The 144,179-nt window shown below is 44.6% G+C and overlaps 1 protein-coding gene and 1 non-coding gene across 2 annotated transcripts; both read right to left on the bottom strand.

Moving 5' to 3' along the window:
- Positions 1–37,810: 37,810 nt before the first annotated feature.
- Positions 37,811–143,139, bottom strand: TGFA (transforming growth factor alpha). Its single transcript, XM_031467225.2, has 6 exons — positions 142,929–143,139; positions 107,587–107,640; positions 57,150–57,267; positions 46,552–46,701; positions 43,639–43,748; positions 37,811–41,820 (listed from the first exon to the last, which is right to left on the bottom strand). The coding sequence occupies exons 1-6, from the start codon at positions 142,966–142,968 to the stop codon at positions 41,813–41,815; spliced, it is 480 nt and encodes a 159-aa protein (XP_031323085.1). The 5' UTR covers positions 142,969–143,139; the 3' UTR covers positions 37,811–41,812.
- On the bottom strand, positions 95,732–95,874 carry LOC116157590 (U8 small nucleolar RNA). Its single transcript, XR_004141716.1, has one exon. It is a non-coding gene; the product is annotated as a U8 small nucleolar RNA (small nucleolar RNA).
- Positions 143,140–144,179: the final 1,040 nt, after the last annotated feature.

Raw genomic sequence — 144,179 nt, 5'->3', positions numbered from 1 at the left:
TTAATTTATATCTTCAGCTTTGACCTCATGACTGAACCCCAGATTCAAAAATACAAACACATACAAGACATCTTCACCAAGATATGGAAAAGTCATCTTAAACGTTAACTTTCCCAAACAGAACTAAGGCCTCCTCCCCAAATGGATTCTGCTCCAGTGTTTTCTGCTTTGGTAGTTGGCATCACCATCCCACGCAGCTGCTCAAGCCGAACATCTAGGAGTCATTCTGGATTCCTCCCTTACCCCTCATACCTCTGTCTCCAGACTGTCAGGAAACTCTGTCAGTATCATCTTCACAGCACAGCTCAGACGTGGTATTGAGCTCCACCTCTGCTGCATTGTCCAGCTTTCATCTCTCACGTGGACATTGGCTATGGATTTCTATCAGGATTTGCCAATTTCCCTCTTATTTTCCTTCAATCTTTTTACAACCGTCAGAGTGTTTTTAACTGATGTTAGTGGAGTTGCTTCCTTAATTTTATCTGATGGCATATGTACATTTTATTTTTATTTATTTATTGTAATGGCGGTACTGGGGATTGAACCCAAGACCTTGTGCATGCTAGGCATGAGCTCTATCACTGAGCTATACCCACCGCTCAGAGTGTTTTTCAAAAAGGTAAATCATCATGTCATTCAACTGCCTGAGATCTTTTAATGGTTTCCGATGGACTTAGAATAATATCCAAAGTCCAGTAGGGTCTGTAAGACCTGATACAAACTGTCTCCTGCCAGTCAAGCCACTCCCACCTTGTACCGCCCCCAGCCTGCCATGCTGCTACATCGATCTTTTCTTCTCTTAGTTTCTTGACCATTTCATTCCATTGTTATCTTGCCAGGTTCTCATCACATTGCTGATGTCTTCCTGTTTACTTCTTTTCACCTTTCTCAATCTGTCATTGTCTTATTTATTGCTTTGTTTACTTGTTTTTGGTTTATTTCTCTCCTCTGAATATAGACGCTCCACGTGGGCAGGGATCTTTACTTTCTGCTCCCTTCTGTATTCCCAACATCCAGGACTATGACTGGAACATGGAAATCCCTCAATAAATATTCACCAAGATTCATTTGAATGAGTGAATAAGTGAATGTGCCTCATCTGGGGCCTCAGATGTAGATAATAATAATATCAACTCAAATGCATCAATTTCTTTCTGACCAGGGCTTTCTTCTGAAGCTGCCCTGAAAAGCTCCAATGGTCTTCTGGTCCTGGCGACCCACCATTCCTGAGTGGCTCCAGCTCCCTTCTCCAGCCTCCACTCCTGCCCGCCCTGGGCAGATCTCTCCCCTGCTCCAGTCACACTCATCTTACTCTCTTTTTCAGCCAGTGTATCTTTTTTTTTTTTTTTTTAATTTTATTTACTTTTTTGGCAGGGGAGTATAGGGAGAGGTAATTAAATCTATTTATTTATTTACTTTTGGAGGAGATACTGGGGATTGAACCCAGGACCCTGTGCATGCTAAGCATGCACTCTACCACTCGAGCTATACCCTCCCCCCTCAGCCACTGTATCTTTATAAATGCTCTATCCTCTGCCCAAATGCCTCCTTTCAGCTGAGAAGGAATTCTCCAAGACCAATCCAAGCATATTTTCCCCTTTGAGAGATGGTCTTTTCCCTATGCAGAGTCCTGGAGGCCCCCTGCCGACTTCGGAGTTTGGAGATCTAAGGCAGTGGCTTAATTTGGCCGTCTCATTGCTATTCAATGAGCTCCTTTGGGGTGCTGACTCATCATTGTATTCTTTTTTTTTTTTTTTAAACAAATTCGATGTAATTAGGTTTATTTATTTATTTTTTTAAGTGGAGGTACTGGGGATCGAACCCAGGACCTCATGCGTGTTAAGCATACACTCTACCACTGAGCTGTAACCTCTCTTCCCCCAGTCTTTGTGTTCTTAAAGTATGCAGTGCATGGTGAGTGTTGGCGCTTGGTGAATAGCTGTTGAGCGAGTGACTGAAGGAGAGAAGGCATAAGTCTCATCTTCTCCGGCTACACGCCAAGGAGAAGGGAGGTCTCCGATGCTCTGCAGGAAGATGCGCGTCTGCAGCATCCCTGAGCGAGGCAGACACCAGGCTCTTGTTCCCAACCTCTCCAGTAGAGGAAAATAAACCAGTGTGAGGCAGTTGGGCTGAGACACTGTGTTTTCTCTGTCAACAGCTGGCATGAGATACGGGCAGCGCTCTGGTGACGAGGGCTCCTCAGCCTGGGAAACCTCAGGAACGCACCTGTACACAGGTGAGGTCATTTGACCGTACACCTGTGTAAATGAACGGTCACGGTTAACTACTTCTGGCTTCTCCACTTCTTGCGCTGCTCCACCCTAGCTTGGTGCTCGTGTGCTGTCCCCAAAACACCTGCCTGAGGGTGGGTGGCGGTGTTTGCTTAGAAAAAGCACCAGAAACCAGGCCTGACTTGGTCAAACCAGCCTCTAGCAGTGGCTCTCAAACACGACGTCACTGGGAGCTTTTGAAAGACACGAATGCCTGGGCCCATCCCCAGATATTTTACTTTAATCGGTCTGGGTGGGGACCAAGATTGGTATTTTTCAAAAGCTGCCGGGTGATTTCTAATGTGCAACCAGTCTGAGAGCCCTGTTCTAAATGGATTAGAACGTTCCTTCCTGGCTCTGGCTGCTCTGGAGGCTCTAGGCCCAGCCCCACCCAGTGCCTGGAGGTCCCGTCACGACTTTTACTGCGAGACAGAGGTCAGCACACTTTTAGTGCAAAGGGTCAGATAGTAAATATGTTAGATTCCACGGGCCATTTGGTCTGTGTCATAGCTCCTTAACTCTGCCCTTGCAGTGGGAAAGCAGGAACAGACCACATGTAAATGAATGAGCACAGCTGTGTTCCAAAAAACTATGGACACTGAAATGTGAATTTCATACAGTTTCACATGTCATGAGATAGTCTTCTTTTGGCTTTTTTCTAGTCATTTAAAAATGTAACCTTTTGTAGCTTATGCACCAGGTACAAAAAGGTGGTGGGCTGGGATTTGGCCTGCCAGCCCCTTGCTCCAAGAGATGAGTGGCCCCCACCCTTCACAGCTCACTACATGGCAAATGCCTTCCCACCCCTACCCCTCCCTGGGCCTTCTGATCTCTCCATCGGCAATGGTCAACCACCAGCTGTCACCACAAGGAGTGTCAATTAAGAGAGGACTGATACTTTGTTATCGCTGCACTTCATCCAGAACAAAAGGTAAAGGCAGACCTTAGGTTTTTAGCTTTTAGAGTCATAAATTTTCTCCCAGGAGCTGAGGGTGCTCTGTAGCAAGAGCTGGGAACAAACACCATTCCTGATGGCATCCTCAGAATGAGGAAGGAGGAAGCAGCAAGAGGGAAACTGACGAGAGAGTAACTAGAGTTTCGTTGTCTCATTCAGTTCGTCTAACTTCCCTAACCAGATTCAGAGTTTGGAGCAGACACTGTTGGTTGATGCCTATGGCTCCTTCCTGCTGTCCACCTTCTGTGTCCTCAGAGGGGCCCCGTGTCCAGCTCCACAGGGTAAATCATGAATAGTCTAAGTCAAGAAATAGATACAGAAGAAATAGTCCCTTGTTCTTTCAGTCATTGTCCTGAATGCCTGTTGATGCCTTCATGTTGATGCCTGGAACTGTGGCAGCTCTGTTGGGATCATGAGGAGAGGTAGTCTGGCCAGGATACACTGAGGACAGTAGAGCAGAAAGGTGGCAGCAAGGATTCACCAAGCCTGGATCGTTGATGACATTGTTGAGCCACTGGATGAACCCACTCTGGAGCTGCCCTCTTCTGGGCTTCTTGTTGTGTAAGCTAAATTTCTTTCTTTTTAAAAGTCATTTTAAATTGGGGTTTTTCTATTTCTTACAGCTGAAAACATAAAACTCGTGCAGAGGTCTGGTAAGCTACATCCTTCACAGCATCCAATACTGGGCACATAATAGGTTCCTAGTTGATTGATTAAGGGAACAATTTAAAAAGCATATATCCAATTATTATCTAGCAAAGAGACTTTTTATAAAGAAGCCCCTTTAAAAAGGGTTGCCTTCTTCAATGTCTCTGGCAGGATAGCCTTCTCTAGTTTAAGACTCATGGACATGTAACAATAATCAGGAGGCCCAAGGCCCCTGGTAACCAGGCTGGTTGGTAACCAAGGCTTTGACAATGAACCCAGCATCTTCTGAGAATCCCATAAGTCTGCGAGAAGGACTAAGAGAATCAACACTTAATGAATCAATCAGGTATTTGCAAAATCGCCTTTGTAACAGCGGGCTCTACTTCACAGTTTGAGGTGCAAATAATATCCTCCTTTTCTGTTCCAATCACTTCGGCTGCTTAACAAATTACTCCAAAGCTCAGTGATGGAAAACAGCCCTTGATCACGCTCCCAAATTCTGTGAGTCCGGAATGCAGATAGAGCACAGTGGGAAAGACTCACCTCTGCAGGGCAGCCTAAAGCCTGGGTCGGGGGCTGGAACCGTGTGAAGCATCACTCACCCCCAGGTCTGGTGGTTGATGCCGGGAAGATGCAAAGATCTGAGGGCTCTGTGACTTCCCTCTATGTCTATATGGTCTCTGTCTGTTCTGTCTGGTAGGGCAGCTTCAGGGTAGCAGGACTTCCTACATGTCAGGTTACAATTCCCCAGGAGACATCAAGAGCCAGGTGGAGATTGTGTTGACTTTTATGACCCAGCCTCAAAAGATACGCAGCATCACATGCATCCCATTCTATTGCTTAAGGAGCACAGAGGTCGGCCCAAGTCCAAGGGCAGGGAATGTAGACCGCTTGTTGAAGGAGAGTCAACCTCACTTTACATTGTAGGAAGAATACATGGGATAGGATATGACCAGTTCATGCGCCAGCCTGAACATTCACCATCTCTCTAGCACCTGTGGGGATTCCAGGATGTGAAGGCAAAGGGATATGAAGTCGGGCTGCCCTGCAGCGGAAACCCCTTCCAGGCAGGGCCCATGATGTGTAAAATAATGTTAGTGCAGGCTCTTAGGATAGTTCATTTCCAGAGGAGTTTGGATGGTTTCTTTATAACTTACTGAGAAAGTTCCTTGGGGTTCCTGCCTCAGGGAAAGGGATGCAGACTCTGTGTGGTTCAAGGGAGCTCAGTCTGGAGTCCAAGCAAGAGGAAGCCCTGGTACTTTGTAATTGGAATCTTCTATGTTTGAGCTCTTGCCATAGATTTGAGTGGTTGTTAAGAGGCCAGAAAAAAATGACTCAACAGGTTGATGCTGTCTGTGCATGAATATTTAGAGGGTATGAAGCACTTCAATCTACATGTTTTACTGACAGATCATTTTAAACAAGCACTTGAAGTTCATTTCAGCTCAATAAGCAAACAGTCAGTTTCTAGAAGTATACAGAGATGAGAGGGAGGGAGAAGTGCCAAGCGGGGGAAGCTCTGTGTTGTGGTGGGGACGTGGGGGTGAGGGTGGGGCTGGAGCAGGGATGGTAAGGGTGGCGGAGAAGGTGGGGTGCTGTCCCAGCGTGCTCTTAGGAGGCAGGCGTGGAACCTGGCTGTGCTTCCCACAGGGAGCAGAGAGCAGAAAAGCAAACAGATTATACCCAAGTCAAGACTGTGATGCTGGAGTGAATGAAGAGAAAGAATGTTCCTTTCATCCACTTCCCTTAATTGCCGTGAACCCAAACCTTTTTCCTACATACAACTTGAGCATTGCTGCAGTGAAACCAGCATCATTGAAAATCAGGGACTGGTAACAAGAAAGTTTTCCCTGTCACTGGGAATTATAGTACAGGGAAAAAAGAAGCAAACCATATAGATGGAGAGTGAATTCCTAAAGGGAAAAATGGTAGATGAATCAATTTGATCTGGACGACTTAATTAGTCTCAAGAAGGATTGATGCTTGGGCTCAGCTAAATGGGAGAGGGAGCCACGTCCAGGAGGGTCTGGAAACCAGTTTCTGGCCCAGTGCCAAAAGGCTTTGTTTAGGATGTGTTGAATAGGAAGGGTCCCTAATGGGAACCTAAACTGAATACACTCTGGGAATCTGAAGCACAGTATCATCTCAAGACTGGCAGAACTAGTCTACTGTGAAGGCCTGATGAATATCACCTAATAGAAGAGTCAAAGGCTAGGCCTCTGGGAATACAGCCCTGAAACAGGATGACCCAGTGACCCTAAGAGCCCGAGCAGCCGCAAGCTAGGGCCCAAGGTCACCCAGCTTCTGACCCAGAGGACAGGATCTGGATTTTGATACTTCTGGTTGGGGGGCAGGCCCTCACACTCTTGGGTATCCTCAAAAATCCTCTTCATCCAGGATGGCTGATCCCAAGGAACTCAAAAGAACAAGAGTGAAACCCCTTCAGGGACAGTGAGGGTCCCTGGGAAGTTAAGTGACCACTGAGCGCTTCATAGGAGGCAAAGGGTTGTTTTGAACAGGAAAGGAAGCTGAGAAGGGCTACGTGATTGTCTAGTTAGGGTTGGTCATCTCTGTTTATTGTGATCTCAAGCGGGGATGGCTTGAAAACCATGAACCAAGTGATGCATATATAATATTCAATGACTTGAATAAATGCATCTATAGCTACTGATATGTGTAATTCTAGGTAGTTTCTTTCTGGGTGCAGGGAAAGTCTTGGGCAACAATGTGCTAGTAACTCAGCTGCAGGGATTGAGAAGGCTGCAAGGGGTCTCGTGGGTCCCCTGCCTTATCCTCCTGAACATCCTATTAGAAGGCTTCAGGTTTTTGATCTTTCTGGTCCTGCCTGATGAAACTCAGCATCACTGTGAGAAAACCAAACTTTCCAAGTGTCTTGCCTCATCCTCAACTTTTAAGACCTCCACCATAAAAATTAAACGCTGGTTAGCTTTGAACAAATCTTCTCTCTGAAATAGTCTAATTTGGTTCATTTCATTTGAGTGTTTCTAACTGTCCTTCTATTTAAATGATTCATATTTGCTTTCTCAAAGTGAAGGAGATTTTGATGACTGAGAAACTTCTAAGATCCTATTCCCATACAATATTCCAGAGAAGGCATCAGTGAGTGTAAAGAAACACCAGTGGGCGGGTTTTCATTGAGCTTGGATTCAGTGGGAAACGTTAACTGTCCCTAGAAAGCAGCCCTGAGCTCTGGGCCAGGCTCCAGGTGCAGGAGGAGAAGGTGCCCCATTCCTGGGCTCGGCCAGTGCCTGGCTCTGGGCCCTCAGAGATGATTCTATGAGGTTCTGTCCTGAAAGCTGGGAAAAATAAAGGTCACTTTGGAACTGGGGAGAGCTTAGAGAAAGGACAAAGGGTTCAGGATTAAACAAAGGAAGTTTTAGTTGGTTTCTCCATGGTCAAAGGTAGGGATGCTCTTAAAAAATTTTTTTTCATAAATTCCCATGAAAAGATAATACCCAGTTATACCTCTATTTTTAAAAAACACATTGTAAATCAACTATACCTCAAAAAACCCCCCCAAAAACCCCAAAGTCATGGCTACCATTTATTGAATTTATTGACCCTTATCACATACCAGTTATTATTGTAATTGTTTCACATGAATAAGCTTATTTAAAAAATTTGTGTATGTGTGTAAATAAATATTTGTTTTATGAAAGTAAAATTGTACAGTGTACATACTATTTCGTAGTCTGCTTGAATTACATGGACTAAAACGACTGCGGTGAATAAGACAACGGGGACACTCTGTCTGCGTCATTAAGCATTCTTACCTCTTACAATCTTAATGGCTTCACAGAATGCCATAATACTGATGTTACAATTTATTCAACCAGTTCCCTTTTGATGGACTGATACATAGTTTCCAGCTTTCATATTATAAACATTTCGATGAACAACCTCATGGTTCAAAGTTCTCCCATGTTCATAATGATTTCCTCAGAATAACTTGCTTGAAGTGGGAGGGACAGCTGAATACGCCTCTTAAAACAATGCCTATGCCTTTCAGGAAAGTTGTGTCCATTCATGTCTCTTAACAGCAGTTCCTGAGAGGTCCTGGTTCTCCCAATTTCGCACCATGGGTAGCCTTCTGCTTAAAATCATCAATTTGATGGTGGAAAATTAGCGTCTCTGTTGTGTTAATATACGGTTCTTCAGTTTCTGGAGAGGTTGATCTTCACCTGAATTAACCTTCAGTTTGCAGTTATATTTTCATGCGCATCCTGTGCTATTTCCCCAGGATAAATTCCTAGAAGTGAATTGCTGGGTCAAAGGAAATACCTATTTATATGACTTTTACTGTGGTGCCAAATTGCTCCCCCAAGAAGCCTGTGTCAAATTACACGTCTTCCGGAAGAGGAGGGGACTACTCATCTCCCACACCCGGTATTATTGCTGTTGTTATTACTATTATGGACTTACAAATTTAGTTATGCAGGATGTCATAACCAGCGGTGGGAATACCAGGCAACAGATGTCAGTCATAACAGGGTGCCGGGTCCTGGAGGTCCTCTGTGGGTCATACATCAACCCGTTAGTGGCTGCATCATGGGGATGTGAAGCACGTGCCAAGGCAGCCGGTGGAGTGGGGTACACCGGGGCTCTGGGTAGCCACTCTTTATTAGCCAGTCTGGAGGCATCACGCTACTTGAACAGGGTATGGCTTTCCCAGCAACACCTGCTGCCTGTCAGTCCTGGTCCTGGCTCTGCAGGGCATCTCTTTTTATTAATGAGGTTAACTGTTCGTCATTTATCGACCATTTGCATTTTTTTTCTTTTGTCAGTTGCATGTTAATTTTCTTTCCTCTCTTCTATTTTTTCTCTTATTGATCGGGGCAGACATTTTATATATGGACTGCCATCTATATTGAAAATAGTTTCCCCAGTTTGTTATATAACCTTCAACTTTAGTTAAGGTGCTTTTTCCCTGCTCTGAAGAGATTTTGAATATTTTAAATGTTAACATAGTTAAATTTATCAAAGAAACCCCTTATGGGTTCAGCCTTTGTTATCATGTTAATAAAGATTTTCTCTTCACCAAGATTACATAAATATGTATCTATTGTTAATTTCATAAACTCATTTTATACATCTAAATTTTTATCTGTGATTTAAGTTGTATATGGTGTAAGGTATGGGGACTGGTTCTTCCCCTTGCCCTCCACACATTTTATCCAGGTGCCTCATACCATTTCCTTTTGAGATGATTTACTCTTGCATGTCTAGTTTTTGTACGTACTTGGGTCTGTTTCTGGACTCTATTCTGCTTTGCTGATTTGTTTCTCGACCACACCACATTGTTTTCAATATTCTAGTTTTGTAGCCTAATTTAATATCTGATAGGGCGAGTACTAAATGAATCTCATTTTCAAATATTTCTTCTCTATTTATCTCTTATTTTCCAGCTGAACTTCCAAATCCCGATGCCAAGTGTCAAGAAAATTCCATTTGCATTTCAACTGATATAAAAATAAAGTTACAAATTATTTTGAAGGAATTGATAGCCTTCCAAAAATGCAGCGTCTCATTCCGAGCAGCACTGCCAGTGTGCTGTATTTCCTTGATTCTAAGACACCACCAAGTATGAGCCGTGTCATTAATATGATAACAGATTTTTGAAAACCAGAATAAAACCTTATGTTCCATTCAGAATTTAATGGCTCTTCTAAATCACTCTGATCCATGGACAATAGTCACAGTGACGGGCTCCCCTGCTCCTCCTACTTACCAGCTTAAGCAATCGGGAAATTTATCATCTTAAATATCTGGAAGTTCTGAGGTCAAACAAGCTTCAGGGCTGGTTGATTCAGCTATTCAACAATGTCACCAAGGTTGCAGCTTGTGCCCGTTTTTCTGCTCAGCTTTTCTGACTGTACTGGCTTCCCCTTCAGGCTGCCGGCAGTTGAATGAAGTGGTTCCAGCATTGCATCCAAAAATAGCAGTGTCCAAAAAGAAAGGAGCTGTCTCTCAGTTTTTTTTTTTTCTTCCTTAGGAAGGAGGACTCTTCTTAGAAGTCCCATGGCTTTTTTCCTTCCTCACTGCAAGAATGGGGTCACTAACCCCTCCTGAACCCAATCTCTGTCTGGGGTTGGGGCACCATCATTGTTTAAGGCCAAAGAGAATGTACTGTCAAGGTGGTGTGGTGGTGTTGGTGGTGGATAATTGGAGATCTTGGACCTTGAGGACTAAGAAGGTAAATGTGAGAGACATCAAAGAATATCTATTAATTAACTTTCCTAATTTAGTTAAACTCTATTCTGTTGAGTTCAAATTATGAAAAACTAAAAATGTCTTTTGAAAATCAGCTGGAAGCTTTTGACAGATAGATGATCAGCACCACATGGATAATTCTTCACAAGGCGTGAATTGACCCCTCTCCTCTCTCTTGACTTTGAACACTTTAGAATTTATTCTGAGGGGCTATTTAACTGAGCTGCTTTGTACATGACAGGAAAAGGTCTGTGTCACACAGCTTTCTGCTTCAGAGCTTCATCATAATGTAATCTTTTCAAAGATATTTAAGTCGGTAATTAGGGATACAGATTTAACTTAAAAGAGTGAATGGCACTAAAAATGTGAATATTCAACTGAAACAAGAGTCAGATGAACAAATGCTTCTATGCATGGATTATTTCCCACATACATGGCCAATAACAACAGCCTCTTAATTGATTTCTGTGCCTGATGGCTGCTTAGGTTTCTTTTAACATTGATAGTAAGATATAAATTGATTTCCACAGCATTAAAATGTGAAAAATCCTGCATCTTAGAATAGAGGCAGTAGAATAGAATGGCGGTTTGTATACTATGTTGAGTCACAGAATTAAGCTTGAAGTCCATCCTAATAGTAGTTGACTGAAAGTAATTGGATGCCATTTAAAAGGGTAAAATGATAAGTTATTCATTTCATTAAAAAAAAATCAGTATGATGTGGGGGATAACTCTTCACAACCGTGCGCTTGGAAAAGATATGAGGGATTTTGATGACATCAAGTTCAACGTGTTATACGATGTAGTGGATAGAAGCTGGGTAACATTTGCAGATCTTGGTTTTTTCTTCCCAGTGTATCCCCTCTGTCTTACCTACACTGAGGCAAGCAGTTTTCAGAAAGCCTTATCCTTTAGAAGAACAGTCTAAGAAGCTCAAAGGGAAATGGGGAATTCGGGGCACAATCACGGGAGATTGGTATCCTCTCCCACGCTAGAGATTTTTCCAAACTGACAGGGGGCAGAAGAGGGAGAGAGTGGCTGGAGATGAGACTCTCTTTTCATGGCCGTTAACCAGGAAATATCCAGACCCCAGAGAAAGGCTGTGGGGGACTCTGGGCATATGGACCTTTAGGTGTGTGCCAAAAAAGAGTTTCTTGCCCTGTGTGAGGTGCAGTTTCAGCTGGGAATCCGTGGATCCAAAGGCCTGTGGGGACAGATGGCTGATAACTGATGGGTCCCTCCGCTCCCACCCCAGAGATGCCACCAAACAGATTGCGTAAAATCCTGAAACTCTGACATAACCCTGGAGAAGAAGTCACCGAGGATAACCAAGTTAAATTTCCTGCCATCCTATTGGAAAGGGGGCATGGGATAAAAGCTGAGTTATAAAAAATACAGAAAGGGATATTTCTGGCACATGTGAGTTTGGCAGCAGAGATGCCTCTGGCGCATCATCTTGGACTGACCTGACAGCAGCCGCTATGGTGTCACCCACTGTCCTTTGCACCAGGACACTGTGTTTTGTTCCATGAGCCTAGGTATTAAATATGCAAGAAAATGGTAATGCTTTTGTCCTCTAGGCCATGCTCAACATTCCGTCTCCCACCTCAGGCATTCCCCCTGGGATGTGGATCACGGGCAAGGAACTTACAAGGCCTTCCTGGTAGGGCCCTGGCGTCTCCGTGGATGAGGCTTGTTCTTGAGGGGTCTGTCTGAAAAGATGCTCTGGCAGCTGCTGCCTGCCCCGGAAGCTGGGAGAACCTGAGGTGGGTCAGTTCTACTTTGACTTTAAGAAGAGAGCTCTCTCTTTCCCTCTCTTTCTTTCTAAGGTGTGGGTCTTGGGATAAAAGGTCCAGGAGGCAGCTCCATTTGGTTCTAAAACTGGACCTTGGGCTCAGAGCTGGAGCTTTATAGCTGCACACAGACCAGTCCAGTTCACAAGGACACCAACTGGAGCTTGGGGCAAAAGTGTTATTAAATACGATGATTTGGGGGAGGCGGACCGGATGGTGCGTTCCTGGTGAATGAGACGACCATCACTCCCCACTGCCTAACAAGCCTGCTTTGCTACTACAAATCCTGTGGGAGACCAGTCCCGAGACGGAAGCCCAGCTGCCCTCGAAGATACAAGGAACAGTCCCATCAGCCTGCCTTCCTGTTCGTGGCAGTCCCCACTGAAGTCCACGACTCCCAGGGGCTCACCACCCAGAAAGCCTGCGTCCCCAAGGCAGCTCTGTCTACTCCCAATCTGATCAGTCTCTTACCCTTCTCTGCTTCTGGTCCTCCTACTGCGCCTTCTAGAACTTGGTCTGTCACCCGAAAAATGCCTGGGTCTCCAACCTCTGCTTTGAGTGATCTTGCTTAATGAAACTGGCTGTGTTTTCACAGTGTTCTTCTTGTACCTTTCTCAGGTCGATACACAGGACCCACAGGCCAGGTAGTATGTATGCTCTTTGCTCCTCATGCCACTCCAGGCAGTTTCTGCCTCCTCCTTCCTCAAAAAACCCCAGTTTCTGTGGAGCCATCAGACTCTGCTCACAGGCTGTCCCTCCTTCTTAAAGTCACCTGCACATCTTCTTCACTAGGACTTTAGCAGCTCAGTCACTGTCTTCTCCTCCAGTACTGCTCTCATCAGCATCCTCGGCGACTGCAGCGTCTACATGGATGATTCACCTCTCCCCTGGCCTCTCAGTTTCTTGACTCTGTAATCTTCCTCACCACCCCCACCAGCCATCTTTTCTCATGGTCCTGTCTGAAACCTCATCATCACCAATGGCTGGACCATCTCCTAAAATCTAGACGCCAGCATCCAACTCTCTGGTTACCACGACCATCTATCTTTCCAGATCATTTGCCTGATTACCCCGATGTCAGTGATTCTTCAAATCCATGGAAACCTCCAATCTCTGCTGACTTCTACACTGCCGATCTTCCTTCTCATAGTCTAATTTACTTCCTTATCCAACATACATTCCAAGGTCTGTGCTCCTGCAAACACAATTCTTTTGTTCTTCACTCACTCCCGACTAGTCTCCAGGCTAAAACCCAACCCTGGAGAAACTCATCTCCCTACCTGCTCCACTCCCAAGCAGTAGATATGGCTGAAGGGAAGTCCCACAGCCATGCTGAATGTTCTTGCCTGCATGTGTGACCACAGATCTCAAGAGGTCTCTTAGTGCTTGCTCCCCAGAGGTCCTGCCGGTTTTCTTTTCAGTTCATTTGTTCGATCTCCAAGAGGACCTTTGTACACCTCTCTGTCTCCATAAAGTCGGACATTCCCTCTCCCTTCTTGTTCTCAGTTGGCAACCTCATCTCTATTTCACTGATGAAGAAGAACAGTATCTCATCTTCCTGTCGTCAGATCAACCAGTCTGCCTGCATCTGTCTCCATCAATTCTGCTTTTGCTTCTGGTGCAGTAGAGAAATGATCTCTTTCTTCTCTCTAGGGCCAGCGTCACTCATGCTCTGGAGCTCATCCCCTCTGACCCACTGTAATTGTCGCTTCTCTCTCCTCTGTCCTTAAAATGTTACCCTTGTTACTGAATTATTCTTATCAGCAAATAAATATACTGGGATATCTCCCAAATTAAACAAAACCCCTTTAAAAAAATCCCCGCTTGATATTGCCCCATGTCTACCCTCCTTTTTGATACAATGTCTCTAAGAGTTGTTTAATATTTTCTCTACTTTCTCACGTCCTGTGTCCTGTTTTCAGCCCAGCCCACTTTAATTGACTTTTATCCCCACAGCTCCACGGAAAGGAGTCTTCTCAACATCACCGGTGACTTCCATCTTGCCAAATCCTAAGTTTAATTTTTCAGTCCACATTTGACTAGCTGTTCGGCATCTTTGGACACAGTTAATCACTCTCTCTTTCTTGAAGCAGTTTCTGTGCATGACACTACTCTCTCCTGGCTTTCCTCCTTTCTTGCCGGAAGCTTCTTCTTGGTCTCCTTTGTTGGTTCCCCCTCTTTCAGACGCCCAGATGCTGGAGATCTTAGGATTCAGTTCTTGGCCTATTTTATTCCCAGGGTGATGTTACTAGTCTTATGGTGTTAAATGCCATCTTTGTGTTGATGACTCCTAAATTTATACTTCTAGTCTGACCTCTTTCCTGAGCAAGACTCATATATACAATTATCTATTCAACAACTAAAGATGTCTCAAACTTAACAAGCCTAAAATCGTTCCCCCAGCGCATTCCTTCCCTAGTCATCCCTGTCTCAGGAAATGACTCTGCCATTCATTACTCACTATTCCACTATTCACTGGCCTGGGTGAGTTAACCATCCTTGATTCCTCTCTTTTCCTCATACCACACAATCCAAACTATTGGCAAATTCTGCCGACTCTAAATTAGTCATCCCCAGCCCGACCACTTCCCATCACTTCCACTGATCCCATCTTGGTCTGAACCACCCTGATTCTTGCTGAGACAATTGCAGTAGCCTCTATACTTGTCTCTCTTCGTTCATTCTTGCTCCTTTGTGGTTAATTTTCCACATATTAGCTAAGAATTATCTTTTAAAATGTAAATTGTAGTTTAAAATATACAATGTTCCTCTGCTCAAAACTCTCCAGTGGCTTCCCGTACCACTTGAAATAAAATCCAAACCCCTTACCTCATTTCGCTGACCTTAACCCAACCCCTCCAGTCTTTCTGATCTTATCTCCTTCCCCTCCCTGCCCTCTGACCCACTAGCCTCATTGTTCTCTTCAAACCGAAGCATTCCTTCTGTGGGGTCTTTGCATGGCTGTGTTTTCTATCTGGAATATGTTTGCCCCATATTATCTCATATCTCATGCCTTCATTTCATTCAGATCTTAAGAATTAACTTATCAGTGGAACCTTCCCTGACCGTTTTATCTGAGATAGTCACCATGTCCATGGCTTGCTGCCCCCTGATCCTCCTTTATTTTTTCTCTGGCACTTACACTGTATAAACATCATATTGTATATTTGTTGCTTGTCACCTGCTTCCTCTACTGGAATGTGAGTTCATGAGAGTGGAGACTTCTTCTGTCTTCCCTGAGTCGTTGTATCTTCAATGACGGTACATAGTAGGTACTCAATAGACATATTTTGAATAAATAGTTAGAATGATTGTTCCTGGCATGTTCTGCTGTGTGGTTTCTTTAAGAACTTGTGATGGAGGTAAGTCGCCCTGGGTCTTAGCCACATACCATCTCATCTCATCTATCAAACACAGCCAGGGCTAGTGAAGGGTCTTGCAGCCAGGTCTGACTGAAATACCCAAGGAAGCTTCTCCTAAGCAAAGGTGACTTAGGAAAGCCAGCCTCACTGTCTCTGAATGCTAAGTCTCATGTGAAAGATGGGTTAGTTTCACTCATTATTGCTCTAAAGGTCTACTTCCCAAATTTTAATTTTTTTAAAAAATGGAGGTACTGGAGATTGAACCCAAGACCTCACGCAAGCCAAGCACAGGCTCTACCACTGAGCTATCCACCCCAACTCTCCAAATTTTAAAAGTTGTTCATTTGTATCAGTAAAATATTTTCAGCACCTTTCCAATCAGTGCCTACTTATTTGTAAATTATATGCATATTAATCATGGATGATAACAAATTAACCCACGTTTTCTGTCTTGGAAAGAGCAAATGTCTCCTTTTGAGGATAGACGACCCACTGGGTCCCGAGAACGCTTATGGGACCCGAATGACAATTGGCGCTTGTTTCAATTCGCCATGAGGGTCCCCGGCAATCTAGGCCCCGAGCTTTGTCTTGGAAGTCTTGTCTCCTCCCTTCTGCATGTGGCCTCATACTACCCTTTCGTCACCTGGGTTCATCTGCACACATGTCTTCACAGAACCTGAAAGCTCTTCCCTGCAATGGTCTTACAGAAGGAAGAACTTTCTAATGCTAAGAGCCATCCGGCAGTGAAATGTGCTGGCCTCTCAGGAAGTGTGTATTATCTTATCACTGAACTTGCTTCAGCGCAATTGGCATGGCTTCCTGGAAATTTGGCATTTGCTGGAAATTTGGACTTGACCAATGTTTGTCTGAGTGCCATCGACATCAGAATCAGCTCTGCGTGTGTGTGTGTGTGTGTAGGGGGGTGCAGTTGAGGAGGCGCTGTCAAAAATGAGGATCCCTGGGCCTTACCTAGACCTCCTGCATTGGCATATCTTGGGGAAGGAACCAGGAATCAGCAGTGTCCAGCTGAATAAAACATACTAAGAGGTCCCTCCTAGCTCTAAGAATCTATAATTCAACTTCTAACGCTATTTACTAGCTGGGACTAGCTGGAAGCCCTTGGGCATGTTAATAAGCCTTTTGGGCCTCTATTTTTCCCCCCAATCTATTTATTTATTAAAACAAATCTTTTGATAGGGGGAGGTAATTAGGCTTACTTGTTTCATTTATTTATTTTTAGAGGAGGTGCTGGGGATGGAACCCAGGACCTTGCGTATGCTAAACATGAACATACCCCCCTTATTTTGTCATCTTTAAAACAAAAGTTAAGCCACAGTCTTTTCTAGCTCTGGAGTTTGATGCTTTTTCTTAAAAAAAATTTAAAAAAATTTATTAAATTTTTCTTTGGGTGTGGGGAAAGGGTATTTATTTATTTATTTTTTAATGGAAGTACTGGGGTTTGAAGGCATGCATTCAACCACTGAGCTATACCCTCCCCCATATTACATTTTTTAATTGAAAATTGAGATGTAATTGACATATGACATTGTATTTAGTTTTAGGTGCACAACAGAATGATCTGAGATACGTGTCTATTGTGAGATGATCACCACAACACAGTAGTACCCCTTATCTGTGGTTTCGCCTTCCCTGGGCTGTTACCCTTGGTCAACCATGGGCTGAAAATATTAAATGGAAAATCCTAGAAATAAACAATTCATGAGTTTTAAGTTGCACACCATTCTGAGCAGCATGACGAAACCTCGCATTGTCCTGGGACATGAATCATCCCTTTGTCCAGCATAGCCTGCCCCATAGTCACTTACTAGCCATCTTGGGCAACAGATCAGATCGACTGTCAGGGTATTGCAATGCTTGTGTTAAAGCAACCTTTATTTTACTTAATAGTGGCCTCAAAGCGCAAGAGCAGCGCTGCTGGCAATTTGGACGTGCCGAAGAGGAAGTGTAAGGTGCTTCATTTAAGTGCAAAGGTGGAAGTTCTCCACTTAATCAGGGAGGAAAAAAAAAATCGTATGGCGAGCTTGCTAAGGTCTACGGTAAGAACGGATTTTTTTTTTTTTTTTTGGTAAGATCTGCTATTTATCCTAATTTTATTTTATTTTTTATTTTTAATTGAAGTATAATCCATTTACAATGTTGTGTTAACTTCTGGTGTACAGCATAGTGATTCATTTATCTATATCTATATCTATATCATCTATAGATACAGTTTTTCATTATAGGCCGTTACAAAGTATTGAATGTAGTTCTCAGTGCTATACAGTCATATCTTGTTGTTTATTTTATATACAGTAATCAATATCTGCAAATCCTGAATTCCCTGTTTACGCCTCCCCATCCCATTTTCCCCCTGATAACCATAAGTTTGTTTTCTATGCCTGTGATTCTGACTCTGTTTTATAAATAAGTTCATTTATGTCTTTTTTCCCAAGATTCCACATATAAGTGATATCATATGGTATTTTTCTTTCTCTTTCTGGCTTACTTCACTTAGTGTGACAATCTCCAGGTCCATCTATATTGCTGCAAATGGCATATTTCATTCTTTTTTATGGCTGAGTAGTATTCCATTGTGTGTATATACCACATCTTCTTTATCCAGTCATCTCTATATGGAGATTTAAGTTGCTTCCATGTCTTGGCTATTGTGAATAGTGCTGCTATGAACACTGGGGTGTATGTATCTTTTTGAATTAGAGCTTCCTCTGGATATACGCCCAGGAGTGGGACTGCTGAATCATATGGTAAGGCTATTTTCAGTCTTTTAAGTAATCTCCATACTGTTTTCCATAATGGCTGCACCAAACTACATTCCCATCAACAGTGTAGGAGGGTCCCCTGTTCTCTGCACCCTCTCCAGCATTTAAAGAATGGGTCTTCTTTCTGTGAAATTGTGAAGAAAAAAGAAATTCATGCTTATTTTATTGTTGTGCCTCAAACTACAAAAGTGATGGCCACAGTGCATGATAAGTGCTTAGTTAAGATAGAAAAGGCATTAAATTTGTACAAGATGTTTTGCAAGAGAGAGAGAGACATAGATCACATTCACATAATTTTTATTACAGTATGTTGTTATAATTGTTCTACTTTATTATTAGCTATTATTGTAACTCTCCTACTGTGCTTAATTTATAAATTAAACTTTATCACAGGCATGTATGAACAGGGAAAAGTCGTATATATTGGGTTTGGTATTATCTGTGGTTTCAGGCATCCCCTGGGGCCTTGGGATGTATCTCCCCGTGGATAAGGGGGGACTGCTGTAAGTTTAGTTGACATCCAAAGCACATATAATTACACATTTTTTTTTTTCTTGTGATGGGAACATTTTTTTTCGTGTTTTTCTGTATTTTTAATGTATTTACTTTATTGAAGTATAGTTGATTTATAATATTGTGTTTGTTTCTGATGTACAACATAGTGATTCAGATATACATATGTATATATTCTGATGAGAACTTTTAAGATCTATCTCTCAGCAACTTTCAAATACACGATATAGTATTGTTAGCCACAGTCACCATGCAGTCCATTACCTCCCCAGGACCATGTCCCCATTGTCTACCTTGTCTCTCTTTATTTGAAGCTTTGCTCGTAGCTGGGTAAGCGTGAGCATCTTAAAGAAAAAGTTTGTTGCAGTGAAACGAAAAGTGGTAAGTGCTCAGTAAATTTTTGTTGATTGATAGCTGGGTTTAGGGTTAGTCAAAGGAGACCATTCAAAACAGGAGGAAAGCCACATCTTAAAAGCCAGGAGCTTCCCAAACCTTGGCTCACTTCAGAGCTTAACATGAAAGCCGTTATTTAAGTTGTACCTTCTCAAGTGGGCTGGAGGGAGGAGGCAGCGACTTCCCATCACAGGACTGCTACAGGCCAGTCAACGCTCTGCTAGCCATGCTTGCCGCCTGAAAGACGCTTTCCCTGTGTGGTTTTATCAAAGGCCACAGGCTGGCGGCTGGATGCACAGAGCTGCTCCTGTGTGGGCACAGAGACTCCTTGTCAGGCTGCCCCTTGGAGGAGCCACAGGTCTGGTTTCCATCCCCTCTGTAGGGAGGAGGGTGAAGGAGGAGAAGGAGGCCAGTGGGGTTTGTCCAGATCCTAGAAGCAGCAGGCAAGACGGGCTGTACTCATGGTCATGTCTACAGACACAGAAGCCCCAGGCTGGTGGCTTTGGCTGCAGCATCTCTGTCTACTTTGTTTTGAAGAGAACAGTCAGAAAAAAGAAAAGCTGTGTTTTGGAGTTAGGGACATTGTCTGTTGCTGGGAAGCTGATGGGGGCTCCTGTCTGCAGGGACCCACATGCTCCTGTCAGCTAAAGGTAGCTGTTCAGTGAGCCAGATTGCCTGGGTGGGGACCTGCGCTCTCTCGTCAGTCTTCCATCCATTTCTGGAGAGCCTGCCTTCAAGAACATCTGGGTGAGCTGTTTCTGCTGAGGGCCATCCTCATGATTATGGCCTTGGTGAGGGTCCCAGTGTGGTGGCTCAGTGACTCTCATCCCTTAATCTCGGGCTCTGATCCCATGCAAGCCTTGCCCAGGTGCTAGAGTCCTCAAGTGCCCCTGTCGCTTGATCTCCTTCTTTGTTCTACCCTGAGTCCCTGCTTGTAATGATAAACCTCCAAGATACACCAGAGAGCTGAGGGCTGGATGACCTCCCAAGTGTCCTTTTCCAAGCATGTTCCCCCCAGGGAAGAGACTCTGCATTAACGAGGCACCCGCTATGTGTGAGACACTGTTACGTGTTTTACTCTAGTGCTCTCCAAAGTCGGGTGTGAGAGCCTCAAGGGTGACCTACTGGGGAGCAGGAAGGACATACTGAGACTTCTATTTATATTTATTTTCTGAAGCAAGAAGTAGGAAAGAAATTAAATATACTTGAATTTAATGGACGCCAGCACCTGCATGCCTGGCACGTGAGGTGTCTTGTGGGCAGAATGGGGTTTACAGCCACACAGAGGCTGATGTGGCATCCCCGGGCTTTTGTTTGTTCAACTTTAGCATATGGAGACCAACTGCAAGGGACGTGAATGGATTTATGACTTTAAAAACACTCCTGACAAAGTGGATAAGTGGCTTAAAGAGAGGCCGTAGGTTGAAAATAATACTGAAATTTCAATATAAGTAAACAACAAAAAAATAGTAGGGCAACATTTCTACTTCCAGAACGAGCTGTATCATGTTACAAAACAAAAACAACAGCTATCCAATCAGATCTGACAAGGAGTTGGTTAAAAAAAGGAGAAGATTGGCAAAGATGATTCTTTTTTTAAAAAATTGAAGTATAGTTGATTTACAATGTTGTTAGTTTCAGGTGTACAACATAGTGATTCAGTTATACATATGTACATATATATACACATATTTTTTTCTATATTCTTTTCCATTATAGGTTATTAGAAGTTATTGAATATAGTACCTTGTGCTATACAGTAGGTCCTTGTTGTTTATCTGTTTTATATATAGTAGTGTGTATTTGTTGATCCCAAACTCCTAATTTATCCGTCCCCCAACCCTTCCCCTTTGGTAACCAAAGGATTGTTTTCTATGTCTGAGTCGGTTTCTGACTTAGTATGACAATCTCTAGTTCCATCCATGTTGCTGCAAATGGCTTTATTTCATTCAAGAAGACTATCTGAATTCCAAGTTTACATCCACAATCTTTAAGGTGACCGTCTCTCTAAGTTTACAGCATGCTTTGAGATAATAGGTAAGGGTAATATAAAACCGTCACATTTAGTGATGTATTTAAAAACTAAGCACAAAAAATGTGAAGGCAGGTCTCTACAGTTTTTCTGAGATGTTAAAAGTCGTGAAAAATAAGTCCTGTTTGTAAGGAAATTTTATTAAACTTAGTAATATGAGTCTAAAGGCTCTTTTGAGGTTTCTTATGCAATAGCCAAAGATAAAAACCATACACTATTGGACTGTATAGCACAGGGAACTATAGTCAATATCTTGTAGTAACCTATAATGAAAAAAGAATATGAAGTTGAATATATGTATGTATATGTGTGACTGGGACATAGTGCTGTACACCAGAAACTGACACAACATTGTAAACTGACTATACGTCAGTAAAAAAGCATGTAAAAAAAACCCATACACTATTGGAAACGCTTTCTGATTTCCTGGCTGAAACACACAGAAAACAATACAGCAAAAAAAACTAAGATGCATTCATCTGTCAGAAAAAGAATACTGAAAATTATTGAATGATGTTTAAAAAATATTGCTTAAGATTTGAAGCAAGAGCTAAGTATCAGATTTCTCAGTGTGAGATAGAAGTAGAACATTTGGATAGAAGTAGAGTTGTGTCTAACATGTTTCACTTTATGATAATTCCTAAGTTCTATTTTAGTAAAGAAGTAACATAAAAATTTCGTTTCTTTTTAGAATGTAAAAGCCACAAGAACTTGTTGTGCACACACTAGTAATGAGAAAATGCTGGATAAAGGGTTTAAGAAGTCATTAAATATTTTTGCACCCATTAGAGAGCTGAGGTCTCAAATCAACCAAGTCAACTAAATTCCAAGGGGTGAGAAGCTCTTCTGAGGAGAGACAGGACCGATGTGCTAGGGTATGGGGGAAAGAAGAAGTTGTCAGATAACAGACAGGTGAGAAGAAAACAGCTGATATTTTAATGAATTCAGAAGCGCCAACTGTGTTCCTAGTGTGACAGTCAGAATCCCTAGAAACCCCGGACCCGAGGGGAGCCCACAATTCCTCGCCAGCTGTTTTGTCTGAGCTTCCACGCGGTGCTCCTGAAGAAGGCTGGGCGTGGGCAGCAGACCTGAGAGAGCCCTCGCCTCTGTGCTGCGTGGGCGTAGGACCACTTGCTCTTCTGCCATATGAAGCAAAAGCCACGTGCTTCTGGAGTGAGCAGAAGAAGGAAACTGCCATCCCCTGGTCATAGACAATAAGCTGCTGCCCTGCACTAGAGGTAGAAGTAAAAGCTACCTGCTGCCAGGGGAGGGAAAGGAAAGCTGCTTGGGGGTTTATAACACATGTAGAAGTGAAATATTAGGCAAAAGCATGAAGGCTGAGCAGGAGGAATGAAAGTATGCTGTTGTAAGTCTCTACTATCATACATGAAGTGGTATAGTAATATTTGAGGGTAAATTGTATATGGTAAACCGCAGAGTAATCATTAAAAAGCAAAACAAAGAGGTGTAACTATTAACCCAGTAGTAGAGCTAAAATTGAATTATATAAAAAAATTCTCATTAATTCAAAAGAAGGCAGGAAAAGAGAAAAAAAAAAAAAAAAGCCAAAGAGAAGATGGGAGAAATTATCATATGATAGGTGTAAATTCAACCATATTTATAGTTGTATTAAATGCAAAAATCTAAATACTACAAATAAAAGGCAGAGATTGTCAGATTGGGAAAAAAAAACTAGGCCTGATTATATCATCTACAAAAAACCTACTTTAAATGTAAAGACATAGATTAAAAATAAAAAGATAGAAAGAGATATACCATATAAACAGGACATTTTTTAAAAAGGTAGGTTGGCTATGTGAATATTAGAAAAAGTAGACTTTGGAACAAGGACTATTACTGGTTGTGAAGAGGGGTAATATACCGTGATATTGGGGCCAATTCATTAAGGAGACATAACAATTCTAAGTATATATACATTTAATAAAAGAGCTTCAAAATACATAAAGCACATGCTGATAGAATGGAAAGAAGGAACACACAAGTCCACAATTATAGTTGGAAATATTAATAAGCTTCATCTCCAGCTCATCCCAACACTGGGGGCTCTGATTCTGAAATTTCTTCAAGCTATTACCACCCCCCCATTATAAAAAATCACCTACAAGGAAGATACGGATGTCTTGGCATGGTCTCCCCATTTCTGCCCTGAGTAGGTAGGTATGGTCAAATCTTATTTAGATTTTAAAACCAAAGGCTGTTATAGACGTCTGTAATGGAGAAGAGAGAGATCAGAGGTTAGAGGAAATACAGACCAATGTCCACTTGGTCTTCTTCATTTTACAGGTGGGGACAGTGAGATCCAGAGCCCTGAAATAACAGACCTGAGGTCCCACCACTGGTTGACTGCAGAGCCAGGGCTAGAACAAGGACACCTGCCCTCAGTCCAGTGCTGTTTCTGGCAGAGGAGGGGAAAGGTGTGGGGACCAGAGTGGAGGGAAGAAGGATGGAAAGGAGAGGAGGGGAGGAGAGAAGAGCAAGGTCGGAGGAAGGACTTAGTCAGTGGTTTACAGACTTGAATGATGCGCTTTGTTATGTCCCTGAACCTCAGGCCCCATAGTGGTGCTGGGGAAGGAAGCTGGGAACGGTATACACATTGCTGAGGGGCCTCAGGGATCTGGGGAACATCCAGAGAGAACACCCCTCTCCCCTCCACACACACAGGAGAATGGTTAGACACGGACTAAGGATGCTGTTCATTGTGGAGTCTCTAAAAGGCCAGGAGCCAGTCTGAGGACCACCACCTGGGAAGAGGGTTCTGAACCAAGGCCTGTGAATAACAATGTTAGCTTTATGTGATGCTTTCCAAGTAAGTGCCCATTGCTTTTCCATACCTGGTTGCTTGCAACCCAGCTACTCTACGCAGTAACTGTGATTTTCATTTTACAGCTGAAAAAGACAGGTTCAAATGCTTAAGTCAGTTTCCCAGGGACATGGGCTGGTAAGTGGCAAAGCTCAGAGTTGGACTCGGTTGACCAGACTCCTACTCACCTTTGGGGCGTGAGAGAGGTGTGTCCGGGGAGTCATCGGTCCAACACTGGTGTGGGCTCCCTTAGAGGGCCTGAGTGAAGAACCAGGAGAAGGCCAAGGTGCGTGGGGAGACCAGTCCTGCCTGGGAGAGTCAGGGTTTCATAGATGGGGAATCATTTTAGATGGCTGTAAAGCAGGTTCTTAAACTTGGCTGCCCGTAAGAAACATCCAGAGATATTAAAAACAAACCCCAAAAAAGGCTGATTCCTGGACCCCTCCTCAAACCTATCAAGTCAGTATCTCAGTGGGGAAAACGGAGAATCCACCTGTACTTGACTCAACAGCGCCCCTGTGGCCAGGTGGAGACCCTTGAAGGGCTGGAGGGACAGGGCTGGGAGCCGGGGCCAGCCTGGGGGTCCTCCAATCCCATGCAGCTGCGGGCAGCTCCCTGCACCCCTCCTCCCTGGGGGGCAGAGAGGGGCTTCTGAACGGAAGGCCAGGGTCCCTCCTGCTACTCTGGCACCTGGCTAGGTCCAGAGACCGGGGTCCCCTCAACAGAAGCGGAGCCTCCCGATGACATGATGTGTGCCGCACAGACTAGCTTACTGCCATCTGCCCGGGGACTGTGCTTACAGAAATGATTTCTTTGTCAAAACACACGCCAGCGAGCCTGCTCTGGCCCCAGGCTTCTGTTTCATAACTCTTTTTATTGGAGCAGAAAGAAGCAGCACGTTATTGTTCTCCTGCGCCACATTTTCTCATGGCTCAAGAGAGCAACAGGCACTTTGTGCAAACAGAAAAGCCGGCTTTGTTGTCTGAAGACAGGGAGGTGAGAGAGACAAGAAGAAGGCCTTTCATAGACCATAAAAGAGACACACCACCCAAAGCAGGCTTGGGGCGGATGGGCGGGAGGGCTTGGGAATGGTGCAGAGAAATCATTTGCACGCGTTCCCCGGCTCATCAAAGTTTCACGCGTTTCAGTAGTAAAACTGAGGTGGGCAGGTCTGTTTCAAGGCTCTTTGGCAGAGCCCTTCCTACTGGGAGGATTGTTCTGGAACGATTTTATGTAATGATGGTGTTTCTGTCAAACTGAGTGAGTCGATCAAGTTGGTGAGGGCATTTCAATGTTTAAGAAACCTTGGTTTGAGATTCCCAAATGTTAGCCACTATATATACAAATAGATTTAAAAAAAACCCCAATTTCTTCTGTATAGCACAGGGAACTATATTCAATATTTTGTAATAACTTTTAATGACAAAGAATATGAAAACGAATATATGTATGTATATGCATGACTGGGACATTGCGCTGTACACCAGAAACGGACACATTGTAACTGACTGTACTTCAATTAAAAAAAAAGAAAGAAAGAAAGAAAGAAACCTTGGTACATTAGTACCATGACAATTAGTAGGGAGCTTCCTGTGTGCCAGGAGACAAGGTGGCTGTTGTCCTCCTCAGTCACAAGGCTCAGAGACTGAGTTCCCTTTCCTCAGCTCACACAGCAGAGCCAAGTTCAGTTCCTGATGTTTGTGTTTATTTCACTTTACTCTGGTGATGTCGGAAAGCATTCAGTAATGCAGGTATTTTCCTACATTACTGGCATCTGAATTTTTACACGTTGGATTTTCTTTAAGTAGAGCGTAGGAGTCGATTCAACTGATAAGTTAGCGCAGCCTGGTAAGATGTGTCCATGACTTTGAGAAGCATTCCTCATGAACATGATGAAAATTTCTCAGCGGTACAGAAATGAATAAGCAAGTAGGAATTTCCCTCCAAGCTACGTCTCTTCTTTCTCCACCTCTGGATACATGCTCTTCCTAGAACAGTGCTTCTCACATTTTAGTGACCATCAGAGTCAACCTGGAGGGGCTTGTAAACCAGATTGCTGGGCCGAATGCTGAGAGATTCTGATTCAGCTGGTCTGGGGTGGAGCCTGAGAATCTGCATTTTAAATAAATTCCCTAGTGATGCTGAGGCTGCTGGTATGTGGACCTCACTTTAAGAATCACTATTTTCAGGGGGAGGGAAATAGCTCAGTGGTAGAGCACATGCTAAGCATGTGAGAGGTCCTGGGTTCAATCCTCAGTACCGCTATTTAAAAAGAAAAAGGGCTGGTAAAACAAGACAAAACATGTAGCTAACCTAGAAATCTCTCTCCATTGAAAATATCCCTAATAAACGAAGGCAAAAATGTCAAAACAGCTGTTTTATGGTGTTCTTTTTTTCTGTGTATACACAGGTGTGTATTTCTATAGCTCTGTATGTATGTACATACAGATTATAAAAATGGACCTATGCTTTATTTAAAGCTTTAAAATTTGTTGGTTTTTAAAAAAAATTTATTTTTATTTTTTTTTAGAGGCGGTAACTAAGTCTATTTATTTAATTTTTTTTTTAATGGAGGTACTGGGGATTGAACCCAGGACCTTGTGCATGCTAAGCATGCCCTCTTCTGCTGAGCTCTACCCTCCCCGCTTGTCTGTTTTCACGTAACAAAATAAACCACCATTCCAACTCTGTAGATTAGGATTTGCGTCATTCTTTTTAATGGCTGCATAGAATTCTATGGTACATCTGTTCCATTATTTACTTAACCAGTCTATTATTGGATGTTTGTTTCCATTTTTTTCTACTACGAACAATACGACTGCTGTTTTCATTTATCTTTACACACTTGTGCTAACACTTCTGAAGGATACATTTACAAAAATGGAATCGTTGGGTGACAGTGATTATGTCTTGAAATTATGTACAACCGTCAAATTAAGCCCTAGCTTTGTAAAGTTTGTTCCAAGTTATATTCTTACCAATAGAATTTGAAAAATCCCTCATCAATACTGAATGTTAATAATCATTTTATCTTTGCTCCTCTGATAGGTAAAAAATGCTCTATTGTTATTTCGATTTGCATGTCTTATTAGTGAAGCAGCATATGTTATTGGTCAATTGCATTTCTTCTGCAAAATATGCCTGCTTATATCCTTTGCCTGTTTTTAGGGGAAAGAAATTCAGAATGCCATGCATTTTTCTGCCTGTGTTGAGCATGGCTTGGACTCCTGATACCCTGCTGAAGCCATTTGGAGATGCCACAGAAGAGGAACAGGAAACAAACCACAGAAATGAGCAAAAATGATTAAAAGAGTGAGTTTAGAAAAGTGACATGAATAAAGATTGTTCAGACCAGAGAATAGAAAAAAATGAAGGGGCAGTTGGAAGGAGAAAAGTCTTGGATTTCGGACTGGTGAGCTGATAGGTACTCCTTCTGCCAGGAACCAGCTTCAGTTCCCACAGGTGGGCTTTATTCAGCACAAGGAAGCGCTTTCTGATTATAAGTGCCAGTTCTAGTCTCCATTTCTATTCTTAGAGACTTTTCAACTCAATGGGAGATAATTTTGGTGCAGTTCCTCCTACACTTCAAATCATGGAATGTGGTCTTCCAAATAGCACTGTGTTCCTTCTTTTTTAGGTTAGAGAAAGTTAATGTACAGTGGTCTGGTCAATCTGACTTCATGTAATTAAAAGTTTGGGACTCTTTCCAACCCACCTTCTGCCATAGTGTTTGGAACTGTCCTTTCCTCCTCCCCAGCAGCGTGTGCCTTCAGTGCAAATGGTGGCTCATTTACAGAGTTATGTCCTCTGCCTGGATGTTGACTCTGGCACCAGAGTTAATATGACAGCAGCCCAGCTCTCAGCAAAGAGGTCCCCTCTTTCCACTGAACCTGAGCAAGTGTTTTGCATTCAGGGAGTTTCCAGTGATTGGGTTCAACCCAGATGTCAGACTTCGCCTGTGCTCTCTCTCTGCTTCTGCTCCGCTGTGACCAACAATTCTGACTCCAATCTTGTTACTGGGCTCTTTTTCCTGTTCCCCAGAAGGTATCCTCCTGTACCCAAAACATTAGTGAGCAATATAGTAAGAGGAAAGTACAGTTAAGTCTCTGGGAGCCCCTGACTTCCCTCCCCTATGAATAGAATTACAGAGTCCAAGCTAGAAACCAGAGGCATCGTCAACTCCTCCCAAAGCCTCCTGACCCCACGTTCCACCGGTGACAGGATCTTATCAAATGTCTTTAAGATATGATCTATTTTTACATCCTTATTATCCCTGGTGTAGTCTTAAGACTTTCCTGAATGAAGGCACTGATCTGCTGTCTTTCTCTAGTCACATTCCTCTCCAGTCTATTTAATTGTATAACCATTCATTCATTCATTTATTCATTTACACATTCATTCATCTGCCATTCTGTGAGAATTCACTTGTCTTTGTGCCAAACACATTCAAGAAAGGCCACAAGAGTATGAGTTACTCACTACAATGAAGTCCAGGCAATCAGCCCTCCTGGTTCAAAGGAGTCAGAGGGCTTTCTGCGGTGGGGTATCAGAGGCAGGTGGACTTGAGGAGGGTCATGACGTGTGCGCAGGGTAGAAGATGCCATGAGTCATCCATCCAGCCGTCCTTCCCCATTCTTTCTTGCTGCAGTGGTGCTACTTGTTCACATTCTCAAATGCTCAGGGAAGCTGCTTCTGACTGAAGCTGCAGATGCGGAATCCTGATTGGTTCAGACGAATCATGGTGGTTCCCCTTTCGTGACTAGTTTAGGCCAACGGGACCTAGGGGAAGGCTTCTGGTAAAGGTTTTCCTCTCATGAAAAGACACAGCTCCTCTTCTTCACAGATGTTGCGGTGCATGCATGAGATTCCTGAAACTGCTAACTGTGAGGAGAGAGGTTGCCAACATGCTGAGGGTGGCAGCTCAGAAAGATGGAGAGCATTTGGGTCCTTTTTCTTTCTACTTAAAAAAAATTAGTTTTATTGAGATGTAATTCACATATAGAATTTACTCATTTGAAATGTACAATTCAATGATTTTTAGTATGTTAACTATCACCACAATCAATTTTAGAACATTTTTATCACCCCCAAAAGAACCCCATACCCATCCCTCATTCCTCCCTCCAACCTCCCAGCCCAGCAGTCCCAGCAAACTCTCATTTCCTTTTTGCTACTATAAATCTGCCTATTCTGGACATTTCATACAAGTGGAATCATACATTATATGGTCTTTTGTGACTTATTTCTTTGTTTTATTGAGTTGATGTACAATATGATATAAGTTACAGGTGTACAATATAGCGATTCACAATTTTAAAGATTATACTCCATTTATAGTTATTATAAAATATTAGCTATTTTCCCTGTGTTGTACAATATACCCTTATTTTATACATAGTAGCTTATACCTCTTACTTCTGTATTGCCCCTCATCCGTCCCCTCTCCCTACTGGTAACCACGAGTTTATTCTCTATATTCGTGCTTCTTATTTGTTATATTCATTAATCTGTTGTATTTTTTAGATTCCACATATAAGTGATATCCTACAATATTCGTCTTTCTCTGTCTGAATTATTTCACTTTGCATACTGCCTTTATGGCGAAATTTCATTCTTTTTTATGGCTGAGTAGTTGTCCATTATGTATATATTATATATCTCACATCTTCTTTATCCATTCATCTGTTGATGGACACTTAGATTACTTCTGTATCTTGGCAATTGTATATAATGTTGTGCTATGAACACTGGAATGTATGTGCCTTTTCATATTAGTGTTTTTGGTTTCTTTGGATATATACCCAGGAGTTGAATTGCTGGGTCATATAGTAGTTCTACTTTTAGTTTTTTGAGAAACTCCATACTGTTTTCCACAGTGACTGCATCAGTTTACATGCCCACCAACAGTACACTAGGATTCCCTTTCCTCCACATCTTCACCAACATTTATTGTTTGGCATTTGGGTTTTTTAAGGTCACAAGCCTGTGAATTAGCCAACTCTGGAAACTACCCACCTCTAAACTCCCATAAGAAACTTATTTAAGTTGCTTTAAGTTGGGTCTTCAGTTACTTGCAGCTCAGAGTATTATGCAGGTGGAGTGCAGCCCAGTGGGGTAACTGTTCCCTGGCTTGCAGTTTTGGGGCCACAGTGGGCACTGTTCATTTTTCTGATTTCCCCAAGGTCAAGCTGGCAGACTGCAGGCTGTATTATTAATTACCAATTCGGCAGTCTGGCCTGATGGAGAAGTGTGATCAGGAGCTAGAACACGGATCACAGAGCCTCTCATCCACTCTCATCTTATGCCAGGCAGTACCCAGCATGCCCAGAAATCATGGGCATCCAAGGCTGGAAAAACATCTGGGCCACCATCTAGGTCAGAGGGCAGGCAAGTGATTACATGAATGAGCAGGCCTGTGTTAGGTTATTTAACGCGTAGGAATAGCCTTTATTTCATGAAGAAAGATGCTGTCTAATTTTTCTTGATGCAGCTGGAACTCTGGGTTTACCTTTCATTGTTCCTGTGGGGATGGAAAGAGAAAAACTGTTCTACTGAGAAATAAACCACCTAATAATCAGACTCCAGGCTGGAAAGACATAGGCTGTGTTGGGGAGTGAGATGTCCTGGGAAGAGGGCCTGTCTGAAGGTGCCTGTCTGAAGGTGATGGCTGTGAGCCACACTAAGTGACCCCTGCTACGTGGGAGTCCTGGAGCAGTATGAAAAGTCTTCTCATTTCCCAGGAGAAGCCTGAAATCTGATTTTAAAAATGTGTGTGTGTGGGATATACCCCTTTGTGCGCAGAGCATGTGCATTCTGGGGACACACATCTGGAGGCAGACCCTAGAGACAGAGGCATTTGGGATTAGAAGTGCGGAGTGGGTGGTGGAAGATGCAGGGAGATGAAGACAGGAGCTTGGGCTTTTAAGGGACAGATGCTGAATTCTTGTCTAGGTGACAAACATGCAAATGAGATTCAAAACACACTACAGAAAATACAGAAAGGCCTCAAGAAGAAAATGAAAACCACTCACAATCCTGCTATACAAAAACCCATTCTTGTTTTTTTACATTTTAAAAAAATTTTATTAGATGGAATTGTTACAATTTGACTGCACATATACAATATATTGCATGTAAATACATATATACACTATACTGCATATATTTTAAAAATTTATGTATATGTCCTTTATGTTTGGATTTCTGCATTCTGTTGATTCTTATTTTGTGGTTGGCTTTATGCCTTTGATAACTGTGTAAGTTTAAAAAAGCTAAAGCTCTAAACTGTTCTTAGAAACAATGAACTGTACATACATGTAAATTAAAAAAAACCTACTCATTTTTAATCTTTTCTCTTACAATCTTTTTTTTTCTCTTACAGTCTTCTCTCCTGACTTTAGATTGTAAGCTTTCCCCCCGTCATTAAAGGCTGTCTGCAAACTTACTTTAAAAAAAATTATTTTTTGGGGGGGGGAGAATGTAGTTAGGGTTACTTATCTATTTATTTTTGGGGAAGGTACTGTGATTGAACCCAGGACCTTGCGTATGCTAAGTTCTACCACTGGGGCTATACCCTCCCTTCCGGCAAGCTTACTTTTGAATGGCAATCACTAAGTCCACTGCCAGGGCCATCCATGTCTTACATACCCCCAAATGTTCTAATTCTGTCAGAATAAAACTCCTTCCTGAATCTTGGCTGGTTGCTGTGTTGGCTACACGTGTCATTTGACATGCTTCTGTGGTAGGATGCCTGCATCCTATGCTTAGGGATGAGGTGGGGGGTGTTAGGAAAAGATAAAATCTGGCAGACAGAGAAATCTGGTCCTCTCCCAGAAGTCTAGGGAGAGGGCCAAGGCTAAGCAGCCAGGCATTGGCGATCTTTCAGTGGGTCTTAAATGCCTTTTATGAAAGTTTAATCAAATGAACGTCGTGGGTGTAAGTCACGAGTGCTCCTGGGCTCCGTAGGGGCTCTGGGAGTGGGTAGGAAGTTATCTACATTCGCCTCCTGCCAATGTTACTCTCAGTACGCCAGGCTCGGAGTGGAAGAAAGGATATAGGCAAAGCCATGCCCAGACAACTCAAAGTACTTGCTGAACACCAGTTCTCAAGTTAGGTAAGTCAGCATGTGAGGCCCTTCAGTCATCCCCTCTGGGGCAGGTGGCCCTGGGGCCGGCTGGAGGGGGTATGAGTGAGGAGAGCCTGCAGGAGTCCCTAGGGATGAGGTTGTCACCTGGCCTCTGAGTCTCATCTTTGTGTCTGTCACCTCTCTCTGCCCTCTGGTTTAGGGGTGGGGGGCCCTGGCAGACACACTATACCTGCTTTGTGACTACGTGCGTCTCCCCGAGGGTGTGTTCCTGTGCCTCGAGCAATGACAGCTGAGTCTCTGGGCACAGGTCTGAATGCATTTCCCAGGCGGCTGGCATGATGAAACCTGGCTGGCCCAGCTCCCCTGCGAACACTTGGCTCCCCTCGTGTCTACTGTGTTCCCTTAACAGACACTTGACATGGTAGTGGGAACTGGCTCCAAAGATCATTCACAACACACCTGTGTTGAGTGAGATCTTGCTTTGTGTGTTTGTAACATGATTCCCAGGGATCAATGGGGTGAAACTAACAAAACAAACTGATGTGCAATGCAGCTTGTTTGTAGTGCTAATAATAATTAATACAATAGCCATTTATCGAGCATTTGCCATGTTCCAGTCTTTGGGTTGAGAGATTTTACGCATTAACTTATTTAAGCCTCCCCAGACCTCCCTGAGTTAGGGACAATGAATACCTTCATTTTAATAATGAGAAAACTGAGGTCCAGAGAAGTTAAGTAACCTGCCCAAAGCCCACAGTGCTGGTGCTAGGGCTTCACCACAGCTCATGTACTTGGTCATGAAAACATGTGCATAGGAATTAATGTAGAATTAAAAAAAATTACACCAATTTTTAATCACGGTCCTTCAAGTAACAGGTATAGCTTTAAGTATTTGTTTTTCCATTCTAGATGTTAATGAAATATAGAAAATGATAGCAAAAATTATAACGTCTAGAGTCTAGACATCATTATTACTTGGTTTTTTTTTTCTTTAAATTACAGAATTTACTTGTTTTTTCATAATTGGCATACTGTGCATGTAATTTTACATGTTAATTTTTCTTTTACATTAAACCCTAAATATCATGTCATTAAATAGTCCTTATAAATATTATTTTGAATGTTTGCATTGTAAGCCATTGAGTGATAAAGCACAATTTACTTAGACATACAGTTATTGGACATTGAGGCTAGTCTTGATTTTTAGTCAATTTAAAAATAACAATATGGTGAAAAACTTTCTGAAGGTTTTTTAAACCTTTGGGAACTAACTTTTGACTGTGTGGAGTTATGAGATCAAAAAATCATATTTAATGCTTTTGATATAGATAACCAATTGATTTCTAAAAGAATCTTACCCATTTATAGTCCAACTGTGGATGTATGAGAAAGGCTGTTTTTATCACATAATCACCAGCACTAGACTTTATTATTATCTTAAATCTCTGCTAATTTTGTAAGGAAAAGATAAAATCTTGTTTTCACATGTATTTCTTTGATTATCAGTAATGTTGACGTTTCCTCATATGTTTGTTTATTAAGGGTCATTGCTTTTATTAATTGGATGGTCTTGGTCGTTGCCCATTCTTCTCTCCCAGTCTTCACACATTTTAATTTATAGGAATTCCTTATATGAGAAAGACGTTATCCTTTTGTCAAATCTGCAACAATTATGTTTCTGTTCTTTGCCTTTTCATTTTTACATACAGAAGAGTAAGTTTTTGTCTATAGTAAAGTCATCTTTTCTTCTGTGATATTTTCAGCAATCACTTTCAAGTTGGAAAAGTCTGCCCCTCCACAGGGTTTGGTAAATGCTCACTTATATTTTCTTATTTTTTCCCTATGATTTGAATTTTTTGGATCTTATTTTTCAATTCATCTGATTTATTATGGCTTTTGGTACATAGCCATATAATTTAATTTAATCCAAAATAATTTTCTTTTCTAAATAGCAGCCAGTTTTTAACTACATTTATTGAAAAATCCTTTGTGTCTCGGCAGATTTTTTTATTTCTTTACCAATTTATCTTTATCATTTTATACTTCTTTACCATTTACTACCAATTATTAAATTGCTAAATTAATACATATACATCATACGTGCATTGCAACACTGTTGCATTATTCTATTCTTATACTGTTTTATTAGTTTTATAATACATTTTAAGCTCTATTATAGTTTTACTTCCATCATTATTCTCACCTAAGAATTTTTCTTTGCCATCTTCACTGTATAAAATGTAGTAAATTTCTTTTATTCAACATTCCCATCTGGATTTTGATTAGAATTCTATCACATCTATTATACATTGGGAAGAAATGAAAACTTTACAATATTATTTTTTTCAAATTAGGGACATATGTTTCTCTATTTAAAAATACATATACATTTGACTAGAGTTTAATAGTTTTTCATACACTTTCTGCATATTTCTCATTCAGGTCACTTCCAGATATTTTATTTATCTGTTTCTGTTGTTATGTAAGTTCCCCATAGGGTCTCATTCAGCAAATCTTTATTGAATACCTACATATGCTAGGTATGTGCAAGGCTCTGGGATTTTAATGGTGTGCAGATAGGCACATCCTGAACTCATGGTAAGAGCCAGGAGTTGTAAGATCAACATTAGGAGGGAGACCAGGATTCAGCAGATAGTCACAGTAGTGGAGTAGAGCCCCTGGAATACGGACACTGAAGGAATGGAGTGAGATATCGTTGATACAGGAAAATGAGTGTAGCCGTGTCCCAGGTCTTGGCTGAGTCCCTGGGATGTGCCCTGCCAAGTGTGGGTCCTTGGTTTCGCACAGGAAAGAATTCAAGAGTGAGCCACGGTTGAGTAAAGTAGATTTATTCAGAGATATACATACTCTATAGACAGAGTGCAGGCTGTTTCAGAAGGTGAGAGAAAGGCCAGGAGGTATGGGAGTTGGGGGCTCAGTTTAAAGTAAAAGTAGTTACACACTCCATCGACAGAGTGCTGTCCTTTTTACTCAGAAGGGAGAGCAGCCATGAGGTGCCGGGTTGTTAGTTTTCATGGGCTCGGTTATTTCCTGTGCTAACAAGTGGGAGGATTATTCCAAATACTTTGGGGAAGGGGCTGGGGTTCCCAGGAACTGGGCCACTGCCCACTTTTTGACCTTTTATGGTCAGCCTCAGAACTGTCATGGTGCCTGTGGGAGTGACGTTTAGCAGCTAATATATTACAACGAGTGTATAACGAAGCTCAAGGTCTACTGCAAGTCCAATCTCCTGCCATCGTGGGCCTCCAAACCTGCTGGGAATTGAATTTTCGGCAACCTTGGTGTTAACTGCTGTGTTATTTCTTGAATGGCTGTGCTCTGCCCCCTTCCTGCTTGTCTCATCATGAGAGCATATTACAAACAAACAAAACACCTCCAGGTTGGCCAGGGGGGGTGAAGAAGAGCTTCCCAAGAAACTGACACAATCAGAGCTGGAATGTCACCAATTTTTGTAAAGCCATATTTTATTTGGTCAATGAATTTGTTAGCAGATAGAGGAATCTCTAAATTAGGAAGCCCACCAAAGTGTGGGTCCTTGCCACTGGCTGTGAAAGCATTCATGCAGCAGAAGCAGAGGGACAAAGTGAACAGCTGCTTTATTGCTCAGAAGAGGAAAAGGAAGGAGGGCATTTTAGCACAAAGAAGGGAAGTAAAACATTTGAGCGGGGAGCTGTCCATCAGCAAAGATGGCTGGTCGAGAGAGCTCCAGCTGCGGCTTGGGTCACATGGGGCTTTTGTGGGACTTTTCTGCTGTCATGTCCTCATTCTGGATGTGCTGGAGCCAACTGCCTTTCTTTTCAGTCCTGGTACCTGGGTTTTTTCGATGATTGTCATCATCAACTGTCATGGCGCTGATGGGTGTGTCATTTAGCATGCTAATGAATTGTAGTGACTGTATAATGAAGCTCGAGGTCCACTGGAAGTCAAATCTGTCATCATCTTGGGCTTTGTAGGTCCTAACAGGTTCTTGTTTCTTCTCTTTGCCTCCTGAGACTTAGACAAGGGTAACTGGTTTCTTTGTAGGGAACTACATTCAACTTTTTGTAATGAGCTGTACTGGAAAAGAATATGAAAAAAAAAGTGTATGTATAACTGAATTGCTTTGCTGTACATCTGAAACTAACATTGTAAATCGACCACACTTCAAAAAAAAAAAAAAAAAAAAGAGTAATTGGTGTCTATTTGAGGGAGGGGCAGGGGTATGACCCTGGGGGCAATAGCCTTGGTAACCGGGACTCAGCCTCAAGGCTGCACTGTTGTTTCTTGATTGTTGCTCCCTTGTTTCTACATTTCCTCCCTTCCCTAATTAGCAACTGTTTGAATCTGTCTTTTGGAACTCAGGGAGGGTCAAGGAGGCTGAATGAAGCCAATGTGCTCTGGGTAGGCTCTGTCTGGGGGCTGCAAGAAGGCTCCAGAGACAAAGTGAGGGGTGAACCTGTTCTTGAAGAAACAGAAGTTTCTCAGGCCAAGAAGCAGAAAAAGCCATTCTCAGCAAAAAGAACTGTGAAGGCAGAGAGGCGTGGAAGGGAGACAAGCGAACAGCTTGAGAGTGGAGGCTGCAAACGGATGGTGACCTGCGGACAGATTTCGGTTGGGGCCACAGAGTGGTTTCAAATTTGAGCCACATTTAGAAACAGAGCTATTTCACGAAAAAGCCCAGATTTTCGGCTTCTCTTGAAAAAATGGAAAATCAGGCCACCTTGCTGGATATCCACCACGGGCTAGCAGTAAGTGATTGTCCCCTTTCAGAAGAAGTCTGTGCACCCCAGTTTATCACAGTGTCCATCTCCCTCTCCAGATTCGAACTACTCATGGGCATTTATGTTCCCATCCAGCAGTTGCACTAATTCAGATGAACAGCTTCACTCCCGGTGGCATTTGAATTTTTAGCCTCTGGTTAAGCATTCCTGGAAATTAAAAAGCAAGGGTGGGGGTGGATGGGAGGGAGGGGGAGGCAAGATTGGCAGCATTAAAACTAGCAACTGTTGGAAGCCATCACCACCCCAGGGCAGAAGGGACAGGGGGAGGACATGGTGTAAATGAAGTGTGGTGAGAGCTGGAGCTGGTGGGGAGGGGCCCCGGGAATCTAGCCCTGGGGGTGTCATTATTGGAGAGCCCTTCCTCCGGACCAAGATCACACCCTCCAGCATCTATTTCCCTCCCTGCTGCTCCTCCACGTCGTGGCACATGTGAAGTCCGCACGCGGGTTAGAAGGGCAGAGAATGGGAACTCAAGTGCAGCGGGGCTTGTAAGAACCGGGTGGACAATTTTAGAACAGTTCCTTACAGTGAGAAACTGGTTAGTGGGGAACGGGGGTGTGTGAGTCGGGGTGGGGTGGCCTGCTTTTTCCTTCCACGAGGCTCAGCAGAGAAGATCCAGAAAAACATAAGCCCTGTTCTGAGACTGTACTGTCCGATGGCCATTCACTTTGAATACTAAGGGGTAAATTGTGTTAAGTTTCAGTGACTCTGAAAAGCCTCTTGAAAGCTTTTCCTAAAAACTGTAGCCCCACACAAATTTGTCCTTTGCTGAGTCCTACAGCACAATGGTTCTCAAACTTGAGCATGTTTCATATAATCACCTGGAAGGTGGAGGGGGGCAGGGGCACCTCTATAGTTTAATAAGGTCTGGGGCGGGGCTTGAAAATTTGCATTCCTCAGACGTTCCCAGGTGATTATGATGTTCCTGGTCTGGGGACCAGCTTGGAGAATCACGGCTATTAACACACACCCCCCTGTTTATTTATTTATTTATTTTTTAAGAGGCGGTACTGGGGATGGAACCCAGGACCTCGTGCATGCTAAGCATGTGCTCTGCCATCGCACGATACCCTCCTCCCAGCACACACTCTCTTAATGTGCTCTGGTAATATCCCAATCTCATGAAAGAAAAGCTCCAGTCCTGATTTAGGGAAAAAAAAGTTCATTCCTTCATCCTTCCAAACAGGGTACAGTACAACTGAACAACAATACACATTACTGAAAAACACAACTGCATTTTCTATTGCTCACTACTCTTTAAATAAGTATAATTCAGATATTAAGGAAAAGAACTGCCAATCACATTAATGCATTACAGAAATCAAAATTAACTTACCACACAAAATAAATTAAAACATTAAATATTAACCTTTTCAGTGCAACATATACAGAAGTCAGAGTAACAAGTTCTAAAAAAAAAAAGCATCAGGTTTGTTATAATGAAGATAATGAAAAGCTGAACACTTCAGTGAATTATTACACTAGGAAGAGGGGTTGGTTTCAATCCTGTGTGTGTGTTTACCACTCGATCTTTTAGAAAGCCTGGTAAAATCAGTGGCTACAGAGAACAGGTCTTATGTTAGAACATCAAGAACAAATATGTGTCCAACTTGTTTCTGTGATGTCCCCCTTGGTCCTGGGCTTTTGAATCATCCCCCTGCTCCCTCCTCAGCTGAGCAGGCTGGGAGAAAGCAAAGCCAAGATCCTCCTAAGGGGTCGGGGTCTCCTGAGCAGTGCTGGAGCCTCGTTGATCCGTTCCTGCCAAAACTGCCTGGAAGAGCGGCCAGCAGCTTCCTGAGGTAGCCTCAGTGCACTGAGGTAGCCTGGCCCTGGGCAACCTGATGATGCCAGACACTCCTCCATCTGCACAGAACAGGCTCCCAGGAAGCTCTAGAACACACCTCCTCCCTGACCAGTGTGGGTGGGGGAATGTCAATTCCACCTTCTCCTTTCCTGGGAAAATGGACTCTGGGGACATTCTGCCCGCCTCCTCTGCTGGCTCATGGTGGCAGGCTCTTATTTGCTTGGTGACACGCGTCACGTTCAGATTTGGCTGGTGTATAGCGTTCTGTCTAGGAGAAAACGCTTCCTGCCAGGGTGCCTAAAGCAGTCACAGCCTGTAGACCAGTGGGAGAATCCAGGCTCCGGAAGAGATTTGGAAGCACCCTCTTCCCCCTATTAAAATTTTTAAAGATTTATTCATTTTTAAAACTGTGTAGCAGCTTTAACAAGAAGCCCACTTTTATTCTTATTTATTTCTTTATTTGGGGGAGTGGAGTTAATTAGGCTTATTTCTTTATTTTTTTAACGGAGGTACTGGGGATTCAACCCACAACCCGGTTCGTGTTAAGCAGGTGTTCTACCACTGAGCTATACTCCAGCCCCCTCTTTTTAAATTAGGGTTTTTTTCATTTGTCCTGAGAGAGACTTTAGAAACAGCTGTGTTCCCCACCGCACAGGTGTGTGGCTACCTACCAGGTCAGATCTTGAGAAGGAGTCCCTAATCACAGCAAACTTGGCTTTCTACAAAGCAAGGAAACATGGGGAACCTACAGAGATTGATTAGAAGATGGTTTTTAACCTGAAAAGTGGGCATTTTTACAACGAACCAAAGAAGTACCAATGCCATGAAATGGCACAGGAATCCAATGCTTGTTGGCCATCTGATTTCTTAAAAAGAAATCACTAAAGAAAAGGTTCTCATATCCTGGGGTGTGGACAAGGGTCCAACCAGGCCTGCCTTGACCCCAGCCTCTGCTTGCAACTCGTTTCAGACCTCCTGGTTTACAGAAGACTGTTTTGAGAGGCGCTTCTAGGGAGGCACACATTTGAGCCCATTAGCTGCAGGTCGTACAGGCACAAGGAAGGGGGCACCGGCACTGTGACTTGCTGGACTAGAACATTCACAGACACTCTGAAGTCCCTGCAGGGTTCCCTGTGCTTCCATCCTATCTTCTCACCCCTCTGCAAAGGCTCGTGTGCCTGAAGACTAGACACTGATCCTTCCATCCATCAGGGGAAGAAAGCCCCACAAGACACTCTCAACATCAGTTCCTACTCTTTAAAGGCAACCAGACCTCAAATAGTCTCTAAAAGATGGAAGAAAGATTGTCCTAAAGTAAAAATGTGATCTCAAGTTAAAAGCAAATGTTGCTACTCCCCTTTCATTAGTCTCTGAAGAGTGAGTGCAAACTGGGGTCCACGAACCAGTGTCAACTGGATTGGGTCTCTGAGCAACGTGCTATGGTGAAGCCTCAGCTCCCAGATTCACTGCGGTAGGACCGGGAATGCAAACTTAAGCCTGTGTTCTTTCATGACTGAACCCCAAGAGCTGTGTCAGTTCCACCGCTGGGGGCCTGCTGCTGGTGAGCAGATCCCACCTCTGCTCTTGGTGCTTCGGCTGCAGCATCATTTAGTAAAAGTGCCAAAGGTAGGACGTGGTCATGTAATTGTCCCAGTTGTGAAAAATACAGAGAAAATTCATTGAAACTGACAGCCTGGGAAGGAAGAATCAGGGGAGGACAAAATTACCTGATAGAAATTTCAAGCCAACTTGACATATTTTAAAGGTCCTTTTCATGATGTGAGGAGCTAGGTGCACTGAAGGGTTAACAGGTAGACCTCTTCCATTTTTCAAATATCAGTGAATAAAGAGTTCCCTCACGTAAGGTGTTTGCATATTATTTCATTGTTATCCTGTTTCCAAATTTTAATGATAGTTTCTAGGGATGAGCTCCCGCCATGTGGTGGGAGGGGATCGAAGCTTCCTACAGGCAAGCCCACTGGGTCTGAAGGTTCCCAGATGCCCAAGAGAACAATTTCTCCATCTCTCAGGGAAAAGTGAGACTCACACAGTGGCGGTGGCTCCTTAGTGTTTTTTGTTAATAAAACCAGCATCCTGAATGGAAAAGAAAAAAAAAATCATTGGACTATTTCTCCTATACTTGAAAATAAATAGGAAAGTTAAATTTCTCCTTTTAGAAATAAAGCAACAAATCAACTAAGCAACAACATGGAAAAATTAGTGACTGGTCCCTCTTCCATGGACGCAGCCCCAAATGCCCGTGGCTCTCTGCTGAGGCTCTATTTCTAAACAGGCTCTCGGAGGGCTCACGAGAAAGTTAATACATTGAAGACCAGAGCAGTGGAGTGAGTATTGTGTTTACCCCATGTGGATGCCCACAGAGGCCCTCTGTCTCTTCCTTGACAAGGTGACAGATCTCCACTGCTAGATCTGCTAACTTTTCAACGGGAATCTACCCTGGAGCATCCATCTGCTTTGTGCATTAAATGGCATGACCTCTGAACCCCGATCTTAGCAACTCTCATTAGCAACTCATCCTCTGCTCCCATCTCTACCCATCCTGGGTGGCTTTTCCCAAGCTTTAGCTGTCCCAAAGAGACCAGACATTTCTAATCAGTATAGCTTTCCAGCCAGCAATACATACATCAGTAATGTAGAAGTCTGAACGGGTTTTATGCTTTTTACATTGACTTAAGAGATTAAAAATAAAACTATCATCTGTCGCATAAATAAGAAATTATCTCCGAAGGTGGCGAAGGGTTGGGACGATCTTCAACATCACAAGTCCGTGGAAGACACCGGGCTGGTTGAGGGTTTCGTGGACAGAGGACAGACACGGCTCCTCCTTGCCGATGACTTCACGTAGCAAAAGGCGATTTTGTTTTCTCCACCTTCTTCCCCCATAAGCGGATAAGAAACAACTGCAACGATATGATAGGAATCTCCGGTGTGGGGCAGGATGGAGACTGCTGTGAAAAGAAACACAGCCTGGCAACTGTGACGGGCAGAACACACCCACACATGCCTCGATGCGGATGCCCACGCACACGCTAACTAGGTAAACGGCGGCTCCACCCCTCTGCTGTTCATTTTTGACCAGTCTTTAAACTGTGGTCCGCTGATTTCTTCTCCAGGTCACACCGAATAACCCCAAGCAGACAGAGTTCTGGACAGAGTTTTGAAGGAAGGCCCACGGAAGACGAAAAGCCCACAGAGTCGATCGCGGGCAGAGAGGACAGGCCTGCTGGCACGTCCCAGACAGCCCTGGCCGGGCCGTCCTCAGGAAGTCCTTTCTTCATCGGGCTGCCGCAGTCCACCTGGCAGGACTCCTCCTCTGCACTCTTCAGACCACTGGAAGGAAGGAAAAACAGGTTAAGCTCCGCGGGCCAGACCCCAGCCAGGCTGGGAGAACAGGCCCGGGACTGAAACTTGGGGAGGCATCAGCCAAAGTCCCCAAGTCACCAGGTTCCCCTGGGCAGTCAAGTCCACATCCTGCCGGTTCAGCTGCAGGGGCAGCAGCTCCTGAAACTGCGCTGTCAGTGACTCAGCCCAGTCTGCGGCCAGCTCCCTCATCAGGGGTAGCTTAGTGGGCAGAGCTCGTGAGCTGGTCCAGGGCTCTGGCAGCAGACTGGCTTCCTGAGGCCATACAAGAACAGATCCCCCTTCTTTCTCAATAGGTGAGCCCTGAGGGTGTCCTCTGTGCAGGTCACGGCGAGGCAGTGTGCACCCAGTCCCTTAGCAGCTCCTGAGTCCAGCCCAGCCTGGACATCTTGCTGCTCTGCTCCCTTCCGTGGTTCCTCTGGAGGTGGGAAGGTACCCATCATCTGAAGGAGAGGGGCTTCAGCCTTGGTGGCCATCTATCTGGAAGGTCAGACCCATCCCCAGGTTCAAAGCTAACATCCTCTCAAATGTAGGGAGAGAAGTAACATTAACAAGGAATTTACTCTGCGCTAAATGACTCTGCTGAGGTGCAGACCAATGGTACAAGATCTACTATAAATTTTCTCCAAAAGGCATATGCAATTTTTCTATTGGTGCTAAAATACAAAGTAAAAATATTTTCCTTCATTAGCTCAAGGGATGGTTCCTCGAGGTAGTGGAGGAGATGTGAGGGGGCCTTCAGAGGCCCTGGCGCTCATCGGCTCCCCCAGGGACTCATGGTGGAACCCAAGCAGGCCTTTGGCAGAGTCAGTTTACCCATACTACTATGAGGATTAATGAATTAGCATTTTCCTAAATTAAAAGAGCCGCTCACACATAATGGCAATGGTTCTTGAGATGGAAGACAAAGTAAACGGCGCTCCTAGGCCTTCGGTTCCCCCCAGGTCACATTCCCAGGAGCCCTAATGAACGCGGCAGTGGTCCAGCTTTCCAGCTGCTTTTCTTCCGGCCCTCTCCATGCAACTCTAAATTTCTGGAATGCAGACTGTTTACCAGAGTGGGACACCCCCAGGTGGACGAGCCTGGGGTGACCGTCTCCTGACCCACCACTTTCTAAGAAGGAACTCTAAGTTTATGACGGGCTCTGTTGGTCACACCAGCATTCCAGAAACACTTGATGATGCGCGACTTCACAGAGCTTGTAGGGGTAAATTTGCTAATTGATTCCAGGAGCCCCAGGCCAGTGATGCCCAGATGAGGGCTCCTGAGACGTGGGTTTGGCCTCATGTCCAGACATCCAATCTTTTTCAGGGATATTGGTAAACTAAATGAAGATCATAGGATTCTAAGAGTTCAGAGTCCTTTGAGACCTTCTATGTAGGCTAAATCCCTCATTTCACTGATGGGAAAGGGGAGATGATTTCTCAAGGAAGGAGAATGGACATCTGCTGCATGTCTACAGTCTGCGGTACACTCTACTAGGTACTTTATATCAGTACTTACTCAGTTTGCACATCTTTTTAAAGAGAAAACTGAGGCTCAGAGATGTTAAGTTACTTGCTAAAGGTCACACAGTCACCAGTAAGGATAAAACAGCTCTCTTCTGAGTAAAATACACACTAGAATAAGCTAAACGTGACTTGGTAGGATAAATGTCCTCTTCTTTTCCTCCCTTCATTCTGTTTCATCCTCCAAGAACTTCTGTCCTGACCTGGAGAAGGTGGTCCTTTTCTCTACCCAATAGTGTCTCCCAGGGGAAAAAGGCCCTGCCTCGATACGGCCCCTTACCTGTTTCTGAGTGGCAGCAAGCAGTCCTTCCCTTCAGGAGGGCACTGGGCTTCTCGTGCCGGCAGATGAGGGCCCGGCACCACTCACAGTGTTTTCGGACTTGGCAGCAGCTGCAAAGATGCAGAGAACACGGTCTGTGCGGGAGCCTGGCAGGGGAGCCCAGCTGGTGCAGCGGCCACCCGAGGGGCCTGCTGGGCAGCGCTGGGCTCTGACACTGCCTTCCCATGGGGCCTCCAGAGGGACAGACACAGCAGGGGGCTGGGGGCTTTGCAGGGCAGTGGCCTTTGGGACAGGAGCTGGTCACCCAAGAGAGGACCTGTTGTTGGCCACCGCAAAGGACCAGCTCCACTTGGCGGCTCTGCACTGGGTTCCCAGCTGTCAGAGAGGACCAGTCATCCACCGGCTGCTTGCACCATAAAGCAACAGTGGGGTAACTCCAGAAACGTAGCAATAGCCCCAGAACTGCTGTCAGGACTGGGCCAAAGCAGCCGCTTCAGGCTGGCAGGGCCGTGAAGGCTTGGGATGGAGTGGGGTCATCCATCAGGAATTGCCAGCAGCAAAGCAGGGACTGCGCGGGGCAGAGGGTGCTGGATGGACCCATGGATGGAATGAGAGAGTGAGTCACACATGTCCGTGGCTCCGAATCTTTTTTCTGAGGACTAACATTCTCTACCTGTGGCCAACTCATCCTCTCAGTGAACCTGCTACCCGGAGTCCTGAAGCATTAGGGCCATGAGGGCTCCAGCCTCTTTCTGTGGGCAGCAATGAACAGCCTGCAGAGTTAGCACGAAAAGAGAACCAGAGAACCCAAGAGAAGGGCAGAGAAGAAAGCCCTGAATAAGACATTAATTCGCTAGAGTGCTGTTGGCTATTTCCCTTGGGACACCATGGAGGACTCTGTTTCCACTCATTCTAACCCTAACGTATACAGAACCTATACACCCACTGACTGGGGCTGGGAGGGGTCTCCTGGCTGCCACGAGCCCAGAAACAGATGAGGAAACAATCTGGTGGCTGTGCTTCCCTCTTGGTGCCTGGTGTCATCTCACGATCCCTACCCCAGCCCCTCTCTCTCGGCACTGCCCTGGGAAGGTGACTGCAGCCACCGAATCTTTGGGCAGCAGAGCTGAGAAGGAACCCTGCGACATTTCTGCCCAAACTGCTTCTGCCATGGGTGGCCAGAGCAGTCTGCCCCAGCATGGGTCCCTCTTGAGTTGCAGAATCCAGGTTGGGACCAGCTCACCCCATGTGAGAGGCCTTGATTCTAGATCTATCAATGATGGCTGCCTTGCAGTCAACTAGCCAGGTGGGCTCGCCCCAGGAGCTTCCCAAGCAGGTGTGTCCCAGGGCAGTGGGATCCTGGCCTCTAGACCCCTCGGGCATGGGATGGGCTGGTCCCAAGCAACTCTGCCATTCAGGAGGGATCCAGTGCCTGGGCAACCAGCGCCAGGCAGGTTGAGGACTTAGTCTCTGCATCAGGGATTCTGAACTTGATTTCTGGCAAGGGTAGGCTTGGAAAGGACACAGGAGAGGTGGGATGGTTGCCTCCCTGGGAAGGAAGAGGCTGCCCAGGTATCCTGGGTTAGTCTTGTCTTCAGAGAATATGGCAAAATTAACTTTCCTGTCCCTTTGGGGAGGCCCACGTGGGCACTTAGGATTCTTCCTGAGGCGCTGGGACACAGAAACGGGACTATGGGAGTGACAGGTGGGGACACTAAGCCAGCCAGCCATAAGAGTCAAAGCCGGCGGTCCCTTGGCTGCTCCTGCTGCCCCAGTGGGGGTGGGGGAGGGTCTCCATGAGTGGCAGAACCTGAGCTATGCCCCAGCCTGAAAACAGGTCCACCACCTGCACACATCTTTTCTAAGACACACGGGAGTAAAACGGGGGAAGGCGAGGCCAGCCCTCACCCCTTAATGCTGCCTTGATTCAGGAGGAGGACATGAGCAGGTTGTAGCTAGTGTCACCAAGCTGGGGCTCCCAGGGGCACTCCGTTCATTATCAGAACCAGGAGCGTGGGCTTGAGATACTTCAATGGCAACAAACCAATAAAAAAACAGGACAGAGACTCTTATTTATCTAAAGCCCTGGGCACTCTCAGAGGGCTCAAGTCTGGCTTCACGCAGTAACACATGGTTGTTCCTTCCAGCCCTGGCCAGAAAGGGCCCGTCCACTTACTGTCTCCACCTTGAGTTACTCTGCACCGATCTAACTGCAGCCTTTGGCTGTTCTGCCAATCCCTTGTGTGTGTCCAATTAGGTAACATCTTCTGAGGGTTGCTCTGTGACTTAGATGTCTCCAGATATTTCCAGGAAATAAATCTGGCCAGATGCTGGAAATACAACCCTAGGGTCTCTCCTGTTGCAGAGCAGTCCAGTCGGGAGATATGGGCGAGCAAACGGGGCTAAGAAACACCTGGAAAGGGGCTCAGTTGGTCTAGGGCTCAGGAAGGCTTCCTGGAAGATGCCAGACAGTGAGTTTTGGAGGAGGAGGAGGGGAGGGCAGAGAAGTAGAGAGAGGGGGAGGCCTGTGGTAACAGCCACCGTGGCTTTAGGGTTTGCAAAGTGCCTTCTGCAGAGAGGAAGCGCTGTGGCTACTGCCCACAGGAGGCTGGGAGCCGTTTCTAGTTCCCTCTGGAAAGTCTGCGTATCCCCATCACAATGGTGAAGCCTCCAAGCCCACAGCACGGAGAGAGCAACTTTGGCCCTGCACTGGCATCCAGCAAGGCACAGATCCTCTGTTAGGGACCTCCCAGCATGCGTGCCCTTTACATAGCTTGGCTGTCACCAAAGCTCCTCTTTGCTTTGCTAACACGAATCAGACATCAGCGCGGCCCTGTTATCTGGGCACGCTGCAGATAGCCCTGGTGGGGCAGGCAGATGGGGGACTCAGCCTCAGAGGCAGCAAAGACTCACTGTATCAGCACACAAGTGATGATGAGGACAGCCAGGGCCACGATGGAGACCACCACCAAGGCGGTAATGGCCTGCTTCTTCTGGCTGGCAGCCACCACGGCCAGGAGGTCTGCGTGTTCACAGCGCGCACCGACGTACCCAGAATGGCAGCTGGGGAAGACAGGGATGTCAGCACACTCTCGGGCAGAAGCCTCATTCTCTCCACCCCTCTAAGAAGTCGGGGCCGGAGCGACCCAAGTCCTAGGAAAAGCCCAAAGGGCCCCCTCCAGCTTTTGCTATTGGAGGCAAAGGCATCAGCAAAATTGCTCCTACTACCCTGCACAGGCACCTCTTGCTTGGAGAAGAAGGGGTAACTCATCAGCTTATCATCTGAGGAGGAAAAGTGCTGCTGGAGCACTTCATTATTATTGTTACCATGCCAGATCCTGGGGGAGTGAGGAAGGCAGCAAATGTATTTATGACATGAAGTTCATTTTGGCAGTTCATAAAAATCTAGGTTATTTTTAAACTAAATGTGTGTATTCAGAATTTCTAGTGATGAGAGAAAGAAAACATGCTAAGCCAGCCGGAGACATAGACTGTGGTTTGCTTTTTCTTCATCTTCCTCAAGTTTAATTAGTTCTACAAGCATTTACCAGGTGGTCCAGTGCAAGGGGCATGTGGCAGAGGAGCGGCCAGCACCACCATCTGGCAATTGTAAGACTTGAAAAGCCACCAATCTCTTTTGAACCCTGGTCCTCATTTCCAACAACACCCGGCCTCCCTCCACTAGAAGATTAGTAAGGACACAAAACAATTCACGTTTATGAACGTGCATGTAACCTGTAAAGGGCAACACTGACACACGGTGATGGTATGACTGGTATTGGTACTGTTCAGAGGCTCTTTGGCGTCAATCATTTCAGTAACAGCCTCCTCTGTGCTGAAGGCTGATGGTGCTTCTTCCATATAGCTCTCACCTATGCTAAACTCCCCCTACCTAGATTCTGGGGTGGGGGCCACAAGTGGTTCCTGCACGGTGATTCCTCAGGGCATGTTCTAGTCGTAAGGAAGTGACGGTCATTTTCTGATGCAGGTACTTTTTTCCCCCTCCAAGCATATGATTCTTCTCAATAGAAGAGACTTAGTTTATAATCAGGTCCCTTTGTCTGGGGTGACTTTCTTTTTGTAATGAAAATGTTTGATCTCTGCTGCCTTCTCAGGTTGAGTGACTTCCTTCCCACAGGGGACTTCCCTGAGGAGCAGTCTGGCACCAAACATCACACACTGTATTTAAACTTTTGTTTTCCTTCCCAGATTTGACAATGATAGTTAAACCTTTTTTTGTTTGTTTTGTAGAGTCTACCTTTTGAGGAAGTAGCCAGCCTGTCACCTTCACTTTCAGACTAAAAGGGCTTTGAAGAACAAGGAAAATGAAGGAGGATTAAAGGTCCTGGTGTGTCTGCTACCGTGCAGGGCTAGCCCCAGGGGTGCTGATTTGTGATTCCCTTGAACTTGTGCTCCTGGGTTGCCAGATTCCAGACACTAGTCCCCAGATGCCAGAAGTCACAGGATAAACACCGTGTATTCTCCTGGAGCATATGTTTTGCTCAATGTTAAAAATTTAATCATTTTAATGTTAAAGGAACAGGTAGTGTATGGGTTTAAGATTATGGTAAATAGGAGATGCTGCAAAAATTGCTGCTTAAGGCTACAGCCTGGGATACCAGCATACGAGCTTCTGTCTTTAATGCCTCTTAATGAAAAAGTCTTTCACTGGTGCTCTTTTCCCCAAAGCCCAGTTGTTATGAACCTTATTTAAAGGGTTTTTGTTTTTGTTTTTGTTTGAATTCAAGCACTTGCTTATCTGTTAAAGGTTAGTTTACCTTTAGTACACATTTTCTCATTTAATCTTTGCACAGAAAAGTCAAGTCACTTGCCTGTGCCCACCCTGCCAGGGAAGAGAGAGAAATTCATTCCCAGGTCTGCTGACCCGAGTCTGGGTTCTCTCTCACTCACCAGGGCTGCTGCCCCTGCTTACTAACTGGGGACTGAGATGAGAATGCCGCAGATTAAGCTCTTGATCAAATCTGGCCTTTTGGTTTAGCCTCCAATCTTGAAAGGGTAAAAGAGATTTGAGGTTTTAGGTTCAATGAGGGTGCAAAGGGTTTGCAGTCTTAAGTAAGGATGCTGGGGAAGACCAACTGGGAGGTTAAATGCCATCTAAGTTTCTCTGTAGACGGGAAGAGGAGAGAGCAGCCTCCAGGGAGGAGGAACAGAGTGGAAGACTGGGGAGCTCTGGAAAGAAGACTTTGCTTGAAAAAGGATCTGGATCACAGAATGTGAATAAGAACACAGACCCTCAGACTTGGGCTGGGAGGGAGACAACCGAGTGCTATGGGATAGAAGCAGGTTTGTTTTTTGTTTTTTGTTTTTGTTTGGTTTTAATAACAAAATTATGTGAAGATGAAAGTCAGGAAACAGCTCACCCTGTAGGTTGGGGAGAAAACAAAGACACTGGCCCCTTCCCACCAAGGGGAAGCTGATGGTGGACTGAACTTGAGACTTAGAGGCGATAAGCAACAGGCACAGGTGATGTGTACACTGAAGCTTTCTGTGTCTAAAGAGAACCCTGCTAAGGGTCCCTCCTCCAGCCCATCTCGAGTTTTCACCCTGCACCCAGATGGCTCCTGGGTTGTGGGCTTCCACCATTTGGTATCCAACACCTCTCTCTGCAGGACCCTAACCCACCCCCCCTACTTTATCTCCCGTCACCTAGGTTCCAGCAACCCAAGAAGCCCTCCCACCTTGTAATGTCAAATAAACTAGTGCTCAGACACGGCTGCCTAATGAGTGAATGACTACCCACCCCGCCCTTGCCCATCTCAGCTCCTGCTACCTTCTCTGCCTGGAATAGGATTCCTCACTTTCTTCCTCAGACTCCATCTCAAAGACCACGTTCTCCAAGATGTAATTAACAGACTCACTCATTCATTCTCCCAGGTACCTCTCCATCCATTTTCCATGGATGTCTTTAACCTTGGAAGGCCCTCAGGACTACACCCACCTCTCTGACTGCCCCTCCCTCCAGCCTCACCTTAGGCCAGCTCCATGCTCCTGTAGACAAGACCTAGCTCTACAAAAACTCTGGCGAACCACTGAATAGAAGCGGGGTGGGGAGCCTGGGCTTTGGGGTGGACTGTTCCATGTCTAACCAGGAGCTGCAGCCAAGCCAATGAGACTTCTCTATAGCTGGGTGTCAGTGCCGTTTCCTCATGGGGAAGGGGAGTGTGATGAGAATTTGCATAGAGACTCAGGAAAGGTCCAGGCTATGGAAGGGGCACTCCAGGAGGCAATTTCACGCAGCCTGCAATGTTCCTGCTCTCACCCAAAGGCCCTGGGAGAGGAGGATTCTAACATCTCCCTAATGGCTTGGTTCTGAAACCCTATGACTTAACAAATCAACGTTGAGGACTCTAAGAAACCCCATTTAAATAAAATAGTGGGAGCCTCGTGCTAATTACAACATCATCTTATTAAAGGCTATGCTAACCTCCTACCAGAATGATCTCTGTTAATCCCAACAGTAACAGCCGCATGTGAGGTCCGGCTGCTACTTACCTTGTTTTACAGCTTGTGGCTTAGGCATCTCTGCGTTTTCTTTTCTTTTTTTTAAATATGTAACTTAATTTTTTTTTAATTTTAAAAATGTATTTGTTTATTTTTTTGTTGGGGGGAGGTAATTAGGTTTATTTTTTTATTTTTTTAATGGAGGTGCTGGGGATTGAACCCAGGACCTCGTGCATGCTAAGCATGCGCTCTACCAGAGTTGTACCTTCCTCTTCCCCTCTCCGTTTTAACAAGAAGACTTAAATTACCAGTGATATGCCTGTCTCCTCTGCCGATAGCTTTAGGGCTTTCCAGTCCTGTCTGTTGCTCAGTTTTTCCTCTAAGTCCCTTTTGTGCCTGGTTCACGGTGTCTTTTAAAATTTTGAAGAAATATGATAATGCATGTAGAGCTGTGCTCTTATAAGCGTTTTTTTTTCCTTAAGGAAAAATTTCCCCAATCAGAAAAAGAATATTTCTGAGAAAATTGGAAAGTACATAAATTATAATAAAACCGAAAGAAAATGAAAGAAGGAAAGGAAGCCCACATTGCTGCAAATCCCACCCCGTCAAGCGGTGGTCTGAATGACAAGGACTTCTGCTGGACTACTTCTGTGTATTTTTTTAACATAGTTCAGATTTTAAAAAATATAATTTTGTATCAACTTCTCACTTAATATTTCTTTACCATTTAACTCAGTCATTAGAAAAACTGTGGAAGTCATTTAAAATAGTTGCGCAGTAATTCATGTACACGGTGTGCTTCACTGAACCCTTACCACGTAGACTATCTCCAATTTTGCTATCATAAATAACACCAGGGGATTATCTTTGTGTACAGATTTTGTTTGCGTTTGGGATTACTTCCTCAGGATAGGATCCCATAAGTGGGCACAACATGATACAGACTTTGGAGCCCAAATGTCATAGGTTTGAATCCCATTCCCCTTAATGCCTGTGTGACCTTGAGCTAATTACTTAACCTCTCTGGGCCATTAATTCTGCATCCTTAAGACATGATAGTAATAAAGCTAACCTCATAGAGTTATGAGCATTAAATGAGTTAACATCGAGAAATATCTGACACAAAGGAAGGGCTACATGAGTGCTAAAATGTAAATAAAAGAATGCGAGCATTTTTAAGGCTCTTGAGAGACACTGTCTTCATAAACAACGATGTACGCTCCAACAGGAGGCTAGTGCTCTGAGTCTTAGCGAAGTTGTTTGGCATAGGCCCCAAGATAAAATCTTTAATATGGGGGCCAAGGACCGAGTGACCAAGGACCAGGGACAATGGTTTTAGAAATATGTTTACACCAACTTGCCCTTAACATGGAGAAAATCCACCGGGCTGGGGTGGTAGTGGGGACACTGAGTCACAGGACACCTGTATTGGGTTTACCCACTCTTGGCCTCAAGAGCTGAATTCACCAAGTCCTATAACCTTTCTGCCTCGGGCTTTTGGGGAGGAGTGGGCTGGAGGGGGTAAGGGCTCCTCCTCTGATCCGAAGGAACCCACAGCCTTGGGCTCCGTGGTCTCCCTGACTTTCACTGCTCCTTCAGCAGGACCTTACAACATCCTTCAGCTGTCATGATGGTGACGATGTGCTGGTGACAATGGTGAAGGTGCTGGTGACGGCTGCTCTTATGCGCTGCTGGAAACTGGGCTTAAATATTCTCCACTGTGTCTAAGTGAACTGTCTGTGATGATGGAAAAAGTCTATATGTGTGCTGTCTCATACGGTAGCCACTAGCCCCCTAGAGGTATCAAGTACTTGAAATGTGGCTAATGAGACTGAGAAACTAAATTTTAATTAATTAAATGAATTAATTTAAATAGCCACACATGTCCAGTGGCTCCTGTCTTGGACAGCAAAAGCTCTAATATGCCTTATGGTCACTGGGTCCTCATTACAATCCTAAGAAATAGTAATATCCCCATTTTATGCACAAAGAAACAGGCTTAATGGTGCTAATTCACTCATATAAGAGACTGTCTGACTTCTAGATCCATGCTTTTAGCTGCATTATTCTTCCCGGCATGTGAACCCCAGTATCTAATTCTGGTGGGGGCAGGACATGCACTTTCTCCAGACTCGGGGGTGGGTGATGTCCTGACTTCTCAACCCCTACACCCCAGCACCTGCTGGTTGCTGAGATGAGAGTAGGTCTAGACAAAGCGGCTCAGGCAGCAGCAAGAAAACCACTCCCAATCCTGGTCTCTCGGGAGCTGCGTTTTCAGTCACACGGTCCCTCCTCTCTGGGTGTCTGCCTCTGTTCAGATCCCACTGGAAGGTACCGCGGCCAGAGCCATGTGGAATGTTTTCCTTGGCTGATGGCAACATGTTTTCACACTTTGCTGTGGGAAAGTTAAGTCAGGGAGTTCAGTCACCGGGGAGCATTTTGGACAGGTGAGACACTTCAACGGGTCGCCCCTGGCTGCCAACACTGGAACCCTTCAACCCTGTCACCCGGGTGGCTTCCTTCCACTGTTTTCCTTTGTCTGAAGGTTTGTGCGGGCAGCAGGTCAACAGTTTGCAGAATCTGCCTCAGGGGAAAAATGGTGTTGGGAGTCCTAACCTTGCATTTCTATGGTTTTACTAACTGCCTTTGGAAATTCTTTTCCCATTTGTTTTCTGAAGTAGTTGGCTATTAGCAGGGGTTTATTAAAGGGAGACCTAAAATATACAACCCAAGGTTCACCTGACGCATAAATGTTTTAGGATGATGTTCAGTACTTTTGATGATTTCTGACTAGTTATTTCTTTTAACTTTTTCTCTTCACCTCAAGATTTTAGTGTGAGATGTCATTATAGTTCTCTAGAACCCTAAACACCATTGTTCTGGAAAACAAAGGCTTAAAAAAGGCTTTAGAAAGAGCTCCCTCTTTTCAGACTATAACCTTGGGCTCCTGTGGGTTTTTCTTGACATGACTGACGTGGCCTCACCTCAAAGTATGTCCGTTTTATGGACTAGAATGAGTGTGTTATTCCCCAAAGCTAGGGCAGTTCTTAAGAGCGGGGCCAGAATGTTCGGCTTTCTCGGCACAGACTCAGAGTTTCTGGTCCAGTGGGAGTTAATGAATTAGAACATTCTTCTAGGTTCTGTAAATACCCAAAGGTACAAGGCATGGTCCTGCCCTCACTGAGCTTGCAAGCTCACTGGCAGCAGTGAGCAAAGTAGGCTGGTGTGAGTGGAACAGAGGGGGCCACAGGGTGACCGGGGACCAACGTCCACCTCTGGAGAGGTGGCAGCTGGAGGGGGCAGACCACATTCCAGAAAAGGGGAACACCTGCTTGGAGGTATAAAACCTGACTTCCAAAATGCGGACGGCTGATGGAAACCACCCAAGAACAACGCAGCTCATTACCTACAACCACATGAAACTGCCTGTGGGCTGAATACCACCCTTGGGCCCCCAAGATCCAGTGGGGACACTGAGGTAAAGAGATGCTAAAGGCTTGCCTGGCCTCGCCTCCCCTAGACGGCTGGCTTCTCCAAGCTGCAGGTGTCTCTGTGGCTTCCCTAGGCCCGGCACTGGGCAACAGGAAGAGTCTGTGCTCAGGGCAGGGAGCTTGGGAATGACTCTGAACTTCCTCTGGAGGGAGGTTTACCTGCAGGGGAAGGGCGCCAACACCTTTCCTGGAAACAGGAGTTCAGCTGTTTGAGGTGAACTTTGTGGGGCTGAGGCAGAGCGCCCTCAGGGCAGCAGCTGAGAACGTGGGTTTGGGGGCTGGAATGGATGGAAGCAAACCCCAGCTCTGCCACTTACTGGCTCTGGGACTCTGGGCAAGTCACCTCACGTCTCTGTGCCACAGCTTTCTCGTTTTCACTAGAAGGGCAAAGATCCCTACTTGAGAGGGGAGCTGTGAGGGCTGTGTGAGCCACTGTACGTGGAGTGCTGGGAGCCCTGCCTGGCACATGGTGACAGCTTTTCCTGACAGCTTACTGCTAATAATAGTAATATTTACAGTGTGAGTGGGAGAGGCAGCCAGCCATCATGATGAACAACAAGTAATGGTGTGTAAATGGGATGGACAATTACCTCCCTGATACAAGAGCAAGGCTTGGGGCCCAGACTGAGGAGGACAAGAGAGCCACCCACCCCACCAGAAATCTTCCACCTGCTGATGGGCCTCGGCCACAGGGAAGGTTATTGCTTTGGGTCATCTGCTGACCCAGGCTCCAGGCTGCCTGCTCTCAAAAGTTTACAACAGCCCCTGATCCTGAAGTGGAAAAACTGAGCTTCTGACAAGCTTGGGATCAGAACTCCCCTCTCTCTCCAAAGAGGATCCTCCCAGCGCAGAGCACGGGGCAGCCTGAGGTCTCAGCACCGGGCGCTGCTGGAGGGGAGAAGGCCTCCCACTGCGAGGCTTCCTGAGATCTGGGCCGAGAGGCAACACCTCCTTCAGAACTGTTGTTTTTCCCCCATGGCCAGGCTACTAACAGCACTAGTCCCATCATACCCCCAGAGGCTCCGGTGTGTATTTTGGTAAGAATGATAATCATGAACGACAGTGACAATTAGCATCATTGTGCTCTGTGTTTACCGGGTGGGGAGGGCTCTGAGCTCTGCAGACGTGACCTGGGGCCTCACACTGTCCTCCCGGGAGGAAGGTGGCCAGTGAGCCTCTCCAGGTGAGGCTCAGAGGCCCCCCGGGGGGCCTGACCAGGCTCACACAGCTGCCCCTCAGGAACAGGAAAGCCCTACGCACCACGGCTTACGGTGGCAGGCTCTCCCGTCCCGCCTCTCCTGGGCTAGTCATCTGATACCCTTCAGCATCACCGCTAAGAACTCAGCTTTGGGGGCCAGTCTGGGTCTGATGTGAGCGCTGCTGTGTGATCCGGGCACAAGCTCTCTGTGCCTGCTTCGTGGGGTCATTATGAGGGTTCCATGACTTAACACGTAGATCCTGCCTGGCATGAAGCAAAGCTCAATTAATGTTAGCTTTTATTAACATTTAGTATTATTTACCGGTATTGTGAGTTTGGACCATATGAAACTGCTGACTTTCAACCACTTTCAAATGGCAACTTCATATACACGGGTGGTTCTTTAAAATATTCCCTCACCTCGGGGGACATTTGGCAGTGTCTGGAGACACTGTTGACTGTCATGACTGTGGGGGGGTGGTGGTGGTGGTGATACTGGCACCTAGTGGGTAGAGGCCAAGGATGCTAACCTCCTTCCGTACACAGGCGTCAGCAAAGGGTCATCCAGCCCCAAATGTCAACAGAGCCCCGGCTAAGTATAGTGCCCCTAATAATGTTCCACTATGTTCAGATTATTTTTCTTTTTTCTTTTTTGAATTAAAAAAATTTTTTTTTGTTGAAGTATAGTTGATTTACAATGTTGTGTTAATTTCTGGGGTATAGCAAGGTGATTCAGTTATCTATATATATATTCTTTTTCATATTCTTTTCTCTTATGGTTAATTACAAGACACACCTAGAGATGGTCACACTAAGTGAAGTAAGGCAGAAGGAGAAAGACAAATATCATATGAGATCACTCACATGTGGAATCTAAAATATGAGACAAATGAACTTATTCACAAAACAGAAACAGGCTCACAGGCATAGAAAACAAACTTATGGTTATCAAAGGGGAAAGAGGATCGAGGAGGGATAACTTCAGAGTCTGGGATTAGCAGATACAAGCTACTATAAACAACAAGGTCCTATAGCCCAGATTAATTTTCTTAAAGCATCCCTTTCCAAAAAAAATGACACGGCTCCCATGCCTAGGGAATAAAGGCTCATTTCCAACAGGCTCTGGCCTCCAATTCATCTCCAGTCTTGTCTCCTCCCTGCTGTGGCCACATCGACCTGTAACAGCAGGTTCCCCGACACTGCAGGCCTGGAGTAACTGCTCTGCTCTCCCAGCCAGCCAAACCCTAACACCTGCTCCGGGGAGCTTTCCTCGCGTGCCTTTCTTGCCCAAACTGACCACTGCAATCACTGGTGGCTTTTAACTAATTGACTCCTGGGTCCTAGTCCTTGAGATTCCAATTTAGTGTGTTGGGGTTGGGGTGGGCTCAGCTATTATTTTATTTAATTAAAATAAATTTTTTTGGGGGGACAATTAGGTTTATTTATTTTTATTTATTTATGTATACCTATTTATTATTATTTTTTTGATGGAGGTACTGGGGATTGAACGCAGGACTTCATGCATGCTAAGTGTGCACTCTACCACTGAGCTATACCCACCCCCCTTTTATTAAAAAGAAGCCCCGGGGGCTCAGGCTCGGCCTGCTGTGGAAACCGCCGTGCCCTGGCATGCATCTTTACTTCCCAGTTGTTGCGTCCTGTTACCACTTATGTACACCCACCTTTCGCATGCACTTCCCGCTTATTTTATTAGCTGTCCTGTAAAGATGCTGGAGAGCAGAGACCTCATGTTAGAGACTCAAAGGGATCCAACCCGGTACCTTGCCCTCCAGAAATTCTAAGTAGTGAGTTAAACTTGAATCCAGGAATTTTCAGACTTTGCTGAGCCCAGGAGTCACCTGAGATGCTTGTTAAAAATGCAGATCACAATTCGGGAGTTCAGGATTTGCAGACACTAACTACTATATGTAAAACAGATTAAACAACAAGGTCCTACTATACAGCACAGGGAACTATATTCAATACCCTATAATAGCTTATAATGAAAAAGAATATATATATACACTCACACACACACATAACTGAATCACTGTGCTGTACACCAGAAACTAACACAATACTGTAAATCAACTATACTTTAATTAGAAAAAATGCAGATCCCCAGGCTTCAAACCCCAGGGGTTCTGCCTCAGTGGCTCTGAACTGGGACCTTGGAACATGGATTTTTAAGCAGCTGGCTTTGAAGCCCGTGGCCTCCAGCCTGCTGTTCCAGTCCTCTGAGCTGCCCAGCTCCAGGGCTCTCAGGGGCCTCTGGCACGATTTATGGAGGTAAATGCTCTTTTAATTGGTTGCTGGGACACCCGCAGCCCCAGGACCCCAGGACCCCAGAGGATACTTACACACATGCTGGCTTGTCCTCCTGCACCAAAAACCTGCAGGTTCCATGGAAGCAGAACTGACTGTGGGAATCTGGGCAGTCATTAAAATGGGACACCACAGCTGCAGCCACCGGCGGGTCTGTTGGGAAGAGAAAAGACATTTGGCTCAGATCCAAGGTGTAGTGAGACAGCTCACAGGCCCCCAGCCCACTGGAGAAGCAGCCTAGATGGCTAGGGTTTCTGGTCCCTACCTCCATCTCCTCCTCAGTGCTCACTAATTTTCTAATGGCCAGTCCAGGACCAGAGATGCCTGCACTGTGATCTTTCCAGTGGGACTTCATTTATTGACCTTTGTAGAAAACAAAACAATTTCTCTAGAAGACCCAGTGTAATTCAGGGGTACCAGAGCGGTTTCACTGTTTCAAGCCTATTACCTAGGAGCGACCTAATTTTACTTTTGCAGAGTGATAGTGATCATTTTTTGAAGACAGCCTTCATAAAAATCTGCTTTAAAGGCAGGAAATGGGAGAAAGGTACACAAGAGGACTACATAACCATTAAATTGATGTTGAGGAAGAATAATGATGCAAAAAGATGTCCATGATACATTACTGTAAGTGAACTAGCTCATTTCCAACGTGGTCTGTATAGTATCGTCCTATTTAAATGAACAGAAATTTAGACGTGAAGAAGTCTGGGAATGATACATGAAAATGGTAGCAGGACCTCTGCGGTGGTGGGATTATGTGTGACTGTGTCACAAAGATGATCTAATGCACAGAAGTCCATCTGGGGGCGGCACAGGCAGCACTGGGAGAGCCGAGACGGGGAGGGAGCGGCAACAGAGTCGGGGCCGCTCACAGCCCCGGATCCTGAAACTCTCAAGAGCTTGGGGCATCACCAGACCTCTCAGGGTTTTCCTTCCTTGGCCAGCCAGGAGCACATGGACGGGAGTACTGACCAGCCCAAAGGGCATCACTTCGGATTGATTTTATTAGACTCCAACAGCCTTGTTTTGTCCAAATAACCCTTGAGACACAGTAGCTAGCTATTTCAAGATAGCATGACAAACGTTTCTGTTGCATCTTTCAAAGGGTCCTCTTATGTTTGCGTTTTGGGCATTTGGGGAGTGGGTCTTTCTCATGTATTTGTTGCTATTGTTGGTTTTGTTTTGTTTTGTTTTTTTAGTGGAAGTACTGGAGATTGAACGCAGGACCTTGTGCATGCTAAGTGTGTGCTCTACCACTGAGCTATATCCACCCCCTTCTCATGAAATTTTTTGGAAAAAAAAACCCAGCTTGGAGCTCTTCCTCTTTGAGTGAATTAAACCCCATTTCATATGGTGGGATTTTAGGCCACCACGAAATAGTAAACTCACACTGCTGTCTCTCTCTCCAGGAATCACTTCCAGAAGTGTCAAAATTGTAGAAGTCTCATTAATTCCAGTGGAAAAAGCAGAGGCTACAAATACAGCAGAATTCTTGCTGCTGAAGGCGAGAGAGCACCTAGAGGTCCCGAGCGTGGGCTTAGGCGGCCGAGAGCCACGGGTCTGGGTCCTGCCTCTGCCACCCGGATGAGGTGCTCGGGCTCCCTCCCAGCTCTGTGAGACGGGGAGCCCACTGCCTTCTGGGGGCTCTGAAGCTGAGTGAGGCCAAGCTTGTCAAGTACTGCACTCAACAAATTGTCTGGAACAGACTGCTCAGCTGTCAGGTCTTCTGTTATCATCCCACGATGCTAATGAATCCTGACATGTGACAAGACCACTCTGGTATATAATCTCTCCTCCCTCCATAAATTCAGTAGCATCAACTACAAGTCCAGGTGGGCCCTTTAGCCACTAAAGATGGTGACTTTCACACGTGAGGACAAGCAGAGAAGCCCAGAGCCAGGGGGGAGATGGTGACCCAGGGATCCTGGCCAGCCCTGCCCGTGGCTACAGACATCCCTGCCCAGCAGCAGCCTCCAGACATGGGGCCCGGCTGCCTTGGCTGATTACAGTCACCTGTGAGTCCCAGGCCTGGGTGGTGGATGGGTGGCTTGGCCACTCGCTGACAGTGGACCCTGGGATGTTAAGTTGAGGCTGGAAGGTCTGCTGTAGTTCACATAACCGGCTCTGTGCTCATTAAACTCATCAAGGAGCAGATATGGAGGATGAAGGGGCTGGAGACTAGTGGATCTAAGTTGATTTAGACATTGAAAAAGGCTTCAAAAAAGTTCCACAAAAGGCCACTGAGACAACCGCCTCCCAGCGGCCAGGGGGAGTCCCTTGTCAGGGCTCAGAGCCAAGCTCCTCAAAGTGGGGTCTGTAGACCTGCAGCTCCACATCCCCGGGAGCTTGTCAGAAAGCCAAGTTCATGGGCCCCACCCCAGACTGCGGAATTAGGATCTCTGGGGTGGGGGCCGGGAATCTGTGTGCCAAGCCCTCCAGATGACTTTTAAAGTCAGGTTTTTTGACATGGAATTGATACATGGTACCGTTTTTCCTTCAGGTGATTCTGACACGCACTAACGTTTGAGAGACAGTCTTGGATCACAGGAAACAAAGGACAGAGACAAAAGGCCTCTCAGAAAAGTAAAATGGCAGGGATCCTTGCTGGAGCTGATCATCTTCCAGCTCCTCAAACTTCCGTGGGATACTGAAGCCTGAATCTGCAGAGGCTCTTTGTGGTAAAGGGTCAGGTCAGTAGAAATATATTTGAAGGAAAATGCTGGATCTGTCTTTGGGAATGTTACTCTCCAAAGCTGACGGGCGAGGGGGCAGACTCAATGCTACCATCTCATTTAACCTGTGTTTATGGATATTTTGCCTCATCTCATAAATGACTTGAGGAGGCTTTATAAAACTAGGTACCATGAAAAGGAGATACAAATAGGAAAAGTGTGTGTGTGTGTGTGTGTGTGTGTGTGTGTGTGTAAGAGACACCGAGAGGGAGGGAGGGAGATGGGGGTGGGGGAGGAGGAAGGGGAGACACACAAGAAGGGAAAGAGGGAAGAAAAGAGGAAAGGAGGGAGAGACAGAGACACACAGAGGGAGAGAAAGAAAGATGAAGAGAGAGGGGCAGAGAAGGGGGAGCAGGGGCGAGAGGCAGAAACAGAGGCAGAGACAGGCAGTGAGAAAGGGAAGAACAGATCAAAGCAAAGGAATAGAAGGGCAGGGGTCGAAAAGAGCAAAGAAGTCAGGTCTCAGGTTAACATCCTAAGAAACACAGCAGAAAGTCACACGCATGTGCTAAGCTGCACGCCTCCCAGCCGTCTCAGTGCCGATGAGCACTGCTCATTACGTAGGACACCCATTTTTGCCAGTGCGGGGCAGGCTCAGCTTTGCTCGAGGCTATGGACCGAGAGCAACTTCTCTTCTGCAGCTGCTTTTGAAGGGGATTTCAAGTGTTGTGGTGGACAACATCCTCCACGAAGACAAGGCAGAAGCATCCGCCAATGTAAACTGTCTGTCCTTCAGCAGCTCACAAAGAACCAAAGAGCCCAGGCGACAAGGAATCTCCCTGCCGTGGTCACAGTGGTGGCCATTAACACCTGCTGGATTTGCTCCCTACAGTCAGAGAGCAGGGTGAGATGGGGAGGGAGGGATATGCTTAGAACACAGGCTCCTGGTCCTTCATAATCCCACCATTCTGACTCAACTCAAGGTGCTGAAGGGACCCAAGGAAGCTTGATGTTAGTTGATTGTCATGATCACTAAAAGACTTTATTTTTGAAACCTTTTTTCCTGATTACAAAAGTGATACATCACTGTGGCAACTTTTTGTAAATGCCAATGTAGAATAAAGAACATCTTAGGGAGAAAAAACCCAATCTTCCATCCACCACTTACAGAGGACCATGTAATTACTTGCTTTGTGTGTGTACACACACTCTGTCTCTCATGCACACTTTCTGTTTCTATTCTGTTACATGAACTTTTTCTCCTGATATAACCCCAAACATCTTTTTAGTGAGCATTCAGTTGAAGCCTCTGCACAGGGTGCCGTCCTAGACCCTAACTCTGAGCAGTTTAGTGTGTGTAATGTGAGAGTGGGTCCTATTTCCAATGGCTCATGTAGTGGCTTTGGGGGGATGTGATTTGCATGGGGGAAGTGGACGGGGAGGAGACGCCCAAATGCCAGTCCCAAGGTGAGCCATGTTCTGGCCCTTGGTGCTCGCTGCAACCTCAGGGGGCAGGACGCCAGGCTCGTGGGCTGAGGTACCTAAAAGCCCCGCATGCTGGGGTGGGGAGAGCATAGCTCAGTGGTAGAGCGCATGCTTAGCACGCATGAGGTCCTGCGTTCAATCCCCAGTAATACCATTAAAAAAAAAAAAAGCCGTGCATGTGAGTGTGATGCTTCCCACAGGTCAGGGAAAGAATCAGCAGAGAAAACCCCAGCACTGCTGCAGGGTCAGCCCACACGGACAAGATCGGTCCCACTGATGTCCTTCTGACGTGATGTTCCCAGAAGCGAGGTTCCGGAGGAAAGGGACTCTAGGCCAGGCTGGGAGGGGAGAAGAGGGTCACCACTTTCTGAGTTCGTGTTATGTGCTGAGTCCTGTCCTTATATCCAGGCAGGGCATGTGGTCCCAAGAGGAGAATTTGCAAGTAACTTAAATAGCAATGAGCTTTATAAGGAAACCCAACTTCCAGCATCTTCTCAGAGACTGAGTCTTCCAGCCTCTCTCTGTCTCTTTTCCCTTCCTCCTTCTCTCTCCACATCCCCCTACCCAATTCTCCCTCAATTCTTCCTCTACTCTTTTCCTTTCTTAATTTTTCTTTCTGAGAACTCAAGGAAATATCAAGTGAAGGAAGGAAAAGTCTAGATACTTAAAATGGAAAAAAAACCCAAAAAACCCTCACTCAGAAAAGGAAGGCAGTGAAGGCCAACAGGGAAACTCCAAGGAGGCCCCTTGAAGCTGCGGAAGAGTGACTGTCTCCTCCCCCCGCACACCCCCCAACCCGCAGCCCCAAACCTGCCCCCCTCGCCTCCAGGCACTGAGTCCGATTAGCACTCGGGCTGATTGGAAAATCAAATGCTCTGGTTTGCAGAACAGACCTCATACCAAGCCCATCCGCAGCTGGGGTTTCAAAGCTGCTCAGTTCCCGTTGCTCTGAAATTTATGAGAGGCCATTCCAGCTTGTTAACCAAACGCCTATCTTGCAGACACCACTGTTCTCCCGAGGAGCTGTGAAAGCTTTGCCCAGAGATCACAAACCCACTAATAGGGCCTGGAGCCTCGCCCCACTCACAGGAAGAGGGTCTGGAATAGCAATCGAGGGGCACGGAAACCACGGATTCAATTCACAGGAGGGGTCTCTTGGTTCAGAAGGGCCGGGAGGCAGCCATCTGGACAGCGCCTTCCAACAGCCCTGCTCCCCGGGGAGTGGCGTCCACACCACCAAGGACAATCAGCCCCCTTTAAAAGCAGCCCTAATTGGACCCTCTGCTGGGCTGGTCGCAGAGAGACGGCTGCTCATCCTTTTCTCCAGATGTCAGAAGTTGCGAATGTGTCAGCCCATGGTGAAGCTTACATCATTTACAGTCATTTTATTACTTCCTCTAATGTCATGGTTAACTTTCTGACAATTTAAGAACGGCACATGGCTTTTTAGCAGGAACTTTCAGCCAGGTTTCTGACCTGCTGTCTTTTCTCTTCAGACACGACAATGGGAAAGATGACTAATGCTTCTGGAATGTCTAGGAGAAAAGGCAGTAGATGAATTTAATGAAGATGGGAGCTGGAAAGCAGTCACAGTGAAGTTAGGGGAGTGTGTGGACCTGAGTGCATCTGAGATCTGCACTCTGATGCTCCCAGGTGCCAAGGGCCAAGCTGGAGTCACAAACTCTTCTGGGCTCAGTTCTGGGATGGAGAAGGCTTGCTTTAGGCCGCCAGTGGGCCCATTTTATAGGGAAGGAACCCCAGGCTTATGTAAGGCAATGCATGAACCTGTAAAATTCGCCAGCATGTTAAGAATAAGCTGGTACAGAGGCTTATATCTGGGTGACGGAAGTGCTAATCCAGGGCTTAGAGAAAGTGATGATACAGAGTTCAGGCATCTCTCCAGGTAGAAATTGGGGAGCAGGGGCTCTGGCCCCCCTGGGCATTTGGAAGCTAAGAATAAGAACTCTTAGAAGTTTTACAAACGATCCTGAGGAAGAGCGTTGTCAGTGCCGAGTGTAGCAATGGAGGGGACCTTCACCACATAGAGGAACGCCCCATCTAGGAAGGTAATCGGCAAGCACGTGTCCTGAGGCTGCGTGAGGGGGCAGAGCAAGGGGGCAGCTTTCAAGGGAGCAGCGGAAAGTCAGCAGAGGAGAGAAGAGGAAACTCAGCTACATTCATAAGGGCAGGAAAATACAGCTTATTCTTAAGGGCTACTGACCTATCAAGGGGAGCTCAACTCGGCTGTATTTGGGATGCGTGTGTGTGTGGTGGTGGGATGAGCTGGATATAATCACGCAACTTATTCACTATGAAAACCAAAAACAGTGAACACTTTAAAATATATATATAAAATACAAAAGTTGATATAAAGCAATTTGGAAGCACTTTGGCTTCGCAGTACCATCATTTAACACTGATGAGGTGGGGGTGGGGTGGGGAGGGTAACACCATTTTGGTCATTACCATCCGCCACCCCAAGATTCTCAATTTCCTAAGACTAAATCGTACACTTAAAGATACATATTTTTCCTATAACACAATCCGTGAACACAGATTTATTAAATTTTTAAGGAATCATTTCCAACACTGGCTAATTTTGACCCTATTCGATTTTCACCTTTCCCTGATTTTAAACAGGCTTTAGACCTTACCCGTCCCTCCACTCCCACTTAAAAGCATGGATCCCATATTAGCTCCCTAAACCTCAAACCACCCTGTAGGGTGAGCATTACTACTCTCTTTCAGATAAGGAAAGGAAACGAAAGCTTAGATAACCTCGCCAATGGACATGTTGCGAGAAAGTGCCAGAGCTGGAATTTTATCTCAGTTCTCTCTGATTTTAAGAAATCAAGGAACTGCAGAAAATTAGAAGACTCCATACATCCGGGAGGACAAATGCTGGTAAGGCACATAATCAAAATCTACAAATCATGTGGCCGTGAGGAAGGGGAACACTTAGCTTGTTAGGCAGTTAGGAAACTTGATTACTTTCTAGTAATCAGAAAGGGGTGCTTTTAGGAGAAGCAAGAGGAAGTATTACTTTATCTGGGGGTGGCGTGGGGAACTTAAATACATATGGAACTTATTCTTCCCACAAGGGAGCAGTGGCTGAAAAACATAGATGCAAAAGAGATTTCTATCTACCCACAGATGATGGTTAATTGAGGAAATCGGGTGGCGGCTGGTCCACAGGGCGGTCCCAAGTGGCCTCACACAGTCCACCCTCTCCAGAGCCCCAACCTCTGGGCTACGTGGGGCTTATGCCCAAGAGACCAGGAGCTTCTGGCTCAGAGCAGGGATAAAATGGGATCTGAATTGCTTTTGTAGCTTTAAACAAGATGCTGTGGGGAACCTAAAGGGACATCTGAGCTAATTGAATCCCCTCTGAGCATTGTAATACCCAAGGGGGAACCAGATATGATGGAATCTAATTCAAAGAAAGGTCTTGGTGAAGAAGCAGACAATATATTTCCTACTTTTCTACAAAGATAATGATTTTTAATAACACAGCACCGATGTGTATACGTGTCTGTGTGCATGTGGGAGAGGACAACAGATACACATTCACCGGTGGTATCCGACCTCAGTGGGGTTCATCCTATTTGTGCGCATTTCTAGGGCAAAGGCAGAATCTGTGTTACTTTTGGTAACTTTTTCTAATCCAACAGAAGAGAATCAGATAACATGAACATAAGAACACTTTGTTAGGTTCATATCCCATCTAAAGTACTGGGGCTTAGAGTTTTTAACCCAATGTGGGTTTTCTGAGGTTTGGTCTATGATGCTGACACTGATGACTATTATCATTGGTAGGAGCTACTATTAATAAACTGTCTACTACATGTAAGAACCAGGGCCAGCATCTTACACAGAGACTTCTGTTTAATCCTCACAAAAATCCTGTGAGGTACTCATTACCATTGCAGTCTTAATGGGGGAAGAAAGCGAAGCCGAGGGAGGTGAAGGTTGTTTAATGTTGCAAAGTTAGCAAATGGCAGAGATGAAACCAGAACTCGTGGTTGGAAGTCTCTAAAGCTCTTGCTCTTTTTAATATACCACATTGTCACTTTGTCACCTTAGAGGGTGTGTGTGTGTGTGTGTGTGTGTGTGTGTGTGTGAGAGAGAGAGAGAGAGAGAGAGAGAGAGAGAGAGAGAGAGAGAGAGAGGGGGAGAGAATGAGATGTGGGTTAAGTCCTTATGGGCACCTTCCTTCGTTAAGACAACCCTTTCATTTGAAGAGTAAACAAATCAGGAATTACCATGAAATTCTCAGGGCTATTTTAGAATTAAAAGAGCTAAAATCCCAAGGCAAAATGGCTCTAATTAGCAAAGAAGCTTTAAGAATAGAAAGTAAATGCTCAGTGAAATCATGTGAAGTGTGAGCTAAAACCAGGGTGTCTGCGGACATCTAAAGATATGTGGCAAACGGATTTCACCTTTTTTGGCCTCTTACCTGTGTCCAGCTTCCACGAGTTACCACCACCTCCTCCCACAAAGCGCACGAGGAAGGGAGAGGTATGTGTGAGACGCCCCCAGTAGCCCCCAAACTGCACTTTAAATTCATGAAGGATTAAAATGAGATGGAAATAGAAGGGAAATGCACCAGACATGGAAGATTACGCCCCCCTCCCCCCGAGCTCTTTCTTCTCCTCACAACCCCATTCTCCAGCCCCCTGGTTGCTCCTTCTCTCCCTTCCTAGGTCTTAGTGATGTTAAGCAAAAAACCAGTTAAGAAAATTGCAGGTCATGATTTTGCTTTGAAGACTGAAGGCCACACCTCCCCCTCTCTCTTACTATTTAATCATTTGATTTCAAAGAGACAGACCATTTCTTTCTTTCATATCTTCAAACCAGAAAGCCCCTTATTCTAATTACATCCTCTTGGGTATCAACCAGCATTTTGAAAATACTTCACTTCAAATTTCCATGTATAAAGTCAACAAGGATATCTGTGTTTGGCTCTCATCTGTGGCTTTGAATCAAAACGTGAACGGCTCTGGGAACTGGAACTGGGTCCTGCTGGACGGGGAATTCTGTTTTGGCTTTGTTCAGGGAACAGCCCCGTTGGAGCCTCAGGCTACCTAGCTTTGCAGTCTCTGTGTGTCTCTGTTCTCCTCTTTATTAATATCAAAATTGTTTGGAAAAGTGGTTGGCAGGAAACCCTCAATCCACCCTTAGGAAAAAAAAAATGCTTCCTCTTGTTGAGTCTTTGAACCATAATCCCTTCAAACCCTCCACAGCGAGTCCATGTAAGCACTACTGGGACAACTGTTTTTCTAGAACATTCTATGCCCTCAGAACTCTAGATAGATGCCTTCTTCATTTACAGTCTACAGATGCAATCTGGGTAGATGAAGGATACTCCTCATTTTAAGTGAGGAAACGGAAGCATCAAGAGGTAAATTTAAGGCAAAGCTCAAGAGCCTTAAAAATAGAGATGTGATTTTAGCAGCTGGGACTCTGTCCCATGACAAATATGTGATTCTTCCTTCTTTTTTTTTTTTTTAAATCCTTCCTTTTTTTTTTTTATTGAGTTATAGTCAGTTTACTATGTTGTGTCAATTTCTGGTGTACAGCACAATTTTTCATTCATACATGAATATACATGTATTAATTTTCATCTTCTTTTTCACCGTGAGCTACCACAAGATCTTCTATATATTTCCCTGTGCTGTACAGTATAAACTTGTTTATGTATTCGTTATATACCTGTCAGTATCTACAAATATGTGATCCTTCCTTTTCAACCTGGGTGTTACAGTGATGATTTTTGGTTGCCCTTAGAGAAAAGCCCTTTAATCAAGATTATAATTCCAGACAGAGAACACTGAGATGTTGAGAGAGGGGCGGGATTATGAGCAATCATTTTCTCTTTCATAATTTTCCAAATTTAATAAAATGAACACTTTAGAGTTTGAAAATAAAACGTTATTTAAAATTAAAACTCTACAACGTTAAAAAGATAAAGTTCAAACAGTTTCTGTTTTTTATTGTTTTACTCACAGATAAAACTGTAGTTTTGTGGAAGACTGGCCTTTAGGAACTTAGATTTGAATCTGCATGACATAAATCATGTTACTGCCTTGTGTTTTATCATTAAAAGGAAATAAGGAGGAGTGAGACACAAAATAAACGTTTAGAGAAGACAAAGGACGCTCAGATGAAAGATGTTTAGTAAAAGCTGACCTCAGGCTTGGCCTCTGGGCACAGAAACCTCACACGCTCTCCTATAAACAACAACGAAACCAAGAAAGAACATGACCTGTGTATCCACTCCACTTCCAACCCCTACACCCTGCCGTTTGTTTAACTGAAACCATTCTGTGAAGGATGAGTTCCTCCATACCTATGTTACTGTCCCTTCTGGGCACAGACTACATTTCCCAGCCTCCCTTGCAGGTAGATGTGACCATGTGACCAGGTTATGGCCAATGGATGTGAGCAGGAGTTGTATGCACCACTTTGGTCCATGAAAAACCTCTCCATGAGGTCTCTTTTCCTTTCCCTAGATGCTAACTAAATGGAGAGAATTCCTTCAAGGGCCTGGAGGTGGGAGGATGGAAGGAGCCTGGGTCCTTGGATAACTGCATGGAAAGAAGTCTGCAAGGCCAGGAACACCTGCACAGATTTTGACATAAGCAGGAAATAAACAGCATTCAGCGCTTATCTGAGACAGCAGGGAATGTTACTCAAATGCTAAGCCTGCGGTCTGAACAGTGTTCGGGGGTTAGTGAATTTCTGATGAGGGAGAAATCCTCTTAATAAATCATTTCCTTTTCCCCTCTTCTTCCCTAGTCCCTTCTGGGAACCTCACCCAAATACCAACATGCCTTCCACTTGGAATCTCAAGGCATCTGGCCCATATTGGAAGCCTCCAGTTTGAAACCCTTGCTTCTCAGCTTAAAGTATGTCCTGTCCATTCTCCAGCCTAGAGGGGTCAGGTCAACCCTCAGAAACCTCTACAGGGTTGGTAATAGTCTTTTGGGAGCCAGAAGTGACCTGTCCTTGCTCTGAATAACAAACGCTTATCATGAGATAAGCGTTTGTTACTGAGCAAAGGCTACTTCTTCAAGTGTACGTCTGAGAACACAACACAATATACAAAGCATTGTTGCCACAATTGGCAGTAGGCAGGGTCCAGCTGTTTTGATTGGAATGACACAGCTGATGGGAATTTATTAGGTTATCAAAACCCCTGGACAAAAAACCACCAAGGCAGGATAGCACAGTGTCTACCATATCTCCAGTCTTCCTGATACAGAAGGTGGTGCCCTATAATTTCTCCAAACTGCCACATCTTGTATCTCACCAGCTGCAGGATCTTAAATCACCGGAAAAAAAATATACGACCATCTGGCTCAGAGTATCTTGATAAGAGGTCGTCATTATCACTGGGGGCTTTCTGTCCAGCTTTTAGTTTTATTGGTAGGGTGTTACATTATATACTGACTTTTTATAACAGCCCCAGAAAGAGTTTTGTAATTTAAAAAGTAATACATGTTCATTTCAGAAATTTTAGGACATACAAAAATCCAAAGAAAATTACTTGCTATCACTGAGAAATAACCACTGCTTTTATAGAACATTTTACAAATGCTTATTATTTCTAGTAGCTTTCCTTTTTTTTGGTTGTTTTCCTTTGTATAAGAGATATGTTTCTTTGATTTCATTTCCCTTATAATGATTTAGAATATATGTATTCTTTTTACCTATTGATGGTTATCTTTAAATTAAGAAAATTTAACTTACTTTCTCTAACTGTCAACATTAAGAATGAAATCAAATATCACATTAGATAAGAAATGTAGTGTACTTTTATTTCTTCCTTCCTCTTGTCCCCAGTTACGTTACTATAATCTGATTCCATATCGCTTTTATATTATTTTTATATGTAACTTTTACTTTAATAATTAATTTTGACATCTTTACCAGTACAACTAAATCAACAACAGTGACTTGGACACATTATCATTGTTTTTTCTACATCACATCTTTCCCATTTTGGGACTTTTTATCTTGATACAGCTGTTATCAAGCTGCAGAAGGTCTGTGAACACTTCCCCAGTGTTCCTGTTAAACCCCACAGGCTAAGTGTAAACCAGCCACAGCAGAACTTTGTTCTCAAGAGGAGAAATGTTAGGGGATTCCAGAGACACAAAGGTCATTTTACCTCTGGATAGTGTCTGCAAGCCACATTGGTTCAGAAACAAAAGTCTTTTATTTTGATGAAGTATTTCTTTCCCATCAAAGGCAAAAGAATAGAACCAACGCCCTAAAGGTCTTCCCAAATTCTTCCCTAATCTAGAAATGAAATATTACAGAGATGGAGGTGCTTAAATCTAACTTTCCAGCCAGCCCAGAGCCCCTCCCTCTATATGGTGTCCCTGGGGGGCACCTCGCCCGTGCTTGACTCTTCTTGAACACAGGAGCTCACTACCTGCCAAAGCAACGCATTCTATTCGGAGCGGCTGATTGCAAGGGGGTTCTTCCTTAAACCAAGTTGACAAATGCCTCCCTGAAACCCCTCTCCTTATTGCTTTGACTCTGTCCCTGGAAGCCACACAGAATGTCTCCCTCTTCTAGAAAATAGTCCTTTTGTGTATCTGCAGACAGTTTCCAAATCTCTGAATCTTGGTGGTGATAAATGCCCAGCAACAGCCAGCCTCCAAGATGGCTCCCCACGAGCCCCAGCTCCTGGTATCCATGGCCTTGTGAATTCTCCTCCCACGCCGTCTCAGGGTTGGTCTGTATGATTGATAAAATATGGATGGTATGTGACTTCAGAGGCTAGGTCACAAAAGGCACTGTACCTTCTTCTTTGCTCTCTCTGATTATTTACCCTGGGGGGAAGCTAGCTGCCAGGACATCAGGACACGCAATGGAGAGGTCCATGTGGCAAGAAACAGGTTTCCAACCAAGGGTTGTGTGAATAAACCATTATCCAGCGCCAATCAAGCCTTCAGATGACAGTGCAGCTCCAGCTGACATGTTGACAACAACCTCTGTAAGAGACCCTGAATCAGAACCTCCCAGCTAAGCTGCTTCTGAATTCCTGACTCTCAGAACCTGTGTGAGATAAATGTTTATTGATTTAAGCTGCTACGTTTTTGGGGTAATTTGTTATACAGCAATAGATAACTAATGTACACTCCAATTCCTAAAAATGCTCTTTAAGTGAAAAAGTCTGTAAACTTTTAACCTCAGGGCCTTTTTTTAGTGTCCGTCTTAAAACAGTCCACTACAAGGTAACAGTGATAACCACAATGACAACTATAACAAAAACATTTACCAAATGCTTAAGGTGTTGGGCTCTGTGCTAGGAGTTTTATATGCATCATAGAATCTTTGATTCTAACCATTTTACAGATGAGGAATATAGGTTTAGAGAGATTTAGGGCCTTGCCCAAAGGCATAGAACAAGGAATAGACATAGGAGAAATCCAAAAAACAGGTAAGATGACCCCAGAGCCCACACCCTAAAGCTCTGGGCTATGGGAACAGAGTACAGTAGGAATCCATCGCCTATGATCTGGTTTCTACATCTAATAGAAGTGTAGAGATATACTTCTTTCTTAATATAAATATAATATATATTTTATTTTATATTATATAAATTTAATATATATAACTTAATTAATATAACTTAATTCTCCATTAATTTGCTGGCAGTTCTGGAATGCTGTTGGGTTATATAACCTGTGGTCAACTAAAGCCTCTAGCTTTTCTCCACGTAAACTACTGTCAGACTCAGCCTCATATCCTTCCTAACTAAGTCATTATTCTTAACCTAAATACTGTTAAACGTATCACTGTTCAGTTTAACCTGACTGGTTGGCTTTGATCCATTGTTCTAGCTCAATACTCCCTGCCCCCCACTTTGAGTCTTTATTCTGACATTCAATGCTGCAGCTGTCATTCTGGGCTTGTTGCCTTTAAATTTGATAAATCTGTCTTATATGTCTTCTTTCAATTTGCTCATAAAATTCTCAACAGGAAAGGAGGACAAATCCTGCTGGCAAAGCCTAGAGGCCCCCGCTCAGGTCAATATGAACACATCAGTGAGAATTTTCTGGGGATACTCTGATTAAAAATTTCCTGCCCTTCCCAAACGTTTACAGGTGAACCTGTGTAGGGAATGCCTGGGGATCCATTCACTTAAGGAGGTCACTGTCATTGTTCCATCTCACTGACCAGCCACCCTTCTAACTCACATTTCCCCCTTTTGTCCTACTGAATACTTTGCTTTTGTCATGCGCCTTGCTGAAATCACACTGCATTATCTCGACAGCATTACCCCAGCAGCACTTTTCTCATCAATCCCACGGCGCTGAAAAGGAAATAAAGTTCATCCGCCATGACTCATTTATGATGGATTCTTTCAGGGGCCCAAGAATTCATTCTCTATCCCCCCGTAAGAGTTAGGTTGATTGAGTTTTTTAGGAATATCATTAAGTTTTACCATCTATAGTCTAAAGAATCTTAAGGTTTACACTTATTTCAAGGCAAAAACATCTTTGTCTTTTTTCACTCACTGAGCAGTTTTTACATTTGCTGCTACTGCTGAAAAATTACGGACAGGGATGGACAGATTTTTTGCTACAAGTTTCCTCAGTATACTGAGGTGTAATTCACCTGCACCCCTAAAAATACATTCATGTATGGCATGAGGTGGTCTCTTCCTAGGATCCTCATTTGCCTTTCTACTTCTTATTTGCCATGTTGGTTTTGTCTTCTCTAGTTTGAAAAGCTCTCTCCTTGACAGAAAATATGAAAACAGAATTATACTCAATAGTAGTTTTTTCCTGGTTCTGCACTAACCTGATTCCATCTGCCCCAAGGAATGGAGATATTCCTTCCTTTTTTACCTGTCTGTTCCCAAATATAGCTTTAAAAAAACACTTTTCTTGTCTCCCACCCAAGTACTAACCAGGCTCAACCCTGCTTAGCTTCCGAGATCAGATGAGATTGGGTGCATTCAGGGTGGTATGGCCATAGACAAGAAAGCCCTTTTCTTGTGTGACCAATAGCCATGTTGGCAAACCTCGGTGTCTCATGTCCTTCAGTTTTCCTGGCATTCTCATAAACACCTGCCAGCACCCAGAGTAACACCTGCCACCCAGGAGGCACCAATGTGCTTGCTTACTCAACAAAGTGCCATTCAGTACTGTTCTTTGTCATAACTCTGGGGACGTGTCTTTCTTTTGATCTTCTCTGCACACCTTATTAGATGGTACAGCAGAGAACTCCCTCTGCAGACGCACTGGGTCTTCTTAAAATATTTGTTCCTTGTCTTTCACATGCATCCTCTGACTATAAACTTGGAACCATTTTGAGCCTTCCAACCTCCCCAGGCCATATCCCTTTTCAGAATCCTACTCATGGGATCACATTTGGTTTTCCTCTGAAATTTCGTAGACCCTGCTTTTCTGAACTATGCCTAATGTTTCCTTCTTTCACTGTTTAAAGCTTTAAAATGACACATAGACATACCAACCTGTTATCCTTTCTGGTTAAGACTGCATTCAAAGAAGCAGGTGTCCCTGTTGTCTTCTCGACCTTCTGAGCGATACGACAGCCAACAGGCATGTAAAGAATTTTTCAGGCGTTCAAATTGGTGGCACGCTGAGATTTCCAGAAAATGTACCAATCTGATGTTTGCTGTCGAACCACATTCTGTCCTTATGACTACTCTGTTAAGGATCCAGGCGGTATTAATTACTTGGATAAACCATCTATCTGTAGAACTGATCCATGATATTACTTTTGGTATTCTCTCCTTTTCAGCTTGAATCAAACATCTGTGTCTCAGTTGAGTTTAATGATTTTGGGGTTGCCTGGCAAATATTTGTCTACTTCAAGACAGCACTCAGATTTTCTTTGGGGGAATTACCTTTCCCACTGTGGGTTTATACTGTTTTATGGCCACAACTAAACACCCTACCCTCCCTCATATCCCCTCTCTCTACAATTTGAATCTTGAGAAGACACAGAGATAATGGGGTGGAGTTCATGCATTACAACTGCGGTGTGTTGAGCACAGTTCCATCCTGAGATGGAGTTTGTAATTCTCAATTTCTGGCTCCCTGGAGGCGCCCTGATTACTGTTCGTTTTCAAGGATGTTTGCCAGTTGATCTTATGGGCTTTCAACAGCCTTCCCACAAGGTTGCTTTTGTTTAAGTTAGGCAGAATTGATTGTTGCAACCAAAGAACCCTAGTTGATATACTCCAGAACAATGAGCTAGGCCAATGGAGTTCTTCCCACCAGCTCCAATGCCCATAGCATCTTGGAATCACCCATTCAACTCACTGGACTCATCCATTTATTCATTTTTCAGAAACATTTTCCTAACAAGCCCACAAGGCATAAACTAGATTAAAATTTCAAGTTTAATTTATTTGTCGCTCCCAAAATGAGCTCTAAGACTATAGCTGCCTGAGGTCTTAAATATTATTTATAGTAATGTTGGAGTCTGCTTATTATTACCGTTCTTTAAGTTCTCCCTTCCTAAATTTATAAACACAACTTGATGGCTTCCTTCAATGTTCTGTGCAATTTAAAAATAAGTTCAATTTTGTAACTGCGAATTGAGGATCAATTTAAAGGGGCTTAGCACTGCTTCATTTTCCAGCTAGACCTGCAACCGCCTCCAAAGCAACTGGCTTCATAGTTTTATTTGAGTCTTTTCATTTCTCACTCCCAAATTTCTGTTTAAGGACATACTGATTAGCTGGGGATGGGAGACTCTTTGGCCAAACCTGTACTAACTTCCCTGTTTTTACTTGTTATAGACCAACTCTTGCTGAAATCTTTATAGGCCACGGTCCTAGATTTATATATAATGTTTATTTAGACAACAATCTCATTTTGGTGGCTGGGTTGGCCATTCTCCATCATGTCTCAGGTGGATGGTCAAGGAAGACCGGATACCTACTAATTAGCTAGATCAAGGTCAACCCCTCACCCTTCAACAGGAGGTCACAGCTCACAACCGTATTGCCTCCTCCTGGAATTGAGGACTCTGAGGGTTTTCTTCTCTTCCAGGTGACAAGGTGATGGTATTTGAAATGGCAAAGCTCACACAGCAAATCTCTTAATTAATGTGTCCTGAATACATTTCTCCTAGTCTTCCAAGTCAGGAAGCCGTTAGTTTCTACTACCCCCTGGAGTACAGCTGCCCTGCATGTGCCTATTGGTGAGATACTTTCTGTGAATGCAGAAGGTCTATATTTGCCTCTGGACAACGTAGCAGAAATGCCTTCTGCAGACCTAGATGGTGAAACCATGAATATGCCGATACTCCACAGAGGCCCTCATGGGAAGAAGGGCCTAGGGAACAAGGGTAGGGTGTTTCACCTCCTTTGACCCTGGTTTGGCCTCTCTAGGGTGGAATCTCCTCCTAGTGGTACCAGACCCCAACCACAAGCACTCACATGGTTTCTCAAAGGCATCTGAGCAAATCCTACTGAGATTCTTACAACTGCAACTCCTGCCTTTTTTTTTAAAAATAACTTTTGAAATTTGCAAAAGCAACATACGTTCAAGGCAGAAAACTTGAGAGAACAGAAAAGCACCAAGAAAGAAAAAACCTAAGTCATCTGTAAGCTCATTACTCATAGATAACCACTGCTAGCCCGTCACTCAGGGATAACCAGTACCAGCACTTTGGGTGTAACTTTGTCTTTACTCTGTGTCCCCCCTCTGTTCCCCGCAGGAGTAAAGTGATGCTATCATGAACATTTCCCCAACTCATAAATACTACAGTATGAGGTAATCCTCAATGGCTGGAGTTTTCCACGGATACATTTTCTTTAACCAACCTCTCTTGTTGGACATTGTGATGGCCTCCCAAATAACTCGTTCTTGTAAACAATACAGAACTGAATATCCTTCTGCACAGATTTTTGTTCATGAACACTTATGATGATTTTCCTGGGAGTAGAATCAGTGTGACAAAGGAATGCTCATTTCTAAGACTTCCGAGTCATATTGTCAAATTGCATCCCAGGTCATTCAGAATAATTTATGCTCCCGGAAGGAGATGGTTGTTACTATCCTTCCAAACACTGGATACCATCTTCCCTTTCCCCTTTGCCAGTTTCACGGAGGTATCTGGGAATCTCATGTAAGTTTGCATCTTCTTGATTACCTATGATGTCAAATGTTGTTTCATATCATCATCAGCAATTGTACTTCAACTTTGGTGAATTAGCTGTTTAGATATCTTTTGTCCATTTTTGTACTGACATGTTCTTTCCTGCTCATTTGTAAGAGCTCTTTAAAATAATAAGAATAATAACTTGTATCCTGCTGTGTATGTATATACACACATCTATATATTGCAAATAATTTGTGGTTTGTGTCTTCATTTTGTTTATGCAAAAATCACCTCGGTGTTATGATCAGAGGCCTTCCCTTCTTTAAGATTATATAAATATTTGCCTGTATTTACTTCTATTTTATTGTCTACATTTAATTCTAAATAACATTATTTTCTAAACAGCCAACCAATCTTCCTAACACTACTTATTGAATAGTTCATTTCCCTATTGATTTGAAACGTTCTTTCTAGCATAAGTACACTTATTTTTTGGTCTTTCTATTTAGTTCCATTGAGACTCTATTTCTATATCAGTACCAAATCACTTTATTTATTGTAACCTTAAGCTATGGTTTAATATCTGGCAGTACAAATTTGTTGTGCTTCCTTGCTCCCACCACTCATTTTTCAAAAACAGATATTCTCCTATGTTTATTTTTTTCCAGTTGAACTTTAGGATAATTTATGAGCTCCCTCCCTGATATCCAAATCTTTTGGAGATTGACATTAGGAATTCACTTAGAGAAGTAAGCCAGAAAGAGAAAGAAAAATACCATATGAGATTGCTCATATGTGGAATCTTAAAAAAAAAAAAAAAAAAAAAAAGAACAGAAACATAGACATAGAATACAAACTTGTGGTTGCCAAGGGGGAGGAGGATGGGAAAGGACAGACTGGGAGTTTGAACTTTGTAGATACTGACAGGCATATGTAGAATAGATAAACAAGATTATACTGTATAGCACAGGGAAATATATACAAGATCTTGTGGTAGCTCACAGCGAAAAAAAATCTGACAATGAATATATGTATGTTCATGTATGACTGAAAAACTGTGCTCTACACTGAAAATTGACACAACATTGTAAAATGACTATAACGCAATAAAAAAATGTTAAAAAAAATTCACTCAGAGATAACTGGCCCATTTAAATATGAAATTTTCCTAGTCACAAATATGCTATGTTCTTCCATTTATTCAAATCTCCTCTGTGCATCCTGAAGTAAAGTTCCATGGAACTCCTGCACACGACAGCCGCTGCTGGCGTGTGATGATGCCCTTGGTTTGGCGTTGACGGTCCCGGGTAAGCTCTCGCTGGGCTGCTCTGCTCTGCGCACAGGAGGCTGCAAGGGGGCACCAGAGCTGAAAGGGTGGCAACATAGAACGCTCCGCATTGGTAGCCTGGGTCCTAGTGGCGGTTCGGACACCCCTTCTTGGTGACTTTGGCCAAGTCACTCCCTTCCCTGGGTCTCTGTTTACACCTCTGTAAAATCAGTTTCCCCTACGTAGTGAAAGTTCCTTTCATATTAAAATTCTATCAAAAGTGAGATGGTGGATGAGACAGTCTTTTGAGAAGGATGGAGACTCATAGAAAATTAAAAGGTACTGTCTATAGAAAACAAACTGGTGGTTACCAAAGGGGGGAGGGGATAAATTGGGAGTTTGAGATTAGCAGATACAAACCACTATATACAAAAGAGATAAACAACAAGGTCCTACTGTACAGCACAGGGAACTATATTCAGTATCTTGTAATAACCTATAATAAACAAGAATATGAAAAAGAATGTATATATATATAAAAGTAATATCTATTATTAATAGTATACTTAGGTGTAAGGAATAAAGGGTTATTACAAATGGCCAAATAGGCACATGAAAAAATGCTCACCATCACTAATTATCAGAGAAATGCAAATCAAAGCTACAATGAGGTATCAACTCACGCCAGTCAGAATGGCCATCATTAAAAAGTCCACAAAGGATAAATGCTGGAGAGGGTGTGGAGAACAGGGAACCCTCCTACACTGCTGGTGGGAATGTAGTTTGGTGCAGCCATTAGGGAAAACAGTATGGAGATTCCTCAAAAAACTGAAAATAGACTGACCATATGATTCAGCAATCCCACTCCTGGGCATATATATATCTGGAGGAAACTCTAATTCAAAAAGATACATGCACCTCAATGTTCACAGCAGCACTATTTACAATAGCCAAGAAATGGAAACAGCCTAAATGTCCATTGACAGGTGACTGGATAAAGAAGTTGTGGTATATTCATACACTGGAATACTACTCAGCCATAAAAAAGAATAAAATAATGCTATTTGAAGCAACATGGACAGACCTGGAGATTGTCATTCTTAGTGAAGTAAGTCAGAAAGAGAAAGAAAAATACTGTATGATGTTACTTATATGTTCAATCTAAAAAAATAAAAAGATACAAATGAACTTATTTATAAAACACAAACAGACTCACAGACATAGAAGACACACTTATGGTTACCAGGGGGGAAAGGGGGTGGAAAGAAATAAATTGGGAGTCTGAGATTTGCAGATACTAACCACTATTTATAAAATAGATAAACAACAAGTTTCTACTGTATAGCACAAGGAACTATATTCAATATCTTGTAGTAACCTATAATGAAAAAGAATATGGAAAGGAATATATGTATGTATATGACTGAAACATAATGCTGTACACCAGAAATTGATGCAACATTGTAAGCTGGCTATACTTCAATTTTAAAAAAAAAGGGTGATTATTTAAATGCAGCTAGCTTAATCTGAGAAAGCTTGTTGGAGAAGGTGAGCTTGAATGTGGGGTCTTGAAAGGCACAGCAGATATGGGCAATCGGTCTCCCAGTGCAGAGTAGATATGCACAGGTACAGAGGCACAGACGTTGGGGGAACGGGTGGGGAGGCAGATTCCATCTGATGTGACTGGAGAGCAGGAACCACAGCGGACTCATGATGAGAGAGTAGAAATGCAGGAAAACGGAGTCTGAGCAAGCTTTCATATGTCTGTTCTTTTAGCTCAGGTTTGGGCAGCACGCCTACAGAGTTCACCCACTCTCTACAGAGAAGGCCTGGTCCACAAAGTCCAGCCCAGTCCTCAGATCTCCCCGGTCCAAAGATGGTCAAAGAACCCAGGGAAATTAATTTAGGGGTCTTGGCATTGAATCAGACCTTTCTAGGCATTGAGAGGGCATAGGGGACACAGAGCAAGATGATCTTTCTTGGCCCAGGAGATAGGGCAGGGCCTGGAGACCACTTGTGGAGTGCCCAGAGCAGGAGGCACGGGCAGAAGCTGCCCTTCCAGTCCACACCCAGGCCGCCGAGTGAGGCTCAGACAGGCCGTGCCCCCAGAGCTATGCCAGTGCCCATCCTCCCTCGCGGGCACACGCGCAATGATGCTCTGCCTGCCTGCCTCCCTGGGCAGGTGAGCGCCTTCTCCCACCAGCTGTTAGAGAGGTGGGCGTTGGAATGCTGCTCGGAGGCACCCTGGCCTCACTCAACCTGGCGTTTCACACACCCATCCCTTAACCTCATTCTCGGCCCATTTCATTCCTCTTCCCACGCAGTGTTTACTAAGATCTCTCCTCCCCGCCAGACGAAGCACAAGACCAGGGTTCCCTGGGCTGCCTGGGGAATGTTCCCACAACCGGGCGAGCCGCTAGAGCACAGGACACAGGTTGCCACCCTGCAGACTGTGGCACCTGCCACCCACTCAGGGGTGAAGGACCCCAGTCTCCACTTTGGGGGTGACTCATGTTCTCAAGGACAGGAAAACCTTCAGGCAACTTCTGAGAAAGAGGGGCTCTTCCTTTGGGTGCTACAAATAATAATAATTAAAAAAAAAACAGGAAAAGGAGGATGAGCTTTGCTGTTTGTTTACATAGCAGGGGACAGCAGTCTGGGGACAAGGGAGAACCTGGGCAGCATTTTATCATCACTGTGTCTGCAATCTGGTGTCTAGCTGTAAGTTCTCTTCTATTGTCCAGGACCTCGCAGCTCAGTGTGGTCCAGACCAGCAGCACTGACATGGCCCTGGAACTTGCTAGAATGCAGAGTGTCAGGTCCCACCCCTGAGCTGCTGAATCAGAATCTGCATTTTAACCAGAACCTCCCCCCCTCAACTACTCCCCACGGAGTGTTGTATACACACTGTAGTTTGAGAGGTGCTGCTTTGCTACAATGCTTCTCAATCTTGGCCACACGTTGGAATCACTTTGGAAAAGCACCTATGCCTGGATCCCTCCAGCCACCAGCGATTACGATTTAATTGTTCCTGGGTGCAACTGAGAAAATGGGAGTTTTTAAGACTTCCCCAGGTGATTCTAATATACAGCAGAATTTGAGAACCACTGATCTAGTATACATAAATATATTAAAAGAAAAAAATTTCTGGAACTATAAACAGAACCATAGAAAACTCTGCCAACAACTCATTAAGAAGAAACTGAACATACAACCACTGATTTGATGTGCCTTTATCATGTAGTGTCAATAAACGATGTACTTAAGAAGAGAAAAATAAAAAAGTCGAATCACACTCTTCAGTGAAGTTACAGGGTAACATCAGTCCTCTCGTCCATCTTTGGACTAATTTAAAAAAAAGTCCTCATGTAACAATTTTCAAACCATGGCAAGGGGGAATATTTTTGTCCTTTGGTCTCACTAGAACAATTTCCTTTCTGCATTGCAAATTTCGGGTCTGATAATGCACTCTGCACTACGATTCCATAAGCACAGTGGAAGTGCTTGTGTTCACTGCCGAATACAGAGTTTCCTTTTACTCACACACTCCTTTAATGTAGTTGGACATCAATCTTTCTCGCCTAGAAAGGAGGTTTTATTTCATTGCCAGGGAACAGAACTTCCAAAAAACACAAATGTCTTTCAGCATCATGTTGAGTAAATAATCAAGGGGGTATGAATTGGTCTCTCTCTGACTTCCTGCCTTATTTTGCTTTAAACTCGTAGGTGAGCTGTGAAAAGACATCTGCCCTAGTGTTCTAGCCACCTAGGCAGGACGTCAGCCCCAAAGCCAAGGCCAGGATCACAGGGCTTTGCACATTTATCTGGTCCTGGAGCCAACATAACAAGGTGTAGACATATCTGTGTACCAGTCAGTGTTTTTCCTTTCAATTCAAGCCATTCATAAAAGTGCCTTCGGAAAATATAAAGTGACTCCTGGCTCAGGTTTCCCCAGTCATATCAGGTTTGACATATGACATGACCATATCCAGTGGGAACTGACAGCGGAAAAAACGGTCAGTGTTCAGTATTCCAAGCCCAGGGGCAGCAGAGAGTTCACCAACCCATCCACCTTTAACTCCTAAAGAAGGCATTGTTAGCTCCCACATCCCACTGGAAACCCAGCACGTTCTCTGAGAGAGGGGCTGAGGACAGGGACCTGAGGTGTTGAATGATGCTCTTCTCCGGCTGTTCAGCCTCACGTGTGCAGCGTCAGCAGTGGTGAGGGAACAGAGCCCCCAGGACAAACCCATGTTGAGGCAGGCAACAATGAGGTGTCAGGAGATTGGCCAGAACCAGTGGTTTACAGTTCCGTAGCGGGCAGGGGACCAAGGACCCTCCACACCAAAGCAAACTTTCCAGTGTGGCACCATCTAGACGTCACTCTACCGCACATGCGCAGGGGAGAGCCACCCTACTCAAGAGGTCTCCGCCAAAGCCCACCGGCACTTCCGTAGGTCCCCTTGGACTGTGAAATGGCCTCACTCCTTTCATCTTCTTGAGAATTCAAAAGGAACACACATTTATACTGTGAGAAGTCTCCCTGTCATCCTGTACCCAGCCACCCAGATCTCCTTCTTGGAGACAGTAGCATAACAGGGTCTTGTGCACAAGACTGTTGGTCTCCACTTTCCTTCTCAGAAGGGCTCTACTCTGATGAGTGAAAGGACATCTTTGCTCTCCTCTGACCCCCTAAGAAAAGGCTCACAGACAGACAGCTTCCATGCCATGTGGAAGATACAAGGACTCTGGTCAGTTTCCTACCTGCACCCCCTTGGGAACTCTGGGGCTACTGGTCCACACTGCATGAATTAAGAGTTCACAAAGGCCAGGAAATGAGTTGCACAAAGGCAAATCTCCAGTATCTTGTAGATGAGACCTTCAATTCTACAATTTTTTCTTTTTAACCAAATATTAACTGAGCTTTTTACCCATGCAGGAAAACTTAGTACAGAAGAGAAAACTTGCTGCAGAAGAGAAAAACCAGGAGCAAGTCATGCTCTACCTTTGAAGGATCTTATACTTGGGTGGGGTTAGAACCCGCACTCCAATTTGTGGTGATACAAAGGAGAGAAAAACAAAGGTATTAATAAGGATGAGAGGAAAGGAGGCAAGACGGTAGGCAGAACTTGGGCCTCAACACAGTAAGGGATGGAGAGGAGAAGAAGAATGGTAGGGCTTGTCTCATACTGATGGGAGCCTTCCACAGCCTACCCACGGCCTTGACGGGTACTTGAATGTGGCACCTCATTCCCCACACCTGGCCAAGGTGGGACCAATGGGAACGGATTCTAGAGCAGGAATTAGCTCCATCTTGGATTGTGGTCAGTTGAGCCTGGCCCTGGTGTCTTCTCAGCTGGATTGTACAACCGTTGAGGTCAGACATGGACAGGATGAATGGCTGCACGTGTCAGCCATCACCCCTACTGCCTACCCCACCAGACAAGCAGGTATTATTTTTCTCACTTAATAGACAGGAAACAGACTTAAAAGATTAAGGGACTTGCCCAAGGTCGCTCTGCTGGTTGGCACCAGGGCCATGGAAGGGACCCAAGACTGGTTAATGAAGTCCAGGAATTTTCCCCTCTTTTTCACTTGGATGTTCCTTAATATACGTTTTGATTACTGAACTGAATCCCTGTAAAGTAGGGGTTTTCCATATTCCCATGTTTAACTTCAAAAGCCCACTTCCATTTCACAACGTTTCCACACACTGGGATAACAAGTTATAACTACGACCCCCTCGCGTGCTTCTCAATCACCAATTGTGCTTCTGATGTGCTCGGAAAAACAAAGGTGTCTTTCATGTCATTCCCTGATAAACACAGCTTTACTCTTTTTTTTTTAAATAGCATTTTTAAAATTAAGTTAAAAAAAAACTTGGGGGGAGGTAATTAGGTTTTTACTTATTTATTTATTTTTAATGGAGGTACTGGGGATTGAACCGCGGACCTTGTGCATGCTAGGTACACACTCTGACCCTGAGCTATACCAAACACAGCTTTACTTTTGGCGTGAGTGCTAAGTTCTCCCGGTAGTTTGTTCCCAATGGTGAGAAGATGAATTTGTTCCCATTTAAAAATGTAGCCCGGATCCCTTATAGCCCCAAACTGTAATTTGACAACCACATGTATGTATTTATCTTTAATAGAGTCAAACTCAAACAGTAATGGAGAGTGGTTATGGTTTCTGTGCTTTTATATAGAGGAAAGAATATACGTTCAAGTTATGAACTACCAAGTTATTAAACGTGTACACACTCTGGGGTATCAAGTAATAACACTCACTGCTAATGGTTTGAACAGTTTTCTTCAGCAGCATTTACTGCGCACCTTCTGTGGGCAGAGAGCAGGCTGCATGTGAGGGGAGAAGATGAATGCACCCCCCCCCCCCTCACTGCTGGGCAGGTCCTGTGGGTCGGCTGGGCAGGTGACCATGGACACCTGGGCTACTCCACGGCAGGACAACACGATCTCAAGCTTTCCTTTTCTTTCTTTCTTTCTTTCTTTCTTTTTTTTTTTTTTCCCGGGGGAGGGTAGTTAGGTTTATTTATGTATTTTTAATGGAGGTACTGGGGGTTGAACCCAGGACCTGGTGCATGCTAAGCATGCGCTCTACGACTGAGTGATACGACTGCTCCCTGATCTCAAAGCTTTTCATTCTGTGTGAGCAAAAGTTTATAGTGACTTGGAGTAAAGGTTTGAGTAGGAGACTTTTTTTTTTTGGTCAAAAAATCCTTCTAGAAAGATCTCTGATCATCATGGGAGTCCACCAGGCTTGCATGCCCAATCTCAGATCACTTTGCAATCCAGTTGTTGTAGTTCTAATGGATTCTGATCTCCGTGTATGTCTTCACTTGACTCCATGGTGCTCGCTGTAATACTCCAGGATCCTCCACAAAAGAATGCACCACACACCCAGGCACACACCCCAAAAAGAAAAATGCTAACAATAGTGCAGCCAGCTTCCAAAACCAATCAACTGAAGTCTGTTCTGCAGCCTCACCCATACTAATCAGTGATATAACAATGATGTATCTAATGACAGTAAACAAACGCTAAAGGAGCACCAGAACTTCGGAGCAGAGATCCTTAAGGATGAGAAAAATGAGATCTAGAGGTGACTTCCTAGGGTCATGACCAGAATCCAGGTCTCTGAACTTCTCACCCAGGACCAACTAACGTATAACTACGGCTCAAGTACAAATTTGATTTTCCTCCTTTTCCAAAGCATTTGTTTTCTATCGCTGCTATGCCAAGTTATCACAAATCTAGTGACTTAAAACAACGCAATTTTATCATTTTATTATTCTGGAGGTCAGAAGTCTGAAATGACTCCTATAGGGCTAAAACCAAGGTGTCATCAGGGCTGGTTCTTTCTAAAGACTATGTAGGGAGTCGTTTCTTTGCCTTTCCCAGGGTCTAAAGTCAAAAATCACTTCAACCTCTGCTTCCTTGAACTTCTCTCCTACTCTTACTCTGGGCCTTGTGCCTTCCTCTTATAAGGGCCCTTCTGATTATCTTGGGTCTCCCCAGAAAATCCAAGGTAATCTCACCATTTCAAGTCCTTAATTTAATCAAGCTGCAAGGTCCCTTTTCTATGTAAGGTAACATACACACAAGTTTTGGGGCTAGGGATATGGACATCCTTGGGGAACCCTTATTCAGCCTACTCCACCAAACAAAAAGAATTCTCTTCTGTCTGTCCACTTATCTGTTGTCTGCAGAAAAATATTGGCAAGTTTGGTGGCCCTTCTAAAACGCAAAACTGGGCAGACCAGGAGGAAGAGGAAACCTATACTTTTTATTTGTACAGTTATAATCCGAGGGCCAACCCAAATTAAAAATTCAAGCGAAGGACTATGCCCACTAGTATGATACAAACCTAATAAGCCGGTGTTCAATAGTTCAAAACTGTAGATGAGAAATTTGGCTGCAAATTCACAGTAATTTGAAAGATATGAACCTGAAAAACTTCCAACAAAATGGAAAAACAAAATTCCAAAAGACAGACCATCAGATGCATCATTACCACTTATATATGCCCTTCATTTGACCCTGAGATGGTGATCTGAGCACTAAGTATTCCGTGTGGTCCAGTCATATGGGCACAGGCTCTGTCCATTCATTTCAAAGCAATCCTAAACCTTCCCCAGCACCTCTTCCCATCTCAATGCTTGGAGGTTTCCTGATAATCATCTTGCTGCAATGAACACCATCAGCGCTAAGTCACACAGATCTGCCCATGCTTATTTCCCTAGGATAAATTCTTAGAAGTGGTATTTCTGGGTCAATGGGTAAGCAGGGCATTTTAAAGCCTTATGACGAGTATTGCCAAATTGCTCTCATGCACATGAGACTTACAGCTTACACACCCAGCGGTACGAGTCTCCAACCTTATCTACCAATACTTATTTTTATCTTTGCTAATTTCATCAATGAAAATGATATTTTGCATTAATTTGCATTTCTTTGATGACTAGCAAGACTGGATATCTTTTTTATGTTTACTGTTATTTTGTGACTTACCTATTCAAATAATTTGTTCTCTTACTGGTATATTGAAATTTTTGTTACTGGTTTGTAGGAGTACTTTATGTACTAAAGATATGAATCCTTTCTAGGATTCAAATATTGGCAAATATTGCCTATGGATTTTCTTTACAGTGTCTTTTGTGATATTCAGAAAATTATGGCTTACAATGTATTTTTCTTTATGGTTTCTGTCTTCAGTGTTCTGATTAGTTCTCTTTTTTTGTAATTTATATAAATATTGACCTATATTATCTTAGATAAATTTTATGCTTCCATTTAAAAAATATCCCAGCTAGAGCTTATATTTTAGAGTGTCATTAGGTTTTCATATCTAAACTTATCTCTTTCTCAGTGTTTAGCTTTTGACCCCAGAATCATTTGTGACATCACCCTCTTTCCCTAAGGCTGTGAACTGACACTTTTTAATCACGTCAACATTTTATGTATAATTGGCTCTCTTCTGGAGATTTCCATGCTGACTCATGAATGTACCTAATCTTGTGCCAGTGTCTCAATGTTTTAATTACTACATATACATACATACATACATACATACATATATATTTTTTTCCACCTCTCCCCCCCCTGCTTTGGATTGGAAATCTCAGCATCTTAAAGATGTTGATTCTCCCCAAATTTATTTATTTAAACACCTTTATTGTGGTACGATTCCTGTGCAGTAAGCTACACATATTTCAGATGTACACTTGGATGAATTTCGATACATGTGCACACCAATGAAACCACCACCCCAATCAAGATAGCTAACATTTCCATCACTCCTCAAGGGGTGCAACTTTTGAATTCTCAGTTTATGCCTTCCCACCTCTTTAACCCCCTGGCAACCATAAGTTTGTTCTCTATGTCTGTGAGTCTGTTTCTGTTTTGTAGATTTGTAGATAAGTTCATTTGTGTCCTTTTTTTTTTTTTTTTTTGATTCCACATATAAGCGATATCATATGGTATTTTTCTTTCTCTTTCTGACTTACTTCACTTAGAATGACAATCTCCAGGTCCATCCATGTTGCTCATGCAGCTTTATATTAATTATTAATATTTGATGGTGCAAATTCCTCCACCTTTTAAATCAACATTTTCTTGTGCCTTATTCTGAAAGGTAAACTTGAGAATCATTTAGTCAAATGATTCTGATCCTGTGGAAAGACTAATTAGAACTGCCTTGGGTTTCTAAAGTAATAATGGAAAAACCTAACAGTTCGTATCATTGTGCTTTGCTGGCGGGACACGGATCTCTTTATTTAGTCAAATAAGTTACCTCAGGAGGAAAGCTTTATGGTACTCTTCAATTAGATTTTGAGTACATCTTTAAATCTTTATTCCTACATAGTCTATGCTTTATAACTATTTTGATGGTAACCTTCCCCAGTACATTCTTTTTCATTGTTTTATTTTTGGGGAGGGAGGTAATTAGGTTTTTTATTTATTTGTTTATTTATTTATATGGAGGTACAGGGGATTGAACCGAGGACCTCATGCATGCTAAACACTTGCTCTGCCACTGAGCTATATTGTCCCCCCTTCCCCAGTACACTCTTAATTGGTTACTTATGGTTCCTAGGAAAACCCCTGAGTGTTTATTTTCTTACTTGTACCCTACTAGTAATAGGTACTCTTACTATTTTTCATAGGCATCCTGGTGATTCGCGTGGGTTTTCCAGGTATATCACGATATAATTTGTCAAGACGGTAGTTTATCTCCTTTCCAACCACTTTACCGGGCACCCTCTGTCAGTCTCCTCATCTGAGAGGGCTGCTGTGACCGATCTCAGTGACACTGCGAAGCTGCTGCTACGCCCACGTGGAGGAACCTCAGAAGCTCCTGCTGCTGGAGGAAGTCTGGTTCCTAGAGCACTATCAATGTTGTCTGGAGCTTGGCCCTGCTTTCCATTTGCTGCTGTAAGTATTTTTATTTTATTTTCCAAAAACTAGACTATTTAAAAAAAAATTGAAGTATAGTCGATTTACAATGTTGTGTTAAGTTCTGGTGTACAGCATAGTGACTCAGTTATACATATATATATTCCTTTTCATATTCTTTTACATTATAGGCCATTACAAGGTATTGAATATAGTTCTCTGTGCTATATAGTAGGACCTTGCTGTTTTATATATATATAGTAGTTTTAAATAGTAATTAGTATATTTTATATATAGCACATATGTAGGTATCTATATTTATATAGATATGTATAGTAGTTTACATATAGTAGTTAGTATCTGCAAATCCCAAACTCCCAATTTATCCCTCCACCCTCCCCTTTCCTCTTTGGTAACCATAAGTCTGTTTTCTATGTCTGTGAGCCTGTCTCTGTTTTGTAAATAAGTTCATTGTGTTCTTTTTTAAGATTCCACATGTAAGTGATATCATATGGTATTTTTCTTTCTCTTTCTGGCTTATTTCACTTACTATGACAATCTCCAGGCCCATCCATGTTGCTGCAAATGGCATTATTTTATTTTTTATGGTTGAGTAGTATTCCATTGTATAAATATACCAGAGCTTCTTTATCTAGTCATCTCTCGATGGACATTTAGGCTGTTTCCATGTCATGGCTACTGTAAATAGTGCTGCTGTGAAGATTGGGGTGCATGTATCTTTTTGTATTAGAGTTCCCTCCAGATATATGCCCAGGAGTGGGATTGCTGGATCATAAGGCAACTCTATTTTCACTTTTTTAAGAAACAGTATGGAAAATTCTGTTTTCCATAGTGGCTGCACCAAACTACAGTCCGAACAACAGTGTAAAAGGGTTCCCTTTTCTCCATACCCTCTCCAGCATTTATCATCCAAAAACTAGACTATAAGACTTGTATTACTTCTCAAATAAGAATCACCCATAATCATGTTTAAGCAAATGCCTATAACTCCTTCCAAAAAATGTTTCTGCTGGAACATTTCCTCGTTACCACCAGGTTTTTTTGCACTATGGGAAATGCCCTATTTCAAAGGCCACGGACAAAAAGTTTTGAGCCACGGGATAAAAAAATACTTCCTACTCATAAATCCATGAAGGTATAGAATAAGGCAAAAACTTCAGATTGAACCATAACCTCAGACCTGACTCTGGTACAAACTTTTGCAGGCAGGCAGACTGAGATATCAAATCTCAGCGCTTTGTTACAAATTCTGACCTTGGGCATGTCACTGAAACCCTTGGGGCCTGCTTCCCCCTGTATGAACAGTGGGTGTTGTAAAGATGCAGTGGTGATGTAAAGCACAAATTCATTCATTTCTTCATTCACCCACTCACTCACTCAAATATCAGGTACTTTCTACGTGCCAAGCACTGTGCTGGGCATTGGGGAGACATTAATGAACTTGCCAGAAAAGGCCCCTGCCCTCAAGGAACTTAGGTTGCCTGGGGAAGGCAGGCAAATGATAAGTAAATAAACACATAAAGTCATTACAGATGGCAGCAAGTGCTAAGAAGGAAAGGACAGAGGTGTGATGGAGCGCTGCCGTCGGAGGTGGTCATTCAGGGAAGCCTGCTCCGAGAATGGGAAGCAGACCCAAGACCTGAAGGACACAGATGAGTCAGTTATGGGAAAACTGGAGACAGAACATCCCGGGCAGAAGGTAGAGCAAGTGAAAAAGCCTAGAGGTAGAGAAGGGTCCGATACACCTGAGAAAAAGAAGGGAGGCCAGGGACATGGAGAATGGAAAGCAAGGAGGAAGGAGGTGTGTGAGCGGCAACTGGAGAGGGAGGTGGGGGCTCCATGTGGCGGGTCCTACAGAGGATGATGTGGGAGATGCTGCATTAGGTTGCAATTTAATTTTTTTTTAATGGAGGCACTGGGGATTGAACCCAGGACCTCGTGCATGCTAGGTATGCGCTCTACCACTGAGTGAAACCCACCTCCCTAGGTTGCAATTTAAACCAGAAGCTCAAATACATGCTCGATTATCTCATTTGTAAGGAAGTATACCAAGATGATCTTACCCAAGGAGGCTCATTTTCAGATTGCTAAGCATTTCTGTTTAATGCAATGAATCTCCAATGTTCATACGAGACCTGACACCATGCGCCAAAGAAAAACACCAATTGTCCTACCATGTGGGAGGCGCTGGAAATAAGGAAAAGCTGCACCCATGGTCCTTGCTAACGAGGAGCTGAGCCCCGCAGCTTTTCCTTTTCGTTTGGGCATGTCGCATTCCAGCCCTGCTGACTTCTGAGTAAGCATCAAGGTGGAGAGGGTGCTCTGGCTGATGGGTAGGAAGGAAGTGGGTTCCAGCTTTTGGAAAGGATGGGGTGGCCTATAATCTAATGCCTGACATAAAACCTCCACTGCCAAGTTCCTCAGTGGTTATAGCCAGACCAGGAAGAATCATTTCAAAGGATCTGTATCACAGTCTGGGATGATGGATTCTTATGATCCTTCCATAAAGTCAACAATTCATATCAAATGCACAAATTGCATTTTCGTAAGTGGTGCTACATTTATTTCCTGACCTCTGTTTGAGGTCCTCTTGCATTGCTCTGTCTTGGAAATTGTTAGACACAAGAGGAAAAAAAATTAACAACAGTTTATTCCAGCATTAACCCTCAGCTCTATCAACAGAAGAAAGCCAATGTGATGTTTTTATAACTAAAGAAAACTGACTTCAGAGGCAATTCCCAGGTTGTAGAATGGTAACATTTCAAGAGATGTTTGACACTCAGTTGGTTCGATCTCGGAATCTAACCTGAAACAAAAAACATTATACCACCGGAAACAAGATATTGTCAAGAGTGGGTGACAGTGTCACAGCAGCTCACATGGCTGGTCTGACCTACTGCACACTTCCCCTTTCCAGCAGGGTGCTGCTGAATCTGCAGTCCCAGTGACACTGCTGTGGGACAGCGCCTTGGATCTGAATTTTCTGAGAATACGGATTTCCTATGCTGCTCAGCCCATCAGAAAGCAGGAAGGGGTCTTCCCCTGGGGCCAAGGTCCTCACTGTCTGTCCTGACATGGGACTGGGGTGTCAGTGGGAAATGATTGGGAGGGAGAGGTTGGAGATACGGTTGTAGGGAATTAGAGGTGAAAGGAAAGGTCTCAGACTGAAGGGAGAGTGCAGGGAAGGGCCTGGGAAGGATGGTGGCACAGTAAAAGTCCTAGGCTAAGCGTTTTGGAACAGGCTAGGGAGAGGAAAATAGAAGTGGGGAAGGGTTTTTTTTCCTTCTTCCTCTCCCCTTTATCACCAAGATAAGCAGAGGGCAGGAGGAGGTGGAAGGAGGAGGGATCCCCCCACCCCCATTTACTGACTGTAAAAGGAGGCAGACGCAAAGGTGTGAAGGATGCTTTCCTCCCCCTCCCGGCTTTGTGGGGGGGAGGGAAATGGCACATGCTTATAAGAAGGTACATGAATCTGGTTTATAAAAAGTCCACATCTGCCAGGGTCTATTAATAGCTGACAAGTACTTTTGTATCTGTTCAATCTTCACTGCCATCGACAGGAGTGCAAACTGAGGCTCGGCAGTGTTGGGGTCAGGATTCAAAGGCCCTGGCTCTTTTTCCTCCATCTGTGGTTTTCTCCTCTGGCTGAACAAATGCCGGTGCCTGGATCTCAGCCCCAGCCCCTGTGAATTAGGGTCTCCGCAGGGATCGTCAGGGCATCAGTGGTTTTGAAAACTCCTCCGGGTAATTTTCATGTGGAGCCAAGGTTGGGAACTCCTGTCTTTCCAATGGTCCTCAAAATGTTAGTGTGAATGGGGACCGCTAGGAGATAAAAATGTGGACTCCCCAGCTCCACCTCAGAGATTCACATTCAGCGATATACACACCCTTTGACTTCCAGGCCCACAGGCTTGGTCTTCCCCAGCCCCTTTAAGTTAGATACGGCCATAGGAGTTGCTGAAGGGACCCACATCTGGGTGAGAGCGTTCAGCTGTGGGCACCAGATCTTACCTCCTGTGGGAGGTTTAACCTGAACCAGCTATTTCCCTCGAGAGTCACCCAGGGCCCACCGCGGACTTTGAATGAATGGGAAAATTTTGCTATCAAGGCAATGAGGTTTTGTTACTGCAGCAAGACCTAACATCTCCTGACTGAACCTGTGAGTCTGGAGTGAAGCCTGGGAATGTTAATGTTTATAAGCATCTAGCTGACTCTTAGGCTAGCAGCCTAGGGCATCAACTTTTAGAAGTAAACCCAATGCTGTGTTAACTTTCTGTATTTCATGCCTTTATACAGAAAGGGGTGTTACAGAGGGCTAGTGTTTGTTTATTCCTTCAACTCTTACTGTGCATCTGCTTGTGTGTGTGTGTGTGTGTGTGTGTGTGTGTGTGTGTTGGAGTTAAGTGTTCATCTTATATAGAGATGGATAAATCATGGTCCCCTTGTCCTTAAGGAACTTAACACAGTAGAGCAGGCAGTGGGGTGAGGGGGGCCAAGTATTTCAAAACCCATATATTCCCCAAAACCCCAAATATTTCAAAAACAAGGAGATGGGACAGAGGAGGGACAAATTAATTTTGCCCTAAGATGGTCAGAAGATTTTTGAAGGAAGAGATGTATGACACAGATCTTAAAGGACATGTCAATATTCCCTATGCAGAACATTATCACAGTTACAGGGACACCAGAAAGCACTAGACAGGTGGGCTGGGGCAAATACTGGGGTGAGACTGATGAGAGATGACCCAGGATGAGGGAGGTGACGTGGGTGGGAACGAATGTGGGGCAAGGCCCTGGAGCTGAGCTGTCCAGTAGAAATAAACATGAGCCACATAGCTGATATGACATTTTCTAGAAGCCACCTTTTTGGGGGGGAAAAAAGTAAAATTGATTTGAATATTTTATTCATTCCAATATTATCAAAATAGTGTCACTTCAACAAACATCTATATATATTATAAACATGTATTAATAAGATAGTCTGTAAAGAGAGGAATATGAGGTCTTCAAAATCTGGTGTTCACTGTATATTTTGAACACATCTCAACTTGGACCAGCCACAGGGCAAGTGCTCCACACCTCTGGCGGCTGCTGCCCTGGACGGCACAGATTTACACAGCAGCCAGGGCCTTCAAAAGACACCTTCTTCCTAAGGAGGATGCACTGAGCATGGGGCATTCATTCACTTAGAGGCAAACCATGAACTGAGAATCTTCCACGTGCCAGAATTTTAATTATATAAGCCTTTGAAGACCAACAAAAATACACTGATGTTTTAAAATATTGACATTGTCAAAGCCCACTGCCCAAGCAATATCCTGGTTCAGGGGATTATATTTACTTACAAAGTTATACGACTGAAGCCAAGTTAAAAAAAAAAATTCAACCCGTAGCATTTATGGCAAAAACAGACCTTTAAGGAATTGCTTTGACTTAATTAGCCAGGACGACTTTTTCTAAGTGTAACTATTTGGATAGCTCTGTTGCACCAACGCTCTTCACCACGTTGATAGTTTCAACTTGAAATGTGACCAGGAGGGAGTGAGGCCTGCTCAGCTGACCTCCTCGCCTCAAGGGCAGTCGAGACGGGCTGTCTGTGCCTCCTCCGCTGTGTCCTTATCAAAGTGCTCCTTGTCCTTCTGGAGAAGCCAACAGTGGGCATGATGGGCCCCAGGCACACTAAGGTGCATGCAGGGAACAGGAGGCCCAGACTTTTCACCTGACTTCAGGATCCTCAGCAAATATTAAATTTAATTTGTTGAAAATGGTCTACAGGCCGGATGGAACCGGATCCTTCTCTGTGGTTCACAGACAAGAGATTCTGGATGCTGAAACACCCAGGACCCTCCAAACACACATTTTCGTGCCTCCTGTTGTTGCTAAAGCTGATTCCAAGTTGAGAAGGGCTTCTGTGGACTGGAATGCCTCCTTCAGTCCCTCAGGCAGAGGGCAGCCTGGACCCGGCCCTTCCTGACACTGGTTTGTTTATAATCCTGGTGGGCAGTCACTTAACTCAAGTTAAGGTTTGCAGTTTTATTCCTCATTCTTCCTTAAAGAGCCCTGAGGGCAGGGACTGTCCTCTGTCCATCTTTGATGCCCAGCACAGCCCTCTGTAGTTAACCCTCAGTCATAAGAATATTAAAAAAAAAAAAGTCAATTCAAATTGGGCCAAAGATTCCTTCAGCATAATATCCTCTTTCTCAAGGATACCAAAGAACCCCCCTTTTTTTTTTCTTTGGAAAAGATACGACTTTTTTCCTTGCTGTTACCTGGATGGTTAATCTTAAAAGCCATTTAATCCCAATAGCTCCAGTTCCTCAATTAGGTATGCTCTCGGCTTAACTACCTAATTATTTCTCCATTTTTATACATTTCTCACCCGTGCTTCCACTTAGATTCTTAAATCATTAGAATCAAAAGGGGAATTAGGTGTGAGGTCTTCTCACATAATCGCTAGAAATAGTCCCTCCGTGCGATCACCAGCCTCTCCCTGAGCCCTTCACAGGAAGGGCGGGCAGCCCATTCGCACTTTATTTTAAACAACAAGGTGTCAAAGGCCTTCCACGTAGCGAGAACGAGAATGCTTCCAGCACGTGATGGCGCCGTTTCCACCTCTGTGCTCCTGCAGGCTGTGCCCGGCACCGGCTGCAGGGAGCCGAGACGGCACCCTCCTTCTCAGCCCTCCGCTGCCTCGGCTTCTCCAGAATTTGGTTTTTCCACGTGGTGGTTCAGCTTCTCCGGCTTCTCTATGTCCCTCCTAAATCTCATTGCTTGGAATGGAGCACGACATCCCTCGTCTCCCATTGCTGTCACCGAGGGGCCTGACTGTATTTCCTCTGTGTTTTCTAAAAGGAGAGCCTATTTTTTTTGGCATCTTCTAGTAGCAGGTTCATAACACCACTTCCCAGTGGGCCGAGTGGAGCTTCCTCTGACCCGTCATTTAAGTTTCAAGGGCACATCCCTGAGCATTGTCATGTGGCTTACCCTGGCATGGCCCTTTACAACTTTTAAAAAAACTGTTTATAATACTTTATTAGTTTTAATTGAAGTATAGTCAGCTTACCATGTTGTGTCAACTTCTGGTGTACAGCATAATATTTCAGTCATACATATACACACATATATTCATTTTCATATTTTTTTCATTATAGGTTACTATAAGACATTGAATATAGTTCCCTGTGCTATACAGCAGAAATGTGTTCTTTATCTATTTTATAGATAGTAGTGAGTATCTGAAACTAAAAAACAAAAAAAAAAACTACAATCAAAAACTTTACAGCTTTGTACTCAACTCGTGTCCCTGCTACCAACTGGCTCAGGCCACCCTCGTATTTCAGGCACCACTTCTCATGTGTGTGTCACCGCTTTCTCGTTCTCTCTCTGAAAAGATTTAAGTGCCAGATCCACAGACCTTACTATGTCCCTGGCACTGTTTGAGCACTTCACACATGTCATCTCTTTAATCCTCACGATGACTCTATTGTTACCTGTTTTACGGATGGGGAAACTGAGGCATGGAGTCGTTAATGAACTTGTCCAAGGTCACAGTCTCCCAGGGGCACAGTTAAGACCTGAACCCAAGCTGACTCTCGATCCTGCTGTAACTGCTGTGCTATCAGGTCATGATTTTTATTTTTAGGTACCTTTTCATCAAGCCAAACTTAAACAGGCAAAGAGGCATAATTCCCTCACCTGCTAATGAGAAGCTGAAATCAAGTGGAACATAAGCTCCAAGAATAACTGAGAATTTCTAACCTAGAAACCACCCCCACTGGATATACAGCCAAGGCAGCTAGCAAATGAGGCCACCACACATAAGAATGCTGGGAGAGCTGTGTTATGACCCACGTGGACTTTGTGACCTCGGAGCCCTACAGATTTTAGCTCTTGTGTTTCATAAGCCTCATAACACAGCCAGCATAGATGTATCTATGAAAGGATCCTTTGGGAAGCAGCTCTTGTGACAAGATCCATGCAAAACATTTACAATGATAATAGTCTATCTCAGGACAAAGTCCTTGAGTGGTCGACCTCAGCTGGCTACTTTCTTCCAGCCTCACCTCCACCTCTCCCCCAAAGTCTGCCTCCCTGACTCCATCTCAGCCTCCAAAACTCAGTTCAAAAGTCACTTCCTGTGAGAAGCCTTCCCTGATGCCCCCCAAAAAACAAGTTTGTGTTCCATCTCCCCCTCTCTCCTCCTGGGGAACTTTGTGTAGCCACCAACAGCATGGGTGCCACCCTCGAGGGTGACTGTCTGTTAGCTGGACAGTCCTGCCCTGAGATACTGAGGACTCAAAGGGCAGGAATGATGGGACTCAGCACATCATAGGACTGAGTCAGTCCTATGCTGAATGGAAGAATAAATGTATAAAGGAAGATTCCACAGTTTTGTGTTAAGAACATAAAATTAAAGAGAAGCTCATGTATACACGTACATGCACAAAGAGGAACACTCACACGTGCACATGAATGTACATACACGCATCTATAAGTGCCCATATTTTGCTTTAAGATGAATGTCTAATTTTTAGTAGAAAAGAGGATTAAAAACCCAAGAAGGTAGTTCCCAATCTGTCGTGGGGATGGATAAAAAAGATAACCGAGAGTTATTTAGTGCTAAGTGTTTGTAAACCTCCCCTTAAACAGTATCTGTGGTCTGAATGAGATATATGTGTGTCTCTGTGTGTATTTTTATTTTTATCTTTTGCCATTAATCATGAATCATGTGAGCTCCAATCATCACGTCCTGTTCTGCCCTCAAAAGGGAGGAATAGGTAAGGACTATCCTACCTGACGATTCTGTGTGTATTTTTAAAGCACAGTGGCAAAGTGCTTACAACTCTGCAGTTACCTGGGTCCACAGCCCAGCTCTGCCACCTTCTATGAGATCTTGGGTAAGTTACTTTCTCTGTGTCTCAGTTTTGTGAACTGTAAAATGGGGCTAATAATAGTACCTTCTCCCTGGAGTTGTAGGAATGAAAGGAGGGTAGGGAACAGTAGCCAGCATAAAATGAGAGCTCTAGAAGTGTTAGGTCAGATTAGCATGTGAATTCTAGGGTGCTCAATAAAATACAAATTTATTTTAAAGTGTTACTGAGTTCTCATAGCAGCTTTTATATATTAATTTAATATTAAAGGCACAGCTACTCTCCGTGGGGTGTCACAGTCTTTCGATGTTCAAATTGGGTCTTTATTCTGAGAAACGCTGGGAAGCACGGACCTAGGGTGAAATTCTTAGGAAACTGTCTACAATGACAGCTACGATGTGGTCATCATTTGGTCAGATGTGCATCTGGGTTTTTAGGGCCGTTCAACGTGCTGGGCTGTGTTTATTTAACGAGGTATCAGGTGGAAAAGCCTGCTAGACCCAGACTTTTATAGAGGCCCCTGTGGACTGTTACGTGATTCATGACTGTGTTTCCATTCGTCACGCCCCAGAACACCAGAAAGATTCATCTGTGGCAGAGTTCATAGTGAGATCTAACGTCTTTCACTTTCCAGGTACAAAAAAAATGCCTTCCTAGACCGACTGTGTGTGGAAGAAAGACATGTTTATTCTATCCCAAGCCCCCAAAGTCAGGATGAAGAAAGGCCCAGCAAGAGAGCTTCCTGGCCAAGCTGCCGAGTGACAGCTGGGAAGTAAAGTGCCCTCCCTCCGAACCCCAGCTCCACGGCCCCGGCGTGTCAGGAGGACTGAGCTCTCCAGTCTATTTTGTCTTGCCCGGTTTTCCCCTTGTTTAGCGCTAACATGTTTCAGTGTTTAAGAAACATTTTAGTCAGTGCAACTGAGTGATAAAACGGTCAGACTTAGGAAATCACTTCCTATTACACAGTCTGATAAGGAAGTTAAGCCATAGCTTTTTAGACGCGACACAGAGAAGAGAGATTCAGAAGGAAACTGTAAACCCCTGTTACTGAGCCTGCTAAGGAGGACAGGAACCCGGCTCGATTAATAAAGTGCTTCATTAGTAAATAGCCAGACACTCCAGGCTATTCCCCGAACTCAGAAGCCGGAGGTTGGGGTCGAGCTCTCAGAAAACAAAGCTGATGCCTTCCTTACCCTTGAGCCGCCGTGTTCATCATTCCATCACTGCGAGGCAAGTTCTGAGGTTTTTGGTTCTCTTTACCAGCTCCTGGGGGAATGCTAGAAAGTCAGCCCTGGTACACAAACATTTCACAGACTCCCCGAAACCAGCGCGGTCCAGCTGAGGAGAAGCAAGAGTTCCAGGGATGGGACGGAGGGGCGGGGGCTGCCTTAAGGGAGAAAGCGCCTCAGCCTGCGAGGACGCGTACCACTCCCACGTGCAGCAAAATGCAGCTGAGGACTAGGAAGCGCTGATTTCTGGGCCACATGCCGATGGGGGCCCAGGAACCTGCATTTTAACACAGCCAGCAGGATGGCTCTTCCACGCATGGGAGCATGAGAACCACCACCTTAGAACTTACACCCAAAAGAGCCAGATCTTGCTTCACAAGCATGCATCACCACTCATATTCCGGAGGGGTGCAGAGGACTGACGCGCGTGTGCACAGAACTCCAGGTGCTTTACATATAACCTTGTAAGCCTCACAATGACCCTAAGAGGAGTGACTATTATTATTTCTATTTCACAGATAAGGAAGTTGAGGTACAGAGGGGTTAAATCATTTGCTTAAGGATTTACAGCTAGTGAGTGGCAGAGATGGAATTTGAACTCTGTCTGGTTTCAGAGTCTTCACATTCTAGAGACTGACTTGAGAGCCAGGGGCCCAGAAAAAACCCAGCCTCTCTGTAGAAACCCAGAGATTTCAGATGCTTAAAATTCTGCAAAGTGGGTCAAGATTTTAGGAGTCTAAGGGCCACTGAAGAAGAGCTTGGGTGAGCATCCCCAGAATTTGGAGGTGAACTGGAAACTATTCTGTTGAGAACAACATCTCCAGACAGCGTGGTCCCTGGGGAGCCTGCTGTATAGGGAAGTCGGGTGTGGGTGTCAAGCTGCAGGGACCAGGGCGGCCCTCATGCATGCTGGTACAGAAGGGTCCCTGTGCTCCAGAGATAGCAGCACTGTCTGAGCCTTGATGACAGCTGTAATTCTGGGACAGCAAGACAGAGGCAGCCTGCACTCAACCTATGTCGGCTGACAGACCTGCAGGGCAGGACGGTAGCCAATGCTTTTTCTTTCTTTTTAAAAATGTAGTTCCTTTTATGTCTGATTATGGTCTTAAAACACACTCACTGTAGACATGGTAGAAAAACAGGGAAGTACGCAGGAAATTAAAATGACCTGTATTCCCATTAGCCAGAGGTAATATTACTGTTATATGATGTTTTATATATATAGACAGAATAGATAAACAACAAGATCCTACTATGCAGCACAGGGAACTATATTCAATGGCTTGTAGCAAACTGTAATGAAAAAGAATATGTTTTTGTTTGGGGGGGAGGTAATTAGGTTTCTTTATTTACTTATTTATTTTAGTGGAGGGACTGGGGATTGAACCCAGGACCTCGTGCATGCTAAGCATGTGCTCTACCACTGAGCTATACCCTTCCCCTGAAAAAGAAATATGTATGTATCTATGTATAACTAATTCACTATGCTGCACACCAGAAACTAATACAACACTGTAAATCAAAAATAAAGATTAAAACAATGTTATATGGTGTTTGCCTTTTATTTTTGCATCTGTGTGTTTAGTTTATATAATTGAGATATATCATTCAATTTTACATATCTCTTTTTCTTTTTTACACATGCCTTCTCCCATATCATTAGTCTTCATCAACATGATTTTAAAGGGTTTTTAATTTAAAATCTATCTAGCTACATTTCCCTCTTGCTGACATTTAAATTGGCTATATTTTACTATATTGGATAACGTCTCTGATTATTTTTGTAAAATAGATGCCTAGAAGTGTAATTGCAGGTCACGGGGCATGGACAATTTTAAGATTCTTGCTTACTAAGGAATCAAGTCCCCCATTAATACTAAGCTATTTCCCAGAAAGCCAACAGGCACACCCATAAGCAGTGTATGTAGCTGTCTCACCTCACACATACCAGCACTCAGGACTGCCATTCTCAAAAATAGGACAATTTGATAGATTAAAATGCAGGATTATATCTTTTTTTTTCCCAGTGGAATAGCAGGTTCTCAAGAACAGGAAGTTTGCTTTAAACAGGCTTGGCATATAATAAGCACTCAATAAATAATTGTTGATTGAATGAATGATTCAAAGAATCAGTTTGGACCAGGGATGCTGGTCTTGGCCTCCTCCAGGTCTAGCAAGGGACTTTGCCCTGCCTGAGGCCCACACTGCTAGCTATGTATGTATGTATGTATGTATGTACGTACATATGTATGTATCTATTTATTTTTAAATTTTGTATCGAATTTACAATGTATCTGTTACGATGTGTCAGTTTCCAGTATAAAGCACAATTCCCAGTCATGCATATACATGCATATATTCGTTTCCATGTTCTTTTTCATTAAAGGTTATTACAAGATATTGAATATAGTTCCCGTGCTCTACGGAAGAAATCTGGGGTTTTTTCCTTTTTTTTTAAGCTATTTTTATGTATCCACACTGCTCTTTAGCCCCTCGTTTTTCCCCTCCCAACCCTGCCATGGCAGCTAGGTGACCACGTGACCAAGGAAGGCAAACCCATCCAATTCTCTCTCTTGAGACTCTGAGCTAATTCTCTCCCTTGAGATTCCATCCAGAGATGGAGTGAGATGGTATGAGAATCATCTTCGTGGTAGGTACAGAGTAAGTGGCCACAAATGTGGGGCTTGGCTGCTCAGCAGTTCTGCGGATGCCCTGAGAGCTGACCCTCCAGGCTGACGTGCGGTCAGGTTCTGTGCTCGCAACACAAGGTGCCCGGGCAGAGACGCCCTCTTTGTCAGCGTCACAGGTGACAGCCACAGACCGGGAGACTGAGATCAGGTGGAAAACCAGCGCAGCACCACGGGTCACACTGAGTGAGATGCAGTTTAACAAAGAAAATTAAAAAGCATACAGTGTGGCCCTTGGATTGAAAACGGGAAGTCTGAAAGTAGCAGAAGCAGGTGTTTTCTTCAAAGAAATCCATCTGGTAGATCACCTGGTCTATGTTTATGATTTACCTTGAGATGTGAAAACCATCAGCATCCTCGGCCTGACCCCACACCCTCTGAATGCAGGGCTCGTGTTTAATTCTCACATGTGTCTCTGGGGCCTCGCACAAGGCCTGGGATAAGGTAGTACGTAGTAAATGTGAGCTCAATAAACATGGAAAACTAAAAACTGGGAGATCAGTAAGGTTTCGATAGGCCTTGTTTTTTTTAAAATTTATTATTGTATTATTTAGTTTTGGGGGAGGGGCAGGTTTGTTTAATTAGGTTTGTAATTAGGTTTGTTTATTTTTAGAGGAGGTACTGGGGATCGAACCCTGGACCTTGAGCATGCTAGGCATACACTTTACCACTGAGCTACACCTTCCCCTCCAGGCCTTGAGTTTTAAAAATCCATAAGTTGCATCACTTGCTTTGCTGCCTTCAAAGCTAGTAGATGCTCTTTTATCTGAGCTCAACTTAAACCAGGTCGTTGATTTATCCAATCCATCCTCCCCACGCCTTTGTCAAATAAAACATCTAGACCAATGTCCTCAGCATGCAAAAGCTTAATTAGTTGGCTGCGCGAGCTTACCAGCGCATTTCTGCTTTTACCAGTTAAGCTATGTACTTACCAGGAGGAATTTGTGTTTGCTTCCGAAACTGTTTATGTTGGTTGTACGAGTTACCATATTTACGTAATTTAATCATCTATTACACAAACTAATGAAATATCTATGCAGAAGGCAAGAGCTGTTGTTCCTATTATAAGTTGAGTGTTTTGGAAAGACTTGATAAAGGTGAGCAATTACAAGGATTGCGGTCAAATGAGGAGTGAGCAGACAACTATTAAGGCTAGGTGTGTGTGGGAGGGAATGGACGGTCTACAGAGATTTACGGCACTTTGTGAGTGTGTAAGTTCTTACCCCGAAGAGATCAAATCTGGAAATCACAGAGGACGCAATGCGGGTGCAGCTTATACAAGTAAACAAGTGCAGAACGCCAATATATAAATCCGTGAATAATTAAAACAAGCGTGTCAGGAAGCATGACCTGTCTTCCCCACAGGTTAAACACTCTGAAATTCTCTATTCTAAGCTATTCAATCTCATTTTTTAAAAAATGTTGGTTGTGACCCACCAAAGTGATTTTGTGACTTACAGACTGCATTAATCCCACTCCTTAACTGCATCAAGGGGAGAACTGAGATTCAGGGAGATTTGAGAGCCCTGCTGATGCCACACAGCTAGTAAGTCAGAATTATGATCCATGATTTCACATCCTATGGCCTGTCTACTCCCCTGGCCCACCATCCCTCTGACCCAGCACAGTTCCCTTTGCAAAAAGTAGAAGGTAAAATGAGGAATTGTATGACAGGGATAAATTCTAGAGCGGGAAGAAGAATCCCTTATTCTCTCCTGAGGCTCTAAGTGTCCTCTAAAGCAAGCTGGTCCCTGCACCCACAGATGTGTGTGCCTGTATCTCCAAACTAAGACATATCAAGTCTCTTGTGCTATAGACACGTATTTGGAACGGTGAGCCATGTACCTGGGTAGAATACGTGAGCCTTCTAATTTTAGAATGACTTCAGCTCCACGTGGGAAAACTCCAGACAAAGGAATGGGGAAGCAGTTTGCAGTTCTGAAAAGCTTTTGTTAGGCGAGATGAGCAAGAAACAGATCTCTTGCTTGCTGGCTGACCCGTGTTCTACCTGTTTTCCAAACAAGTAACGCCTTCAAACTCTGCTCCCTATAATCTGATCTGCCCTCCCTGTGCGCCCCCAGTCCAAATTCACCATCTCAGTCTGGTTAAGCGCAATGTCCCCACCAAAATCTGACAACTCTATCCCTAAGCAGGCCGGTAAGTGTTGAGTGACCTCCCCTATGACTAAGACCGCTGTGAATTTTCCATGTTCTTTCATCATTGCCTCTGAAAAGTCTCCCAGGTGCTAAATTAAGTGAGGCTTGAAACACCGCCCTGTTTCAGGTGGGTGTCCTTAGACACAGGCTAGAGGAAGGAGCAGTTCGGAGGTTTACAGAACCGCCCCGAGTCCCCAGATTGTGCAAGGCAGACAGCAGAGGGAAGCCCGGAGCCTAGCTCCCAGGTGCCTGCGCCAGGCCCTCCCCACACCCCTCGGTCATCAGATTGAGTCTCATGAAAATATGAGAACCAGACGGGCAGCCTGGGACGCAACATTTCGGAGGGTGAAGCAAGCAGCCACCCAGCAACCGAACCGGGGTGCATTCTGTCCCTCGTAAGAGGCATTAAGAAGTACCTTTGAAGATAGGTCATAATTCTTCCCTTGGGAAGGGTGTGGAGTTCTAAGCGGTAGGTGGTGCCACCCTCACCTTGCCTCCAGCTAATGTTTCTCTGCCTGCTTTACAAACTGACAACTAACCAGATAAAAATGGGCTGTTCTGACCTCCAGACTATTGACTTCACTCCTTACAGCAGTTATTTTTCTAAATCATGCACTCAGCCGTCCGCTGTGGCTGCCTTATCACTCTGAGGCTCTTGTTACTGGGTTCCCATGCTGCCTTTTCACCTGTGTGGTGGGCTCCTTGAGGACAAGAACAGAAAAGCTGTGCAGCAACTGTAATGTTAGAACCTGAATGTAAAATCGCAACTTGCTCCAAGAGAACGAAATACGTGGTGGTCACAACACCACTAGCCTACCTTAGGCCCATGGCAGGCATTGCCAATTGGTCACCGCCACATTTCCTAACAGACTGAAGGCAGCCTTTTTAAAAATTTTATTTTACTGTATTTTTTTTATTGAAGTACAGTCAATTACAATGTGTCAATTTCTGGTGCACAGCACAATGTCCCAGTCATGCATATACATAAATATATTCATTTTCATATTTGAAGGCAGCCTTATAGTCCTTCTCAACAAAGCTCTCCAGTCATCTCTGTCAATCCATCAGAGTGGTCATGTGAAAAACCTGACAGGTGATTCCTGATTCAAGGCCAACAGATGAGGAAATTATGGCCCAAACAGGAACTAGATGAATAACTCATCTAGGGACTTGGCAAAACTGAGACCAGATGGGTCCAACACCCCGGATTCCTAACCTCCAGCCTAAGGCATGTCCCACCCAAAGCAGATGTCTGAGAAGCATTTACTGATGACGATAATGCCAGTTTCCTCTGCCTCTGGCATCATCTACCCTCTACATTTGGGGATCAAAGAGAAAGGAAGATTGGAAGAAACCAACAAAACCTCAACAAGGAAGGCCAAGAACAACTGTGAAGTAATGAGAACATGGAATCTTTTTTTTTTTTTGAAAAACTTAAGAAAACCACATGGGATCAGCCCCAGTTCCTTCAAGCTCCCATTTCCCTCTTTGATTGGCACATGGAGTTTGCAATTTTCTCTCTCTGCTGCTCCATTAAAATGTTAGAAAGAATGTATGTATGTATATGTACGACTGGGGCATTATGCTGTATACCAGAGATTGGCATACTGTAACTGACTATAAGTCAATTCAGAAAACAACAAAAAAGTTGGAACTTAATCCAGAGTATGCCTGCAGTCCTTTGCTCCAGTACTACCCATCGGGAAGGTGCCCAAACTGTCTTCTGTCCGTTACTGTTTCTCATTCCCATCAAGTCTCAGAGTGAGACCCGCATATTTATGCCATGAGTAAAGAAAGCTCTTGTAGCTTCTCCCCTAAAACTATCCATCTTCACACCTGAATGGATAGTTCTAGGATTTAATAAACAAGCCCACCAACATACTTTTTTTTAAACATAAATTTGCTCCATTATGGAAGCAACCTTCAGTGAGTAAGTCAGCTTTATTATTGAAATCATCAATGTGATGCTTATAAAGTGAAACAAAGGCAGCTCTTTAATGATAAATATTACAATACAGCTACTTGTCACATGTCTCCAAACACACACATTGCGAGCCATTCATTGAAGTATAAATAAGAGACAGCCAAGTGACAATTCAGATACAAGAAAAACAGCATAAGGGATTCAAATGTGAAAGTTGGTCACCTTGTATATAAATAAGCGTATTTTACAAAAGCAGTGTTGACCTGGAAGGAAATATCAGTAGAAAGGAAAATATGAAAACATCGAAGGAAGTGCAAATTAAAGGAAGCACCACAAATTTGAATTCAGCATTGTCCACCCTCCATACTTCAGGATCTAACAAAAAAGAATTATTATTGCTTTTGTTGGTGTAACTGAACTATGATTTTGTTTTAAAAGTTCCTGACTGGATAAAGAAATTGTGGTATATTTATACAATGGAATACTACTCAGCCATAAAAAATAACAAAATAGTGCCATTTGTTGCAACATGGATGGACCTGGAGATTGTCATTCTCAGTGAAGTAAACCAGAAAGAGAAAGAAAAATATATATCACTTATATGTGGAATCTAAAAAAAGACAAATGAACTTATTTATAAAATAGAAACAGAGTCACAGACAAAAACAAACTTATGGTTACCAGAGGGGGAAGAAGGTGGGAAGGGATAAATTGGAAGTTCGGGATTTGTAGATACAAATTACTATATATTAAAGAGATTAAAAAAAAAAACCAGGTCCTACTGTATAGCACAGGGAACTATATTCAATATCTCGTAGTAACTTATAATGAAAAAGGAAATGAAAATGAATATATGTGTGTATATGTATGACTGAAACATTATGCTGTGTATCAGAAACTGACACAACACTGTAAACTGACTATATTTCAATAAAAAAAGATAAAAACGTTCTTACAAATAATATTCACAAGTGACATGGGCTTTGTTTTAAAATACTCCAGCAAAGAGAAAAATCAAAGAGATGGAAGAATAGATGAAAGCAAAATGGCAGTGATGCTAATTGTTGAAGCCGGGACATGGATCTATGGGGATGGATTCCACTATTATGTCTCCTCTATGTATGAAGATTTCTATTATAAACATTAACAAATAGTTTTACCTATTGAATTAGTCAACAAACAGTGAAATACACACATATTCCAAAGCTGGGGTTGTGAGAGTGGCTGGTGGGAGTGGTCCCTAGTTTGAGCTGCAGAGACAACAGGGTTTCAGCCATGTCTCGAGAGGACAGAGTAGGGGAGGGATAGGGAGGTCAAGGTCAAGGGCCTGGAGAGCCTTCTGGGAGACAGGAAGGGCCTTCTAAAGGAAGACAAAGTCGAACAAACAAGCCCGATTTAGCCTTAACGCCTTAGCCCTCGGAGAGGTGCTATGACGCGGTTATCACCGTCTGGACTTATCTACAAGCCCAGCCGTCTCTGGAATTCTGTGTGGGTCCAATGGGGCAGGGAAGAGAGTAAGTTAACACGAAAAGAACGATTCCATTAACCTCTCTGGGGCACAAGTTCCATTGCTAAGTAACCCATCAAACGGTGAGCAATGCAGAGGCCAGACTGGCAGCCCACCTCCCTCCTCCACAGACCATCAACCAACTCTGGGATCTCAAGGCCCCTTGGACACTAGCAGCTGTGGCACTGGCTGCGTTCTCATCCACTACGTTGGGCCACAGAGTGGCCCTCAGCCAGTTACGAGGTAACGTGCAACAGAGCAGGACACAACCACTGTCTTCCGAAGCCACATCATCACGAGGGAGCGTAAGCCTCAGGCACGTGTTGATACCAGAGATGAGCTCACAGGAGCAAGTCCAGAAAGGAATGATGGAACCGAGGTTGGTCACTCCTGCCGCAAGAACCGTCATTTTATGGATAAACGGCACAGGTTTTCCCACGTCTACCCAGGAGAGCCTGAAAGACCCCAAAGGGCCTTGGCAGGAACCACACCAGGCCTGAGGGAACTGGCTCGGGTACGACATCCCTGTGGAGGTAGCATCAGCATTTGCCACGACTGCAAACTGTCACCTGCCAAGTGACTCAGAGGAGAACCCGGCTCTTGGCCTACCACCTCCTACAGTGAGGACCAGGAGGGGCTGGGGATGCACCTGGGGGTAAATGCATCCCAGGAGGGGGGGTTGGGGCACTTCTGAAAACAGCATGGGGGAGTCATGAAGGTATCGTGCCCCTCCCTATATATTTACATCTGAGCCCTTTGTGATGGAGGAAGTAATTAAAGAGTGAAAGAACTACTTCAAGGAGACTCTGGTAGACCCTGGAGTCCAAAAGCACTGCTTTGGGATGGACACACCCTTCCATCGCTGGTCCCACAAAAGCAGAACACAGAGGAAAAGAGGCATTTTCTTCTGTGGCATCATGGACCACCAAGGGGCTTGCATACCTTAAGGGTTCAAGTGCATCAAGGCTAACAGCTCCCAGAGGAGACTGTGGGGCTGCGGAAGCCCTGGTACCCAGTGGGAGTGGCGGCATCACCTCCACTGTGCCTGAAAGGAAAGGTCTGCAAGGAGAGAAGAGCAAAGTGCTCAGGACACTGTGTGCTTGGTTAGAGATGCTATGAATACACAGGCCCTCTACCCCAGCATGTCCCTGAAATAACTAGGGAGATACAGCAGAGGCCACTGCAGTAACAGATGGATGCACACTCCATGTCAACAAGGGAATAGTGAAACTGGCAGACTCACGCACTGCTGGCATAAAAATCAGCTCAATTCACTTGGAAAGCTATTTGGCAATTTGTTACAAGGGCCATAAATACATTCGGTCTTGTTCTTGGAGATGTGTCCTAAGGAAAGAATCTGAAAGAAGGAAATAGCTTGTAGGCATCAAGATGTAGCATCGTAATTTAAGTGGAGGCAACAAAAATGTGCAATGGGAAATGTTTAATTAAAGCACACACATCCATTTTAATGGAACATTGTGACATTTAAAAAGGATACATTTCAAGACTTTATAGCAACGCGGAAGAATGCACAACTCCAAACCCTGAGTTTAAAAGGCAGGAATCAAAATAGTTTCCTCGCCACGACCAATTGTATAAAAACATTAGCGCACACGGACAGAGGCGAAAAGCCCTGCACGAACGTAGCAACGGATGCTTCTGTGATCCTCTCCCCACGAGTGGTTTACCTCCCACGCTTCCCAACTTCCCCATCTGTTGATCAAGCATCTTGAAAACGAAACAAGGGGACTATTACTACACATGTCAAAAGATAAACTGGAAAATAACAAAGACCACCGGGCAGAAGCAGACCAGAGGGTTTAGGAATCTGGGTTCTTCTTTAGATGGGTTATCATGGGACGGTTCCCAGCTTGTGGGTTGGGCAGGCTTGGCTTTCCAGCAGCCTTGCCCACGGCGACTGTTTGAGGGGAAATGGGAGCCGGTGAGCCCTGAGGGCCGCAGTCAAGACCTCCCAGGAGCGCTCCCTGGGACAGAGGACAGAAGGGGCTCAGAGGACAGCTGTGTCTGAGCTCAGTGGGCAGAAGCCCCAGGGGGAAGCTTACACAAACCAGCCAGGGTCGGCTCTGTTCCCGTTCCCATTCTCCACACACCATCCCACCCCAAGGGGATGGGACTCACCACTCAGGGCAGACGTGCTGTTCTCCAGGGCCTGGCACACAGCCAACAAAACACCTGTTGCGGGGAGAAGAGAGGACAGGTGAGAGGCTGCTCAACATCCAACTTTCCCAGGCTTCGAGGGCCGGCCCCTTGAAAGGGAAAGAGTCGGTAGTTTTACAAAGTGGCCAACAGGCAGGCTTGGCGACGTAATTTGGGCAGCTCAGTGCGAAATGAATACGCAGGACCCTTGGTGCAAAAAGCAGGAAAAGATGATCATGCTAAGTGAAATAAGTCAGTCAGAGAAAGACAAACATCATATGGTATCATTTATATGTGGAATCTAAAAAAGGACACAAACGAATTTATTTACAAAGCAGAAAGGGACTCATAGACATAGAAAACAAACTTATGGTTACTGAGGGGAAGGGGTAGGAAGGGATAAACTAGGAGTTTGTGATTTGCAGATACTAACTACTATATATAAAATAGATAAACAGCAAGGTCCTACTACTGCATAGCACAGGGAACTATATTCAATGGCTTGTAGTAACCTATAATGAGAAAGAATATGTACATATATATGTGTAACTGAATCACCATGCTGTACGCCAGAAACTGATACAACATTGTAAATCAACTATACTTCAATTAAAAAACAATGAGGCAAGCAGATTATGGTATTCTGGGTTAAAAAAAAAAAAAAAGCAGGAAACAAGTGCCTATGAGAGTATATAAAGCTTTCTCCTTCCTTTCCTGGTCTCTTTTCACTTGCTATGTGTTGCTTGTTTTTTTTGTTTGTTTTTTTAAACACCTTATAAATATTTTTTATTGTGGTAAAATATACATAAAATGTACTATTTTGACCCTTTTTAAGGGCACAGTTCAGTGGCTTTAACTGCACACACACTGTTGTGTGTGTCGTGAGGTCTTTTATTTGCTCTTTATGATCTTGCTGTCTTTGGGGTGTGAGATGTTCAGGGTGAGCGCTCAGGGGTGCTTGAGGCCCCGGGCTCAGTGCACGAGCGTGCATGTGACCACCGGCTGCCGGGTTTCCCCTTGGCCAGCAGCAGGATGGACGTGCCGAGACACAGCTGGGGGCAGAAAGAGCGCGTCAAGGATTTCTTCTTCCAAGAAACCAGTCGCCTCAATCCAAGGTGGGCAGCTGACCCCCGAGGGTGTTGCCACATCCACCCTGGGGACCTGGATCGGAAGAGGGGAGAGACTCACCCCAGTCAGTCATCCACTGAACACATAGTGGGGCTGCCAGCCCGGGATGGGGCACCTGCCATCATGCCCTGCCCAAGATGCTGTGGGTGCATGCACCTCACCCCAACCTTTTCTGTACCCAGGCCCCGTGTGGCAGGGGCAGGAACCCACCCAGGGGTGGCAGGGAGGTGGCGGGAGGTGGGACCATGGTAACTGATGCCCAAGCCCCCAGCGCCTACCCTGCTCCCCTGGACTTCACTTACAAGACACAAGCACAAAGAGAAAACTTAAGAATTTCAAGACTGCAGCTTTACAGCGTTAGACCCCGAGCCGAGGGCGCACCTGAGCTTGAGGCTCTGTGACCACACGCATTGCACACCCGTGAAGCCACCCCTGCCAGCAGATGACCTTATGTGCCCGCACGTTACAGTACCGGAGGTTTCTGGGAACAGTAGCAAAATTCTGATGAAGAAGGAACCTCTCTGAGTTATGCAATCAGCATGAACTAAGTCAGAATGACTTCCGAAAACTGAACTGCAAAAAGATGTCCTGGTGGCTGTGCAAAGAGGCTGGGCCACCAGTGAGTTAGCCCAGTGGCAGCACAGAAAACAGGCAAACTTCCGTGCTGTGACCCCCCACCCCAGTGCTCAGGACCGGTGCGCCCCTCGCTGCGCAGGTTGTGAGTGCTCCTTCCCCTTTTCACTCTGTAGATGCACAAGCCTTTGACTCTCAAGGAGGAACCACACTTGGACCGGATAAAGAGATCTGTTTGTGACTTTCCTTTAGGCCTTTAAAATGAGTAATGTCTCAAAAACTTCAGATTGCTTTTACTGCAGGCCTGGCATGGGTTTCCCAGTTACTCCTACAGAGTGCTGAACCAGACATTTGGGCTGCAGTTGCGTCGGGGAAGACCAGGCAAGGGTGGGGGACGAGGAGAGAAAGTAAAAATCACACATTGTCCCATGCAATTCTTTCTTGCTGCTCAAAGGACATCAACTTTGGAAGCATGGTCCTAGGGTTCTCTGGACAGACCTAAAAAGCCGAGTCTGTAATCCACACACCAAACATTAAAGTGAGGCTTTCCTACCAGAGGCAGGAAAAGTCTTAGTGGTTCCGCGCTGTCAGCTGGGGACCCATCACGATCTGACTTTGCTGGCCCCGCCACAAACCACTCTGGGCCAAAGGTGGCCAGTGACCTGTGATACCAAAAGGAACGACTTGGGGATGTCTGCATACCTCTCAAGAGCAAGTGCCACTGGCCTGTCGCAAACTGTCCCCGGACGAATGAGTTACCTCCCCATCTCCCTCCCTGGCCCCAAATCCCGTCAGTCTGTACAGTTCCTGGGCTCCACATTGACTTCAGCTTAAGCAAAACCAAAACAAGAAAGCAATTACTGTCCAACTGCAGCCAAGACAGGGCAGAGTCGCTCCCCAGCCTTGGGGCAAGTCCTTTGGCGCCCCCTCTGCTCCTCACCTGGGAGCTGTCAGCTGCCAAACCTGCAAAGATGTTTTGGGAATTAATTAGACTTTGCAAAATCACCATGTTCCACAGATGAAAGACAATGGCTTTTTATTCATAATTTGAACAATACAAGAAGAATAGTTCCTTTCTAAGCCCTCACGTTCCGGTGGAAAACAAAGCCTTAGTGCCCTGGGCTGTCTCTGCAATCTCCACTCGAGCACAACTTCAGTTGAGACCCTGTGATGGAGGGGAGGCCTCTGCTTTCCTTTCACTGTGTGGTCGGCCCCCTAAGAGGGTCCCAGACCAGAAAGACAGGGTCAGGCCTCTTTCACATCTCAGGTGGGTGGGTACCACCTCCTGGGCATGTGCCGGCTCCAGGCCCACCACTCAGCTTTTCCACGTGTTATCTTATTTAGTCGTCGCGATGACCCACAATATAGGGCACCTCCCAGCCGCCCTGCCTTCTGGCCCAGCCCATGGAAACACCTGGTTTTACAGATGAGGAAACTGAGGCTTAGAGAGGTAGAGAAATTTGCCCAAGGTCCTGCCACCAAATTCAAACGTAAGTCTTTCCAACTCCTGTGCTCAAGACAGTGTTTTAATTACCACACCACACGACAGTGCCTCTGACCACGGCCTGCCATGACACCCGGGTAGATGAGTATTTACCAGTTACAACCCTCAAATGAGTTCAAGCAACAGATTCAGCAGCCACGAGACTTCATCTGTCTCTTCCGGAGGCCACATCTGCTGCCTCCTGGGATTTTCCCACTGCCTCCAGTTTCCCCCACTGTGAGCAAGGTCTGCTGGGAGGGGCAAGGCTGTGCATGTCCAGCCTCCCGACGGCCCAGCTGCCCTGCCTGCCAGCCCCCCGGGCTGTGCTTGGGAAAGCTGGGCTGCGTGAAGGCCTCCCAGAAACAGGTGGCCTTGGCAGGCTCCGAGGCTCGTCAGAGACACAGGAAACCCTTCCCTGGAGCACCTGTGTGGGGACAGCACGGCCGCAGGGACAGCCGCCAGTCAGTGGCTCCAGGCAGACAACACTCAGCTCAGATGGAGGCTTGGCAGCCTGCAGCCACAGGTGTGTCTCGCCTGAGGTTCAAAGCCGGACCCCGCCTGCCACAGGGCCACCCGGCCAGCCTTCTTTTGGGCCAGGGATCTCGGCTGGGCTGCTCCTGCCAGCATCCCATTTCTGTTTAAATAGCTCCCAAGAGGGGAATCCCTGGATGGTGAACTTTCAAAAGAAATGAAAAGGGGGGTGGTGGTGAGGGGAAAACCACATGCAACGGAAGAAAGATCTTGTGAAAGGCGGCTCCCCCTCCCCGAGTTAGAGTGGGACCTAGAGGCTGCCTTCCAGGAAGGATGAGGGTTGTAGGACTTATATGTCAGCTGTTTGGAAGGTAGATGAACGTTTCCTGCAGAAAGAACATCAAGAGAGAGGCTAGCCTACATATCTGGTAAACTCACAAGGTGGAGCCATTGTGAAGCCCACCCCCCACTGTGCCAGTGGGAAAGGCTGCTGGCAGATGCGGGGCACCACCTCCCCTGGACCACAGAGCAGGGCGTCCCTCTGGCCCCTCCATGCAGCCCCTCAGGCATGCACAGGATTAGGGCCCAGGCTGTGCCTTCACCCCTCCGACCTCTTCCACTTACTGGCCTGGTAACCACCTCACCTCCTCTGCAAACAGTCAGCTCTAGGACCGCAACCTGGGAGGAGCATCCTCAGGTCTCCGGCCACTCCAGCAGAGTTGACCATGCCCTGCTCTGGCCACTGCTGCAGCCGGTATTTGCTCCCAGGCTCTGACCTACTCCACTCCGTGGATCAGTTGTTCCCTCTGTAAAATCAAGGGCTCCACATCTCTTCCGTCTCTAGATGCCCTGAGCTAGGCTTCCCGTGTGAAGAGGTGAGGGCGAGGTGTGGGGGTCAGGGAGATGTGAGGAGGCTGGAGAGAGGCTGCAGCGGGTCCTTTTGGATGAAGGATGCCCTGGATTTAGAGGCGGCAGCGAGGAGAGGCCTCTGGGTAAAGAATTAATGCAGGTGGGAGGGGCGGGAATCGGGTGAAAGAGGGAGGCAGAAGGGAGTGCGGGTGTTTGGGAGGCAGCCAGGGTCACCCCTTCCTCTCCGACCACGCTGGGGGCTGGGGGGCGGTAAGGGACAGAGCAGGAGCTTAGGAGGTGAGGGTGGTACCTAGATGGTGAGGATCCTGCATCTCAGCGCGAGGTCTTCAGGCGACACCCGGGGACAGCCATGTGTAAACGGGTCACAAGGAACCCAGGGCCTGCTGGGTCCTAAGCTATCTTCTGGTACCAGGTTCTAAGGTATCTTCTCTTATGAATTATATTCCAACATTTGAATTTTACCGACCAACACGGGGGGTTTTTAACAGCATAGCAAAAACTGCAGTGTTGTGTGACATCATCAGTATTTTTAAGTGCAAGAGGTTTGATAGGCAGGTGCAGATGTCGGCTTCACGGTCAGAACGGATTAGGAAGAAAGGAAAAGGGAACGCACTGCAGGCAGGGGCAGGAGGGGGAGCGGGTAGGGCCAGGAGACCATGAACCCACCCCCCCCCCCGCCCCTGCCATGAGAATACCTATAAACCCCACGGTCGAAAGCAGCCACGCAGCATCCCCACTGCTCCAGTGCAGCATTTCTCTCCAAGGAAGAGGTGACAGTTCACATGTGCCCCTGCTCATAGAGACATCAGTGACCCTGGCTTCAGAGGATGGCAGGCAAAGCGGCAGAGAATTTTGTGGAGGAACTGGCCAGACAGGATTGGGAAAACTCAGGGGGAAGGCAAGGAGGGTTTAGAGATATGAGACACGGGAATGAATCGTCTTGGGCAGACGGGCTCAGGGGACAGAAGGCTCTTTCTTTCACCATCCCAGCATCTGGAACGTGGCTTTCAAAACACAGATTGGACTCTGCTACCCAAGGAGGGTCTTATCGAGAAATGATTTGAAACCGGCAGCGTTGTGTTTCAGGTGGCGGGTCCTGACGCACAGAGCAAAGAAACCAACTGTGCGGGAAGGGGGCAGCTTTCAGTTACAAATCCACACAAGCGAGGGCCTGACTCTGCGCCCGAACAGCCATGACCTGGGACAGGCTACCCAGGAAGACACGTGTAATGCTAGTGGCGGGCACTAGAGGGAAGCCCACCAGCGCCTGATTGGTCTCCCAAGCTCCCTCCTCACCTTGTTCAGCTGTTATTGTGGCTGTGAGTGTTATTAACAATAATAGTAGCAGCATTTAAGCACTCATGACAGGCATCAGCTCATTCAATAGTCAAAGCCAGTCCTAGGAAGTAGGTCCTGGAAGTAGGCTCCCATTTTAGAGGGAAGAAGGTGCAGGTACAGGGGATTAAGTAACCTGGCCAAGGCCACCCAGCTTGTAAGTGACAGACATTGTAAGTTCATGGTACAGGGCCCCGCTGGCCCCTCTCCGCTTCCCCCCACCTCGTGAAGAACAGCCAAAAAACACAGACAGGTGAGAAAAGACTGCTGCCTTCTCTTCTCTCCTGGATCTAAGGCAGATGTACTGCGACATGGGCAACGCAGGCCACAGGGAGACCAGAGACCAGGGTCATGGGTGAGTGGTGTCACCTTTAGCAAGTCCCTTCACCTCTCTCAGTCTCGGGCTCTTTATGTTTAAATGACAGAGTTGGGCCAGAAGATCTGCCCAGTCCCTAAATTCTATGATGATACAGAGCTGTCCGTCTTCCTCAACCACTGATCCATCCGGGGAGATGGGGGACATGCTTGGCTTTATTCCAACGCTTCGCAGGTGGATGCTTTGCCTTGAACAAGGATCAGGCGAGATGAAGGCTGTGTGTGCTTGTCTCGATGAGAGTGTTCGGTTTACAGCAATCTTGCCTTTCAGTTTAGCATGGCATTTAGATGGGAGAGATCCTAAACCAAAACCTAAAAGACCACTTTCCATTTCTACATTTCCATCGCAGTCTTGACATTGGCTTGATGATATATTCCAAACTTATAGTCCACAAGGGATGCTCTTGGGTCAGTGAGCGTGGGACCCTCAGCTGCCCTTCCTAATGACCCCAGGGTGGCCATAAGCTGCAAAGTCCCACGTGATGAGTCTAAGGCAATATCTCATGACTGTGACATCATGGAAAATGAGCCGATGTTACCTGAATGCTCAGGGGTATTCTCCATATCTGTGTGTTCAGAGTGAGTTTCAGGATCAGGGAGGTGGAGGAGATAGGCAGATGGGTCCCTGCATTGCCAGCCTCTACCATTTTCTAATTCTGACTCAGGGTCTATTACTGCAGAGCCAAAAGGAGCCTTGCTGGCAGGCCTGGGTTCAAATCCTGGCTCTGCCACTCCTTCCCTGTGAGACCTTGGCTATGTTATCTAACCTCACTGAGCCTCTGTGTCCTCAGCCAATAACAGGGCTAACATTTCCTCGCATGACTGTTGCAAGGGTTAAATAAAATGAAACGGAGTACACAAAGTTGGAGGAAAACGGACCCTTGTGTGTGTGTGTATACATTCTATGTATGGCCTTTGCTACATAGTATGGAAGAGTCCATTTTCCTCCACCTGTATGTGGTATAGACAGTATATATAGTGCATATGTATATATACTGTGCAATATATAGATATATAGCATATATAATATGTGTGTGTGTGTATAGCATAGAGAGAGAGCATATATGCTATACACACAGTATAGCTGGTATGGATGACTATGGGCTGCTGAAGTCAACACACAAATCCCATGTTCCCACAGACACTTCCCCACTTCCACGCCCCCAGCACCATCTCCAGCCCTGACCCCTCTCCAGAGGCCTGGACCTCAAACCACATGTTCAAACATGAACTCATCTGTCCCCTGACCTGTTCCACCTCCTCCTCCATGGCTCCAGGTGGGGCTGAAGACCCGATAGCCATCACCAACCCCTCCCTCTTCTTTACCCCACGTCCAAGCCGAGGCCTCCTACACGCCCTGCCTCCACCTTGTCCACCTTACCCACCTGGCCGCATCCCTACTGCCACTGCCCTCTCTCCTCTGGGTTGTCACGACAGCTGCCTCCCTGGTTTTCCTGACAACAGCTTTTTTCCCTTTGCTCCTGCTGCCTGAGTGGGCTTCCTGAAGCACTTCTGGATCACAGCACTCCTTTCCTCCAAACTCCGCTTGGTTTCTTTTGCAGTAAAAAGAGATAAGGTATCCGGCTCCCACCCAGGGTTACTGTAAAGATCAAGCGAGGGGACTCAGGATACACGAGGACTATACTGAGTGGCACCTTGTAAGCACGCAACATGTGGGCACTACTATGTTACCATTGCTCTCAGGTTGCCCTCCTGAGCTGGCTGCCTCTTCCTCTACCTGTGGGAACCAAACTAGCCTCTGAAATCCTCACTCGAATGGCAGAAATAATCATTTCTTCCTCCAAGCCATCCTTATTTGACCTTACCTTGTAGCTAAGACGTTTTCACATCTCCCCTTCCCCCTGGTGTGGTCAGCTGCCGTGTCTTACCATCTCCACCCGCACCCCCGGCACAACGCCTCGCACCTACTAAGGTTTTGGATACATGCAAATTGGAAGGGAATTTTTTGAAGAGGTCACCAGCTTGAAAACAGAGTTGGAGGCATGTGAGTCCTCAGAGTATGCAGGTGGGGAACCGGAAAACCCACCGACCCTCAGTAATTCCTTTCTCGCTTCTACCCCAGGCTCCCCCAGGCACGGCTCTAAGTGTCAGTTCCGATTCTGATTCAGTGGAGCTGAAGAACCCGGAAACCTGGCATTTACTCATCCAACCAGCACCCACAACGGGGCAGACACTGTTCTAGATGCTGCAGAGATAGCAAAGCCCCTTCTCTCACAACATCCTCTGAGGAATAATCCTTTCAACTCAGAAACCATCACACTGAGCTCTGTTAGAGAAACCAACACACGGAGCTCCGCTACAGAGAGGACCACAGAGGATGGGGAAGTGTCACCTTTCTCTGGACCCTGGAGTAAGTCTGCTGAACCAAGATCGTGCCAAGATGATCCCGTGTGGTTTGGCCACCTGCTGAGATGACCCCCAAAATGTCATACTCACTTAAGTTATTTTGTCACTTTTTCCTGAAATCTTTATGAGAAAGCAGGAAGACACAGATGAAGCAAACACGATCGTGCGTGTTCTGAGAGGCTCTCCCACGCTCCCTCTGCAAGCCCTTTGTTCCATCCAAATGTGTCCACCCGGCCCAGGTCTCTGAAATACACTCACTCATTCTCTCCTGCCTGGAAGACCCCCAGGCTGCCCCGACCTCACTTATACGCAGCCTCCCAGGCCCGTCTTGGCCTCATGTCCTCTTCGCTGGCCTCCTGACCACTCCAGCGGGCAGACTCTCTCCCTCCACCTCCGATGCCTGTTGGCACTGGGCCCATCTCCCCATCCCTCCCTCCCAGCCCAGCCCTGCTTTCCCAGCCTCTCTGACTTAGGAGAACAGATTACTATCATCCATTCCATACTACAAAAGGCAAATGAGAATATTTGCAAAATGCTTTGGGCTCTTTAGAGTCAAGGTCCTAATAAACGCCCGGGACTTATGCCACAGGAACAGGCACCAGAAAAGCAATGTAGCTGCTCCTGACTTCTGGAAAAGCATGCAAAAAAGAAACAACTAGATAAAAAAGCCACTGAGATCCCTGCAGGAGGGGGTGGGGTGCTGTCCTGTTGAGAAACCTTTGTTTTTAAGGCCTGGCAGGTGTGATGTAACACCCTGCTGCAACACAGACGTCTTCCTCTCCGCTCTCCCCAACACCGACCCACATCAAAGCCTTATAGAACAGTGCTGCCCGCTGATCCGGAGACCCCTTCCTACAAAGCAAATCACATACGGGGGCAAAATATCTTTGTCAGACAATCAGTTAACTGGGACACGCTGAGCATCTTCTCTGGGCCAGGAGGGCCCCTGCCACTCCCACCCATGCCCCACCCTTTCTTGCTAGGAGGAAGCAGTCATCCCTTTGGCAGAGTTAAAGCCTTATCAAAGACCTGGACCAGGGCTGAGGACTGAGTCAAACTTCCTCTTCCGCAGGCCCCGCTCCCGTGCAGGTTGGCCGCCGGCCCGGGCTGGGGCGTGCAGGGCAGCGGGGCGAGTATCGCCGAGCCCTCCCGGGGCTGGCTGGAGTTCCCCGGCTGCTGAATCACCAACAGGCTCGACCGGGGCCGGGCTCTGAGGTCGCAGGAAGCGTGCCAGGCTGAGGTGCTCGTTCCCTGCTCCAGCCGTCTGCCACTGATTTGAGGCTTCAAGGTGTCAGTAGGACGGGCCACACTTGGCTTTCCCAGAGTCCCAGAGGAGAGAAGGACCGGGAAGGCGGACAAGGCCGGGATCAAGTGGCAGATGCAATGACATCACCTGCGGGGCTCGGGCTCCTCGGTGCTGCAAACCAGCTGAGTGGGGCTCTGGCTGCCGGGAAATTCAGGAATCAAACCCCAAGTCCCCTCCCCCTTCCGTGGAGGCTTACTGGCCCCATCCCAGCTTCCCTTGGCCTTGTGGTGGCCCCGTAATTGCCATCCTTGGGGCACAGGGTCAGCAGTGGCTCTGCTCGTGTGGACCTCAGACCAGCAGAATTAGCCTCTTGGCAGCCCCCATGAAGCCAGGCTCATCCCTCAGCTCTGTCAAGGCCATCTGTACACATCCTTCACCTCCAGTGGCTTGGAAGTAGGCTATGAGCCGGGAGGAGGGAGAAAACAAGCAATCCTTGAACTCTGCGCCATTTCCTCCATGTGAATAGTTGGGTGATGACAAGCTCATTCCTTCCCACCGCTCCACTCAGGACACCCCTGGAACCACCCCGCAGAAGGCATGGGGTTTGAGCCAAGATAAATACCAGTGTGACTTGGCAGAATTTCAGATCAAGGAGATCTGACCCCCAGATCAGCCTGGGGAAGGGGGAGGGTTGGACAGAGGGGACAATGTCGCACCAACGCCAGACACCATGTAAGGCTTCCACTGTGGTCTGTGTTCTCGGGGCTGACCACAGAACACCCCTTAGGGGAACTCATTTGACTACATAAGGACCACTGATTGAGAAGCAGGGGTCGATGGAGGAAACAAATCCTCAGAAGTACAGACTGTCAAGAGTGAAGGGGAAGACATTCTGAAGTTCTTACAACTCCACATTTCTCAACCTCCATCACACTGCAGGCTGGGAAAATGTCTAAGTTCTTTTCTTCGGGCCCTGGGACAGCAAGAGGAGGAGGGGAGAGTAGATGAGAAAGGGCGGGGGTGACAAGAGCAGGTGGGAGCTGCTGGGAAGGGCCCGGACTAGGAGTGGGCAGGAGGCGCTCGGAGACCTCCTTTCATGAGGAGACCCTGACCAGACCACCCGAAGCCCAGGGGTCTTCACCTCTGGCAGTGCTTCCTGGGTCATCTGGTAACTGGTGGGGTAGTTTTCAATTGTCACAGTCACGTGGTGGGGGCTCTCCTGGTATTTAGTGGGTGAGAGCAGGGATGCTAAATTGCTGTAATGCACAGGACCTCGTCCTGCTTAAGATGCTAATAGTGCACCCTGTGGAGAAATTCTGGATCCCAGCAGGGAAAGTCCATTCAACCACAGGTCATCCAGCCTCCAACTGCACATGGGCGGAAGCACCCAAACTTCGGGGAAACCGAACAAGCTGCAGTCACGTGAACGGACAGGGCCGACCACGAGAGCCTTGCAAATGGTCTGGGGAAGTTCACAGCAGGACTGTGGCATCAGCCTGCCCTCAGTTAACTGGGATGCCCCCTTCCCCGTTCAGTAATTCCCTCCATTCTATGTTCATCTGTCTGCCTCTCTGCAATAACCCGAAGCATCTGGATTGCACACACGAAGCCTACCTATAAAGGGACAAGGCTAACAAGCCACAAACAAACCCGCTCCCAGTGATTTATAGTCGTGGGGCTCCAAACAGCCTCCCAGGAGCCCGGGGAGGGAGGGAACGGCAGGAGTGGTGATGCAGGCAACCGTCTCTTGGTGCACTGCCCGATTTTCGGGCTCCTGACCTACTTCCCTCAGGCCAATGCGTGTTCTTCTGGCCACACACAGCGAAGCTGTTCAGTGAATGTCCCTAGAGCACTCAGTCATACAGGAAGAGTCTAGTTTGCTGACTGGCAACAAATCAGCAAGGAACAAGGCAAGCCTGACCCTACAGTTTTGGGGTGGAGAGCATCACGTACCTTTCCAGGGTGGCAAATTAAATCGTTTTAAAGGAAGACAAAAACAAACAAACAAACAAACCTGGGGAAGCACAGTAATATTTCCATGGGAAGGCAGGAGTGAGATCTCCCTCACCCATCCTGCCCCTGCATTTCCCCTACTTAACTTTTTGACTTTTTGAGGAGGAAAGGGTAGAGAGGCAAAGCAAAAGAAAAGAGTGAGGGAAAGAGGGAGTTTTCTGCTAGGATGGTTTAGCTCTAGCAAGAAGAGGAAGATGACAGAAAGAAAAATATAAGAGAAATCCCTGGACTATTCAGTGGATTTTTGAAGCACTGCCCAGAAAAATCCGACTCGTGGAATGAAAGTGGTGTAGGAACCAGAACCAGCTGATGAAATGGTACAGCTACTTTAGAGGACAGTTCGGTGGTTTCTTGCAAAATGAGACATAGTCTTACCATATGGTCCAGCAATAGAGCTCCTTGGTATTTATTTGAATGATTGAAAACTTATATCCACACACACACACACACACACACACACACACACACACACAGTTGCACGCAAATGTTTATAGTAGCTTTATTCACAACTGCACAAACTTGGAAGAAACCAAGATATCTTTTAGTAGGTGAATGGATAAGCTGTGGTACATTCATAAAATGGAGTATTATGCAGCAATGAAAAACAAGCTATCAATGGAACAGAATAGAGAGCCCAGAAATAAACCCACACACCTACAGTCAGTTAATCTTCAACAAAGGAGGCAAGACTATACAATGGAGAAAAGACATTCTCTTGGGTGAGTGGTGTTGCGAAAGCTCAACAGCCGCATGTAAATATCGATGAAGTTAGAACACTCCCTCACACTATACACAAAAATAAACTCAAAATGGCTTAAAGACTCAAACATAAGACAGGACATCATAAATCTCCTAGAAGATACTACAGGCAAAACATTCTCTGACATAAATTGTAGCAATGTTTTCCAAGGTCAGTCTACCAAGGCAATAGAAATAAAAGCAAAAATAAACAAATGGGACCTAATGTAACGTACAAGCTTTTGCACAACAAAAGAAACCATAAACAAAGCAAAAAAACTTATGGACTGAGAGAAAATATTTGCAAGCAATGTGACTGACAAGGGCTTAGCTTTCAGAATATACAAAGAGCTCATACAACTCAATAACAAAAAAAAGCAAACAACTCAATCAAAAAATGGGCAGAAGACCTAAACAGAAATTTATCCAATGAAGGGATACAGATGGCTAACAGGCCCATGAAAACATGCTCAATATTGCTAATTATCAGTCAAATGTAAGTCAAAACTACAAATGAGGTATCACCTCACACCAGTCAGAAGGGCCATCATTAAAAAGTCTACAAACAATAAATGCTGGAGAGAGTGTGGAGAAAAGGGAACCCTCCTACACTGCTGGTGGGAATGTAATTTGGTGCAGCCACTGTGGAAAACAGTACAGAGATTCCTTAAAAAAAAAACAAAACTAAAAATAGAGTTACTTGATGACCCAGCAATCCCAATCCTGGGCATATATCTGAAGAAAATTCAAATTTGAAAAGATACATGCACCCTAATGTTCACAGCAGCACTATTTACAATAGCCAAGACATGGAAGCAAACTGAAATGCCCATCGACAGATGACTGGATAAAGAAGATGTGATATATATATATATATATATCTCAATAAAATGGACTACCAAGTCATTAAAAAGACTGAAATAATGTCATTTGCAGCAACATGGATGGACCTGGGAATCATCATACTAAGTGAAGTAAGCCAAAAAGAGAAAGAAAAATACCATATGATATCACTTATAGGTGGAATCTAAAAAAAAAAAAAAAAAAGGACACAAATGAACTTATTTAAAAAACAGAAAGAGACTCACAAACTTATGGTTACCAAAGTAAAAGGTGGGGAGAGGAATAAACCAGGAGTTTGGGATTAATAGATACAAACAACTATATATAAAATAGATAAACAACAAGGTCCTGTTGTAAAGCACAGGGAACTATATTAATAGCTTATAATAACCAATAATGAAAAGGAATATGAAAAGGAATATATGTATAACTGAATCATAATGCTGTATGTCAGAAATTAACACAGTAAATCACATATACTTCAATAAAAAAAATGATCTATCAAGCCACAAAAAGACAGGAAGGAAACTTAAATGCATATTTCTAAGTGAAATTAGCCAATCAGAGAAGGTTATGTTCTGTGACTGTGTGATTCCAACAATATGACATTCTGGAAAAGGCTAAACTAAGGAGACAGTGAAAAGATCAGTGGTTGCCAGGGGTTTGGGAGGAGGGAGGAGGGATGAACAGGTGGAGCACAAAGGATTTTTAGGGCAGTGAAACTATTCTGTGTGGTGCTACAGTGGTGGATACATGTCTTTCCATATTTGTCAAAACTCATAGAATGCACGACACAAAGAAAAAATCCTAATGTAAACTAAGGACTTTTGTTTACACTGATAGCTAAAACACACTAACTTTCGTTAATAATAATATATCAGTATTGGCCCATCAACTATGGCCACTGTACCACACTAAAGCCAGATGCTAATTTCAGGGGGAGTGTATGGAAACTCTCTTTACTTTCCACCTAGTGTTTCTACAAGCCTGAAACTGCGCTTAAAAAAAAATCTAGTCTATTAAACACCTGTATTGACAGTGGCTGCCAGGGAGAAGCAGTGACCAACACTGGTTGCCAGCTGATCTGACTGGGCTGGGCCACTGTGGACCCCAAGCTTCACTTTCAAATTGGGAGCATGTCAGGATGGGAGGAAGCCGAGGACCGCCTTATTCCGGTGGAAATGGGCCATGGATAAGGCATGGGGAAGCCTGGAGGGGAGGAGAGGGAGGAACAGTGGGAGAGGGGTCTCCCAGAGAAGTCTTCCCCTAGAGAGTGTGATAGACGCAGCCAGGAATCTGAGCAACTTCTGAAACAACCAAGAAGCCAGTGTGCTGGTCTCTGGGCAACTGGCCTTGTTTCTGTGGCTCCTGATGTAAAACAGATGCCATATCCTAGATGTCCGCTCAGCTGAGGACAAGTCATGGATACAATTTTCAATCTGCTGTCTGCCAGCCATCAGCTCCGAGACCAAGGGAGCAGAATTCAAGAGCTGCTAGAAGGCTGGTTTAATCCCACTTCTGGACCCTCCAGCAACATCTAAGAATGGGTCTCCCAAGTGGGTATCAAACACAGCCTTCATCATAACCCAATGAAGCGAGAGTTACAGAGAACTCTTCCATCCTCCTCTTCCTGTCCTCATACAGGAAAAAGAGAGTGCTGGGGGCCTTTTTACTGCCCAAAAGCATCCTTCCGTGAAGACCTACGTGCAAGGTAATGAAGCCAGTGGCTCACTCCCCCATCCCTAGCACTGTCACAACCTGACATTATATTGTAGGTTTATTTGTTTGTTTATTTTCTGTCTCCTTGGCATCAAGTAGGGGTAGGGGAGAGACGATATTTTTTCGCTTTCTGCATCCTCAATGCCCAGAATAGTGTCTGACATGCAGACAGCTCGGAACAAGTACTTGCTGAATGAATTCAGTTCCTTTTTAAGACAAACCAAAGAGACATCTAGGAAGTGGGAACTAAAGAAGGCAACCCTTGAAATCCTATTCGAGCAGGAGCACTTTACAAGGACTCTGTGGAATCTGGGTTCTCTCATTCTGGAATAAGAAGACATCATGAGAACTTTTCTGTGATGACTCCAAGATATAATGCAGATACTGGAGTCTCTTCTTTGTCATGGGGGTGTGTGGAGACAGAGAAATAAAGTCATCACGGATGTCCTTTGTAAACAGGTGACATCTAACAAATACCTGAATAAAACGAGGGAACCAGTCCTGCAAGTATGTGGAGGAACAGCAGCCAAAGCTGAAGAACAGCACGTGCAAAGGTCCTGAGGTGGAAGTGAACTTAGCCTGTTTAAGAAAGAGCAAGAAGGCTGATGCAGGTGGAGTAAGACAGTGGTGGGAAATGAGGTTGGAGAGATGCCAGGGCAGGTGCCTCTTGGGGAGTGCTAGGAGTCTGAATTTTACCCCAGGCGGGGCAGCCACTGGAAGGCTTTGAGCGGAGGAAACACAGCATCTGACGTATGTACTAGAAGGCTCACTCGGGGTACTGAGAACAGAAGGGGCCTTAAAGGGGCAAAAATGGAAACCGGAAGAGTGGGGATGAGACCACAGCAGAGTCCAGGTGGAAGATGAGCAGAGCATCCGGGAGGGTGAGAGGAGTGGTCATGTGCAGACCAGAAGAGGCAGCGGGACATGTGAACTCGGGAGGACTGAGCGTGGGAGGAGCGCTTTGGCCTCATTCCTTCAAGGATCTCCTTTTCTTACCCTGTCTCTACCACTACTATTTCCCTGCCTTGGCCATGTCCAACCTTCAAGGCCAGCTCAAACATCAATATCTTCAAAAGCCTTTCCTGACTACTTCAAATGGAGGACCCTGGCTCCCTCAACAAAATTACAGCAAATGAGTCAACAAGAACACGGGTCCTGAAGAAACCCATGAGCAGGCTGGATGCCCACAAGAGCCAAAGCCACACAGGTTGGTCTCATCGTGGTCCTGATGATCTCACATTTCTTTAAAGAGCCTTCATTAACAGCTCCCTGCCAGGCTCTGCCCACTATCCCTGAGATCCTTCAGGATGCTACAAACCAGAAGGTTCTGCCCCTGCTCACCCATCCGCAGACAGGGCCCAGGAATCTCAGTCCAAGGTAACCCCAGGCTTACCTGTGAGACACACAGTCAACATCCAGGATAAGTTAGCATCTAGACAACAATGGCTGTGCCCAAGGATTTGTGGAAGCTCACACAGTATCTAATCCCGCTCACCATACATACCCCTGTGCTACCACCCATGGGCTGACCTAAAGCATCCCAGACTCAGAAGGGAAGGGCCCACGCGGAGCTAAGTGAACAAGCTCTGAATGGACCTGGGATCAGAGCACAAGCAGCTGCAAATGTAAAGACCCAGCGACAATTCTCTGCTCTGGGTTTCTCGGCCCTATGTGTCATGCCTCTGCAGCAAACTCTTATGTTCCGTGTGGGCACAGCCCTTCTCTCTACTTTCCTTCTTATCCCCCCACAGTGCCTGTGGGAGATAATTAAACAGAGACAGTCACCCCACTGATGCTGTGTAAGGATGATGATGGCGGGAGTGAGCACTTTTACATGATTACAGTGTTAGGTTTCTGCAACACCTTTTAAAAATCCGAGTAGCATAATTTTTAAAAGGCAGGAAATACAAGCAACATAAGTGGTAACATTTTCAACTAATTCCTCAGAGAGATATGCCTTTTTCTCATTCTTTTTTTTACTTTTGGGGGGAGGGGCAGGTAATTAGGTTTTTAATTTTTTGTTAGAGGAGGTACTGGGGATTGAATCTAGCACCTCATACATGCTAAGCATGTGCTTTACCACTTGAGCTATACCCTCTCCCCTTTTTCTCATTCTTAAGAACAATGGCCCACCTTCTCAAGTAGGAATGTAAATATATGGCACACGTCACACCACTGCCATACTGAGCGTACAACAGACATTACTAATTGATCACGGCACTATTTCCCACTGAACTCAGACGCAGCCTCCAAATCTTGAGAAACAGCCACTTCCAGGTGATCACAGTTGGCCTAGAAGATGACACGATTTCCCTTCTCTGCTCAAAAAAATACCTGCTGCTGGTCAACCAGGTTTTGAAAGTGAGAGATGGGGCAGGGAAGGGAGGAAGAGATATGAGAAGAGAGAGACTCGGGGGGTAAATTATTTGTCATCAATAAAAATGTATTTATTGAATGTTAGGTACTGTGTGAGGCACTGCAGAAGTAAAGGATGTGGCAAGAGGAAAGGTGAATAAAAAGCCCACAGAGTGGGAAATGAAACCTTTAGATGAAACACACATGCACACACATTCGCACCCACGTGCGCACAGCTGTCGTCAATGGAGCGAGATGCTCTCTGTCGGTACGACTATAAATGAGAGCGGATTCTTCTCTCTCCCAGTACAAGGCAGACAGTACCTGAGAATATTAATAACTATTCATACCAACTTATCCACCTCCTCAAAGCAAAAGGTTTTTTATATAAATCGAAGTCCTAGATTTTCAGAAGGTTTCTGCCTGTGAAGCCTCTGGAAATATCACAGGTAACGAACAGCCCAAGTGAAACAATGACTGAACCATTTATGAACGAGGATGAAGTAGAGACAACCATGAACAGCACCTAGCTAAGTAGTTCGAACAATCCAGATGGTTTTAAAGCTTTCTAATTAACGTACTGGAAGTTGGTCAGAGGAAGACAAATATAATCTGATATCACTTATATATAGAATCTTAAGAAGATACAAAGTTTATTTATAAACCAGAAATAGACTCATGGACATAGGAAACAGCTATGGTTGCCAAAGGGGAAAGGGGGTGGGCGAGGGATAAATTAGGAGTTTGGGATTAGAAGATACACACTACTATATATAAACTAGATAAACAACAAGGACCTACTGTATAGCACAGGGAACTATATTCAGTTTCTTATAATGAGTTATAATGGAAAAGAATCTGAAAATATATGTAGATATATATATATATATAGTTGAATCGCTTTGCCTGTACACCTGAAACTAACCTTGTAAATCAACTACACTTCAGTAAAAAATAAAATTAAAAAAAATTAACTTTCTGGGCACCTGAACATGCTTATTTACAAAAGTTGATCGTTTTATCTTCAAGGCTGAACAATGAGGCCATCTGCCCACTTTTGCTCTGCTGGCAGTAGAGTCGGATGACATCACAGCCCCCAGGGGACATGCCTGGCTGAGCCAGGATGAGTCTCTGGTGTCATGGCAGGCTCAGGGATGAAGACCATGCACCTAGGAAGGGGTTTCACCTTGCAGCCTGACCCTCTCCCCCATTCGCCAGGACAGCCGGTACCTGCCTCATTTAAGGAAGTGTTTTCAAGGGAAGGTGCGTATCATATCCTATTTTCTAGGATTAAAAAAACATACCCACGCACAGCCCTGTGGTTCACTTCTCAAGGCTGGGAGCTCAGATAAAGTGTCCCTCCCCAGGGCGGATTGGCAGGAACTCTCCGCAGGGAGAGCTGCCTGTCTCAGACAGACCGTCTCCATCCTTGGCCTGTGGAAAGTCACCCACTGGAGCAGAACCCTCTCCCTGTTTCAGGCAGTTCCTCCCACAGGAGAATAGAAAACAGCCAGAAAGTGTTGTCCCCCGATTAGTAGGTGAAACACATGCATGAATGATTAAGCACGTTTATTTGCTTCCTGCTGGAAAACAGCGAAGCATGTTTCACAGTCTTTTCCCAGTTGTCACGCACCAGCTCCGTGCAATTTTGGTTCCTTGAGTCCTGAGGCGCAAGCTGGAAAGAGGAAGACATTCTGACCCCAAAGGATGGCTCTGTTCCAAAATGTTAAACCCTTCTTGTTTTCTCTCCTGTTGAATGTTACAACTAAAGAGCATCCATCAGGGGAAGAAACGCTAGATAGCGGGTCACTGAAAGGCGAGCTGATGCAAACAAGGATCAAAGGAGCCTGTAGCCCAAGGTGGAGAAGACCCATGGAAAATTGGAGCAGGCTCTCTGCTCTGAGAATAGCAGGGGTCTTATAGGGAGCTACTATCTGTGTGGGTAACTCGCAGGAGAGAGTTTAGTTTCTTGGCTCCCTTAAAACATTACCATCTCCTCCCAGATGGCCAGATTTTGGATGGCCTTTTATACAATTACCAACTAGTCGACTTGTTTTGGGTGGGCAGGCACCACAGTAGGCAAACCAGAGATGTGAATGATTTGGATTTACAAACCAGTTAAGGAGAGATTGTTCTTGAGGATTATCACATAAGGTCCTTTAAACACGATACAGATTTTTAAAACCCACATTTATTTTTCAGAAGCTCACTCATTGCAAAAGAGGTCCATCCCACTGGCTGTTTTGTGAGTTAGCAATAGATTGAATGCCAGTGCATATGATCCTACTACCTTTACCCACAAGAAAAAAAAAATCACCTGTAATCAATCTTTGTAGACTATCCACGCTGTGGGACTGCTCTAACACCTGGAGATCCAGATACTAAACTATCTACTCAGAGGTACAAAGGCCATCCAAAGGGCTGCCAGCTGAATGAAGGAAGTCCCCATATACGAGTGAAACAGTAAATGCGCTTTTTGTTCTGATCTGTGATTCTATCAAGTCAATGGAAACGGCTGTGTGGTCTGTGGGTACGTGTCATCACTATAGTTGAGGGGTGAAAAGTCGGAAAGTAAGCCAGCTATTAGCAAACGAGCAACACAGATCCTATCTTTAGCTGGACTGTGAGGAACGAAAAGTGTTAAAGTGTTAAAGACTTTCTCACCTTCTGCTTATCATCTGGGGCAAATGTCAACACATGTGCTGTAACTTTCAGGCACGTCACCCGCTGGGGACAGGCTGCCTGCATAAATGGAAGAGATCACTCTTTAAGACAAACAAACACCTTTGAAACATTATGGTACAAATGTAAACTGGCCTCCATTAATGAATGTATTATTAGAGGCTCCTGGTCACAACAAAATAAGTAACACACCTCATGTGGTCCTGTGTCTTCTGAACATTTGAATTTTTGACTGAAGAAGGAAAAAAAGAAAAAAGAACTCTACTATCCTTGTTTCTTTATATTTCATGGCATTGGGAAGTAGCCATATTTCTTTTTAGCCAGCATGACAATTACCTTCATGGCAATTACTCTCAAGTAAAAATAGAATTACCATATAATCCAGCAATCCCACTCCTGGGCATATATCCGGAGCGAACTCTAATTTAAAAAGATACATGTACACCAATGTTCACAGCAGCACTATTTACAACAGCCAAGACATGGAAGCAATCTAAATGTCCACTGACAGAAGACTGGATAAAGAAGTTGTGGTATATTTATACAATGGAATACTACACAGCCATAAAAATAATGCCATTTGCAGCAACATGGATGGACTTGGAGATTGTCATTCTAAGTGAAATAAGCCAGAAAGAGAAAAATACCATATCATATCACTTATATGTGGAATTAAAAAAAAGACACAAATGAACTTATTTACAAAACAGAAATAGACTCACAGACATAGAAAACAAACTCATGGTTATGGGAGGGGAATAAGGTGGGAAGGGATAAAATGGGAGTTCAAGATTTGCAGATATGAACTATCTATAAAATAGATAGACAACAAGTTTCTACTGTATAGCAGAGGCAACTACATTCAATATCTTGTAGTAACCTATAATGAAAAAGAATATGAAAATGAATATATGTATATGTATGACTGGAGCATTATGCTGTACACCAGAAATTGACACATTGTAAACTGACTATACCTCAATACATTTTTTGTAAATAATAAAAATTTTTAAAATGTATATAAATACTTAGGGGACAGCTGTCTGAAAGTCTGGGTACAGTTCACCTGATGCCTGCTACAAGACAGCACTCTCACATGTCAACAACACCAGGTGCTTCAGCACCCACAGCCTTGCATGGGTGATGTGGAGAAGCAGAGCAGCAGGATGGCTAGGACAGCAGGAAGGGTCCTGGCTTCAAATCCTTGTTCTGCCACTTGCTGGCTGTGGGGCCTGGGCAAGTGACTTAACATTTTGTGCCTCAGTTTTCTCATCTGTAAAATGGGGATGATCACCATAACTCATAGGATTGCTGGATGGGTTAAAGGAGTATGGGCCACACGCAGGGCACTTAAAGAAATCACCACGTGCCAGACACTGTTCTAAGTGATGGCCATCGTCTCCTCTAGGAGTGCCTTGCTCTGTCGGACCAGGAACCCTCCTCCTGAGCCCAAGGTGCCCACTGTGTATCTCATGTCATATTGTGGAAAACTGTGTGTTTACTTTTGAGACAATCTACAAAGAATTCAGGGGCTGGGGGCAAGGGCTAGGTCATGGCTCTCCTTGCATTAATTTTGCCAAACCCTTGCAGGGGTGGGTATAACTCAGTGGTAGACTGTATGCTTAGAATGCATGAGGTCCCGGGTTTCAATCCCCAGTACCTCCATTAAAAAAAAATTCACTGAACCCAGCAGATAGTCTGATACACAGTTAAATGTTTGCCGAAGTGAACAATCCATGTATAAAATAACCTAAACAAACAAACAACATCCCTCACTTTGAGCTAACAGATCTTATTTTTGTTATTGATCCCTTTGGCTCTTTAATAGCATTTTAAGTGAAGAACAAAATGTTGCCTTAAGGCTCAGTTCACAAAAATCACAACTACTGTTTGATCCCTTAGATATAGTCTACATGGGATAACAGGTGAGATACTCCAAATGTCTGTTACCACTCTCAAAGAAAAATGTCCTGTCTTTTATCTGAAATCCACAAAATCCAATTCAGTTGAAGGGACTTCTTATTTTTCCCTCTGTTCCCTGGTGGGGGAAAGGGGAACTTCACAAGAAAATAAGCTCATACTACACAGTGAGTTGATGTTGTTTTCCTAAGCGTAAATCTCTAACATTCAAGTGATTCACGGGGCATAAGCAGTCCATTTGTCGAAACCTTCTACAACTTACAGAGAGTTCAAGATATGAACTTAATTGAAAGGATGGCCTCAATCCAAGAAGATCCCACTGTCTTGATCCTAACAGAGCACGATTCCAGGAACTTGGAGTAATGCTTTTTATATATTTTTTCTCTCCACAAGGAAATTTACAACAGAGTTCTGCTTAACTCAGTCAGGAAGAAAACTCTTCTCATCCACAGGTAGTCCCAGAAGTTTTGCATTAACTCCAGGTACCACCTACGGATAAAGGATTTACTAGTGATGATCTTCAGGCACTGGGAGACTGAATCATTAAAGAATCATCAAAGAATGATGAAGTTATACAACAGTCCTTAACGTATATGCACCAAACAATAAAACATCAAAATATATGAGGCAAAAGTTAATAGAACTGCAAAGAGAAATAGATGAATCTGTATTATAGCTGGAGATTTCAACACCCCTCTTTCAGAAATGGATAGATCCAGCAGGCAGAAAATCAGTGAGGACATAGCTGAACTCAACAACACCATCAACGAACTGGATGTAATAGACACCTAGAGACTACTTCATCCAACAACAGCAAAATACACATTCTTCCCAAGTTCATATGAACAGTCACCAAGATAGACCACATTCTGGGCTATAAAGCACACCTGAACACATTTAAAAGAATAGAAATCATACAATATCTGCTCTCAAACCCCAAAGGAGTTAAACCATAAATTGATAACAGAAATATAGCTGGAAAAATCCCCAAATACTGGAGATCAAACAATACACTTCTAAATATTGCATGGATCAAAGAATAAATCTCAAGAGAAGTTAAAATATATTTTGAACTAAATAAAAATGGAAATACAACTCATCCAAATTTGTGAGATGCAGTGAAAGCAGCACTTAGAGGGAAATTTATAGCATTGAATGTATATATTGAAAAGAAGAAAGAGCTAAAATTGATAATTAAGTTTTTACCTTAGGAAAACTTAGAAAAAGAAAGGCAAATTATATCCAAAGTAAGCAGAAGAATGATGAAGTTATTCATTTTAGCTTTGTTCTAATGTATGTACATATCTGAAAATTAGTTATCCATATAAAACAGTACTTTTCAAACTTTTCCATTAAAATCTCCAAAATGGCAAAGAGAAGAAACTCGTAACCATTACTCTAGAGTCAGGGGGCACAGCCTGAAACGATTGAAGTAAAAAAAAAAAAAAAAAAAAATCGCAATGTATTTGAAGTTGTATACCCTAAAAATTAATTTTGCTATTTTTCATCTTGCATTCTATTCACTAATATATCTGAGTTTGTTTTAATACAGAAAATGCTATGACTTCCCAGGTCAGTTCCTTCTTGATTCTTTAATTATTTCCTTTACCATATCCTGGGAGATGGGCCAGGTTTGGTCTGTGGTTCCAAGTACACCATGGCATACTCCACGTCCTCCCTCTGGAGAAGGGGACATGAAAATATATAATCTCGGTTAACCAGGATGTCACATGGAGGACCACAGGCCTGCCTCTTGACCCCCAATTCCTGTAAAGCACAAAGTTCCAGAAAGAATAGAAGGGCAGAGGCAGGTTCACCGCGCCTTTCAGTGAGACCCAATGCCCACCAGCCTTTAACCACACCAGGAATGAAGCCAGTCACAAGCCATCCTTTCTCCCCAGGGATCAAAACACGGTCAGGAATCCTACTCTGTGTCACCACAGTAAGCGTGCCTTTCCTTCTCCACCACAAGCATTTCTTCCTCCTACACGCTCCAGATCTGAGGGAGGGAGAAGTCCGGTCCTGAAAGGGAGACGTGAAGTGATACCTACCTCATTGGATGGGTCATGGTCTACATTCCTACTTCTCAAGATTTTTCTGCCCCAACTTTCAGGGCCAATGACACACTCCCAACCCAAAATAATGGCTCATTACAGGGTGAGCCTCAGGTGAATGGAACAGAACAAAAACTCCAAAAAACCCCAAGGATTCTTAACAATGTCTCAAGTAACAAAAGTGAAATCAGTGAGAAGAGAATCAATTATTCAACAAATGGTATAACAGTAACTGGATCATTTTGACAAAATGCAAATACCATGCTTACCTCATACCTTACACCAAAATGCATTCCCAAAGCAGTGAAATTTAAATACCCAAAGTAACAGCATAAAAGTACAAGGGGCAATGAGAGATCAAAGAGTCAAAGCGAGTTCCTTCCTACCCCATGACAAAAGTGGAGATCACAAAGAAATAATGAACAGATTTTAATAACTCCTTAAAAACAAAAAACCATACTTCCATAAACCCAAACATAACACATGTAAATTCAAACAGCAAAATGGCAGAAAATATGTAATACAGCTTTTAAAAAACTGCTTACAAATCAGTGAGAAATAACTTACCTACCCAAAGCATGATCTAAGGCCAGAAACGGGTAAGTCACAAGCAACTAACTTCAAATCCGCAAACACGAAAAAGCAGTCAACTGTACCAAACTTTGGTTTTAACCAAAGAAACACAAATTAAAGCAAGGAGAAACCATTTTGCCAACATAAATAGCAAAGTCTAGAGAATGAAAATATTCATTATAGGCAAGTTTGCTGAGAAGTAGGCACTCATACACAGGATAGAAGTATAAATTTATATACATTCTCTGGAGGGCAGATTGTCAAAACATCTTAAGAGGTGAAAAAGTGTGTACTTCTTGAACTAGTAATCCATTTCTGGAGATCTGACCACAGGAAATAATTAAAAGCTGCTGGTAACAATTTCACTATAAAATTTTTCATTTCAGGTTTGAATATTTAAAAGTCTGAAACAACCTACCTCTCTATCAATAACGTGTGAATAAATAAACAATGATACAGTTGTACAGGGGAATATGGTTAGTCGTTAAGAAAAGGTTGATAGATACATTTGCCATGGAAATATTTTCCCTATATACTGTCGGTGAAAAGCAGATTTAAAAATCCCAAATGCCATTTCTGAAGGAAAAAGAGTGAATATACAAATATATCTGTAACCATGCACAGATTATTTTGTTCATAGATGCTAATTTCTATGTCATTGTGGAAAAAAAAGGTGAGTAGGATTTAACCGAGGCTGACAGAGAAAGAGTGTCTCTGAGGGGTTCACACGGGGAGGTGGCGACCAGAGGGCGACCAGAGGGCGACCAGAAGGTGTGCGCGATCTGGTACACTAAGCGGCCTGCACTGGGGCCAGCACAAAGCGGTGTTTGTTTGCGGGTTTCTTGGAGGGGCAAGGGAGTGGGTGATGAGGTTTACGGAGGGTCTGAATCCAGAAGGATTCTCCATCCATGTAATCTATGAGTTTATCTCACCTCCTTAAAAAATGGTCAGGCCCCAGGCTTGCTTTCATTTCAGTTCAGGGACCTATGATTCATCCCCTGAAACCCTGATTATAACACCCAAGGTCTGCTATGTGCAAAAAACACCTGTCATTGTTCGAGTCTGCTGGCAGGGTGCGTGGACTCCGTGCAAACGGCCTGCTGACGCGCTCCTTCAACGTAAATGTGAACCCCTGAAACCCGCCCAAGGTGGGAGGCGCCCAAGCCCAGGGTTTCCAGCTGGGCTCAGTGACAAATAAAGTGACCAGGTTATGTCCCTCCACAGTTCAGATGTCAGTTCCTCAGAGCCACTGCCATGGTGAAAGTTACAGGTCTTAATGCAGTTTCTTTCAATCAAGAAAAGGATCTGAAGTTTGTGTTTTCTCTGTTGGTTGCCAAGGCCTGGCAGAGGGAGGGGAGCAGAGTGTGTAATTGCAAACCTCTCATTTATCAGCTTCGGCTCCCTTTGTGTCACCACATTACGTGTACCATTTAGCCAGTTAATCTCCCGTACCTCTTGGAAGTACAGTAATTACACAGAGAAGGCCTCAGCCCTGGAAGGCGATGACGAAAGAGCCGTAAAGGTATGTCTGTTCTCTAAGCACCCGGAACTGTGTACTAAACCTCAGTCAAACTCAGATCAAAGGCCCTGAAATCCATAATGAAGACATGGTCTCTTTGTAAGAACTCAACATTTTTACCTAGAAGCACAGATCTTAAAAAAAACCCAAAGAAATTAACAAAAAGCAAATGAGCAAACAACAGAAATCTCCCATCTTGCTCCGAACACTCCAGTAGCATCTAATGGACACATTAGATAACACTAACAGTGTATTTGGAGGTTTTAAAACTTTTTAAAGCTTAGGAACAAGGAAGCTACTTAGCAACTTCTGCTGGAAATTACAGTGCCGTGTACCATCCAAAACAGACATGGCATTATTATCACAACTTTGGTTCATGCATTTATGCAAATAAACCATCAACTATGAAACTTGGACTTCAATTTGGTTAATGTTTAAAAGGAAGTTTTTCTTCAAAATATCATTATCAAAAAAATTAAAAATATATTTTGTTTCATACTTCGTAAAGTCATATTCACTGTGGTTACAGATGCAAAAGAAAAACTTTTAATTAAAAGCAGATCATTTACAAATCTGTGCCAAAGCTTTAGAAATATGAATTGAATAGATTAGGAGGAAAATAAATCATTACCAAAAATGACTCAAGAAGTAGAAAACTTGAACTGACCGCTAAAAAGAGACTGGGCCCAGAAGTTTCAAAAGCAATTTCTTTCAAGCCTTCACAGAACCATTTGATTTCCATGCTATTTCAACCATTCCAAAGCATAAAGCAGACGGAACCTTTAAAATTTATTTTACAAAGCTGACATAACACTGATATCAAAATCTAAAAAAAAAGAAAAAAAGGTCCCAAATACTTCAGAACAGATCAGAGAATAATACCACATAGCCAAGAAGGGTTCATTCTAGGAATTTAAGGATGGCCTTAATTTAATTGAGTCAATAAATATCCTCAAAACATTAAAAGAAACACACACACAACACACACATCATCTCCCCTGCTTTAAAACACAAAACAAAATACCCGATATTTTACTAAGTTAGGAAGAGAAGTACATTTTATTAACAAGACAAAGTTTGTATGTATATATACACATACATATATAAATATAAACATATTTATATATAAATACATATACACAAATATATACATGTATACAAATATATAAGTATATATTCACATATATAAATATATGTGTATATGTATACATAAACAACCAAAAAGTCAGCTTCATACTTAACTGTTCAATGCTACTAAATATTATCAGTATGTCAAGAAAAATACAAGGATATCTACTGCCTTAAAAAATGTTATTCCTTTAGGAGTTTGGGATTAACAGATACACATCACTATATATAAAATAGATAAACAACAAGGACCTACTGTATAGCACAGGGAACTATATTCAGTTTCTTGTAATGAGCTGTAATGGAAAAGAATCTGAAAAAAATACATTTGTATGTATCTGAATGACTGAATTCTTTGCTGTATACATGAAACTAACATTGTAAATCGATTATACTTCAATAAAAAATAAGAATTTAAAAAACGTTGTTATTAAAGTCCTAGCCAGCACAATAAGATAAGCAAAAGTAATGGGATGAAAAGATTAAAAGGAAGGAGGCAAAGTTATCACTGTTAAAGAACGCGCGATCATCTACCTGTGAAACCCAAGAGAATCAACTGCAGGGCAATCAGAATTAACAAAACCCATTATAAACTACAGTTGATCCTTGAACAAAAACAGGTTTGAACAGTGTGGGTCCATTTACATGTGGACTTTTTTCAACAGTTAATACTACAGTACGACATGATCCGTGGCTGATTGAGTCTGCTGATGGGGAACCTGGGATACGGAGACACCGAGGCTGACTATAGGTGGATTTTTGGAGTCAGCCCCCTTAACCCTTGCGCTGTTCAAGGGTCTACTGTAAATATATTTTTTAAAAAGGTCTCAGATACTGGCATAATCAATTAGAACACAATGCAGGGGGAGAGGTCTCACCCACAAGAACATGAGATCTGTGAGGCCAGGGATCATTCCTGGCTGATTCCCAACGCCTAGAAGCAGTCCCAGCACAGAATAGTGCTCAATAAATTCTCTATAGATCACGTGAACGAACAGTTCACCATAAGAGCAAAAATACAGAATAAAAGAACGAAACTGAAATTCCACAAATAGATTCAAGTACTTAGAAGAATTTAGCATATGATAAAAAATGGAATTTCAAACCACAGTAGAAAGGATAGATTATTCCAGAAATGACAGTTGAGGATATTTACTGGTTGGCTGTTCTAAAAAAATAAAACATGATTTGTACCTCACACCATACATGAGACTAGATTATAGATAGAACAGTTCAACATAATGAGACCACTAAAGAATTGAAAGAAAAAAATAAGTAAATATTTGGCTTATCTTAGGATAGGGAAGGTTTTCCTAATTATGCAAGCAAAGGAAGAAAGCTTAAGGGGGAAAATTGATAAGTTTCTGCTACATAAAAACAAAAACCTCAGGCATGTCAAAAGCACCGTAAACAAAACAGTGAAAGACAAACAACAAATGGGGGTATAATTGCCAAGTATTAATAACCTTTTTATAGAAAGTGTGTTAAAAAGCTCTAAGGAAAGGATGCTCAATTGATAAGAAAAAAATTTCTGAAAAGGTTAAGATGCAAATAAGATGACGAATGGCCAATAAACAAATGTACGCACCCTAACAATGTAAAATGTAGTATTTTACATATGAAATTGGACTGCAATCTTTTTCTCCAATCAGCTTGGCAAATGTTAAAACTCACTTCTGTTATGGAAGAGTGTAGACAGTGAGTGTATACTGCTGGTGGGAGAAAAGGCAAATTCCTAGAAACTTCTCCTAAATAATCAAAGATGTGCCAAACATTTCTGTACAAGAATGTCTGTTGTATCATTTATGTTCCTTGACTTTAGCATGATAAATCTAATATATGCTGTTATAAAAACTAATCAATTCAAATCGTGGCCCTGTACTATACACATGGTTCTAGAACTTGCCTTTATGAATTTAATTATTTCATAAAAACCTAATAGGTACATATAAATCATTGTATTCATATATGAAAGTCACTTATGTAAAGAATCTTCTTGAATAATTAACACAGTGTGGTACTGGCGACTTGTCGCTATTATAAGCAAGTCAACAATCACCATCCTTCATATTTCCCTTTGCACATTTAGCAAGTGTTTATGTAGGATACATATAAAAAGTGGAATTGATGACCCAAATTATGCTCCCTTAAAACTGATAGCTATGGATGGCCACGTTGACTTCCAAAAAATAGCTGTATTGATTTATATTCCCAACAACAGTGTGTGGATTATTCATAATAGTGAGAAGTAAGAAAAATATATATGGCCAAAGGGCTTCAAAATGTTAATAACTATAGTCAAGGGATTATTTCCCAGGCACTAGGAATGATGTTATGGATGAATGTTCAATGACATAAAAATGCTTATAATGAAAGATTTTTAAGTTACAAAAACAAATCAGTTAAATAGTGTGAGCCCATCAGAATTCATACATGCTTTTAAAGAGTATCTCTCTACCTATGCAGTCATTTATCGGGCTGTGCAAAAAGAATGTTAATCATAGTCATCTTTGGGTGGTAGAATTACAAGTCATTAAATAGTTTTTCTTTTATGCTTTCCTGAATTTTCCAAAGGTTCTAGAGGAAAAAAAAATGTTTTTGCAATCATCAGAAACAATAATCTATTTTCAAAAAACAATAAAGCATTATCTGAAGACTAGTTGCATAAATGTTGTAAGAATTTATCTGCAATCACCCTTGACTATCATAATAAAGAATTTTTCAGGATAAATCTTACCTACCCAGTCAAGTGTTTGCCAATTGAGCCTATACTTGGAGTTTTCAGCACTGGGCACCCCAGAGGGTCATTGAGTACTCTCTGGTCTCCTCTGAGGCTCAGCCTGTGCTCAGGGTCCAAGGGCAAAGACAAAGACCCAGGGGCTGTGCCCTCCAGGAGCCCTTGAACGAGTAGGGAAGAGGGGACAAGCACCAAGCAACGCTAATTCAAGACAGGACGTGGAGGGGTCAGGACTCTGCTGTCAAGGTTCCCAGCCAGAAAAGTGAACATATACATGAATTAAAATCAAAAGGAAAGGCAATGGCAGATTGGAGTTCCACAAAGTTCTACAAGCCTGTCACACAAAGGAGTTGGGTGTAAAATCCCTTCTTGAGGAGGAAGCCCTCATCATCCACGAGTACTTGAGAGGTGTGAACACTCACGTGGAGAAAACTTAAAAGTTTTCAAGGTAAGGAGACAACAAAAAATTAAAGGGAAAAGTACAGGGCATCTAATATACTTCAGGGGAGTGAAAGAAAATTTTGTTTCCTCTGACTTAAGAGAAAGAAACATACTAGCAAATATATCCAATTCCATTTCAATAAACTTTCTACTTTTTCTAGGCCCAGGTAACAACTATTTAAGTCATCTTGAATATGACTAATTAATAATGCTTCAAAAGAATTTACCCAGATTTTTAGAGCTGGTCTAAAGGGAATATGCCTTGTACTTGAAATGGAATCTTAAGACATGGTTCTGGTAGCCTAGATTTCTGGCTTTCCTGATTCTGCGAAAGATTTTTATACGTGACATTTCACAGGAAAAAGAGAAAGCAAAATAAAAGTCACCCTCAGTGCAGCCCAATCCTCTATCTAGATGTGACCTGAAACATCCTAGCTTTAGCGCAGAATTAAGTTCATACTATAAAATGAGGTGATTAAAAATATTTGAATTGGCACTAAAACAATGGTCAATTTTTGGTGATCCACAAAAAAGAAAGCATGACATGACTAGCACTGGGCAGCTGAAGTTTAATAACACTCAGGATCATTAGATTTTCCATGGGTTCCACAAGAACACTCAGGACAATTAAGAGTTCTCAGCACGACTTCTAACTCTGCTCTGGTCAATAGGACAGGCGTAGACGCACCGTTAATAGTGGTTAATAATGGCTCATAAACCCACAGTGGCATTTAGAAATATCAGAACGTTATTTCAGGCAAAATGCAGCTGGTTAAGCCAGAAGCTTCCCTAACAGCAACCAACTGTAGAGTGGTGGGTCTCCAAGTGTCCCTTTCCTCTCCTCCCCACCAACAGCGATGCAAACTCCTCACCTCCTGCCCAGCAATCTGGTTTACCAAGCCCTCCAAGTGGTTGCAATTTGAGGGCACTGCTGTGGAAAAGACTACACTGCTGTGGAAGAGGTTTTGATTGTGAAACCAAGCCCAACTCAGGGTGTCAGGCCAGTTCCATCTTGGTTGACCCAACCTCCACTTCCCATGGCCCGTCCCTTTTAGTAGGCAGCCCAAAGAGCAGGACCTTGTTCAAAACATACTTTCAAAAGGCCCTTAGAGATAGGTCTCATGGAAAAACCCTCTATTTTTCATATGTTACCATAGTAACCTGAAGCATCATTTACTCCTATAAGAAAGGTCCCCTTTGCAGGGGACATTGAGTATTTACAGAAAGATCACTTTATCCTAGGAAACCAACTTCTGGAAAAGCAAATATAGGAAACTCAGCCTCTAAGGCTTCCATATATATACACCTTTATGGCCCTTGTTCGAAGTGAACTTTCCCTAATTATGGCTGCCCAATAAGGAAAACATGTGTCCTGGACAACGCTCCACTCTTCACTCTGAAAGACATCATTTCCATGTAATGGTGAAGAGAACTGTCTTACTTCATGCCCCCTACCGGTCCCTCAGCCCAGAATCCACAAGGGAAGCTGACCTGTGTCCTCTCTACCCGTCATCCGTGGCATTTCGCATCCTAGGACGGCCTGCGTAAGGTCTACGTCCAGTCCTACTTCTGGGAGCTACCATAAAAATAACAATGTTTATTTCTGGATTATAAAATGCATCTCTGTATTATAAAATCAATGACATTTTGTGTGTAGCCCTTTATTTTTAAAGTTTATAGATAGCTTCCATATTTACCATCTCATTTGCTGCTTAAAACCTGTGAAGTGGGTACAGTTTTATTATTCCCACTTTGTAGATACGGAAACTGGAACTTAGTGCTGACTTCAGTAAACAATGACCATTGATCAGTAGGGAGGAAATAGAAATGTTTCACATCAAAAATCAAAGAATTTACGATGTTCAAAAGGACGCCTGAACTTTCTTGAATTTGTCATCTGCCAAGCGATAGTTGCTAAAACCACTCAGTAGGTTTTTTTTTAGGTGGCATTTTCTGTCTTAGGAAGTGTGGGGAGCTGGGAGATGACATAAGGAAGACAAACTCTCCCAATTACCGAATGGACATAACCTCCAATGATATCTGGGATTCTATGAGGTTCAAAGGAACAACAATGATGATGGCACTGAGATTGATTAATTAAACTCTTACTATGTGCCAGGCACCATTCCAGGTTCATTAGTTATAGTCAACAACCCTATTAATATCACCATTTTACAGATGAGGAAAACAAGGCACAAAGAAGCTAAGTAACTTGCCCAAGATGACACATCTTGCTCCCTGGATGCAGGGAGAACGTGGGACTGGAGGTGCCAAGTCTCGGTGAGGTTTTCTCCGCCAATGACGGAAAACTGACATGGGAGGGCAGCCACCACAGGAACCTGGATTACATCCCCAATGTTGCCATTTAAGCAGCCTCCACACTCTCTTGGCCAAAATGTCAATCAAGTAATCAGGAGAATCAACTGAGACTCCTAACAGTTCCTTCCCAGACTGTCCCCATGGAGGTGGGGAAGGAGGGGAAAGATCCTGGTTTTCTAGGTCTTGATTAGTCATAGCACACTGGCTGATTTGTCTGGAACTGCCTTCAACTAATTTAAGAAAAATCAGAGAGGAGAGCAGCTCTGGAGGAAATGTGCAGACTAAAGACGCATGTGGCATTGCTGAGTATTCAGTAATCTAGCAGAAAGTGAGGTGGGAGGCAGAAGTTGTAGTCAATGCAGGTAACAAATGGCTTTTTCTTAAAAAAATAAATAAATAAAAAGGAATCCTCACCGGTGTAAATTATTCCTGCCTTCTTTTCTCTCTACTTTTTTTTTTCAACTGCTCATATTTTTGGAATTTTATGAGCCAGATTTCACATACTGATTAATCTTTGTAAGTTTTTATATCTTTTTCTTAAGGAAGGAAACAGAGATCAAGTTGAACTCTTAGGCAAAAGAGAAAAATTACCTCAACGAATGCAGTCTTCATGGGCCAGTTACACTATGATGGGGGTAGGGACAACTTTAGAGGCTTCCTCCAAGTTGCTTACCTACATCATTTCTTGCCTTTAATTTCCACTGAATAACCTAAGGCCACCTTGAGATCCTGGGAGTCCAACAGAAAACCAAATTTAAAGCAAGTTCCAGGGTATTCCACACGATCTCGCCTGGAGGAAAAGTCCCATATCTAGGAGATGGGGCTACAGTGACCAAAGCTAGGTGACTTTTAATATCCACATTTCTTCTACACCCTCAAAATTCTGGCCCAACTACCTACTAACTGTGGGCCCCTGTACTTCACTTACCTTCTCTACAAAATGAGGATGATAAAACCTTCATCAGGTTGGTGTGAAAATTAAATGAGCTGATACATGTAAAGCCTTTAGAACAGTGCCTGGTGCGGGGTCAGCAGCCAGGCAGTGTTAACTATTATTATTATTACTACCAGCGTTTGCAAAAAACAGTATAATAAGGACCTGCATACCAGAGGCTTCTACTGTACTGGTAATGTTTTATTGCTTAAAAAAAATCTAAAATCAGGACTACCATCAATACAAAAGAATAAAAAGGTCTTGGGAAAAGGGTTTTTAAAAAAGCCACTCATAATCATGCCACCTGTTGGTGAGTTTCAGGTGAGGGTACACCGCGGAGCAGCGGTGGAATCCGGTTCCACCGCCGCTCCATAGTTTTTCCCTCAGATGATGCCTCCCCTATTGCTTGCGGTTCTTAATCAGCGTTTCATGCGCAGGATTACGGGTGGGTCCGCGAACGCCCTGAAAATGTGCTCGGAACTGGGTGGGGCTGCGGCTCTGGGCATTTTGCGGGGAGGGGTTCCGTCGGTTTTCTCGGGCTCTAAGAAATGATCCTGTAGCGAGCAACTTGCTTTACAGGGCTGAACTCAGGAGACAGCGACTGAACAATTCATTTCACGGAAGCTGCGGCAATAATCAGGACACCTGGGCTGTTAATCTGCTATCTCAACACCAGAGAGACCTGATACCGCGAGGGGCAATAGCCGGCCGGGCAGTGACCTTCGCTGCTGAAAAACTCACCGGCTCCCCAGGCCCGACCCGGGTTTGCCAGGTTTAACTTCCCCTCCCTTCCCCTATCCCTCCTTCTCTTCCAAGAACAAACTCAAAGGAAATTGGCAACACTCTGTCTAGGGTTTCACTCCTGCCCTCGGCTGACACTTAAACCACTTCTCCCAGGGGAGTTAATTAAAAGAACAATTAATCCGCACAAAAATCCAAAATCCACCCCAAAGCTCGAGAACTCTCAAAGTTAGAAGACTGAGACGCCTCTGCTGATGGTGAACATCCGCCGGCCGCTGGGGCTCAGGGGTGGGCAGGGGGTACGAAAGGGAAGTAGCCAAGGTGCGGCTGGAGGGCCCGACGCTGCCACCCTCTCCGAGTCGACACGCTACCGACGCCGGCGAAGACCGGCTTGGAGGCAGCCAGGTAAGCAGGTAGGTGTGGGCAAATGCACAAGCACACAGCCGCGGCAGATTAAAGTTCAAGTCGGTTCACACACCGCTCCCCCTTCCCCGGCGGGTGTTCTCACGCACGGCCGGGCGGCCACTTCCCCGGGAAAGCCTGGGCGCTCGACGGTCCCCCTCTTTGGAATGGGTTCCCCAAATCCCTAGTGAGCCCGAGTGACTCCCCTCGTCTCCCAACCTCCAAGCCTCGAGGAGCGTTCGCCTCCCTCTCTCTCATTCACAGAACACCCCCAGCAGAAAGAAATGGAGGGGACAGGGGAAAGCGGGGTGGCGCGGAGGGCAGGTGGCTCGGGGCGCGCCTCAAGCAGCGTACGTACCCAGCGCGAAGAGGGCGAGCTGTCCAGCGGAGGTGACCATTTTACGGGCGGCGGGCAGCAGGCAGCAGGCGCTCCAGCCTCCTGCCCTACCTGCGGTGCCCGAGTGGCGAAGCGCGCCGCGGTGCGGGGGAAAAAGGCGCCGGCGAGGCAAGGCCAGCCCCCGGCGCGGGCGGGCGGGCGAAGGGAGGACCGCGCGCCTCTGCTGGCACTCGCCCCTCCGCGCCGCCGGCCGGGCGGAAATGGGAAGGCGCTTACCGTCACCTCCGCCACTCGGCAACCGGGGCCCGGAGGACCACCCTCCTGCCCGAGTGGGGGTGCCCCCCTCAGGGCACGGGGCTGGGGTGGGGCTGGGGCGGGGACGCCGCGCGCACCGTATCGGGCGCGGGCGGCGGGCGGGGCGGCGCGACCCGGGAATCTCGGAGCCGGCCGCGCGAGCCGGGCACCCAGGCCGAGGGAAAGGCAGGAAGCGCCTGACTTCAGACACCACCCTCAGACTAGCAGCGCAGTCTGAGGCTCAGCGGCCGCTTGTAGGCTCTCGGCTGGAGCGCCGAGTAGCCCCGGCGTCTGTCACCTGCGCCGACAGCGGTTGCCGGCAGGCACTCCCGGGCAAGGGACTGGGACGCGGCCCGGAACGGGACCTGCGAGCTTCGCCTGTCCCTGCCAAGACTTGGCCCACGGAAAGTGCTCCCCAGAATCAAGCCAAGAATTTGTTCAACCAGATTTCCCACCTGCGCCCCCATCCGAGAGGACACTGGATTCTCGGGAAGCCTGCCGCGAGAGCACAGCCACCCCACGTTCCCAGGCAGGCACGTGGTTAAGATCAGCAGGCCTTTGTACATCTGGCCTGGGTGCTAATAATGAAGATGGGTCTCTGTCTATGGAGCACGTGGTTATCTATGCATCACCACCGGTACCCTCAGGCCACCCCATCCCACCCCACAACAGGCAGCTGAGGCCAAGAACAAGGTAGCATGCAGCCCTGTGCCCCTGAGAGGGGATGTATGGGCTGGAGCTACCTGGGTGGTCCTTTCAAGGATTTGTGGCCTTGAGCTGACCCCTGGTGCTGGAATTTGGGGAAGTAGAAGGGACAGAGGGAAGACAGTCTGGGCGGAGAATGGAAGAACCATAGGTTCTCTGGGAATCATCCATAGGGGACAGTGTGCCCCTGAGAGTCAATGACCAGTGTTTTTTCCAGGTGCCCCAAGCTCAGAGACTAACTCTTCTGACCTCTCCAGCCTACCTGCTCAGGGT

Source organism: Camelus dromedarius, chromosome 15, assembly GCF_036321535.1.
Source record: "Camelus dromedarius isolate mCamDro1 chromosome 15, mCamDro1.pat, whole genome shotgun sequence".
NCBI classification, from domain to species: Eukaryota; Metazoa; Chordata; class Mammalia; order Artiodactyla; family Camelidae; genus Camelus; species Camelus dromedarius.
Note: the sequence above shows the minus strand (reverse complement) of the source record. Positions and strands in the feature narration are given on the sequence as shown.

What these genes read in the sequence shown, in the direction of transcription:
- TGFA (XM_031467225.2), bottom strand. Translation starts at nt 142,968, where the DNA reads ATGGTCACCTCCGCTGGACAGCTCGCCCTCTTCGCGCTGG. An exon ending in GCTCGCCCTCTTCGCGCTGG is followed by an intron (nt 107,641 to 142,928) that starts GTACGTACGCTG and finishes TCCCCGCAACAG; the next exon opens with GTGTTTTGTTGGCTGTGTGC. An exon ending in ATCACTTGTGTGCTGATACA is followed by an intron (nt 43,749 to 46,551) that starts GTGAGTCTTTGC and finishes GCATCTTTGCAG; the next exon opens with CTGCTGCCAAGTCCGAAAAC.